Genomic DNA, 144,179 nt, shown 5'->3' with positions numbered 1-144,179 from the left:
ACTTACTGGTAGTCCACCCTCAGCATCAATACTTGTCAAAAGATTGGGATTATCCATATCCCAAACCTTAATTGTATATTCATCACCAACAGCCAAGAACCGATTCTTGGTTGAATCAAATTGAACAATTCCAAGAGAACGTTTATTTAATCCTTGGTAGGTTCTCTTCACATGACCTTCATTTTCATTCCACTCAACAATGTGTGACTCACCATCTTTACTGGTTCCACATGAAAAAAGCCTACAATTTTCAATCACAGCATTGACTTTTGAGGTTTTCCATAATAGGATTAAATTGAAAGGAAAACATTAGAATGGTGTAAAAGTTCCAGTAGATAAACCTTCTCCCATCAGCACTATAAGCCATTGTAGTGCATGAGCGGCCAGGAGCATCATAGTCAACCCTGGATCCCATCATGTCATATAACCATGCTTTTATCTTTCCATCCACTGATGTTGAAAAGACAAACTGAGACATTACAGAAAAGGAAGAAACTTAAATAAATTGAGAGTAAATAAGCCATAGGATGCAAGACATGTATAAAATAGTCATATTGAAGTATCAAGCTGAGTCCTTACATGAACATTTTCTTTGCAGTGGGGACACACAGAATGAACTGGAGCATCATGACCTTCAAAAGTATACAATTTTGCACCAGTAGCTGCATCCCAGACCTTTAAAGAACGAAAACTAGTAACTAAATAATCTTTTATTTCTATGACTAATAGTGTAACTACTATTTGTAACCAACCTTGATGGTCTTGTCATCACCGCAAGTTATAACAGAGAGTTGCTTAGTAGGGTGACAGAACGCAAGATCGTTCACACTACCAACATGAGCATCAATCTAGAAATTAATTTTTTTTTAAAAAGGGTGTTAGAAACAAATGATGAAAGATATACTGCAAGAGAGAAGAAAACAGAACCTACCTCCAAATGCTGGCGAATGTCATTCCCAGAATGATAAGTATATAGTTGCATCATGTGTTTAGAATATGCAACTCCTGTTTGATGCCCAAAAAATAAAAATAATAATTTAGCAAATTTAGATCATAGGCTATTTCAAAAAATTTTGCGGTCCAAATATTTAATCTCACCAAATAAAGAACCATCAGGGCTCCATGCTATTCGCTTAACCGAGACACATGGATCTTTGATTAAAGTTGCCTGAATTTCATCAGATTTAGAATTTAGATTTCTCTGATGAAATAAAACGTTAACTTGCTTTTTAGTTATATTAATTGGGAAGGAAGCCTACCTTTAGTATCAGAGAACTTGCTCCAATATTCCATACCTGAAAATTTCTTGAAGCCATCTTCTCCCTGGAACTTACTTCCCACAAACTTATGTCGCCCAAAATGGTGCCAACTGAAAAATCAATTTAAGAAAAACTAGTCAATTTAAACTTAAACGCATATATATTTACCCGATATAACAGCCACCATAAAAATCAAATGGTCATTAAAAGAAGCTAGTGGAAACCAACCTAGAAGTAGTGTCTGTTGAACAGGATGAAAATCCATACTTGTGGTAATTGATCCCTGATTTAATGTTCGTGCTACAGTCTTTGGCAATTCATCAGTTAGGTTAAACAACATGCTGTGACTTTGACCAGGATTGGTTACTGGAAACATTGCCTGCGGAAAAATGTATGAATATCATTTAGATAATTATTTAACTGTGACCCAAAATTGAGATCATTTGCTTCTGCTGTTAAACTTACCCGATCTGAACCCCCAGGGTACCTTGTTTTTGACATATCATCTATATCCCCAAGACCCTTTGAAACTGCAGCCATAGCTAGAAAATAAAATATATTTAGGAACAAAAATATAGGAATTTGTATGCCAGAGATTAGTATAAAATATGAAATTTTCTCGGGGATTTTAATAAGAGCTAGTGGTTAATTTGAATCAGTACCTGGATTTGTTACAGTACCAAAACCAATACCAATTCCAGAAACTGCTTGATGAGTTGTAGTTGAGGGATTTGATATCCATGATGTGAGAGGTGTCTGAAATGATGTTGACGGGGGTTGGAATGGCTGATTACAATGGCAAACAAAAGTGCAATTTAGAAAACGCTGAAAAGACTGTAGGCATGATTAAAATCCAAGTTAACTTAGTCTTTGAACAAGAACAAAGAAAATAGTTTATCATATACCCCATTTGTAGCCATTGGAAGAAAACCTTCAAATTTTGGTGTGGAGCTTATCATTTGATTGTTTGCAGCTAGTTGTGCAAATGAATCAGTGGAGTTTTTGCAACTGTGATCCAAAAAGAGGGTTCTTATATCAGGATTCTGTCTAGGATTTGCGCAAAGTGAATGCTGCCAATTCAAGCTGTCAAATTACACAGCAAAATCAGTTTACTCTTTACGGCCTATAGACATAGCCAGAAATTATAATGAGTATCATACTATAACTCCCCAATAATTAGAGCATCCTTGAGCTAATGATGTCATATTACCTTTGGTTGATAAGCATCCTTAACCTTGAGCCCCTTATGTTAGGCAGCTGCAATTTTTCCCGGAAAAGTGGGTTTGCCTCAAGAAGCTTCTTTAGCTCAATAAACATGATTGCTCTTGCTGTCTTTGTATCTCTATAATTAGAGAGCTGATCATTTTCCCTACATAAACCCACATGATATTTCATAGTGCTGTCCACATAGCATACATCATTATCACCAACTTAAAGTGGAAACTCACAATTCTGTATAGAACATGTACCTAAAATTATCTAGAGTAAGGAGCATAGTAATTTCCTTGAACAAGTCCTCGTTGAAAGAGGAAAAAACCTTCAAATCCTTCACAAGAATTTCTACAGCCTTGCTGCGATCCAGCCTGATTTATTATAATTGAAAAAAGAAAAAAAAAAGAGCAGACACAATTTAAAAATGAGCAAAAAAGTAAAATGCTTTGATGAGTTAGCAAGACCATATATTTTTTTTATTATAAATTTTTAAGAATCACGAACTCACTTATCCAAAGCCTCAAGGTACTTTTGCTTTCGAATTTCGAAAAAGATCTTCATGGAATATCGGTTATCATCTGGACTGGTGAACCCGGAAAGATAATTCTCAACATCATCCCAGTTCCCGCTAAGCACCAACTCCTCAAAGTACTTGAGGTTAAAGAACAATCCCGATTCTTGCTCTAGCCTACTCAAACAATAAAAAAATAAAAAATAAAAACTACTAATTATAATGGAATTGTACAATTACTTAACCAAAAAGAAAAAAAAAAAACAAATTGGAAGATGAAAACAAGGGATTGGACGAGAAATTACTTGTGAGCAGTGTCTTTGAACTTTTCCTCATCTAGGAACTGCAAGATCAGGAAGATTAGGTCCCTGCTGAGCGTAGACGCCATTGGAAATTTCCTGTTCTTAACTCAGAAACCTGCATACGAACCATTATCACTAACAACAATCACAATTCTTATGAAAAACGACAAAAAGAAACAACTAAACCAGCAGGCTAACAAACAAAAGCTTTTGTTTTGTGTTATTTATTTCAGTTTTAAAAGAAAACAAAATCCCAGGAAAAGGAAATCACTTTCCCTTCCAGAGAAAACACATAATTTCAGAACCATGTGTAACCTTCAATTCTCAGAAAAATTGAATTTCATTGAAACATACAGCACGCAAAAATTGATTTAAGAACACCAAAAAAAAAAAAAAACATGTACGTCAACCAAAATCAAAACAAAATAAGTAAAAATTAAAACTTTACGCTAACCACAAGCAAAACCCACTTGAATCATCATGATTATAACAAAAGGTAAGCAGAAAAAAATTTATCCAAGAAGTAAGAACACCAAAACAAGTTCAAAGAAAAAAACATGTACGTCAACCAAAATTAAAACAAAAAAAAAACAAGTAAAAATTCACGCTTTATAAAACAACATGCAAAACCCACTTGAATCATCGTGATTATAACAAAATTCTGCAGAATTTGAGATAGGTAAGCGTTAATTACCGAGACTAAGGTTCAGAAAAATTAGGGCTTTCAGATATTCAGAAACAGTAAAGTAGCTTTTTATGCTTTAACCTAGTGAAATTGAAGATGCCAGAAAGCAGAAAAAAGCGCATGTGAGGTGAGTAGTACTAAGAATGAAAACAAACAAAAGCTACCCATCTGAAAGATAAAAGCAAAAAACAGAGAAACTCACCGTCAAAAACAGAGAGTATTAGAGAAAACAGAGCTCTGACTTAAGCGCTAAGACTCTCTCTGTGAGTCTGAGAAAGCTCTCTTTCCCAGAAGATGCTGATGATGACGATGACTGATTGAGAGAGACTGAGCACCACTGAGACATTGCAGAGGGCATTTATTTATACTACAAAGGCGGCATTTTCGATGCAGAGGATAAGTAATTGTGCTTATCATGATAAGTTCGGAGTCGTATCTATGTATGTTTTATAACTTTAAGGAAAGCAGTCGAAAAGTGGGGTCCCAGAAAGCGAAAGATCACTCGAACAGCTGTCTTAAACTTTGTAAAAAGATAGACAGCGACAGTTGAGGTCGATTTTCTATTGTTCCCACTCCGATTCATTCAATACCAACTAGAGATTGACTGAAAGTGAATTCCTTACAAAGTTAATTTTTTTTTTTTTTTTTTTTAAATACGAGTAATTTTTTTTTTTCCTAATTTTACCCCAAAATTATTGAAACAAAAAAAGGGTTTGTTTGATTAGTTATTGGACCACGAGTGCCACTTTTTTTTTTTTTTAAATAATGTATTTAGAAGGATTTCCAATTTGGGAAGGTTGGAAATTAATATTTAAAAATAGTAATAATTGCCTAAATTATATTCTTTCCATTTTTCAAGTAAAATGTAAAATACCCGTTTAAAGGCTAGATTCAAAGTTGAAGAAATCTGGACCTTAGATTTCTTCAAAAAAATAAAAAAAAAAGTTGAAGAAATCTAAGGTCCAGATTTTGCCAACACCTTTAACTCTAGTTTAGTTTAACCAAAGTTAAAATTTTTACTATGATGAAATTTAAATGGGTTGGTAGAATCTAGACCGTAAATTTATTCAACTTTAAATCATAACCTTTAAATGGACTGTTCCATTTTAAACTTTGAAATGAAGAATATTCGAATATGCTTGATGATAAGATTGGCTAGTATTTTGGTCATTAAAAATAAAGTTGAGGCTATTTTAGGTTTTCTATAACAAAAAAAAAAAAAAAAATAGCAGTTATTGAATAGTGCAAATTGTCTGATGTTCAAAAGGCACCACGAAATTGATTTCTCTAATATGCAAATATTTTAAAAATGCAATCCCATAAATATCGTCCAACCCAACGTATCAACAAAATCATATTTTACTAAACTTGCACTTTTAGCCTACCAGTCCACTTACCCAATGGACTCAATAAAGAATGAAAAATTTTAAATTGGTACATGTCTCAATAAATAAATACTATGGTTACTGTGGGCAATATTTTATATATAAAAAAAATACAAGAATGATTTTAGATCGGGTATCAAAAAAAGAAAAGAAAAAAAAAGAATGATTTTAGATCAATATATCAATATCCTCTATAGAATTGAAGGTAAAAATTGACAAAGAAAATTGGCCGCAATTGTATACTACTATTAATTAATAAGAAAGTTTAGTTTGAGCTCACAATTTTTCATTTGAAAAATTGAATTTTATACTAGTTAGTTTTTGAATTAGATTAGGATTTGACTGAAGTTTTATAGAATAATAACATTTCTTAATTTGTCATTCCGCTACTAAAAATAATAACAATAATTTTATCCCTTAACAAAATGTCAAAAACAATACCGATTTTATTCTACAGCGCTGCGGCGTTAACACGCTCTCCCAAGGTGGCCGAATAATGTACATACCAAAAAAAAAAAACAAAAGTGTCAGAATAATAATGGATTCTTTAATCAGTGCATGCATGACTCATGACTTTTTTAAAAAAGGGAAATAAAAAATTTAGGGAGCAAAACTCATGACTTTTAATCATAAACTAAAATTATTGCCCCCTAGAGGATTCACCTCAACATATACGTGTATCATGCAAACTCAGTATTTGGTTATCTATTCCATTTAAATACTATTTTTTTCTCTTTTTAAAAATAAATAAAGAATTTTTTTAGAGTCTTGTTAACGAGTGCTCTTGACGCAATTATTGATAAATTATTTTAGAAAATTTTTGACACAATCTTTATGGAAAATATAAAGAGTTATTTTTTTTTTTCATTTTCCATAAAAAAATTTTAAAAAATATATCTTAAACCAATGCACTCAAGGCATTATTTAACTTTTTATCATTTTTTTTTAAAGTTTGACTTACCTCCAGTATATTTTTAACTAGACATGTTCTTTTATTTTAAATATACAATAACAAATAGTAGTGTGTTTCCGTCCCCACCTTTTATTTAGTTAGTGATGTGATAGTCTTTGATTAAAACAAAAGGAGATTCTTTAAAAAAAATATTGAAAGTAAGACAAACTTTTTTATTTGTCCCCAACTTCCCTTTCATTGCCACTATGTACAAATCCCTTGTCATCAATTAATAAATAATTTTTTTAGGGTCCGGGTACCCTTAAAACAATTATTAATAAACCATTTTAGAAAAGTTGATACAATTTTTATGGAAAAAATATATAAAAAGCCATAAAAAATTAATTTTTCCCCGGAAAATGTTTCTAAAAATATATCATAAACCAATGCACTCAAGGCATCATTTAACTTTTTTCATTTTTTTTTTTATCCCAACCTTTCCTTTCATGACAAAACTCCTTCTCATTGGTACCTTCGGAAGAACACATAGCAAACTCACTTACTCTTTCATTGTCACTATGTACAAATCCCTTGCCATCAATTAATAAATAATTTTTTTAGGGTCTTATTAATGAGTGCCCTTAGAGTAATTATTAATAAATTATTGTAGAAAATTTTGACACAATTTTTATAGGAAATATAAAAAACCTTTTTTTTCTTTTCCCTATAATTTTTTTAAAAAAAATATATATATATATATCATAACCAATGTACTCAAGCCTTCATTTAATGAGTACTCTTAAAGAAATTATTAATAAACTATTTTAAGAAAGTTAATACAATTTTTATGAGAAATATAAAAATTTATAAAAAAATTAATATTTTTCTTTTCCCCATAAAAAGTTTTTAAAAACCTTTTCATTTAACTTTTTATTTTTTCTTTTTCCCTGACCTTCCTTTTCACGACAAAACTCCTTCTAATTGGTACCTTCAGCAAGAACATTGAGCAAACTCACTTTCTCTTCCATTGCCACTGTGTACAAATGTGATGTAGATTGGTTAAAAGAGAAGAAAATATTTTAATATTTTATGTTGTTTTATCATTCCCAGTGAAATTAGGATTTATTTGCTTTTATAAGTTCAATTAAAATCCATTTCCTAGTTAAATTAGGATTTTAATTGTTTTTCTTTTCCTAGTTAAATTGTTTTTTCCTTTCTCAAATAAAAGTAGGTTTATTATTTGTTTTTGTAAAAGGAGTAGGAGAGATTCTATTCCTATAAATACTCTTTATAGAGATGTTGATTATTGTTATGCATTGATTAATAAAAGCTTGTTAGAGACGTTTTCTCTATTATTTTGCCTACTAGCCTAGTGTTCTTGTGGAGCTTAGGTTTCGTGGAAGAATTGTAGTAATTGTGTGTTACAGATTCTGCTTCTACACGCCTACGCTGCATCAAAATGCCTTGCCGTCAATTAAAAGAACATACAATGGAGAAAAGTGAGGGGTCCTCATGGAACCAAACAAATCCAAAGAGTGAGTTTATGAAAGTGTCAACCGGAATCTTTCATTAGCATAACAAACATAAGCATTAGTCTCCTTGTAGCTATTTCACACACCCTCACAATGGAAGGAGACCAATATCCACCACCACTGTGAAATTCAGTAAACCCACAAAATTTGGCTAGACCGCCACTGTGAAATCTAACCAACATGAACAACTCGACCACCATCCTCAATTCCTCATCCTCCATCTTCATTGATCTGTGTAGATCGGTGAGAAGGAGAGCTCTGAGATGATACAGTTGATCGTCAGAGGTTGAATAAAAAATATAGTTATTTAATGTGTTGATGAGCAGTACGCCAATAAGTGTATTTGGGAACTGTTCATAGATTAAATTTTGAGACAAATTGTTAAGGCTAATCACTGCCGGCTCCAAGATTTCTTTTATGTGGCGTTTGGTACGAAAAAATCCACATTACTCTTGACATCCAAATTTATAAAAATGTGATTCCTTACAATCTAGATACCTAGAAATGTAACTATTCATATGTTTGGTTTCATTGAGAATCTTTTAAGATTTCTAGGGATGTAAGATGATAATGTTCTTCCTCAAAAAAGATGATAATGTTTGGTTTATTCTTAGGAATTTTAAATGAATTGTTTATTTTTCTCATTCTATTCTTAGATTTGAATGTGAACTACCAAGTCCTTAAAAAAAAAATTTCCTCTAAATAAATAATGAAAAACAAAATATAAACTATTAATTATAACAAATTCATTAAAACTATTAATCTTCTTCTAAATAAACTGTTTAACATTTTAAAATGGCAAGTACAATACAAAAATAACCATTTAAATTCTTAAATGCTTTATTCTTAATAATAATTTTTAAAAGAGCTTAATTCATAACAAAATAACCTGACAATGTTTAGGTCTATAAGACGAGAAAATGTTAGACTATAGTTTTAAAGGGAATCCACATTCTTACTGAGAGGGGTTTAGAAGGGGAATCTAGATTCCCTTGGCATCTAATTCTCTAGCGTGATTTGCAACCAAACATGAGAATCTTTAAACATTCCTGAAAATCCTAAAATATTACCCCGTACCAGATGCCAAATTAAGGGGTGGTTAAGGAATTTAAATTAAAAAAAATTTAATAAAAAAATAACTTGAATATATCGAGTTATTGATAAAAAAAAAAAAATCATACAAATACATGACATTTTATTATTTCCTTCTGTAAGTTTTCATATTTTAACATCATTATAAGTTTTCATTATCGATTGTCAATATGTGTAGGTGTAACCATTTTATTATGTAAAGTTTTTATAATATTTTGTATTTTTATACAATTTTCATTATCTATTCGTCATTGTTTTTATAAAAACTAGTGTGTACATATGTCCATATATATATGTACAATTAAAAACAATCACAATTATATGGTTTAAATTGTACTTTTTTTAGAAGATATTTAAATTATACATTGTATTAGCTTACACATTTTTTAAATCATATATTTCTAAAATATGTAATGGTTTTTCATTATGGACAAAACTAAGGTACACTACCTTAAGTGTTGTTCCTTAGGTTCCTCTCTTAAAATTTAACCATGTGACTACTTAACTAAAAAATATGTTTCCATCTCATGACGAAAAATCCACATAGCAGAATCTTAAAAGGAGAACCTAAAGAACAGCACCTAAGTACTGAACCTAAGTCTTGTCCTTTCATTATATATACATGTGTGTGTGTGTGTGTGTGTGTGTGTGTGAGATTTAGAATTTAATTGGATTTAGACTCTTCATTTTTTGCACCCAATAATTCACTTGCCACAAAAATTAAAAAATTAGATGGACACATTGGGCAAAATTAGACTTCAATTGAAACTTAAATTGTAATCTAATTGGATTTGGATTATTCAATTTTTACACTCAATAATTCATTTGGCACAAAAATTAAAAATTAGATAGGACACGTCGTGCAAAATTGAGAATTCAATTGAAATCTAATTCGATTTCCTATGATCTTTGACTTTATATATTGTAGGGGCGAAAGGCCCAAGAGTATATATCTCTACATATGTATTAGGCCGGGGGCCTAATCCGAGGACAGTAAGTAGTCTGAGGACAGGTAGATGTTGTCATAAGGGTTTGTGTCAGTAGGTAAAGAGGTGTGGTCTGATTATGATCGCCCATGAGGGTGGTCTAAGGAGGAATGCTACCTCGACTGTGCAAAGCTGAGTTCAGAAGGTGTGGTCTGCCATCAAGAGCAACGTTTCGAACTATTCCATGGATGAAGATAAGTATCAGGAAGGAACATGACAGAGGAAAGTTATGAAATATCTAAGAGAAAACTGCTACCACCGCATTGAATGCTCTGCAGCTTACTCTCTGACCGCATGAATGAGGAAGTGATACCTGAACAGTAGTTTTCAACCTTACAACTACTACCCAAAGACTTCAGGAAGGTGTTGACAGGACAAGGATCAACACCAACAATCTGATCTGCACGTGGAAGTTAGAGACGAAAGGGGAAGATAGTATAAAATAGAGAAGATACCTTGAGAGAAGGGGGATCGAAGAATTGAGAAAGAAACATTGTAGCAATTAGAATTGTATTTATAACCAACTTCAAGTAATATATACAAGGACTGATCTCCTCGAATTGTGTCGAGGACGATTTTCTTTAAGCAAAACCAATCTTCTTTTACTTTATTGTCATCTGGATCCATTATAGTTGCTACCCGACTCATCAGAACTTAGTTTTCCAACCCATTCTCTATAAATTCATTGTATTGGGCTCTTTGGGCCTAAATCCTTTTATCATTTGGGCTTAGGACTCAAAATGCATCCTTACAATTGGCGTTGTCTGTGGGGAATTCTTGTGTTTTAGTGAGTTTGACGTCCAACTATGGTAGGTTCAGGTCCGAATCTAGAGGAATCTATGGGGTCCCAACATCAAGATCAATTTGTTAATCTTGAGTGAAGTAGGGACCGAGAGATTAGTGTATATACCACACATACTAGTAGGAGTCAATCTCAAAGCGGGAGCCACCTTTCTCATAAGGAGAATACCAAGGCCATGCAACTGGAGATTGATCATTTGAAGAGGAAGTTGTGCCTTGAACGGCGAAGGCGAACTCCCTCAAATTTTGACTTCTCATTTGACGATGAGGAGAATGGTAGTTATAGACTCAGGTCAAGGACTCCTCCTAGTGAGTCTTTCTCATGTGATGAGGATTACCACCATAGGCATAGAAGTAAAAATCCATCTTGCAAAGGTCTGGGGAATGACACCATGAGTAAGGCGTTGAACCAAATTTCCAGATCACCTTTCACACGCAGGATTGAAGAAGGAAGACTTCCTCGGCGGTTCACTTAGCCCATGTTTACCATGTACCATGGTCAAACAGACCTTGTGAAGCACGTAAGCCACTTCAACCAGAGAATGACAGTGTACTCCAAAAATGAGGCCTTGATGTGTAAGGCATTCCCATCTAGCTTAAGGCTTGTGGTGTTTAGGTGGTTTGATGGCCTAAGTACAGGTTCTATTGATTCCTTTAAGGAGCTCACTCGAACGTTTGAATCTCGTTTTATTACATGCAGTAAGGTTCCTCGGTCTTTAGATTCTCTGTTGTCCATGTCCATGCGAGAAGGGGAGACCCTGAAAACGTACTCCAACAAATATTGGGAGATGTTCAATAAGATCGCTGGGGACTTTAATCATGTGGCTCTAAGGACTTTCAAGGTCGGCCTGCCTGCCGAGCATGATTTGAGAAAGTCCTTGACCAAGAAGCCAGTAAGGTGTGTGCGTCGGCCTATGAACAGTATTAACAAATACAAGCAGGTTGAGGAAGACCAACAGCAAGGGAAATGAAAAGCTAAGGTTATCCCTTAGGACAGGAAGGATTTCAGGTAGAACAAATATAATAATAACAGGCCTCAAAGGGATTTCGCTAGGCAATCTAGGTCTACAGCTCCTCAGGTGGTTAACACGGTGTTCTGAGAGTCAGTACAACAAGTCTTGGAGAAGATCAAGAATGAGCCTTACTTTAAATGGCCAAACAAGATGGGAGGAGACTCCATGAGGTGCAGCCAAAATCTTCATTGCCAGTACCATTAGGAACGAGGACATACCACCGAGGACTGTAGAAATTTATGGAATCATCTGGAGCAACTGGTCAGAGATGGAAGGTTAAAACAGTTTTTGTATCGACCCAATGGGCAAGGAGACCAGGCAGGGTTAGGGGTTCAAGGGAATGCTTCTTTAAGGCCTCCTTTGGGCATAATTAATGTCATCTTTGTTGCTCTTGGGAAGACTAGTTCTCATCCTTCTAGGATGATGTTTATACCTTGGCCGCCTGCCGAGGACTCTAATTTTGAGCCAAAGAGGGATAGAGTTGAGATCCGACCGGCGTTGAGTTTTTCAGATGAGGACAAAGTTGGAACCATACAGCCACGTGATGATACTTTAGTGGTCACTCTCAGGATAGGAAGGTATGATGTGAAGAGGGTATTGGTTGACCAGGGCAGCTATGTAGAGATTATGTACCCTGACTTGTACAAAGGGTTGAACTTGAAGCCCGAGGATTTGATAGCCCATGATTCACCTTTGGTAAGCTTTGATGGGAAAGTTGTCATTCTAAAGGGTCAGATTAGACTGCCCATACAGGTGAGGTCCGAAGTGGTGGAGGTGGACTTTATTGTAGTGAATGCTTATTCCCCCTACACAGCCATTGTGGCAAGGCCCTGGCTCCATGTCTTGGAAGCTGTTTCTTCCACCTTGCATCTGAAGGTTAAGTATCCGTCTGGGAACCAGATTGAGGAATTAATTGGGAGCTAATCTATGGCTAGGTAGTGCTTGGTAGCTGCAATTATGTATCAGCCTAAGGTTGAATCCTCAACCTCCACTAAGGGGGGCTCATAACAGTCAAGGATCCAGATCTTGTCTATGGATATGGTGTCAGAAAGGGCAAAATGTGAAAAGCTGGAAGAGATTGTTATAAATGGTGATCCAAAGAAGTTTTTTTAAGTCGGAGCTCAATTGCCACCTCGGGAGAAGGAAGAGCAGTTAGCATTTCTAAGGAGGAATATTGATGTGTTCACATAGCATGCTTATGAAGCTCCTAGGGTGGATCTGGACTTCATTTGCCATTATTTGAATGTCAACCCAACTGTCCTCCCTAGGAAGCAACCACCTCGGTGCTCATCTAAAAAGCATTCTGATGCTGTCAAGGAGGAGATGAACAAGTTTAAGCAAGCCGGGGCTATTAAGGAAGTTTTCTACCCTGAGTGGTTAGCCAATACAGTGGTAGTAAAGAAGAAGAATGGGAAGTAACAGGTGTGTGTGGACTTCACAGATCTGAATAAAATTTGCCCCAAGGACCCTTTTTCCATATCTTGAATAGACTAGTTGGTGGATGCCACTATAGGCCATCCCCGAATGAGCTTCCTGGATGCCTTTCAAGGGTACCATCAGATACTTTTAGCTCTAGATGATCAGGAGAAGATAGCTTTTGTCACCCCTACTAGGAATTACCACTACAAGGTGATGCCCTTTGGTCTAAAAAATATAGGGTCTACTTATCAGAGGATGATGATCAAGATGTTTGAGCCACAGTTAGAAAAAAATATTGAGATTTATATAGATGACATGGTGGTTAAGAGTAAGTTGGAATCAAAGCATATTAACGATCTCAGGAATATCTTTAAGATCTTGAGGAGACACAAGCTGTGACTTAATGCTTCTAAGTGCTCTTTTGGTGTCGGGTCAGGGAAGTTCTTGGGGTATATAGTTACTCATTGTGGAATTGAAGTCAACCCTGACCAAATTAAAGCAATTAGTGATTTACAGCCACCTCAGAATCCCAAAGAGGTCCAGAAGTTGACAGGAATGATTGCTACTCTAAATCGATTAATTTCTTAGTCAGCAGACAGGTGTAGGCCTTTCTTTAAGTTGTTGAACAAGTGGAAGGGGTTTGAATGGACCGAGTGTGTCTTGGCCTTCCAACAGTTGAAGGAATACCTATCTTGGCCACCCATTATGTCCAGACCCGAGGTGGATGAGGTTTTGTTTGTCTACATTGTTGTGGCTTCCCATGTAATGAGTCTGGTGCTTGTATGGGTTGATGGTGGTGTGCAGAGGTCAATTTATTATGTGAGCAAGTCACTACAATAGGCAGAGGTCCGTTACCTACCACTGGAGAATGCCATTTTGGCAGTGGTGCATGTTACTCGTAAGCTCCCCTACTACTTCCAATCACACACAGTTGTTGTCCTAACCCAACTTCCGCTTAGATCTCTACTTTGAAATGTTGATTACACAGGGAGGATTGCCAAGTAGGGTACAATCTTAGGGGTTTTTGATATCAAATATATGCCTCGCACCTTTGTCAAGGGTTAGGTCCTCGCTGATTTGGTGGCCGAGTTTGTTGAAACCCTATTTGAAGAAAAAGTTGAGAAGCAAAACATTGATGGAAAATCAGTTGGCATGGTCTCCCTTCAAGAGCCTTTACCCTAGAAAGTGCATGTTGATGGTGCAGTAAATCAAAAAGGATTTAGGGTGGGGCTAGTTATAATTTCTCCTGAGAATATCATTGTTGAAAAATCCTTAAGGTTAGGCTTCTCAACTACGAATAATGAGGCTAAGTATGAGGCTCTATTGGTAGGGATGACTATAGTTCAGAGAATAGGAGGAAAGGCAGTGGAGATGTTTTCAAATTCAAGATTGGTTGTAGGCCAGGTAGGGGGAGAGCTGGAAGCTAGAGATCTCAGAATACAAGAATATTTGAACTAGGTTAGACACTTACAATTAGGATTTGAGTTTTTTAATTTATCACAAATCCCTAGAAGTAGAAATACACGTGCTGACTCTCTTGCCACGCTCGCAACCTCCTCAGCACAAATTTTACCTTGGGTGATCCTTGTAGAATACTTGTGTAAACCTACTAAAATAGAGAGAAATGTGGTTCATATTCATCAGATTAGGGTGGGTCCTAGTTGGATGGACTCTATTGTGCTATTTCTTAAGGAAGACATCTTGCTCGAGGGTAAGTCCGGGGCCGACAAGGTACGAAGAAAGGCTCCTCGGTTTTGACTATTCGAGGACTAAAAGTTGTACAAGTGCTCTTTTTCTGGACCATATCTGCTATGCATACACCCTGAAGTAGTTGAATTACTCCTAGAAGAGTTACATGAAGGGATTTATAGAAGCCACACAAGAGGTAGATCTTTGTCTCACAGGGCCCTCACTCAGGGATATTGGTGGCCAAATATGTAGAAGGGAGTATGTGAAGAAATGCGACCAATGCCAAAGATTTGCCCTAAACATTCACCAACCAAGAAGTATCCTTAACCCTTTGTCCAACCCTTAAGCTTTTTACTCAATGGGATTTGGATATTGTAGGGCTCTTCCTTAAGGCAGTAGGGAATAAGAGATGGTTGCTAGTCGGCTCAGATTACTTCACCAAATGGGTTGAAGCTAAACTACTAGCAAATATCAGGGATATGGATGCCAAGAGATTTATCTGGAAAAATATTGTCACTCGGTTTGGAATCCCTCGTACACTTATCTCGAACAATGGTTTTCAGTTTGATAGCAAAGCCTTTAGGAGGTATTGCTGTGACCTGGGCATAACAAAAAGATATTCCACCCTAGCATATCCATAGGGGAATGGACAGGCCGAGGCTGTCAATAAAGTCATAATGAGTGGGCTCAAAAAGAGGCTGAATGACGCAAAAGCAAAATGGGTGGAAAAGTCTCCACATGTCCTTTGGACATATCAGATTACACCTCGCAGGTCTACTGGGGAGACGCCATTTTTAATAACTTATGGGATCGAGGTTGTGATTCCTTTGGAGACAGGATTTCCAACGCTGAGAACAAGCACTTTTACTCTTAGCAGCAATGAAGAGTTATTGGAGAAGAGTTTAGATTTAATTGAAGAGTGAAGAGAAAATGCTATAGTTTAGCTGGCATACTATCAACATAAGCTCAAGCAGGGGTACGACTAAGGTCAAGGCCACTAGTGCCTGGAGACTTGGTATTAAGAATGGTTTTGGGTACTGTCAAGAACCCATCCTATGGAAAGTTAGAACCTAACTAGGAAGGGCCATATCGCATCACTTCAGTGGCTGGAATAGGTGCATATTATCTTGAGGCCAAAATACAAAACTGACCCTCTAAGTTTCATCTTTTGTCATTTCAGTCCTCTAAGTTTGAGTTTTGTTATTTCGGTCCTCTAAGTTTCAAGTATAGTCAATTCAGTCCTCCGTTAGTCTTTTGTTAAGTGTTGCCGTTAACTTACCAAAATGAAACTGTTTTGGATTTTTTTTTTTTCAAAACACTGAAAAACCTTATTAAAAAAAAAAAAAAAAAAAAAAAAAAAGGGCTCAGGGTACGACGTCGTTCCCCTAGCCCACTGAATATAAAAAATCATCTCCACCCCCACCGTACCCTAGCAGCCCTTGACCTGAGAAATTTGAGGGACAGAGGGGGAAAGAGAGAAAGAGAGACTGAGAGGGAGAAGAGAGCACTAATGTGCAGGCCATCGAAGCCATAGGAATAGACAAGAAAATCCAGCCTCCAAAGAATAAAACTTAGTTTTGCATATTTTATTTCGTATTTGTTATCTTCCTTTGTAATTTTCTTGCTACTCTGCTGAGTCAACACCACCGACTCTTTTTTCTTCTGTATTGCTTTGCTATTCCTTCTTTTAGTTAGGATTATTATCAATGTATCAATTGAAGATGCTAGTTGTCTCTGTAAGCACTATGCTGCAAATTAATTTTCTTGGGAAAGGATATTGTTGCTATATTTTAGGGCCTAAAAATAGATCAAAAATGAAATTTGTGAAAACTGGGCATTGATTTCAACCATTAGTATGGACGTTTCACTATGGGGGTGGGATGATTTTTTATATTTTCGGTGGGCTAGGGGAACGACGGCGTTCCCCTAAGCCCTTTAGTGTTCTATATATATATATATATATATATATATATAATTCAAAATAACATATATCAGTTTTTTGAAATTAAAAAAAAAAAAAGAAAGAAAGTAAGTTAACGGAAACATTTAACAGAAAACTAAAAAGGACTGAATTGACTATACTTGAAACTTAAAGGATGGAAATGACAAAATTCAAACTTAAAGGACTGAAATGACAAAAGGTAAAACTTAGAGGGTCAGTTTTGCATTTTAGCCTTATCTTGAAGATCTAGATGAAAATGTTGTACCACGCTCTTGGAATGCAAACAACCTGAGAAGGTATTATTATTAATGAAAGCTTTCTTTACCATATTTTGGTTTATTACATTATGCGTCATCCGTTCTACTATATTTTTAAATATCAAACAAAACCCTGGTCATGCCTGGTTTCTTGGACCTCATAGCTTGGGTAAATTGATATTTTAAGTTATCTATCTCAATATTAAATAGAACCTTAGCTATGTCTGGCTCCTCGGACCACATGCTTTGGGTAAATTAATACTTCCTGACATCCAAGTGTTAAACAGAACCTTAGCTATGTCTAGCTCCTTGGACCACATGCTTCGAGTAAATTAATATTTCCTATTATTTTTCTAAGTATCAAACAGAACCTTGGTCATGCTTGGCTCCTCAGACCATATACCTTGGGTAAATTGATATTTTGAGCTATTTTTCTAAGTGTTAAACAGAACCTTAGTTACGTCTAGTTCCTCGAACTACTTACTTTGGGTAAATTAATACTTCATGACATTTTCCTAAATATCAAATAGAACCTTGGTCATGCCTGGCTTCTCGGACCACATACCTTAGGTAAATTGATATCTTTTAATCATTTTTCTAAGTGTTAAATAGAACCTTAGTTATGTCTAGTTTCTTGGACCACCTACTTTGGGTAAATTAATACTTCATAACATTTTTCTAAGTATCAAATAGAACCTTGGTCATGCCTGGCTCATCGAACCACATACCTTAGGTAAACTAATATCTTTTAATTATTTTTCTAAGTGTTAAACAGAACCTTAGTTACGTCTCGTTCCTCGAACCACCTACTTTGGGTAGATTAATACTTCCTATCATTTTGCTAAGTACCAAACAAAACCTTAGTCATTTTTGGCTCCTTGGACCACATGCCTGAGGTAAATTAGTACTTCTTGTTAATTATTTAAATATCAAATAGAATTAGCCATTCTAAATGGCAAAGATCTTCGTTGTAGTAACATCCTCAAATAGATGCTCATGAGCATTACTTAAAGCATTTGCAAGAATACCTGTCTCTGTTTGAGAATTAATTATCCCTCTAGTCCTTTAAACTTACTAATGAGTGGGGGATTGAGTAGAGTTAGACATGTGTGGATACTACACCAATGTGTATGTCTTTAAAGTTAAAGTTATACTTTGCCGAGATGGTGGACTTAGTAAGTTTAACATGTCTTGCTGCTGGTCATGTGATGTGTGATAACTATGCTGCCACTTATGCAAATCAATAAGTAAAGTTATACCTCATTATCACATTTATTAAGTGTTGAATGAAATAGAGATTATGTTTGGAACAATGTAAACATCACAAGTATAAAAGAAAGACTTGCAACTTTCATTAATATTAAGCCTTTGAAAAAGGCAAGTAGTTTAAACAAAAGGTTGGCTTGATTACAGAGCTTGGAAACAAAAACCAAAGTAAAAAAAAGAAAAAAAAAAAGAAAAGAAAAGAAAAAGACAACCTATGACTTCATTTTTATTACAAGTTTATCTTTTGGATTCCTGGGAGGCTGGGTAGAGGTTGCCATGGTGGAGGCTTGATCTTTTCCTTTGAGGTCTTCCTTTGGAGGAATGGGGAGAGTTGCTAGCATTATCTCCATGCTGTAGGAAGCCTTTTTCTCCTTAGAGGGGTTTTTGGGGGCAATTGGAGGCAGAGCGGCATCATAGGCCCCCTCTTTGGTAGTGTTAGCTGCCTTTTTAGCGTCCTCGAACGGCTTTGCTTCCTTGGAGGAGATGTTGGCTATAGGAAGAACTTTAGTTGGGCTTTCCTTGCCTTTGTCTGTCCCCGAGGAGATCGGGTCGGCCTTGGAGCCCGAGGAGCCTAAGGCGCGTATAGCTAGGGGGTAGTACACATTCTCTGCTCTTCTAAGAGAAGAAGAGGCCTCAACCCCAACTTGGTCGAGGGCCTCATTCCACACTTGGAGGCAGTAGAATCTACATACCTTCGCGACCTTAGCCCTGAGGGCTTTTTCGGTCTCAGTCACACCCACCTCATACCCCTTTTGCTCGGTTTTCTCTTTGGCTTTTTTGGCCTCCTCCAATTTCTTGGTTAAGACCTTGACTTGGCTTCTGGCAGCAGCGAGGTTGTCCTTGGCTTGGTGGAGTAGCTTGCGCTAAGCCTCTGCCTACCTCTCCACCCCCTCCACCTCTCCACCCCCTCCAAAATGACCTTGGCGCTTTTCTTATCCCAATCAACTTCCACTAGCTTGGCAGTGAGGTCTTGTGACTTCTTCTCTGTTAGCTCAAAAGCTTTCATGGCGACAATGCACCTACCCTCTCATCCTTCATTAACCTATAAGAGCTGATAACTATCTCCTTAGCTCTGTGGGCAGCTTGGTCAGCCTTTATAAAAATAAAAAATAAAAAATAAAAAATAAAAAATAAAAAAAAAAACAGAGAGAAAAAAGAAGTGGTGAAATCAGTTAAAGTACAAATATAAAAGAGATTATTACCATGATAAATAGAAAAAGGAAGGTTTGTTAGTGGACTTACTAGGGCGAGGTCCCTCTTCAGATTGAGGAACACTTCATGCTTCCTCATTGTTCTGAGGTCGGCCATGTCTCTAGGGAGCAATAGGGCCTGCTCCATTGCATCAGCAATGTAGCCAACCTTCCCTTGCTGGAAGTTTCTGATCAAGGCATCAGCAGGCAGAGGGACTCCGTCTAGTACCATGGCTGGAGTCTGGGTAGGTGTCCCAATTTGAGCTTCAGCTCTCTTATTTGTTAAGGTTGGTCCTATCCTAGCTTGTTTAGCTCCTCTCTAGAGCTCAGCCTCCTTAAGTAAGGGGCCATTCCCCCCTTCTACCACTTCGTGGCTCTTCTGATTCCTCTTTCTCTTGTGATTAGTAAGATCAGGTCGGAGGGGTTGAGTGGGTGGAGGGGGAAGGAGCTGGACTTGGGTGGTTTTCTCAAGTGCCTTGCTCCTAGTTGAAGACTCCATCACTTCTAGGAGGCCAATCCTCTGCTTGTGCTTTATCCCCATGGCTTCTGGGACAGAGAATCCCCTTGTATTTGGCTTACTTCGGCTGAGGGGAGGTGATTGAAATAACTGATGGAAACCTCTGGAGATTGAGGTTGGTTGAACACCTCAAAGTTGTCCTCGAAATCAAACACTTCGACCACCTCTTCTTCTTCTTCTTCTCTAATGGCTGGTTGAGAGGGGGTCGCTTCGTCCTCGTCCTTACATGGCAGAAGTGGCTCTACTTTTAATATCCCTTGTGGTCCCGGGCCTAGGTTGAGAAAGCCAGGCACGGCAACGTTGATCAAATGAAGGCGGGGTCTCTCACCTTTATCTAGCACTTCGATGCTTGAAAGTTGGACAAGATTGGGATGTAATCTAAAATTAGATAGGCCATTCTGAGTTGATCGTCTGTGTGGACGAACACCTCGGCCTTCAATATCTTGTCCAATCTCGACTGATTGACAAGATTGAGGTTGGGGATGGCAGCGTGCTTTTTTGTAAAACCATTAGAAAAACAAGGAAAACATCATTAAAACAACAAAAAAAAAGGGGTACAAATCAAAGGAAGAACTCAAATCACAAGCATGATCACAAGCTAATAGGAGCAGAACATGTCAAGGGAGGAAGGGGTGATGTTCAAGTAATAAACCTAGACCTGAATTCCTACCTAGTTTCCCCTCTCTCATTGGGTAGGGGAGGCCATCGTGTCACTCCCCCAAAATGATCAAGAAATCCTTATTCATGCCTTTGTTAGAATCAGGGAGGCATGAGATATGCTTAACCTCTAGGGGTGTGCAAAAAACCGAAGAACTGAAAAAACCGCTTCAAACCGACTGAAATGGAACTGAAATTTCGATTCGGTTTCGGTTCGGTTCGGTTTCAGTTTCGGTTTTATTATGTAAAAAACCGAAAAGTTCGGTTCGGTTTTTGGTTGCAAATTTTAATACACCGAACCGACCGAACCAAACCGAAATATATTATTATATTATATTTTATATTAAATATATAATTTTGTAAATATTGGCTGGCAGCTTTGTGTTGGGCAGTGGACCTTTCCATCAACCATCATTTCATTTTAATACAACTCAGTGATTCATAACTGGCAGTGGCTTCAATCATTTCATTTCAAAATTCAAATGATCCGGCCAAGTAAACTAAGTAAATATAGCATTTTAAAACCCATTAAATTAATCACCTGTAATTAAACTAAGTAAATATCTATTTAAACTCAAACTAATTAGAGTATAAAATCAAAGGTTGGAAAACCCAACCCTACATACCCACATTTTTCAAATTTCACTCTCACTGTCTCACACTTTCCTCTCTCTCACATTCAGGCTTCAGATAGCCTCACTGTCTCACACTTTCCTCTCTCTCACGCCGAATCTCCCTCTACCGCCGCCTCCACACATCGCCGACTGCCCAGATCAAGTGTCGGCCAAACACCCAAGACCCACAAACACCGGTCCACCCAGATCTCAGCCCACCCCTCCCTCATCACCGATCCGCCTCTCCGATCGCCAACCATGCACGGACGAGCTCCGATCTTGACAACCGACCTAGGTCACCACCACCGATTGCCGATTTGGCCGCGCTTCTCCCATACTGAGTCACAGGTAGCATCTCGGAAAGCACGGACGAGCCATATGCAGGGAAACTGATCTGGCCGCCCCTACTCCATCCACTCCAATCCTCTCTTTCCCTCAATCTCTCACCCTTTCTTCCTCTTCTCACCGAGTTTGTGAATAAAAGATGTTTTTATTTTGATTTTTGGTTGTGTTAATGGTATATTTTGAATTTTTCTGTTATAAAATTTGTTTGGGAGTTGAGAAAATGGCTGGAAAAATGTGAAAAATTGGTAGGAAAAGACCAAAGGCCCAACTGGCCCAAAAACCAGAACCATCCGAAAAACCGACTGAAACTTAAACAAACCAAAACCGAAGGTTTTTCAACTATTTCAATAGGTTTCGGTTAAGACTTTTACAAATCGAAAATTTCGGTTTCGGTTGGCCGGATAAAAGAACCAACCGAACTGAACCGATTACAGCCCTATTGACCTCAGGGTGCCTAGTTTTAAGGTAATACCCTTGCCCCTTTAGATGGTGGAGATTGTAAACCCAATTGACGTCGTGGTGAGTGAGATTTAAGCTCATTCTCTTGTTAAGGGCATCTACACTACCTAAAATTTTAAACATGTTGGGGGCACATTGAGTAGGAGCTAATCTATGGGGCCTAAGGTAATCCCTAGTAACTGTACCCATAGGGATTCTCATCCCTCCTTCTATAAAGGCAATCATTGGGATTACTACCTCTCCCTCTTGTCTCTCCTCATGCCATTGCCCTTCCTTACAGTACCTAATGGCGACTCCTGGCGGGATCCTATATTGAGCTTTAAAGCTCTCTAAACCCTCCTTGGAGTCTACCAAACAGGCAAATCTACCCATTCCTAAGAAAAGTTTGGAGGTACTAAGAAGATTGATAGAAGTAAGAGAAGCCGAGGAGAAAAAGACACAAAGAAAACAAAAGTAGATGGAAAAAATAAATGAAAAGATTTATAAAGACTTACGCGAAGTAGAAAACTCTCCTCGGACTGACTTTTGGTATTTGTGAGGATATGAGTAAATTGGGTAAGTTTGCAGGTTCAATGTATGAGTGCTAAAGTGAGATAAGTGATAGATTCGGGCAGTATTTATATCAAAATGAGAGTTACAAGCTGGAAAATTCTCGCCTGAGTTCTAACAAAATCCTCAACCGTTGGATTCACATCACACCGTAGAACATGGGGAACATGGAGCCGTTAGAATTTAATGAAAGCGTGTCTCGGATGCCAAAGCATTAGGAGCGTGCTTTGGGCAATTAAAAAGGCATCTACGCAATCAGAGGTGATGTATGATGAGCACGGGGTAACTATTGTGACATTGAAATCCTCCTTTCTTCTTGAGGAGCCAGAAAGAAGAATTTTGAGGGGTTATTGTAGGGGCAAAAAGCCTAGGAGTATATATCTACATATGTATTAGGCCGGGGGCTCAATCCGAGGACAGTATGTAGTCCAAGGACGGGTAGACGCTATCATAAGGGTCCATGTCAGTAGGTAAAGAGGTGAACTTTGATTATGATTGCCTATGAGGGCGATTTGAGGAGGAATGCAACCTCGACTATGCAAAGCCGAGGTCAGAAGGTGTGGTCTACCATTAAAGAGCAATATTCCAGACCATTCAATAGATGAGGATAAGTATCAGGAAGGAAGCTATGAAATATCTAAGAGAAAGCTGATACTATTGCATTGAATGCTTTGCAGCTAACTCTCTGGCCGCATTAATGAGGGAGTGATACTTGAACAGTAGTTTTCAGCCTTACAGCTACTACCTAAAGACTTCAGGAAGGTGTTGATGGGACAATGATCAACACCAACAATCTGAACTGCACGTAGAGGGTAAAGATGAAAAGGGAAGATAGTATAAAATAGAGGAGATACCTTGAGAGAAGGGGGATCGGAGAATTGAGAAAGAAACACTGTAGCTATTAGAATTGTATTTATAATCAACTTCAAGTAATATATACAAGGACTGATCTCCTCAGACTGTGCTGAGGAGGATTTTCTTTAGGCAAAACTAGTCTTCTTTTACTTTATTGTCATCTGGATCCATTATAGTTACTACCCGACTCATCAGAACCTAGTTTTCCAACCCACTCTCTACAAATTTATTGTATTGAGATCTTTGGGCCTAAATCCTTTTACTATTTGGGCTTAGGACTTAAATTGCATCCTTACATATATATATATATATATATATATATATATATATATATATATAAATATATATATATATTAAATTGAATGACAAAACTTAACCCACATACATTATATTAATTATTGACCCAAAGAGCCACACTCATTCATACATATATAAATAATACACTATTTATCTACTTAATCAATCAAATGTTTGAAGAATCACTTACTTTATTATTTTTTTTAATCTCTAACTTTATATAAGATGCTATTATAACATGATAACAATACACATACATATAACAAACTCTCTATACTTCATAATTATATAAAGTTATATTATATTTATACTACATACGCACACATTCACACAAATAACATTATAACAAAAAAAAATAAATATATAATGCACAAAATCAATATCAAACATACATTTACACAAGTCGAAAATACCAAGAGTCAAATAGAGAAAATAGATTCATGAGAGAGAAATCTATAATTTATATTATTGGTTAGTTTTGGGATGGACTAATTTGTGTTGTTTAGTTTTGAGCTGAATTGATCTATGTCAGAGTGTGCAAGATTTAAGTCATGATGTGTAAAAATATTTTTAAAGGTAAATTAAACTAATAAAATAATATTTTATGTATATAATATTTTTTAATCAAACCAGGGGATTCATTTGAATTTTGAACCCCATGAAGAATTAGAAACGACTCCCCTAAGGCTAATGTAGGGTTCTTTTACTTGAGTATAGTTATATATTTGGCTAAATTACAAATTACTCTTTCTAATTTTGTCTAAAATTCAATTCAGTCATCTAATTTCATTAGGGTTTTGCTGTCAAGTGTCTCAAAACATAGTCTTTTCAGACTTTCTTCAAAAATGGTTCTTTGATCCAAATAATTAATAAATAAAAAAAATAAATAAAACCCGCCATTTTCCTCCCCAAACCAAAATCCCTACCAATTTTTACAAAACAAAAAAAAAATGTGGAGCTTCAGAAGAAAATTATGATATCGTCGTTGCATTCACACTCACAATCACACTACTCCGACAACTACCGGAGCAACGTGTAGGTCGTACACTAGATTGTAGCCTCACCTTACTATGTTAGGACTAAATATTGGCAACCTATGCACAGCAACCAAAAAAAAAAAAAGTCATGGCAACCTACATGTGGAAATCGTTGGTTCAGAGGCAAATATTAAAAAGCATAGATTACACCCAAAATCTATCATGGTTTGAGGAATGTTTGCAGGTCTTTTGGAATTTGTTATAAGGGAGAGATTTTAGTTCTTCGATGCAACACAAAGAGATTACTCAAAAAAATCGAAAGGGATTTTTTGTTTTTTGTTTTTTTTTTTTTTTCCTAGTTTGGATATGGGGAAAGTTACTGGGTTTTTTATTTTTTTTCCGTGTTAAAAAAAAATTTACAGAAAAATTGATTTCTATTAGTTATATATATAATATTTAAAAATTACAAAACCATGAAATATTAGGGGCATATAACGGTAACCTACTTAACGGAATAGATAAAAATTTTGAATTGAATAAAATTAAAAGTTCGACGACTGAATTGAACGAAGTTGAATTTACAAGATTGAATTGGATTTTGGGTAAAAAGTAAGAAAATGCAATTTATAATTTAGCCTAAATATTTTGTTGAAATGGTGTTTTAAGAAGTTTGGTATGAGTTCTCTTAATACTATATTTGGTTCACAAGAGAGTGAAGAGAAAAGAAAAGAAACATGAAGGAAAAGGAAAAGGAAAGAGGAAAGAAAATACTTTCCCCATGTGTGTTTGGATGTAAATGAGAATAAAAATAAAAATAAATATTCTTAGAAAATTATTTTACTATTTGATTCTTGTAAATTATAAATTATGAATTAATTATGAGGATATAAAAAGTAATTCTTAAAAAGACAAAACTATAGAAGGGTAAAATTGTAATTGGCAGAAAAGCAAAAAATGGGACCCATGAAAACTATTTCTCTCAATATTTCCTTTCCCCCATCATCTTCTTCTTCTTTTTTTCTTTTGTGGAGAAACATCCTCATTCTAATTAAACAAAGGAAATAAATGATTTCCCTTCCCTTCTATCCATTTCTTTTTTCATTTTAAATTATTGAAGATGTTATTTTGGGTTTTTTTTTCCCCTCACTTCACATGGCATAATTTTATTAGACAAGTTGTGCCACATCAACAATATTTGTATTTTACACAATAATGAGTATTGGTTTAAATTATTTAAAGCTAAAATAAATAAATAAATAAATAAAAACCTCAAATTTCATCCAACTACATCAATTGTGCTTTCTTACCAAAAATCAAAATATTTTTATATTGAACTCATGACCCATAAACTTCTTCACTTCACAAGACAAGCTCACAACCCACACCCTCACTACATTAGTAATGGACACATAACCCACATTGTTTCTCGACTCTTCACAGATTGAGCATAAAGTAATTTTCTCTATATCACAAATTGGAGTCACGACCCACTACTTTTTCTCACTTCATGAAATGGGCGCAAAGCTTAAATCTTGTATCTTCATTCTATAGGCTTAAAGCCCAAATCTTGTTAATTCAAGAAATGAGCTTATGACCTGAATCTTGCTTTTTCACGGGTTGGCTTAAAGTCCTAAACTTTTTACTTCATGAAATGGGTTCAAAGCCCAAATTTCCTACCTTATCAAGTTCACAACATGTGACATTGCCAACATCGCAAGACGAGCCTATGACCTATATCCCTCTCACCATATGAATTGGACTTGAAACCCATATCTTCTTTTATTAAGAAATCAAGATTAAAATCCCACCTTACCCTTTTTTTTTTACTTTAGGGACTTCTTTTGTAAAAGCCCACATTTACACAAAATGAGTTTGGAGTAAAATTGTAAATTGTACCACTTGGGCCATTAAAATCTTAGGGCCCTATGTGCATAATTTGGGGTGAAATTGCTTTCTCCCCAATTTGGGGACAAAATTGGGGGGAGGGGGGGGGTAGATTATAGGAAATTTTCCATTTTCCCTCCCCCCTAATTTACGTTGTTTTTCTTCGTCTTCTTCTTCTTCTTTTTAACTTTTTTTTCCTTTATATTTTGTTAATTTTTAATTCTTAGTACTAGGGGTATAAGAGTAAATTTATACAATTTACAGTTTCTATCCTCTCTTTTTTTCTTTTTTAACAACCAAACAAAAAAAATTCTACCACTCCACTTAGATATAAAGAAGGGAAGTCCTATGAAAGGCTAATTTATTATACAATATTAAATGAAATAAATTTTTTACCATATGTGAATCGCAATTAATATCACAAAGAGTAATCATTCAATACTCTTTTTTCTCATATAATAGTGGGTATTACTAATTAAATTTATTGTGAGGTCCTTCAGTTAGAGGAGGAAGAATTGCTCATGGAACATTAAATAATTTTCTATTATGAAGGTCCAAAAAAATAATGAATTTATAATTATTATAAATGTTTAAAACTTTTTTTTTTTTTAAGAAACTGTTAAATTCATGGTCTTCATACTCTTTAACCTTAGTTTAAAGGGTTAAGGTAGAAATTATGTTAAATTTTACACCTTCCTTACCAACTAAATTTTACTAGAAATGGTACTTTTTTTATTGCCAACATTTGGAGTTGTCATAATGCAAAATCAAAAGAGTTAACAATATATTTAAACCAAAATCATTTTTTTACCATCATTACTGCTTACTTTTTTTTTTTTTAAAGGATTATTACTTACTATTTTTTTTTTGAAGGATTATTGCTTACTATTATAAAGGCACTAAAGCAATGAATGGAATAAAAATGCACAATAATTTCACAACATTGCCAAATTAGTCTACCACCATATTATGCAATTATTTTATTTTATTTTATTGACCTATATATAAAGTACTAGACTAATTTTGAAATGTTGTGAATTTGATGAGTTTGTGAGTGTATATCTATGTATGTATATATATATATATATATATATATATATATATATTATGTATCCCTAGGACTCTTATAAAGGTCCATACAACTAATATATTTATGAGAAGTGATATGTCTACAATATTCTCACAATAAATCATAATTGGTAAGTTGTTATTGGTTATAATTTGAATTCACAACTTAAATTTACTTTTTTGCCTATACATAACAGCCAATAACAACTTATCACTTAGAATTTGTTGTGAAGGTTTTGTGAAAATATTGTGGACACAACATTTCTCTAAATTTATAATTATTAGAAATGTTCAATCTTCTAAAAAAAATTAGAAAGGTTCAAAATCATTAATTTAGTAGTATTTATGATACATTTAAATCTTAGTGTATATAGAACTTATATTTTTTCCATAAATGGTCCATGCATTTAAATCTTAGTGTATGTAGAAATTACACATTTTCCATAAGTGTTTCACCCTACTTAATAACTACATTTAACTACATTTTAGAAGATATGGTCTTCTTAATTAGGTTGCCAAAATTTATAGGAAGTTAAAATACAATATTAAATGATTTAACAATGATTTAAGAGTAATGCAAGAAATACAAAATTTTTACAAAAAAATTTACACACTGCTGATGTGGTGAGTGGTTATTGATAAATAAAAAAGTGACATTAATGATGGGTCTAGATAAAAACCAATAAGAAGTTGACCACATCAACAGTTTGTAAAAATGTTGTAAAATAGTTTGTGCCTGTAGCATTACTCATAATTTAAAATAGAAATAAATTGTCAATCTTCCCAAGAAAAATTAGAAAGGTTCAAAATCATTAATTTATTAGTCTTCATGATGCATTTAAAAAAGTGTTAGTGTATGTAGAACTTATACTTTTTCCATAAATGTTCCATGCATTTAAATCTTAGTGTATATAGAAATTATACCTTTTCCTTAAGGCTCCAATTGGGAGTTCATAAGAGAAGAGAATGGAATGGAATGGAATAATAATAAGAGAATGGAAAGGAATGGAATGTATTTAAGTAAGGAAAAGGAATGAAAAAGAATGAAATGGAATTGAATTAAGTAACCATGATTGGATGTTTTAAAATAAAGGAATGGAAAGAAATGAAAATGAATGGAATGTAAGTAATCTTGTTTGGGAGCAACATGGAGGGAATGGAATGGAATCATTTTATGACAATATTACTATTAGACCCCTATTTTAAAATAAAAAGTTGAATATACAAGGGTATTTTGAGAGTTTTAGTAAAAAAATCACTAAATCTAATTTCATTCCCTCTCATTCCTCCCAATTTCGGGGGAATGAAAATTTGAGATTTTAAGGGAATAGAGAGGAATAAGTGTTCCCTCCTACCTATTCCATTCCCTCCTAGTTAAACTCTTAAACAAGAGAATGGGCTTTCCATTCCCTCCATTAAAACTCGCAAATAAGGGAAAAGAAGAATATTCTAAAATGATTTATTTTATTCCTTTTCATTCCATTCCATTCCCTCCTTTCAAAAGAAGCCTAAGTGTTTCACCCTACTTGATAATTGCATTTTAGAAGATATGTTTTTCTTAATTAGGTTGCCAAAATTTATAGGAAGTTAATGAACAATATTAAATGATTTAACAATGATTTGAAATAGAAATAAATTTTCATTCTTCTCAAGAAAAATTAGAAAAGTTAAAAATCATTAATATAAGAGATGTGCCACGTCCACAACATTTTCACAATATTTTCACAACAAATCATATGTGGTTAGTTGTTATTAGTTCTAATTTGAATCTATCACTGAAATTACTTTTCTACCTCACCAATAACAACCCATAACAACTTGCCACATAGAATATGTTGTAAAAATATTGTAGACGTAACATTTCTCTTAATATAATAGTCTTCATGATACATTTAAATCTAAGTTAGTGTAGGTTGAACTTATACTTTTTCCATAAATGTTCCATGTTTTTAAATCTTAGTGTATGTAGAAATTATACTTTTTCCATAAGTGTTTCACCCTACTTAATAACTACATTTTAGAAGATATGGTCTTCTTAATTAGGTTGCCAAAATTTATAGGAAGTTAATGTACAATATTAAATGATTTAAAATAGAAATAAATTTTCACTCTTCTCAAGAAAATTTGAAAGGTTCAAAATCATTAATTTAGTAGTCTTCATGATGCATTTAAATCTAAGTTAGTGTAGGTAGAACTTATACTTTTTCCATAAATGTTCCATGCATTTAAATCTTAGTGTACGTAGAAATTATACTTTTTTCATAAGTGTTTCACCCTACTTAATAACTACATTTTAGAAGATATGGTCTTCTTAATTAGGTTGCCAAAATTTATAGGAAGTTAATGTACAATATTAAATGATTTAAAATAGAAATAAATTTTCACTCTTCTCAAGTAAAATTAGAAAGGTTCAAAATCATTAATTTAGTAGTCTTCATGGTGCATTTAAATCTAAGTTAGTGTAGGTAGAATTTATACTTTTCCATAAATGTTCCATGCATTTAAATCTTAGTGTAGTAGAAATTATACTTTTTCCATAAGTGTTTCACCCTACTTAATAACTACATTTTAGAAGATATGGTCTTCTAAATTAGGTTGCCAAAATTTATATGAAGTTAAAATACAATATTAAATGATTTAAAATAGAAATAAATTTTCACTTTTCCCAAGAAAAATTAGAAAGGTTCAAAATCATTAATTTAGTAGACTTCATGATGCATTTAAATCTTAGTGTTAGTGTATGTATGTTGAACTTATACTTTTTCCGTAAATGTTCCATGCATTTAAAACTTAGTGTATGTAGAAATTATACTTTTTCCATAAGTGTTTCACCTTACTTAATAACTACATTTTAGAAGACATGGTCTTCTTAATTAGGTTGCCAAAATTTATAGGAAGTTAAAATACAATATTAAATGGTTTAACAATGATTTAAAATAAAATAAAAAATTTCGTTCTTCTCAAAAAAAATTAGAAAGGTTCAAAATCATTAATTTAGTAGTCTTCATGATGCATTTAAATATTAGTGCATGTAGAACTTATACTTTTCCATAAATGTTCCATTTAATTAAATTTTAGTGTCTATAGAAATTATATTTTTTCCATAAGTGGTCCACCCTATTTAATAACTACTTTTTAGAAAATATGGTCTTCTTAATTAGGTTGCCAAAATTTATAGGAAGTTAAAATATAATATTAAATGATTTATCAATGATTTAAAATATAAATAAATTATTTACCATTTTTTTGTTGAGCTTTAAATGGTTTACCATATAGGAGTAATGCTTTATAATAGAAATAAATTATTTAAAAAAATTTTTTTTGTTGAGCTTTAAATGGTATATTATATAGAAGTTGTAAATTAATATCACACAATTAAAATTGCTTAATATTATAAAAGTAATTCTAGAGATATAAACATTTTTACAAAAATTTTTAGTTAAATTGCAAATTGCACCCCTAAAGTTTGGGGGTGATTAGATTTTACACCCTAAAGTTTTAGAATTTAGATTTTACCCCTTGAAGTTTGGGGTTTTTGGATTTTATACCCTAACGTTTCAGAACTTGGATTTGACCATCTAAAGTTTAGGGTTGTTTGGATTTTATACCTCCAAATTCTAAAATTTTAGGGTGTGAAATCCAAATACTCCAAAACTTTAGTGAGTAGAATCCAAACACTCCTAAAATATAAGAGGTAAAATCCAAGTTCTGAAATATCAGGGTATCCAAATATCACCAAAGTTCAGGGGGATAAAATCCAAATTCTGAAACTTCAAGGTGTAAAATCCAATCACCCCCAAACTTTAGAGGTGAAATTTGCAATTTACCCAAATGATTTTATAAACTGCTAATGTGGTGAGTGATTATTGGTAAATGAAAAAGTGAAGTTAATAGTGGGTCTAGATGAAAACCAATAAGATATTGGCCATATCAACAGTTTTTAAAAATAGTTTAAAATAGTTTGTGGGTGTAGCGTTACTCCTATTATAAAGGTTTACACAACTAATCAATTTATAGTCATTATGAAGGCTAAAATTCATTAAATTCATAGTCTTCATAGCTGGAAAATTATACAATACTCCAAGAGTAGAATAAAGTTGTAGTTCCTCTTCTCTTATTATTTAATTTTGAGACCCCATGATTATATTAGAGGAGCAAGTATGGCATTATTGTACTCTCACAAATTTTGTTAAAAAAAATTATTCAATATTTTAAGAGAAATGCTCCCTCCTGTTACAATTGGAACTTTCTGGTTCCAATAAGGACATCCAAGGTTTGAATATATTGCCACACCCCTCACTACTATTGAATTATTATAAATAAAAATACTCACTCCTTATACATAATGGTGGGTTCCACTATAAATCTAATTAGTGTGATGAATTATTATTTAAGAGGAAAGAGTGAAGTAGTGAATAATTAATCATGTTAAGCCTTTGGTTAAGGCGTTCATGTAGAAATTATGTTTTTAGATCAATGTTGTAGCCTACTCACTAACTATAGTTTGAGGATTTGGTCTTCTTTAACTACCAAAATTTATAGGTGGTCAAAATACAATAATAATAAACTAGTTGCACACCTACGCAATGTGCCAAAAAAACTGAATACATGTTTTTTAGATAATTACAATATGCTACTAACCCTGTAACTCAAACCCTTTTTCCTTTTAAACTCCTAAGCACTTTTGTACATAGAGAGGTGCCAATTCAACTAAAAATTAATTTTTTAAACATTTAAATTTTTAATGATAAATACATTATGTGTTAAAAGAATTTATAGTTCAATTCAACTGATACTTTTCAGTATTTTCATTGAAGAAATCTAGGGTTTAAATCCTATTTCCTTCAATTATTGAATAATAAAATAAAAATAAAAATAATCAATAATCATAGTAAATGTAGTACCAAAAAAAAAAAAATCATAGTGAATGTAGTACTTTTTTAGTGCTGTTATAATACATTCAATATTTTTTTTAAAGTAAAATTTAATAAATACAATCAACATTATTACAACAGCATGTTGTTAATAAAATTTAAAATAGTTTTAAATTAAACACAATTTAATCAAACATATAGCATATGAGGCATATAATGGGACCTAAAAAAAAAAAAAAAACTCAACTACTAAGATGGGAATTGTCTTCCTTGGTGAGTTGGTTGGGGGCTTTTTGGGTTGTAATGTCATTGTGACAACATTCATGGTTTCTAATTATTCTTCTTTACACTTTGATTGTTTTGAATTAAAATATTTTTCGGAAAATGTTTTTCCATTTTTAGGTATTTTTTTTGTAGATAAAATATAGTCAAACTTGTAAAATTCTTTAAAAAAAATTGAAAAATATTTAACATCTAAAAATTTGGTAAAATATTTTTCAAAAACAAACAATGGCTTCCCCTCCCTATCTAATGCTAGGTCATTGGTCTGGTGGCCGGAGACACCACTTTGACGATTGGTGCCAGCGATTTGATGGCTGGAGACTTTGTTCCAGCGATTGGTGATGGAGATCTAGTGTTCGGAGACTTTGCTCTAGCCACTGGCGTCTTTGGTCTGGTGTCCGATGACTCCACTTTAGTGACAAATGCCAGCAGTTTGGTGTTTGGAGACTTCGCTCTAGCAACTAGTGCTGGCAGTTCAATGACTGAAAATGCCACATTGACTACTGGTATTGACAGTTCGGTGACCAAAGATGCTACACTGCAATAGGTGCCAAAGGTTCGGTAATTGACGACACCATTTTGTTAATCAATGTTGTTGGTCTGACCATCGCTCTAACTGCCAGTTCCAATGGTCTAGTCATCGGACCTCCAATATCAGCAGCTAAGGTGTTGAGCAATCAATTTTAGTGGTTTGCTTGAAAAATTTTATTTGTCATACCAAACAACTAAAAATATTTTACATTTGAAAATAGGAGCATTAATTGTTAAAATTTACCAGCTGTCAAAAGACAATATTAAACCTTTTCCAATCGCACAAAATGCGCAAATATGTTTAGATGTTTTTATATAAAAAAATATATAATTAAGATGTAAATGTTTTTTTAAAACATTAAGATGTAAATGTTAATATATTTAATTGTACCTTTTTTTTAAGGAGCTAATTGTACCTATTGTATTCCTTTTTTTAGCAATTATAAACTACAGTTAATAATATTACCATAGAACCTAGCTAATAAAATTTAAAATATTTCCAACTCAAACGCAAATAGTTTATGGACATATAAAGACCATACAATTGGAGAAAAGAAGAGATTCGATGCCTTAGTTCTACTTTACTGAGTTGCAATTTTCAACATGTAAAAAGGGGTATGGATAGAACAACTTAGCCCATGCTCTTGTTAGACGAGCAGTTCTATCTGCAAACACTAATGTATATATGGATAGAAGAGCTACCTAGTGACTTGAATAATGCATTCAAATTTGATTTAGTTCAATAAAATTACTTACCTTTTTCTCAGAAAAAGAAAAAAAGACCATACAATGAAAAAAAAAAGTGAGGGATCCTCATGGAAATCAAACAAATCCATAAAGTGAGCTGATCAAAGTGTCAACTGGAGTCTCTCATTAGCATAATAAACCTTAGTCTCTTTGTAGGTATTATATATAGGATAAAATTTAACTACAAACTTGGTTGTAGCTTAAAACTATAGTCTCGTTTGTTATAGTTGAAGGCTACAACTTCCTTTTAAAAAATTAGCATTGCTACATATTTTGAAAATCTAATATTGGATTACATGTTCTTTACACTCTTAATATACATGTCAAATTTTGTGCAAATTAGATGTTATTTACTATATGATCCATGAACTTATTTTAATTTTATGCATAATTTTAGACAATAAAAACTTGCAATTTAAACAATTGATTGATAACATAACTATTGATCTTTGATTTTTTGAAAATTTTGCAAGTATGAAAGATATAAAAAGAAAATGTTATCCACTAGTGGATTTGTCAATATTCACACCTAATATAAGAATATTGAGTGAAGTTGTAGTCTTAGGCTACAACCAAATTTGTAGTCAAACTTTGTGTTCATTTTTAGACCCCTTAAAACATAACCAGATTAACCTAGTTAATTAGCCAAGTGATTACTTAGCCAAATTATCAAATCTAGGTTAACACACATAAATCATATTATTGTAAAGTGCGGAAAATAAAGAATACAACAATATGATAACCCAGGAAAACCAAACCGGTAAAAAGTCTGGGGAGGATTTAACCTAACTATCCTCAAGGTAAAATGAATTCACTATGAAAGAATTGAAGTTTACATAATAGCGACTTAGATCACTAACATCATATTGATACCTCGAGTAGGAAACTTACTATCATGACCATGTGACAGCTCCGAGTCTACAGACTACTTCTTTCTTGGATTCCTAGCAAGTACAAGCACTCCCGCTTGTATATCTTTAAGCTCTTGAATCAGTAACTGAATTGATCACCAAACTTTTGACATCAATCTTGAGATTGGAAACCCTAAGTGTATGTGAAGGCAAACACCTCTATCTCACAGAAGATTCATACATACAGCATAAAGAGCAACACTAAAACGTGGCTAGGGTTTTCTCTTTTATACTTAAGACAAAAAATAAAACCCTACACGTCAAACGGGCTTGGGTTGAGTTGGAAATTCTGCAGAAAAAACAATCTGCATAACTTTCAATCAATCAAGTCTAATTCTCGATCGATCGAGCCAGGAAGATCTACACAATAAATCCTGCAGTAACTTGATTCCAACTTTACATAAAAATACATACTTTGAGCAAGTCTAAACAAGACTAAAAACGTTTTGATCATGGTTTGCCAATATTACAAAATGAAGTTCTAATACATTAGTTCCTAATTCCTTAGAACCTAACACTTTGTCCTTTCACACACCCTCACAAAGGAAGAAGACTGATATCCACCACCACCATGAAATTCAGTAGACCCACAAAATTTGGCTAGACCACCACTATGAAATCCAACCACCATGAATAACTCGACCACCATCCTCATCCTCCATTTCCATTGATCTATGTCTATCGGAGAGAAGGAGAGCTCTGAGATGATACAGTCGAGTTAGGGGCTAAATAAAAAATTTATTTATTTAGTGTGTTGCTGAGCAATACCCCAATAAGTGTATTAGGCTACTATTCATAGATAAATTTTGGAAGTAATTGTTAAGGTTGATGCAGAATGCTTTTACAGTTTTATTTGAATTTTGTTAAATATTTGGCTAAATTACAAATTACACCTTCTAATTTCACCTAAAATTCAATTCAATTATCTAACTTTAACATAGTTCAATTTAATCCTCTAATTTTTAATTTTATTCAATTCAGTTTGTCTGTTCAATTCTTTTAGGGTTTTGCCATTAAGTGTCTCAAAACAACATCTCTTCAAAATTTCTTCAACAATGGTTCTTTGATCCCAAAAAAGAAAAACCCACCACACTCACCTCCATTTGTTGCATTCACACTCACAAATCACAATCACACTACTCTAACAACGACCGATTAGAGCAGCGTGGAGTTCGTACAGCTTGACTTTATTAGGACTCTATCATGGCAACCTACGCCCAACAACCCAAAAAAAATAAAAATAAAAAATAAAAAAATCATGGCAACTTACACGTGGAAAATCGTTGGTTAAACTTAAGAGGCAAATATCAAAAAGCATAGATTACAACCTAAAATCTTTCATGGTTTGTGGAATGTTTGAAGGTCTTTTGGAATTAGTTATAAGGGATAGATATTAGTTCTTCGATACAACACAGATTTTTTTAAGCTAAATCGAAAGGGATTTTTTATTTTTTAGTTTGGATACGGGGAAAGTTGCTGGGTTTTTTACTTTTTACGTGTTCTTCACAAAAAAAAATTAATTGTTTACAGAAAAATTGATTTCAATTAGTGTTTTATATATATATATATATATATATATATATATATATATTATTTAAAAATTGAAAAATTACAAAACCATGTAATATTAGGGGCATTTAACGGTAACCTACTTAACAAAGTTAACGAAAAGTCTGAATTGAATAAAATTAAAAGTTCGATGACTGAATTGAACTGAACGAAGTTGAAGTTACAAGATTGAATTGAATTTTGGATAAAGTTAGAAAATGCAATTTATAATTTAGCCTAAATATTTTGTTGAAATGGTGTTTTAAGAAGCTTGATATGAGTTCTCTTAATACTATATTAGGTTCACGAGAGAGTGAAGAGAAAAGAAAAGAATACATGAAAGAAAAGGAAAAGGAAAAAGGAAAGAGGAAAGAAAATACTTCTCCATGTGTGTTTGGATGTAAATGGGAAGAAAAATGAAAAAATAAATTCATAGAAAATTATTTTACTATTTTATTCTTGTAAATTATAAATTATGAATCAACTATGGGATATAAAAAGTAATTTCTTAAAAGGGCAAAACTTTACAAGGGTAAAAGTGTAATTGGTGGAAAAGCAAAAGATAGGACCCATGAAAACTATTTCTCTCAATATTTCCTTTTTCCCTTTACCTTCATTCTTTTTTCTTTTTCCTTTTTGGAGAAACCTCTTAATTCTAATTAAATAAAGGAAATAAATGATTTCTCTTCCCTTCTATCCATTTCTTTTTTTCATTTTAAATTATTGAAAATGTTGTTTTGAGTTTTTTTTCCCCCCTTAGTTCACATGGCATAATTTTATTAGACAAGTTGTGACACATTGACAATATTTGTATTTTACATAATAATGGGTATTGGTTTAAATTATTTAAAGTTAAAAAAAGAAAAACTCAAATTTTATCCAACTACATTGATTGGGCTTTCTTACCAAAAATCAACATATTTTCATATTGAACTCATGGCCCATAAACTTCTTCACTTTACAAGACAAGCTCACAACCCACATCTTCTCTACATTAATAATGGACACAGCCCACATTATTTCTTGACTCTTCACAGATTAAGTATAAAGTAATTTCTCTACATCACAAATTAGAGTCATGACCTACTACTTTTTCTCACTTCAGGAAATGGGCACAAGGCTTAAATCTTGTATCTACATTGTACAAGCTCAAAGCCCAAATCTTATTAATTCAAGAAATGAGCTTAGGACCTAAATCTTGCTTCTTCACAGATTGGCTTAATGCCAATTCTTGTTACTTCATGAAAGGGGTTCAAGGCCCAAATTTGCTGCCTTATCAAGTTCACAACATATGACATTGCCAACATCACAGGACGGGCCTATGACCTATATCTCTCTCACCATAAGGATTGGAGTCAAAACCCATATAATCTTTTATTAAGAAATCAAGACTAAAATCCCACTTCACCCTTTTTTTTGTGACTTCACGGACTTCCCCAATAAAAGCCTACATTTACACAAAATGAGTTTGGAGTAAAATTGTTAATTGCAGCACTTGGACCTTTAAAATCTTGGGGTCCATGCACAAACTTTAAAAACCCAAGCCTCATTTGAATAAAATCAAGGTAGTTGATTTCGTACCTTACTTGTCGGTGCAGTTGGAATATGTTGTACCGATATCTAAACCAGTACAAAACACTAATATTTCCTATTGGTTTAAATACCAGTCATACCGGGGTTGTTCCAGGAAAAATAGTAGATTTCATCCAGTTAATTAGTACTGGATCGGTAACATATTTACAAACAATAAAAACTTTTCGCTCTCTCTTCTTCTCAAATCTTACTAAAGCTTTAAACGGTGAGTAGTGACACCAAAACATTAGTGAGGCTGCTGATGAAGCGTGAATTCGTCAGTCAAAGTGAGCAGATGGAACTCCTTGTCGACGCGAATGTATCCTCTATAAGGGTCACCGGTATGGTGCCTGCCACAACGCCTCCGATGCCAAAGTTAGAATAAAAAAGCACCTTATGAGATGAAAATGGAAGAACAAGATAATCCAGAGTGCTTTCTCAAAGTGTGAATGTATGTACCTTCTGTTGACAATGTGAGGCCTTTATATATGTGGCTTTGGGTGCTAGCCGTTGTGGTTGTTAATGCCTTTCCTAGTAACGCCTCTTGCCCAATAATGGGGGTTTTAATAGGTTTCCAATGGTCTACCTAGCTGATTTTGTAACTGCTCAGGTCATTGATCGACTACATTGAATGACTTCCCTACCTTCGTCAGTGATGACTGGTTTCTTCATCACTCAGGATGACTTCGTCATGAGTGTTAGCTTCGTCTAGGGGATGCAACTCCGTCATTCCCATTAGTTGCCCCACAGGTTCTGTGGTCGTCTATGACGTGTCATGAGGACCATAGAAGATGAAAAGTTTTCCTGAGCTATTTGTGACTCTTGGGGTTTTGTTCCGAATTTAATGCGTAGTGGTGGCGCTACACGCAATGTGGCCACGTGGCGCGCACTGATCTGTGGAGTTAATGGCATGACCCTTGGGTTTCCCGCTGGTTTTTCAATCGTTTTTTAGCCTTGATTTGAAACTTCTCCTCTTCTAGTTTCTTTTACTTTTCAGAAAACAAAACAAAAACTTCCAAACACTGTTCCGAGCAATTTTCTCGAAACTTCCTTCTGTCAATCTTCTCCAAACTAGTGTGCTGCGCCTTGGTGCTTCGCCATTTGTGGAGGTATGTTTTCCCTTACATGTTTTTACCTTTTCTTTCTATCTTACTGTAGTATAGCTACTGATTTTCTTTTTCTTTTCTTCCTTTGCTTTTGTTGGTCTTTGATTTTCTTGGGGATTCAGCTTGTGTTGTCCCCCTTTGCCCCTTTTTTTGTATTTCCATGGTTAATAGTTCTGAGGTTAGGATAGCTTGCCCCTCAATTTCCTTTCTTTTTCCGCGCCTAGGGGGGTCTTTGGGTGTTTTCCCACATTTAGAGAATTTTGTTTTTGAGGGTAATTGCCTGGGTGTTGTTTTGGGCGATTTGCTGCCTTTGCTTTGCCAATCGCTTAGTTGGTTCGAGAGTCTAGTGAGAGGGAGAGAGGTGATGTCTGAGGTTAGGTCTAGCGACCTCGAGACTGGGTTGTCATCTAATGGCGACCCGGTGGAGGGGGACACAGCCGTCTCTGCTCCTCGAGAGGTTAGGGCTTTTTATGCCCTCAGGGAGGTGTGTGGTTTGGATGCCGAAACTGTGAGTAGATTCAAGGATAGGTTTTAGTTTCCGGCGCAGTTCGTGTTCGTCTACCCAATGACGGGGATAGGGCCTGTCACTTTTTTCCGGGTGAGGTATGTTTTTACGAGTCGACCTTCACCTCCGGGCTTAGGCTCCCCGTCCACCCGTTCCTGATGGAACTCCTGGCCCATTTTGGTATTGCTCCGGGGCAGCTTATGCCCAACTCATGGAGGATTATGATCAATTGTACGCAAATATGGTTGGCCTCCAACGGAGACATGATCAGGGTAGGTGAACTCATCTATCTATACCGTTTGAAAGAGTCGAAGGAGTATGGGTATTATAAGTTAGTTCCTTGGGAGAGAAGAACAAGGATTATCAAGGGTTTACCTTCGTCCTTCAGATATTGGAAGTCGCGATTTTTCTTTGTGTCCGGGGATGATTTTGAGACTCAATCCAGCAATGATTGGGGCGATATCCCGAGGTTGCTTCGTCGGTGGGGAACCCCGACCTTAGGTGCGTCAGTATTTCTCCCCGTCGTTTCAGTTTTGTCACTTTTGATGCTTTATTATCACTAACTCCTTTATCTTCTATTTGGCACAATTAAGAGACGGCCTAAGCTTAAGAGCAGGCATAAGGAGCGCATCGAAACCGCGATCAGATATGCAGAGATGATTGAGAGCTGGGACGATCTGGTTGATCCCCGGATCCTTGCCTTCTACAACCTTGGACCTGACATGTCTCCTTATGTTCTTCGTAACATTGGTATTTAAGGAAAAAAAAGTAAGTACTGTCATCGTCAGTGTTGACTCTTCTCATGTACACTTCGGGTTTTCTGTTAAGTGTTTTCCTCTTGCAGAAATGACGACTAAGTTCAACAAGGACATGTACGCGAAGATGAGATCCAAGAAGGATGAGCTGCTATTAAACCTAGGGAAGAAGGCAGTGCGCGTAACCGGGAAGGGCCCTTCCGTCAATCCCCCTTGCTCAGTCACTCCCATAGTTTCTGTAACTGAAACGACGAGGACGGCTTCTCCAACCACGTCGATAGAGGAGATTCCTAATCCAGGCTCCAAAAGGCCACGCGTGACTGATAAGGAGAAGGAGAAGGTTGATTCCCGATCGTCCACAATATGGGATGACGAGAGGCTGGCTATGGATAGGGCTCATGAGGTCGTTACTCCAGCAGACTTGAGGGCCCTCTCTGACATGTCACTTAACGAGGTCGCGTCTCGTCATGTCCACAGGCTCGTCCAGGTATGGTGTTCTCCTCTCCTTTTTTTTTTTTTTTTACTGACAACTTAAGAACTTCTTCCCAGGTGTTGGGGGAGAGCCTTCATATCACCTCTGAGTATTTCACTTAGGAGGCCAAAGTGGCGTCCCTAACATCTCGGATGGAGGGTTTGGAAAGGGAGAATTCTGAGCTAAAGAAGAATTTGATCGTTTCCATGGACAAGACTACCTCTTTAAAGGCAAAGGTCAAGACCCTGGATGACGACCTCAGAGTTGAGCGCAAATTGACTCTGGAGAAGGACGAGTAGCTCCTTTCTGCCAAGGAGAAACTTAGAACAATTGCTGCCAGATCAGTTGAGGCCTTCCAGACCACTAACGAGTACAACACAGTACTTTTTAGTTGGTACTTCAAAGGCTTCGAGCTTCTCAGGAGATATCTAGTCAAACATCCTACTGAGATTGACATGGAGAGTCTAGACCTGGAGGAGGTTGATAAGGAGCTGGCGATGGACGAAGCTGCTTAACCCTCCGCTCCAGAAGGTGATGCCCCTGAGACTGCTACTGACGCCCCGGCCAGTGAAGATTCCACTGCTGATGCCTGATTTGGTTACTTAGAAAAATATTTTGTGGATGCCCATCATGTTTTGGGCCCTTTTTTTGTAAATCTAATTCTAGAAAAATTATTTGTTATCTTATTTTGAAGACAATGCTTGTGGCCCAGCATTTATGGGTTTTTAATTGAGCATACTTACTTGTTTATCAGATGTTTGAGCTATTTTACATTTGCCAACATTTTGCACTTTAGCATGGATTTTTAGCTATGATCTTTTTTCCTCCATTTGTCAATGATTTGCTGCTCAGTCCTTCCCTTAGAGGGGCTTGAACACGGCCTGAGTTTTGTCTTGATTTGTTGCAAGGTTCTTGTCTCATTTTCTTTCTTCCTCTATATTTTTTCTTGCGTGGATTCGTCGGTACTTGCGTCCATCAAAGGCGGAATTTTGTTACTTGGCCTTTTGACGTACACCCTTGCAAGGGATTTCGTCATGTCTGTGGCTTCGTTTGTAACTTACATCTGTCAAGGCGGAATCTTGTTACTTGGCCTTTTGACGTACACCCTTTCAAGGGATTTCGTCATGTCTGTGGCTTCGTTCGTAACTTACATCCGTCAAGGCGGAATCTTGTTACTTGGCCTTTTGACGTACACCCTTTCAAGGGATTTCGTCATGCCTGTGGCTTTGTTTGTAACTTAGATCCGTCAAGGTGGAATCTTGTTACTCAGCCATTCTGTGGCCTACAACCGTTTGGGGGATCGTCAGTAACTTACATCCGCCAAGACGGAATCTTGTTACTTAGTCATTGTATGTGATTGGCTAGACCTGCTTACACAAAGACATTAGATGAATAGTTCTTTTATTAATTCCAAGAGCAAACATATTCGTTTGTTACATCTAGTGGTGGTACTTCTTTAAATGTTCAATGTTCAATGTTCCATGGTCGAGGGAGTCTTTGTTTGTCCATGGTTTCCAGGTGGTAACTGCCTTGTCTTGAATAGTGAATGACGTGGTAAGGCCCTCCCATGTGGGACACAGTTTTCCTTGGGTAGGGTCTTTAGTTGCTGTGGTGATCTTGCGCAGGACGAGGTCTCCTATGTCCAGTCGTCTGAGTTTAACTCTCTTATTGTAGTATTCAGCCATCTTCAGCTGGTACTTCGTCATCTTGCTAGAGGCTCAGTCCCTTACTTCGTCTAGACAGTCCAGGTTGAGTCGCAGTTCATCGTTATTGCACTCTTCATTGAACGTCCCTCGTCTAACGCTTGTTACTTCTACTTCGGCTAGGATTACTGCTTCAGTGCCATAGGTAAGCCTGAAGGGGGTTTCTCCTGTTGGGGTTCTTGTTGTGGTTCTGTACGCCCACAGAACATTAGGTAATTCTTCTGGCCAAGCGCCCTTTGCATCGTCCAGCTTGGTTTTGATAATCTTGAGCAGCGTCCGATTCGTTACCTCCGTCTGTCCGTTTGCCTGGGGATGCCCCGGGGACGAGAACTGATTCCTGATTCCGAGGTTTGAGTAAAAGTCTCTGAATCCTTGACTGTCGAACTGCCTCCCATTATCTGATATAATCGTCAAGGGAATCTTGAACCTGCAGATTATATTCTTCCACACAAAGCTCCGGATTCTTGCCTTGGTGATTGTTGCTAGAGCCTCTGCTTCAACCCATTTTGTAAAGTAATCAATAGCAACTAGCAGGAATTTTACTTGGCCTTTACCTTGGGGCAATGGGCCGATGATGTCGATCCCCCATTGTGCAAATGGCCATGGGGAGGATATCATCGTCAGTTTCTCTGTTGGAAGCTGTTGTACATTCCCGTAACGTTGACACTTGTCACACCTCTTGAAGATTTCAGTGGCGTCCACCTGCATAGTCGGCTAGAAATAACTTGTTCGTATTACCTTATTTACCAGGGATCGGGGGCCGACGTGGTCGCCGCAGACTCCTGCATGGATCTCTTCCAGTATGTATCTAGCTTCTTCTTCGTCAACACACTTCAAGTAGGGCATGGAAAAACCTCTCTTGTATAAGGCGTCATTAAGGATCGTGAACCTGATCGCTCTCTTCTTGACCCTTTTAGCTTCTTCTGTGTTCCGAGGGAGGTACCCGTCTTGGAGGAAAGACATTATGGGTGTCATCCAGCTGTTTGCGCTCTGGACGGAAAATATTGGGACCTCTTCAATGCTGGGGTGTTTCTAGACTTCCATCGCCAAATCCATGCTAATCTCGTCTTTCTCTGACGATGCTAGCTTTGAGATTCCGTCTACCCCCATATTTTGACTTCTTGGGATCTGCATGAACTCCACTGTATCGAACTCCTGAGTCAGATGTTTCGTCAGCTTGAGGTACTTCTGCATCCTTTCCTCCTTCGCTTCGTATTCCCCTCTGATCTGCTCGATCACTAGCTTCGAATCATTTTGGATTAACAGGTTCTTAGCTCCAAGTGCCTTGCCAAGCCTCAATCCCGTCAATATCCCCTCGTACTCAGCTTCATTGTTGGTAGCTGGAAATTTTAGTTGAACCCCATATTTGAGTATCTCTCCATCGGGGGTGGTTATGATGACCCCTACTCCTCCCCTCCTTTGGGCTGACGAACCATCAGTCTGTATCATCTATCTCTCACCTCGGTCGGTAAGGCTGTCTTCGTCTGGAAGGGTGAACTCTGCGATGAAATCCGCCAGAGCTTGCACCTTGATTTCTGTTCTGGGATGGTATTCGATGTCAAATTGACTAAGTTTAATTGCCCATTGGACCATTCTTCCGGCTGCCTCAGGTTTGTTCATTGATTTCTTGATTGGTTGGTCCGTCATTACAAGGATGGGGTTTGCCTGAAAGTATTGTCTTAGCTTGTGCGAGGCCATTATTAATGCAAGCGCAATCTTTTCAATCCGTGGATACCTAGACTCAGCCCCTTGGAAGGCCTGGCTAACGTAGTAGACTAGGAGTTGCTTCGTGCCTTCTTCTCTAATCAAGGCTACACTCACTACTGAAACTGACACTACTAGGTATAAGTATAGGTCTTCCCCTTCTTTAGACGGGCTTAAGAGGGTGGACTACTCAGATAACGTTTTAGTTCTTGGAACGCTGCTTCACATTCGTCGGTCCAGGCGAAAGCCTGCTTTAAAGTCTTGAAAAAGGGTAGGCACTTGTCTGTAGCTCTAGAGACGAACCTGTTCAAAGCTGCTATCCTTCCTATGAGTTTCTGAACTTCCTTGACGGTCTTGGGTGAAGCCATGTTGATTATGGCCCGCACTTTCTCTGGGTTTGCTTCTATTCCTCTTTGGGACACCATGAATCTCGGGAATTTCCCCGAAGCTACTCCAAAAACACACTTACTTGGATTCAACCTCATCTGGTATCTTTTGAAGGTTGCAAACGTCTCCTTAAGGTCGTCCAGATGTGTGAGCTCTTTCTTACTCTTGACGAGCATAACGTTAGTAACTTGTGCCCGACTGTAGAGTCCACGAGCTGGTCTATTCTCGGTAGAGGGAAGCTGTCCTTTGGGCACGTCTTGTTCAGGTCGATGAAGTCTACACACATCCTCCATTTTCCATTTGCTTTTTTTACTAGGACGACGTTCACGAGCCATTCAGGATAGTACAATTCCCGGATGAACCCTGTCGTTAAGAGTTTGGTAACTTCCTCTGCAACTGCTTGATCTCGTTCTGGGGCGAAGGTTCTTCGTCTTTGCTGGACGGGTTTCCGTTCCGGGTTCACATTCAACTTATGCTGGATGACTTCTGGAGCTATGCCTGGCATGTCCTCGTGGCTCCATGCGAAAACATCTAGATTTTCTTTAAGGAATTGGATGAGTCTTGTTCTTATCTCGGGGCTTAACGTCGTTCCTATCTTTGTCGTCTTGTTCGCTTCTCCCTCAACCAATTCCACTGTTTCTAGGGCTTCCATTCTGTCTTCTTCCTTTTCTTCAATCATCCACGTGTGGTTCTCCTTCGCAGCCAGTACGGCTTGATAGCATTCTCTTGCCCGGACTTGATCTCCTTTTACTTCACCGACACCATTATCTGTTGGGAATTTTACCTTCAAACAGTAGGTGGACGTAGCCGCTTTCCATTTGTTGAGTGTGGGCCTCCCAATGATGACGTTGTAGGATGAGGGGCAGTCCACCACTAAGAAGTCTAGCTGACGGATCAACTGCACCGGGTAGGCCCCTACCATCACTGTCAATGTCACTATGCCCTTGGGGTATACCCTGTCTCCGCTAAAGCTGACGAGTGGAGAGTCAAAGGGGCGCAGTCTCCTTGGATCTAGCCTCAGCTGTTGGAAGGCAAGGAGGTAGATGATGTCTGCGGAGCTGCCATTGTCGATGAGGATCCTCTTGGCATTGAATCCTTCTATATTCAGCATTATGACCAAAGGATCATTGTGGGGCTGTTTCACTCCCATGGCATCTCCTTCATTGAAGGACATGTCCCGGTATGTTCGTCGTTGCTTAGACGGAGGTATGGTGTGTACACTATTTACCTGCCTCTGGCATGCCTTCTTGAGGGATTTAAATGATCCTCCTGAAAATGGCCCTCTTGTAATCGTCTTTATCTCCCCGATCACCTTGTGTAGAGGTTGGGACGGACGGTCGTCATCCCGGGAAAAGGACTCATGCTGGCTTTTATTATCGTCCCTGAACTTACTATATTCTCCCTTCTTCACATATTTCTGTAATTTCCCTTTCCGTATCAACTCCTCTATCTGCTCCTTTAGGTCTCTGCAATCTTCCGTGTTGTGGCCGTGATCTTTGTGGAATCGGTAATACTTGTTCTTGTCGCGGACATTGAGGGATGAGTGCAATGGTCTAGGCCATTTGAGATAATGCTCGTCCTTGATCTGCGTTAAAATTTTGTCAACAGGCATAACCAAAGGAGTAAATCTTACCATCCGAGGACTTTTATCATCTTTCCTCCTATTCCCGTCATTGTTCCGACGGTCCGGTCGCTCTTTCTTTTGACCCCTACGGTCGTCTTCTTTTTTTTCCTTGTCTCCTGGCTTCTTTGCATCCTTTATGGCTGCTAAAGCATCTTCAGCATTCATATACTTTTGTGCTTTCAGGAGCATTTCGGCCATCGTTTTTGGTGGATTCTTTGCGAGGGAGGCCACGAGATCTCTGGACCTCAGTCCCGCTTTGAAGGTCATCAACTGCACCTTGTCATTTGCTTCGTCCACCTCCAGAGTCTCCTGGGTGAAGCATTTGACGTACGACCTCAGAGTTTCCTTTTCTCCCTGTCTAATGGTGAGTAAGTAGTCCATCGGCCTCGTTGGACGTTGCCTCCCTATGAAATGACGCAAGAAGGCATTACTCAATTGCTCGAAGTTGTCTACGGATGAGGTCGGCAATTTCGTGAACCATTCTCTTGCAGCTCCTTTGAGAGTGGTAGGAAAGGAACGACACAATATCTTGTCAGGTGGTTGTTGAAAACCTAGAGTCGTCTTGAAGGTATTAAGATGATCCTGAGGGTCTTTGAGTCCGTCGAACGACTCAAGTTGAGGTAAGCGAAACTTTGACAATATAGGGCATTCAAGCACCGCCATGGTGAAAGGCGAATCTGTGGCCCTTACCATCCTGTCTACACTCTGATCCATCTTCTCCTTAATGACATTCCTCAGTTCATCCATCTTCTTCCTCATTTCTCGGAGGAGATCTGAGTTCTGCTCGTCTAGAGTGGTTGGCCTCTGATAGGTACTCCTCCTATGGCTATCCCTTTCTCGCTCCAAGTTACCTTTGGACCTGTTCTCTTCCTGTTGGGCCTGTTGGACCTGTTGGAGTCGTAGCTTCATTTCCTGGTTTTGCTTGGTGAGTTCTTCAATGGTGGCCGCAAGAGCTTGAACTTGCTGGGCCAAGGCTGCGGAATCTAGATTGGGTTCCATCTGAATGTAAAAGGTTGATGGAAACTATGTTCTCAAATATGAATTTGAAAATGTCATTCCCATAGACGGCACCAAATTGATGAAGCGTGAATTCGTCAGTCAAAGTGGGCAAATGGAACTCCTTGTCGGCGCGAATGTATCCTCTATAAGGGTCACCGGTGTGGTGCCTGCCACAACGCCTCCGATGCCAAAGTTAGAATAAAAAAGCATCTTATGAGATGAAAATGGAAGAACAAGATAATCCAGAGTGCTTTCTCAAAGTGTGAATGTATGTACCTTTTGTTGACAATGTGAGGCTTTATATATGTGGCTTTGGGTGCTAGCCGTTGTGGTTGTTAATGCCTTTCCTAGTAACGCCTCTTGCCCAATAATGGGGCTTTTAATAGGTTCCCAACGGTCTGTCTGGCTGATTTTGTAACTGCCCAGGTCATTGATCGACTACATTGAATGACTTCCCTACCTTCATCAGTGATGACTGGTTTCTTCGTCACTCAGGACGACTTCGTCATGAGTGTTAGTTTCGTCATGAGTGTTAGCTTCGTCTAGGGGATGCAACCTCGTCATTCCCATCAGCTGCGATTCTTAATTTTGATAAACAAAGTGTAAAAAGAGAGAAAAAGAGAAATTTGGTGAAGCTATGAGAGAGAGATCTAAAAAAATGTAGAAGAGGAAGAGACCGAAAAGATAAAAGAATTTGAAAAGTTGTAGGGATTAGATTTGGTAGTAAACATGTGAAGGTAAATGACCAAAGAGATAATTTTTTTATAAAACAATTTGTGAAGGGAAAATGCTAAAACCACAACTTTTGCCACAATTTGCTTATGTGGCAAGTTGTGAATGGTAGAGTTATGGACCCACCGCTCAAGACTTGCCACATGAGCAAGTTGTGTCAAGAGTTGTGGCCTTAGCATTACTCTTTGTGAAATGATAATGACACCTTGGAACTTGTAAAATGACATGTTGTTACTACCTACTTTCTTTTTTCTTTTTTTTCTTTTTTTTCTTTTTTTTTTTAATTTAGAAACATTGTTACTTGTTAAATGATAGGCGTGTGAAGTAAAAGAAAAAAAAATCATTTAAGTTAGGGGGAAAAACGGTAAAAGTAAAAAAATAAAATTATAATATATATGTGTGTGTGCGTGCGTGTGTGGGTGTTTGTGTGTGTGTGGGGGTATGAACACAAATTAAAATAAAAGTGTCAAAACTATACTAAATGGTTCATAAATTACTAAAAGAAAAAATTAGTCATGTAAAAATTTATTTGGTAGAGATTTTTTTTAAAGGTTATTTGGTAGAGATGTATAATATATATTATTAAAATTATTTATATGAAAATAATTATTATCATATACAATTATATATTTATGAAAATAGAGGTAATCTTAAAACGGTACATTGGTATTGATTATTATTGAAATATATAATTTTTTTGGCCAAACTGAAATGGTCATCGGTATGAAATTGACTCCATTGAGTAAAACAATTCATTTGGTATCAAGAAACCTCAATTTGCTATGTTCAACTCACTAAATGACAAGAGCATAAAGTAGATACACAAGCAAGTTAGTTTCTTTGAATGTATTAGATTTGTACAAAGAAATTAAGGGGTCGATTGGTTGAGGAGAAAAGTGGGATGATTTATGAGGAGAAGAGAAAATAGGGGAAGAAAAGTGTATTTAGTTGAGAAGGAGAGAGGGAAGTGAAAATGGTAGGGCTCGAAAATTTTTCTCCTGGGGCCCACCATTTAGGGTGAAATGGCATTTCTCCCCAATTTGGGGAGAAAATGGGGGGAGTGGGTTTGATGGGAAGTTACCCATCTGTCCTCACTCCTATAACTTATTCTTTTCTTTTTTAAATTTTCAAACAATATTACATTTAGGTTTTTTTTTTTTTTCCTTATATATTATTAAATTTCTTTCTTTTTACTAGGGGTATAGGAATAAATTTCTACAATCTATATTTTCTATCCTCTTTTTTTTTTTCCCATCAACTAAATAATTTTTTTTTCTTTCTATATCTCTACTTTTTCACCCCAACCAAACGAACCTTAAAGGAGAAGGATTTTCAGTTAGACATAAAGAAGAGAAGTCTTATGAAAGGCTAACTTGTTGTACAATTAATACTTAATGAGTTAAAAATTCTTTTAAATGAAAATAAATTGTTTACCATATGTGAATTGCAATTAATATCATAAGAGTGATTATTCAAAACTCTTTTCATAAGTGGCAATTAATATCATAAGAGTGTACACAACGTTTTCACAACTTTTATAATAAATTATAAGTGGCAAGTTGTTATTGATTGTTACAAGTGGGCAAAAAAGTAATTTTAATTGTGAGTTCAAATTAGAATCAATAACAATTTACCACATATGATTTGTTATAAAAATATTGTGGATATGACACCTCTCCTCATATACTAATGAGTATTGCTGATTAAATTCATTGTAGGGTCCTTATGTTAAGGAGAATTCCCTCAAAAAAAAAAAAAAATGTTATAAGAATCGCTCATGAAGCATTGAATAATTGTCTATTATGAAGGTCCGTAAAACTAATGAACTTATAGTTATTATAAATGTTCAAAACTGTTAAATTCATGGTCTACATGCTCCAAACCTTAGTTTAAAGGGCTAAGGTAGAAATTATGTAGAATTCTACATCTTCCTTACCAACTAAATTTTACTGGCTAGAAATGGTCTTTTTAATTGCCAACGTTTGGAGCTGTCAAAATGCAAAATTAAATGAGTTTAACAATATATTTAAACCAAAATCATTTTTTACTATTTTTTTTAATAGGATTCTTGCTTACTATTATAAAGGCAAATTGCAATGAATGCAACAAAAATACATAATAATTTCATAATATTTCTAAATTAGTCTACCACTTTACACATGGGTCCACCATATTATGCAATTTATTTATTTTATTGACCAATATATAAAGTAATAGGCTAATTTTGAAATGTTGTGAATTTGTTATATATTTTTATTGTATCCCTAGGACTCTTAAAAGGTCCACACAACTAATAAATTTATAGTCATTAGAAAGGTTCAATCTTCTCAATAAATAAATAAATAAATAAAAAAATAGAAAGGTTCAAAATCATTAATTTCATAGTCTTCATGATGCATTCAAATCTTAGTGTATGTAGAAATTATACTTTTTCCATAAGTGTTTCACCTTACTTAATAACTTCATTTTAGTAGATATGTTCTTCTTAATTAAGTTGCCAAAATTTACAAGAAGTTTAAAAGACAACATTAAATGATTTAATAATAATTTAAATTAGCAATAAATTATTTACCATTTTTCTTTGTTGAGCTTTAAATAATTTACCATATAGGTGTTTGAATTACTGTATCACAATTAAAATTGCTAACTATTGTTGTAAATGTTCACAAAACTAATAAATTTATATTCATTATGAAGGCTAAAAATCATTAAATTCGTAGTGTTCATAGATCGAAAATTATATTTACAACATTTTTACAAACAGTAGATGTGGCTTTAGCATTTTCCAAATAATGTTATAAAATATTTTGTGGTTGTAACATTACTTTTATGAGTAAAACTACAAACAAACTATTTTACAATATTTTTTTATAAACTATTAAAGTGGCTCTAGTATTTTTCAAATAATTATTGGTAATTAAAATGTGATGTTTGTTATGGGTCTAGAGCTAGTAAGAATTTGTTATATCAATAGTTTGTAAAAATTTTGTAAAATAGTTTGTAGCGTAGTATTACTCATAATTATTGGAAAGCAAAATTGTGATATTAATAATGGGTTCATATTAGAACTAGTAAGAATCTGTCACATCAATAATTTATAAAAATGTTGTAAAATAGTTTGTGGCTATAGTTCCTATTTTCTCATTAATTGTGAGACCCCCCCCCCCTTTTTTTTTTTTTGAATCTGTGAGACCCCTTGATTATGAAAGAGGAGTGGGTATGACATTATTGTACTCTCACGATATCATATATTTAAGCTTCATAGATTTTGTAAAACCAAGAAATTATTCAATACTTTAGGAGAAATGCTTTCTCCTCTTACAATTGGACTATTCTAGTTCCAATAAGGATGTCCAAGATTCGAATATACCCCACCCCCCACACCTATCAAAAAAATTTATTATAAAAAAACTCTCATCTCGTATATTATGGTAGGTCCCACTATAAATTTAATTAGTGAGATGTATTATTATTTGGGAGGAAGAGTCAAATTAGTGAACAATTAATCATGTTAAGCCTTAGTTTAAGGGGTTTATGTGGAAATTATGTTTTTAGTTCAATGTTGTAGCCTACTCAATAGCTATAGTTTAAACAATTGGTTTTCTTAATTACCAAAATTTATAGGTAGTAATAATATTAAACTAGTTGCACTAGCGCAATGTGCCAAAAAATTATATACATGTTTAGATGCTTGTATATACACATATATCATTAAGATGTAAACATTAAAAAATTTTAATGATAAAGAAATTACGTGTTAGGGGATTTTGTAGTTCAACCTGTACTTTTTGGTGTTTTCATTCCCAATTATCAAAATATAAATAAATAAAAATAGCCCTAACTTTTTGGTGTTTTCATTCCCAATTATCAAAATATAAATAAATAAAAATAGCCCTAACGAATGTAGTACATTGTTGGTGCTTATATAATACAATCAACATTTTTTTGAAGTAAAATTTAAAAATACAATCAACATTATTACAACAGCATGTTGTTAATAAAATTTAAAATATTTTTAACTCAAACACAAATTAATCAAAGATATAGCGTGTGAAGCATATAATGGGACCCCAAAAAAAAAAATCCAACTGCTGAGATGGGAATTGTCTTCCTCGGTTAATTGGTTTGAGGGTTTTTGGATCGCAACGTCGTTGTGACAGCATTCATGGCTTCTAATTATTCTTCTTTAATTGTTTAAATTTACCGGCTGTCAAAATACAATATTAAACTTGTTCCAATCGCACAAAAATGCATGCGCAAATATGTTTAGATGTTTTTATATATAAAAATATATATAATTAAGATTTAAATGTTTTTTTTTGAAAGCATTAAGATGTAAATGTTAATATATTTACTTGTACCAATTGAATTCCTTTTTTAGTGATTATAAACTACAGTTAATAATATTACCATGAAATAAAGTTAGCAAAATTTAAAATATTTCCAACTCAAACACATATAGTAATGGCTTCTCAAAATATATATATATATATATATATATTTATTTATATATAGATATATAGAGTAATGGAGAGAGTGGTTAGGTTGTCTCTCCTCTTTACAAGTAAAAATATTGTGATGAGACTCACTATTCATATAAGAGGAGAAAATACTACATTATTATATTTTGGAATATTGAATTATTACACCTTTATTAGTAACTTTTTAGAAGCTAAAATGCACCCTAGGATGAATTACTATAGTATTTGTAATAGTATTTATTCGGACAAAATTGCCAAATGCCCATTTCGGGAAAACTAATTAGCATTTTGCCCTTCTTCCTAAACTAAATAGGGAAATGTCCCTCTTTTGAAACTCGACTTTTTTAAAATCAAGTTAAGCCCTATAGTGACGTTTTCAAAGACCTATAGTGACGTTTTTAAAGACCTATAGTGGCGTTTTATAACTTGATACTCATGAAATCGAGTTATAGGCAATAAAATTGCCTATAACTCGATTTTATGGATATCAAATTATAAAACGTCACTATAGGTTTTTAAAACGTCACTATAGGTCCTTAAAAACGTCACTATAGGTCCTTAAAAACGTCACTATAGAGTTCCAGAATTTTTTTTTTTTTTAAACTCAATTTTGAGAAAATCGAGTTTCAAAAGGGAGGCATTTCCCTAATTAGTTTGGAAAGAAGGGGAAAATGCTAATTAGTTTGGCTGAAAAGGGCAGAAGCCCATTTTGTCCGTATTTATTCTATTATAAAACCTGAAAAGCCATTTTATTATGTCGTCTGTATTTTTTTTTTCTTGGGGGAAAAAGCTGGAGTAAAGAATAAATATCTTACCATGTGATCTAAGTTCATAATAGAGAGAATAATTCCCATTAGAAAACTTTTGAACATTTTTCTTATTACTTGTTTATAAAACATTCTTATTTCACTTTGTTTATTGTTAATTATCCACATCAAGTCACACGTGATATCAATAAAGAGATTAAATTGGCCCTCCTGAAATCTATCCTTCACAACCATTTTCCTTCCACTACGGTTAAAGAAGTAATCTCCATAGTAACATCCTGACTAATTACTTCCTGCTGATTCCAACCAACCACTTTCATTTTTGCTCCCCTAGCTTCCTTTTGGTTTTTAACCTATTGAAAATCTTCAAATTTTCCTGTATCCAATAATAAAAGTTCAATAGAACCAATACTCTTTCAATAGTCTTTACCGCTACATGCTCACAATTATTCTAGTGATATAAGAAAGTTAATTCCAACTGTCCCATGGCAAAGGAGAGTGGTTCTAGTTGAATCCTTTTGCAAGCACTCGAACAATGGCTAAGACTATTTTGGGCCAAAATGACCAAATAGCATTGTTTATCGAAATATACATCAATCTATCACTGTTTTGAAAAAAATGTAAGGATCTATCATCTTTTTGAAATTCGAGTTTGTGAAACTTAAGTTTGCTGTGTAACTTGAGTTTCATAAACTCAAGTTCTTTGAAAAAATTGCCTTCAAAATTGCCGGAAAATTTTTTATGGAACTCGACTACCCAAAAAGTGGTATTTCCCTACATATTTTCAAAATAGTGGTAGATTAATATATATTTTGGTAAACAATGCTATTGTGACATTTTGGCCGACTATTTTGACCTAAAACATTTTTAGGAAAACAATTTTTTTTTTTTGGTTGTTGTTGTTGAGAAACAGGCCTAGCAAGCAAGCCAAAGATCACTTTATTATTGGAAGATCAAATACAAAAATCCTATGAATATCTGAAGGAACAGAGTTCATCCAAACTAAAACAAGAAAAGAAAGTCTCGCTCGTCGTGCTAGAGCATGTGCTAATACATTGCCTTGTCGACGTGTATGAGAGAAAGAGGAATACTGCAAAGTACTAACTGAAGACATAATGTCTTGAACTAAATGATCCACCAACGGATGCTGAAAACACTGGTTCTTGCATGCCAAAATAGATTCTTTTGAATCCCCTTCCAGAATTGAGCCACAAAGACCAAGCTCACGAATGAAGAGGGCTGCCCTTCTAGCTGCAATTGTTTCCAGGGCTACTATGGATGAGGGCAGGGGAATAATCTCGGACAAGGTTGCTAGGACTTCACAGGCTGAGTTTCGAAACAGGGCACCAATTCTTGCTACTCCCAAGGCAACAATTTTTTGGTGTGTGATTGCGCTCTTGAAAAACATTTTTAGTCATTTGACTCGTATAAAAAAAAGTTCCAATCTTTTTTCCAAAATACAACCAAACCAATAAAATCGCAAAATTAGCTCAAAATAACCAAGATAATAAAATCAAATCTAGTAACTCACAAAATTAGCTAAAATCAAACCCAAGAAATCACCAAACCAATTCTCCAGCTCACAGATCTGATCTTCATCCCAACCACCAGATGCAAGGACCAAATCATCTAGAATTTATTTTAGAATATATTTTTTTATCAATCAAGTTTTATAAAACCTTGAAATTGGCCTCCAAGGCTGTAAATGAAAATTAAGTTCATATATCAATCTAATAAAATGTCAGAGTTTTTTCTCAATATTTTCTGGTGGGTTCCGGAGTTCTACTTGTGGATTTAATAGTTATTTTTCTTGAAGTAGACGTAATTTGCTTCTTGTGGCTCTCTACCCATGTCAATTTCATTTTCACACATCACATCATGTCATTATGAGATCTCTCTTATGCACTATTTTCAAATTGTTGAATACCTTATTGTTTAGGATGGCTTCTAAATGTGTAGAATCTCACTTGAGTGCATATGCAAATCGGTAAGTAACTATATGTAATCTTAACTGTTGGACGATAATGGATTACTAATTTTTAGTTATCAATAAGTCTAATGCCATAATTTTTCACAAGTATTGAGATGATATGTCACTATTACTACATTTCATTCCATGTAGGCTCCACTCTATTTTAAAATATAGAATCTCACTTGAGTGCACGTGCTTATCGGTAAGTAATTGTAAGTAGTTCTAACTGCTGGACAATATTAGATTCATAACTTTACATTATCTACTAAGTCTATTGCATACTTTGCATAAGTATTGATATGGTAGGTCGTTATTGGTACATTTCATTCCATGTAGGCTCCGCTCTATTTAAAAATGCAAAATCCCACTTAAGTGCATTTGCTCATTGATAAGTAACTGTATGTAATCCTAACTACCGGAAGATAATGGATTACCAACTGTAAGTTATCAATAAGTCTAGTACCATTATTTTTCAGAAGCATGACATAGTGGTTGTTATTAGTAGATAATAAAAGTGGTGTTAATAATTTACCAACATAAAAGTGAAAATTTTCAAACCATAACTTACAACCTTAATTGTTGTGAGCTTTATAGCTCAACAAATATTTTAGTGTTTCCAATGAAGACATTTAGTTCAGATCCATCATTCCCCATTGTAACTATTGAATTATCAAAAACAATTACCACCTTAATTAGCAAGTATCATTTATCACAACTTATTTGATATTTCTAGTTTATTCAATTTATGCAAAACTTGTATTTTTATAAAATGGTATGTAAAACTTGTTAAACTTTTACTCAAATTTTTTTTTTCTTCTATATTTAACTGTATGTTATTTTTCAAACTTGATAAATCAACCAAAATAAACTCTCCTAAACTAAAACTAACGCTAGTAAAAGTAACACTGAGGATGCAGTAAAATTGAACAACTTGCTCTTCGCTGCGAAATTTACCACTGCTTCCTGTTAGGAAAATAGAGCACTGCTCTTGGAGAGTGGTTTTTTCAAACGCCCGAAGTATATGCGGTTGGTTCTTCGAGGGGGCTGTCCTTATCTCTCACAGTTCTTGGAGACCATTGGGTGATACATGTAACAGTCCAATGTGTTTCGCTATGCAAAACCGCGGACATATATAGCAAACCTTCCAAACATGGCCTCGGCCTTGCATATAAATTGGATGCTCCTCCAACCATTTCCATACACAGCCTCTAAGTGAGCTTTAGAGAGAGAGACAGAGATAGAGAGAGTTCTTCAAGTGAGAGACAGAGAATTCTTCAAGTAAGACTTCTCTTCTCTGAACTTCACAAAAGAGCTAGAAAGAATAAAAATCCTAAGACTTTTTCTTAGCCACATTGAAATCTTTCCTTTGCCCTTTAATGTTCTTGGCATGCTTTTCTCATCCAAGTTTGACATTTCTTTCTTCGTCTTCTTGTCCCATGATATAATCAATTTCAAGTCAATCTATTATTTACGATTGGCTATGAAATTAGATTTGAAGAGTACAGCAAATTTCATGTGAAAATTACGTGTGTGTGTGTTTTATTTATCTGTTGGTGTTCTCACCCCTATTAGATGAAATGATTAAATTCCTTATTCTCCAAAATTTTAAAATTTAATAAAAATTAATAATTTATTATAGTATCAAAAGTCTAAACTTTTGAGATATGGTAAATTTAATTATTTAACCACACAATTTTAAAACTCCTCTTAATAGAGGATCGAGACCCGACACATTAAATTTTGAATAAAATGTATTAATATGACAAATTTAATTATTTAACAATACAATTCTAACAATATAGGCTCACAAGTGAATGGACTATGTTAGATTAAATTCATCACTTACTACAAAGTTAACTTTTGGGACAATCGATAATGTGTGTATATATATAATGCCAATTTGGTCCCCACAAAGTGAAAATATTGATTCCGCCCATGTTTGAATTCTTGTAAATGAATATTAATCCAATAGATCCTTTATATTTTTCACATTGTTTCGGCACTATTTTGACGTATTGATTTTGTTTATTTGCATGTTTTGAACTTGAAAGGTTTATTGTGATTATGGCTGCCGGGAACCTGAACATTGACCTTAACTCAAATGCAAACCCAGAACTCCTTTTTATGATCACTCAATTCCTTGAGCGTGAAAATCTGACAGAAACAGCTCGCACGTGAGTCTTCATTTTTCTCTCCAATTTTCCTGTCCATCTTTTGAATATAGAACATCGCTTATTTCAAGTACATATATAACATGCTTGTTTTTCTTGGATAGCCTTGAGCGCGAATCAGGCTTTTACTTCAACATGAGATTTTTTGAGGACCTGGTGCACAACGGAGCATTTGATGAAGCTGAGGAATATGTCAATGGCTTCACTGATCTCCATGAAAACTCGTTCTCTACCAAGATCTATTTCGAACTTATAAAAAAAAAATTCCTTGAGACCCTGGAAGAGTAATAAAGCTTATAACATTAATTTTTACTCCTATGTCCTTTCTAACTACAACCCAAATTTTATGTCTAAGCCTTATTATCATATATATATGTGTAATTTTTGCTGTATTGGCAGTGGAGAGCGTTACGGGGCTTTGACCATGCTCATGCAAGAGTTTCGTGATTTTGCACCTTACAACAGAAGCTTGTGCGGTGAAGCCGCTGCGCTTTTGACTGTGGATGATTTCAGGTATGTGTTACATACTATACAGGATCATACCCGGTTCATAAAAGTCCCACTTTATTAAGGCATGATAAACATCCTTATTCCAAATTTTTTGTTATGAAAAAAAAAAAAAGAAAAAAGGATTAGGTACAAAATAAAATAATTTAAACTATGAAAGGGTCAAAATAGACAAGATTTAAAAATGAGAAAATCCTTCTTTGTTAACAATTTGCTGATGTGACCCTTCCAGGACTCATCAAGCACTTGCTGGTCATGGAGAGATCAACGAAGCAAGAAGATCGGCGATGAATGACATTCGAAGGTGCATCCAAATGAATCCGGTTTTCCATGGGAAGCTGGAGCCGCCAAATATCGAATCCACTCCGCAGGGTGCCATTATGTATGGCAACTCAGAGAATCAGAATGAGCAGCAGAATGGAGTTGGTGGAAATGGTGATCCTGCTCCACCACCTAATGATGACATCTCCTCTCCCGGGAGAAACTAGAATGCCCAATGGGTGGTGCTATCCCCTTCCTGAGATAAACTAGTTTTCCAGCCTCTTTTAAGTGATGATTTCTTAAAAATTATCATTTCGTAGCATACAGGTTTTTTTTTTTTTTTTTTTAATAGTTTTTTTAGAACACAGGGAAAGCGGCTTCGCACTTGTCTTCCATTATTGTTGTCTTTAAATTTCGATACAGGAATGGGGGGCTTATCTTTAATTGCTGTTTTAATTTAAGTTTATGAAGTTGAACTCAGTTGAATCGAAAATCATCTAGTTTTCAGAAGTTTGTTTTCTTTATGCAACTGCGTGTTAACTATAGAAAGGGAAAAACACAATCGTTGTTATATTTTACGTTTTCCTTTCAAACACAAAATAAAGGATAATTAAGAAATTGATGTAGTAATATGCTTATTAAGCAACTAATATGGTAGTGTGTGTTTGTTTCTTAAAAAAAAATAAAGATTGGTAATTGTCCACATTACTTAAAGAGAATATAATTTAATTCACTCTCCCTTAAAAGTTAATATAGTTTTTTAGCAGAGTTTGTGGCATATCTTTATATTAGAATATTGTTTTCTCTTCCTTGTGCGTGTGTTTATCTTTCAAAAAAATAAATAAATAAAAGTTAACACATTAATTTGAAAGGCAATTGTTAGGACTTCTAGTGTTGGTATACACATTAGAATGAAAAATAAGTTGGTTCATTGCTGTTTTCCTCATGATTTTTGTGATATATTGCACCATACAACTATTGATTATAGATTTGTAAATTCATACAAGTTCAATTGTCAAGAGAAGAAATAGATTTGAGGGTTGATAATACACAGTCAATTTTTAAAGAAAACATTGAAGAGATTGAAAATAAAAAATCAAGTTTTGTCATCACAAGTTGAACAATATTTTGTTAAAGAAAATGATTTGCATGAAAAAATATTCTGAAATCAATGAGAAAAGATGGGTGTTTTTGAGAGACTAAATGAAGATTACAGTGAAGCAAAATCTCATTAGGTAGAAATTGTAGATAAAATTGTGAAAACTCTTGATGAAATCAAATCTGATGATGGCAAATCTTAATATCCTATTATTTTAGTGGAAGGCAACACAAAATTTTGTTTTATCAATTCTATTGGGGTTGAAAGATTGATTGGATCGCCCATTCTTATTTGGTTAATCTTTTCAATTGCATGAAGACCAAAGAATTTTTTTTCTTGTTCAACCGATGACTTGCAAGTTTGGGAAGAAGACAGAATGGGAGAATTATTCAAAATATTTGTTTGTTTGGCATGGAGGATTCATATCTCCAATATTAAAGTGAAGAAGAGGTTTTTTTTTTTTTTTTGGGAGGGATCTGATGTAGGACATAATATGCAATTTAATTTTTGTAATTTATTAATTTTTATATAATTTTCAGAATTTTAGTTCTAGGGCTAGTATTCCCTAAATAATGTTTTTCTAGTCAAATTAAGGTCTTGTTATGTTAGGCTATCAATTAGGATATATTTTAGAATATATTTTCTTATCAATTATCAACTTTATGGAGCCTTTAAATTGCCCTAAAAGACTATAAACAAAAATTAAGTTCAAATTTTACTTTAATAAAGTTTCAGATTTTTCTCTCAATTTTTCTAGTGGATTTTGGAGTTTTCTTTGTAGATTCAAGAAACCTCCTATGGAACGGGGGTTATTTTTATTGAAGTAGACATTTTATTGAACGGGGGTTATTTTTATTTTCATTTTCACACGTATCTCCTTTATTCTTTCAGATTGTTGAGTACCCTATTGCTTAGTATGGATTGTAAATAAAGGTTTCATTCCATGTAGACTCCACTCTATTTTCAAATGTAGAATCACACTTGAGTGCATGTGTTGACCGGCAATCCTAATTGTTGGATGATAATGGATTCCTAATTATAAGTTATCAATAAGTCTAATGCCATATTTTTTCACAAGTATTGAGCTGGTATGTTATTATTACTATGTTTCATTCTGTGTACGTTCCACTCTATTTTGAATGTAGAATCCCACTTGAGTGCACATGCTTATTGGACAATAATTGCATGCAATTCTAACTGCTGGACGGTAACGAATTACTATCTTTAATTAAGATATCAAATAAGTCTATTGTCAAACTTTTCATAAGTATTGATAAGGTATGTCGTTACTAGTATATTTCATTCCATATATATAGGTTCCACTCTATTTTTAAATGTACAATCCAACTTAAGTACACGTGCTTATTGTTAAGTAACTGTATGTATCCTAAATGCCGAAAGATAACGGATTATTAATTGAAAGTTATCAATAAGTCGTTACTAATATATTTCATTCTAGATAGGTTCCACTCTAGTTTTTAAATGTAAAATCCCACTTAAAGTTCACGTGCTCATTGTTAAATAACTGTATATATCCTAACTGCTGGAAGATAACCGATTACTAACTGTAAGTTATCAATAAGTTTAGTACCATTATTTTCACAAGTGTTGAGATATTGTGTCATTATTCCTTATAATAATAATTGTAGGGTCGCGTTTCGAGGCCCAGGCCCAACAGGTATGGGGTTCTGGCCCAAGGAGCGCTAGACAATGAATTTGTAGATAGCGGGTTACAGAACTAGGCCCTAACAAAGTGAGTGTTAGTTAACTTTGGGCCATACAACAATCGAACATAAGAAAATCTCCTTCATGTCCATTGGATATTCGGTCCGAGGAGGCGTATGGGGTGCACCTCTGTTCCTGATCAAAGGCTATGGTCTTTCTCTCCTTCTTCTGTTCTAAGTTCTTTCTTTTTTCTTTTTTTTCTTTTTCTTTTTTTTTTTTTTCAGTCCCCCTCTTCATGGGGACTCCCTTCTCTTATATAACCCCCTTGAAGTCATCAGATCCTTACACCTGTTGATCATCTGGACCTTCACTTGAGTGCCCGTCCCATCGGACATCTCCCCCATCTTTCTGTGAGTTGTGGTAGTCAAGGTAACACTATTCGCCAGTCCTCTCCACATTAATGCGGCTAGAAAAGCAGCTGTCATGCATTTAATGTGGCAGTTGTGGTCTCTCCCTTGACATCCTATACTCTTTTCCCTCTCACAGGCTTGTGGGACTCATCCCTGCTACTAATACTCGTTGGAGTCATTCTTTATTACTGGTAGGGTGCATGTTTGAGCCATACTTAGTACATCCAAGGAGACATTTCTCCTCAGACCGCCTTTTAAACAAGATTGGGCCCATAAGAATTGGGTCGGGAGCCCTTTTGGCGCCTACACCTTCTCCTCGGACGCAGTCGAATTCTATATGGGGCTCAAGGCCCATTGTTTGATCTGGGGACTTTACCCCTACAATAGCCCCTCAAAATTCCGGTCCTTTCCCTCTTATCCGAGGAGAAAATGCGGGATTTTGACACTTATGGGGTCACTTATTGTGAATCCTTGTCTTACATGTGTGGGGGTACAGCCCCACGCGCCTCATTACTGCTGATGGCGTTTTGTAACCCACGAGGCGCTTTTTTATTATGTTAGGCGGCTTTATGTCCTTCTAATCCAACGGTGGGGCGCCTAATCAACGACTGATATTTTTCCCATTTCTCTGGGCGAGAGTAAGCCCGTTCAGTTTCTCCCCCGTATATAAGATTTCCAAGAGAACTTACTCCCATTTTTTGAAAAAGCACTCAAGCGTCCCAGAGCACTCCAGCACCTTCTTTTGCAAAGTGTTCAAACTCCACAGACACTCCCTTAAGGATTCCCGGCGAGTTCTTCACAAGCTTGAGAGATTTAGGATCTTCGCTCCCGTAAGTGCTCATTTCCCTTCCGTTGCCTTTCCCGACTTTCTTTCTTAAGTAAACCTTCTTCGCGTTGCCTAGGGTTAGTGGGATGGGTAAGCTTGAGAAACTGGTAGACTCTCCGGCCGATATGGAAGGCTTCAAGGCCAAATACCGTATCTTGCCGGGAGTAGGTCTAGAATACAGCTCCTTGGACGAGGTTTTAACCAAGAGAAAGACGGGGCAGGTCGTCATTCCGATGATAGCCTTCATAGAGGGAGGAATGATGATCCCTATGGGGAGAATAATTAGGGATTATTTGCATGGTCATAGGCTGGCCCCCCACCAGTGCGCCGCGAACATATTCCAAATCCTAGGGTGTATAGACGCTCTGAACGAACAGATGAACCTCGGCCTCTCATGGCACGACGTAGTTCATCTATATGAATGTCATAGCCTTAACGAGTTGTATTACCTGAAATCCAGGTCCGACGAGGTGAGGCTGATATCCTGTCTTTCCAAGTCCAACAAAGGCTTGAAGGACGACCTTTTGATCGTCTCCGAAGCATGGCACGACGGTCTTCACTGCCCAGTTAGGGCGAGAACACCAGGTGGGGCACTGTAGGATCAGACCCCTTGGAAGGGATCTTAGTCTCAAGTCTTCTTCTCCTTATTTCAGTTTTAGTTTTGATTATTTGCCTCCTCAGACTAACGTAATCCTTCCTTTCGATTTTGTAGACAAAGAACGAACAACTCCTCAACTAAGTTTGGTCAATGTCTAGGCTCTCAACTTCCTCCTAAGGTCCGAAATTTTTGTGAGTGAGGACAGGCAGTTGCGTGCTGCTCCTCTAATCTTGGACTACGAGCCCCTTTCACGCGCTCTAGTGGACGCCGGTTAAGCCATCAGGGCTGGAAGCCCCTGATTAGCTCGCATCGACGTCTCTAAACCAGGTTTTCTTGCTCAGAGAGACTTGCCTCCCGACCATTTTCCTGCTCAGCGCGCTCTTCCCGAGGCAGTTGTCCCAAGAGAAGGAGCTGATTTCTCACACTCATCTCTTGAGGATCAAATTGACCAATTCCGCTTCGTCGAGGAGGGAGAGGTATCGACCAGGCCTGTAGAGCTCTCGGACTCCGACTCGGGCATAGACCATTCCTTGGCGGCTCCCATTCTTGGTTTGGTAATTGCATAAGTTGACACTAGCCAAGAGGTCGAAGAAGAAGACATGGACTTGAAGCCAAGGTCTGGTCTCAGGGGCCTCCTGTCCAATAGAAATAAAGGGCAGTCTTCCAAGGATGCCCCCAAGGAGCAGGCTACATCCAAACTTCCTCCTCCTCCTCCCCCCACAACTAACCCAACGTTATAACCTCTTCCCAATTTGAGGCGGAAGAGACCTGTGGAAGAGCTGGAGGAGGGCAAGGTCAGCCCCGAGAAGGCCAAGCAACAGAAGAAGGGCAAAGAGCCTAAAGAAAAAAGAACAAAATTTGTTGATAGCCGAGACGAGGCGGCTATGCGGAGGGAGCAGCGGACCTGGTCCCCACGCCTACAGTTGGATAGCGCCCCTATCTCGTGGGACGCGACTCTGTGGGAGTCCCAACGAGGACAGGCGTCCTATCTGGCTGAGGCCTTACAGCAACCCCTTCTCCTGCCTCGTGACACGGAGGGGCTCCGGGCTACTCGGCAACCAGATCTCTTTATGTCGTTGAAGAGAGACATGGCCATGGTAAGCCAAGACTCTTCCTTATTCAGTTTCTTTATTTCGTACCTGTCTGTCTGTTATTTTCTTTTTATCACTTTTCCATTACTCCCACGCAGGTCACTCAACAAATTTTTGTAGTTGAGGAGTGGGCTAAGAAGGCTCGCGAGGGCCTGCACACTGAGGTTCAGTCTCGCATCACTGCGAAGAAGGCAACTGGCGCCCTTAGGCTGGAAAAGGATCGCCTAAATAAAGAAGTAAACGATGCGCTGAAGGCCCGCGACAGCGCCGAGGCCGGGCTTAAGACCACCACCCAGCAGGCTGAGGAAATGCGCAAACAGCTTCATATGTCCGAGATAAACCTCGCGACCGAGAAGCAAATGGTCTCAGACCTCAAGGCCGAGCTATCAAAGGCAAAAGAGGTGGCTCGCCTGGCCAGGGAGGCGGCTGAGGCTGCGGTGGCAGCCTCCTACGAACGTGGAGTGGCGGATACCCAGGCTAGGCTGACCGAGGAGGTGGCTACAGTGTGTAGGGACTACATCGCTATGTCCTGGGGGGTGGCCCTGGACCGAGCGGCAGTGCCTGCAGACTCCGACCTCAGGAAGATTGAGAATATCTTCTTCCCTAAAGATATTCACGAGATTCCGGGTTCGGTTCTTCCTGAGGAGCCTGTCTCTGCTAAGGTCACTACTTCGGATCCCCTCGTACCTGAAACCGAGGAAGTGCAGCCCCTGCAAAGGACAAGTCGGCTAAAAACACCCTCATAATAAGGGATGTGGTTGCGCAAGCCAAGGAGGCCGTTTCTGAGCCCAAGGCAGGAGGTGATCAACCTGAGGCGGAGGTCCCTACAAAGAGTTCTGCCAGGATAAAGCCTAGGGCATTAGTGTAGGACTTTACTTGTAGTTGCCCCCCCCCCCCTTTTTTTTTGTCTTTTGTCTCCTTATTTTACCAACGTTTGTAAGAGAACGCATTTTGGAGCTTAATAAATGATATTATTTCTCTTTTGAATCTTGTCTCACTGCTTCTTTTCCTGCCTTTGTTTTGAATGAGTTTCTGTTATGCTACTAACTGCTTAGAGCCAAACGTTATTCAAAATTTAAGTAGCATGGTTAAGCATGAATGAATGTTTGAGAAAAATGATAGTTAACACCTAGATAAAACTGTACTCTGGTTAATTTCCCCCAAGCCAGTGGTCCGTGGAGCTAGGCAGGGCTTAGGTTCTGTTTACCTCTTAGAAGAAGTTGCATTCTGGTTAATTACTGCTAATCTTGTGGTCCGAGGAGCCAGACAGGACTTAGGTTCTGTTTACCTCTTAGAAGAAGTTGCATTCTGGTTAATTTCCCCCAATCCTGTGGTCCGAGGAGCCAGGCAGAACTTAGGTTCTGTTTAACCTTTAGAATAAATTGCATAGTAGTTAATTTCCCCCAATCCTGTGGTCCATGGAGCCAGGCAAGACTTAGGTTCTGTTTAACCCTTAAAAGAAATTGCACAGTAGTTAATTTCCCCCAATCATGTGGTCTGAGGAGTCAGGCAGGACTTAGGTTTTGTTTAACACTTAGAAGAAGTTGTATTCTGGTTAATTTCTCCCAATCCTGTGGTCCGAGGAGCCAAGCAGGACTTAGATTCTGTTTAACCCTTAGAATAAATTGCACGGTAGTTAATTTCCCCCAATCCTGTGGTCCGTGGGGCCAGGCAGGACTTGGGTTCTGTTTAACACTTTGAAGAAGTTGTATTCTGGTTAATTTCCCCCAATCCTGTGGTCCGAGGAGCCGAGCAGGACTTAGATTTTGTTTAACCCTTAGAATAAATTGCACAGTAGTTAATTTCCCCTAATCCTGTGGTCCGAGGAGCCAAGCAGGACTTAGGTTCTGTTTAACACTTAGAAGAAGTTGTATTCTGGTTAATTTCCCCCAATCTTGTGGTCCGAGTAGCCAGGCAGCACTTAGATTCTGTTTAACCCTTAGAATAAATTGCACGGTAGTTAATTTCCCCTAATCCTGTGGTCCGTGGGGCCAGGCAGGACTTAGATTTTGTTTAACACTTAGAAGAAGTTGTATTCTGTTAATTTCCCCCAATCATATGGTCCGAGGAGCCAGACAAAACTTAGGTTCTGTTTAACCCTTAGAATAAATTGCACGGTAGTTAATTTCCCCCAATCTGTGGTCTGTGGAGCCAGGTAAGACTTCGGTTCTGTTTAACCCTTAGAAGAAGTTGTATTCTAGTTAATTTCCCCCAATCTTGTGGTTCGAGTAGCCAGGCAGGACTTAGGTTCTGTTTAACCCTTAGAATAAATTGCACGGTAATTAATTTCCCCCAATCCTGTGATCCATGGGGCCAGGAAGGACTTGGATTTTGTTTAACACTTAGAAGAAGTTGTATTCTGTTAATTTCCCCCAATCCTGTGGTCCGAAGAGCCAGGCAGGACTTAGGTTCTGTTTAACCCTTAGAATAAATTGCACGGTAGTTAATTTCCCCCAATCTGTGGTCCGTGGAGCCAGGCAGGACTTCGGTTCTGTTTAACCCTTAGAAGAAGTTGTATTCTGGTTAATTTCCCCCAATCCTGTGGTCTAAGGAGCCAGGCAGGACTTAGGTTCTGTTTAACCCTTAGAATAAATTGCACGGTAGTTAATTTCCCCCAATCCTGTGGTCCGTGGAACCAGGCAGGACTTGGGTTTTGTTTAACACTTAAAAGAAGTTGTATTCTGATTAATTTCCCCCAATCCTGTGGTCTAAGGAGCCAGGCAGGACTTAGGTTCTGTTTAACCCTTAGAATAAATTGCACGGTAATTAATTTCCCCCAATCCTGTGGTCCATGGGGCCAGGAAGGACTTGGATTTTGTTTAACACTTAGAAGAAGTTGTATTCTGTTAATTTCCCCCAATCCTGTGGTTCGAGAAGCTAGGCAAGACTTAGGTTCTGTTTAACCCTTAGAATAAATTACACAATAGTTAATTTCCCCCAATCCTGTGGTCTGAGGAGCCAGGCAGAATTTAGGTTCTGTTTAACACTTAAAAGAAGTTGTATTTTGATTAATTTCCCCCAATCCTGTGGTCTAAGGAGCCAGGCAGGACTTAGGTTCTGTTTAACCCTTAGAATAAATTGCATGGTAGTTAATTTCCCCCAATCCTGTGGTCCGTGGAACCAGGCAGGACTTGGGTTTTGTTTAACACTTCGAAGAAGTTGTATTCTGGTTAATTTCCCCTAATCCTGTGGTTCGAGGAGCCAGACAGGACTTAGGTTCTGTTTAACCCTTAGAATAAATTGCACGGTAGTTAATTTCCCCCAATCATGTGGTCTGTAGAGCCATGCAGGACTTAGGTTCTGTTTAACCCTTAGAAGAAGTTGTATTCTAGTTAAGTTCCCCTAATCCTATGGTCCGAGGAGCCAGGCAGGACTTAAGTTCTGTTTAACCCTTAGAATAAATTGCATGGTAGCGTGGCGCCAAGAATTGCAACTTTCATTAATAATAGTACATTTTCAGGTTATTTACATTTCAAGGGCGTGGCACTACATGTTCATCCAAATCTTCTAAAAAGTAAGCCCCTATGCCGGCCACAGAGGTGATACGATATGGGTCCTCCCAATTTGGTCCGAGTTTTCCCCACGCGGGATTTCTTGCAGTGCCTAAGACCTTCCTCAGTACCAGATCCCCAGGTTCCAGGGGCCTTCGCTTCACCTTGGCGTCGTAACCTTGCTTGAGCTTTTGCTGGTAGTAGGCAAGTCGAACCATTGCACTCTCCCTTCTTTCTTCGATGAGGTCTAAACTTTTTTCCAGCAGTCCATTGTTGGCATTGGGGCAGAATGAGCTGGTCTTCTGTGTTGGGAAATTTATCTCTAGAGGAATAACAGCCTCAGCCCCATAGGTCATCGAAAAGGGTGTTTCCCCTGTGGACTTGCATGGCGTGGTGCGGTACGTCCACAAGACATGAGGCAGTTCCTTTACACACCTTCCCTTCGCATCATCTAACCTCTTTTTCAACCTATTTACTATGGTTTTATTGATGGCTTCAACCAGCCCATTCCCCTGCGGGTAAGCCAGTGTGGAGTACCTATTGGCAATTCCTAACTCGCTACAATATCTTCTGAAAACTTTACTATCAAATTAAAGACCGTTGTCCGAGATCAGGGTGTGAGAGATTCCGAACCTGGTGACGATATTTTTCCAAACAAACTTCTTGGCGTCAATGTCTCTAATGTTTGCCAGCGGCTCAGTTTCGACCCATTTTGTGAAATAATCTATGCCGACAAGAAGAAATCTTTTGTTCCCTACTGCTTTAGGAAATGTTCCTAGGATGTCTAGGCCCCACTGCGCGAACGGCCAAGGGCTGGACAACGGATTAAGGGTTCCGCCTGGTTGATGTATATTCGGGGCGAACATTTGGCATTGGTCGCACTTCTTCACATATTCCTACGCCTCTCTCTGCATGCTCGGTCACCAATAACCTTGCGTTATGGCCTTATGGGACAGGGACCTACCCCCCGTATGACTTCCACAAATTCCTTCGTGTAATTCCTCCAGGATAAGTTCAGTGGCATCTGGGTGTACGCATAGTAAGTACAGTCCTGAAAATGAGCACTTATACAGTTTGGAGTCCTCGGACAACCAAAATCGAGAAGCCTTTCTTCTAATCTTGTCGGCCTCATTCTTATCTTCTGGTAAGGTGTCGTGCTTTAAGAATAGTACTAGAGGATCCATCCAGCTAGGCCCTGCCCTGATGTTGTGAACCCGTACTAAGTTAATTCTCGCCATCATCGGCCTGTATAGATCTTCTACAAGAATAACCCGAGGAAGTGGCTGAGCCAAGGAGGTGGTGAGCGTTGCAAGAGAGTCAGCATGGGTGTTCCCACTCCTGGACACATGCGCTAGATTGAAGTGATCGAAATGCGCCCGTAAGCACTTGACTTGGACTAGGTACTCTTGCATTCTTTCATCCCTCGCCTCCAATTCCCCATTTACTTGTCCCACGACAAGTCTTGAGTCCGAGAACATGTTTAAGGATTTTCCACTAGTTTCTGGATCATTAACATTTCCTCCAATAATGCCTCATACTCCGCTTCGTTATTCATGGCGGAGAAGCCCAGCCTCAACGATTTTTCGATGGTAATCCCCTCAAGGGAAACCAGGACAAGCCCCACTCCTGATCCCCTTTGGTTGGCCGCGCTGTCAACTTATGCTTTCCAACAAGTGGGCCCTTGCTGAGAGACTGTGTCGATCAATTTCCGTTCTGGGTTTAGTGGCTCTCCTCCTCTTTTTGGTGTGGGTTCTGCAAACTCAGCTATTAGATCCGCGAGAACTTGACCCTTCACAGCGGTACGAGGCATGTACCTAATGTCGAAGGCGCCCAGAATCGTCCCCCACTTTGCTATTCTTCTTATGTAGTCAGCACTCCGGAGTATTGATCTCAACGGAAGTTGGGTCAGTACAACAACGATATGTGCTTGGAAGTAATTGGGGAGCTTTCGCGTGGCTTGCACAATTGCCAGGACAGCCTTTTCAAGGGGGAGGTAACGAACCTCTACCTCTTGCAATGATTTGCTTACGTAGTAGACGGGCTGTTGTGTGCCATTGTCTTCCCGGATCAGCACTAAACTCACTACATGAGGGGCTACCGCAATATAGGCGAATAGCACCTCGTCGGCTTTAGGATTAGACATGATCGGTGGTCGAGCCAGGTATTCCTTAAGTTGCTAGAAGGCTAAGGCACACTCCTCAGTCCACTCGAAGCCTTTCCACTTGTTTAATAAGAGGAAGAAAGGTCTGCACCTGTCCGTCGAGTGGGAGATGAAACGGTTTAAGGCGGCAATCATGCCAGTGAGTTTTTGGACCTCTTTGGGATTCCAAGGAGGTTGCAGGCTATGGATAGCTCTAATTTGGTCGTGGCTGACTTCAATGCCTCTATGGGTCACCAGGTAACCTAAGAATTTCCCTGACCCCACCCCAAATGAACAGTTAGATGCGTTTAGGCGCAGCCTGTACTTTCTCAGAATTCCAAAGACATTGCCGAGGTCCCTGACGTGGTTGGGCACTAACTTGCTCTTCACCACCATGTCGTCTATATAGACTTCGATGCTTTTACCCATCTGTAGTTCAAACATCCTGGTCATCATCCTCTGGTAGGTCGACCCGGCATTTTTCAAGCCAAAGGGCATTACCTTGTAATGTAAGTTTCCGACGGGAGTGACAAAAGTCATTTTTTCTTGGTCCTCCGCGGCTAGGGTATCTGATGGTAGCCTTGGAAGGCATCCAAAAAGCCCATTCGAGGGTGTCCCACAGTTGAATCCACCAATTGGTCTATCTGCAGCATAGGGAAAAGGTCCTTCGGGCAGGCCCTTTTCAGGTCTGTGAAGTCCACGCAGACCCGCCATTTCCCACTCTTCTTCTTCACCACGACTGTGTTGGCCAGCCATTCGGGGTAGAATACCTCCTTGATAGCCCCTGCTTTCTTCAATTTTATAACCTCCTCTCTCACAACCTCTACATTCTCTTTCGACGGTCGCCGAGGAGGCTGCTTCTTAGGTGTTATGGCCGAGCTAACATTAAGGTGGTGACAAATGAAATCTGGATCGACCCCCGGAGCCTCGTAGGCGTCCCATGCAAACACGTCCACATTCTGTCTGAGGAAGTCAATTAGTGTTTCCTTCTCTTGGGGCGGTAGTTCTGAGCCAACTTGAAAAAATCTTTCCGGGTCGAAGCCAACAAGAACTTTCTCCAAATCCTCACAACTCGCTTCCTCGGTAGGTCCCTCGCTACCCGAGGCTACGGCCGGGGTCATTAATTGCTATAAGTCATTCTCGGCTGAGGTGGAGGGCTCAGTACTCGGTCGTCGCGAGATTGCTGACACCATGCATTGCCGGGCCATGGCTTGGTTCCCTATTACTTCTTTCACTCGACCTTCCGATGGATACTTCACCTTTTGGTATAAGGTTGATGACACAGCCCCTAGGGCATGAAACCACGATCTGGCTACGATGGCAGTGTAGGGGAAGTATGCGTCTACCACTATGAAGTCCACCTCCACCACGTCAGAGTCTGTTTGTATAGGCAGCCTAATCATGCCTTTCGGAGTGACGGTTTTTCCCTCGAAACTCACTAAAGGGGAATCGTATGCTGTCAAGTCCTCCGGTTTCAGCTTTAACCCCTTGTACAAGTCGGGATACATCACTTCCACGGCGCTGCCCTGATCGACTAGCATCCTCTTCACGTCGTATCCACCAATCCTGAGCATGACGACTAGGGCATCGTCATGGGGTTGGAGGGTTCCCAATTTGTCCTCATCCGAGAATCCGATTAGGGGCATGGCCATCCCCCTAGCCCTCTTGGACTTCCTGTCGTCAGCTTCAAAGAGGAGCCTGCCCACCGACATTACTCTGAAAGGATGGGAGCCGGTCCGTCCTGGTGCGGCGAGAATAACATTTATCGTGCCAATGGGTGGTCTCAATGTGCTTTGCCTTGTTTCGACGTTCGACTGCTCCTGCCATCCGACAGAGTGATGCTGCAGATGTCGCAGCTTCCCCTCTCGAACCAGACGGTCTAGGTGGTTTTTCAGATTTCTGCAATCATCGGTGGTGTGGTCCGGCTCTTGGTGATACGCGCAATACAGATTCTGGTTACGTTTCGTGGGATCGCCTACCATCCTACTTGGCCATTGAAAGAACGGTTCGTTCTTCACTTTCTCTAGGATCTTATGTAATGGTTCTCGGAACACAGCATGGACTACCTGTGCCCCTATGGATCCAGACTGCTCCGAGTAATCCCTTCTCGACCGATTGCTGCTGTTAAAGCGGTCCGACCTGAAGTCCCTCCTCTCCTGAGGGACAACCTTCGCTTTGCCCTTTCCCGTCTGTTGGTCTTCTTCGACTCTCTTGTACTTGTCGATTCTGTCCATGAGTTGGCGCACGCTAGTGACTGGTTTTCCTATCAGGGACTCCCTTAAACCATGCTCTGTCGGCAGGCCCCTCTTGAATGTGCTAATGCCGACGTCATCGTAATATCCCTCTATCTCATTATACATTTCCCAATATCTGTCTGAGTAGGCCTTCAGTGTCTCTCCTTCTCACATGGACAAGGACATGAGGGAATCTAGGGGCCGAGGGACTCTGCTGCTAGTTATGAAGCAGGAACCAAAAGCCTATATCAGCTGCTTAAAAGAGTTTATGGAGTTTGGCTTGAGGCCATCAAACCATCTCATCGTCATGGGTCCCAAGTTAGACGGAAACACTTTGCACATCAACGCCTCGTCCCTGGAATGGACGGTCATCCTCTGGTTAAATTGGCTTACGTACTCTACTGGGTCCGTCCGACCATTATATATAGCAAAGGTGGGTTGGTGGAACCGCCGAGGAAGCTTAACCCCCTCTATCCTACGCGTGAAAGGCGACTGAAAGATGCGGTCCAAGGCCTTACTCATGGCGTCGTTTGCCAGGCCTTGGTAAGATGGGCTTTTGTGGCCGCGTTTGCGAGGTTGCTCTTCCTCATAGGAAAAGGTTTCACTTGGAGGGGTTCTTGATCTCCGCCTGTACTCATTGTCCTCCTCATCACTAATGTCCGAGCCAGGTGAAGGACGCTTTCATTGCGCTCGGCGTAACTTCTTCTTCAAGTCGTCGATTTCTTGCTGTAGAGCCCTATGATCGTTTCGCTTATGGGATGCGTGATCTTTCCCTTTTGAGTGACTTTTGCTCGTGTGGGAGGTGTTTACACTACCCTCTCGCTGCTTGTCTTGATCTCTCTCCTGTTCGAGGTTCAAAAAGTTGTCTTGCCGTTGGGAGTCTGTGTGTCCGGTTTGGCGCGGACCTGATCCTTCCATTTCTAACGGTTTCACTTGTCGAGATACGAGTTCTTCCCACAGACGGCGCCAATTGTAGGGTCGCGTTTCGAGGCCCAGGCCCAACAGGTATGGGGTTCTGGCCCAAGGAGCCCTAGACAATGAATTTGTAGAGAGCGGGTTACAGAACTAGGCCCTAACAAAGTGAGTGTTAGTTAACTTTGGGCCATACAACAATCGAACATAAGAAAATCTCCTTCATGTCCATTGGATATTCGGTCCAATGAGGCGTATGGGGTGCACATCTGTTCCTGATCAAAAGTTATGGTCTTTCTCTCCTTCTTCTGTTCTAAGTTCTTCTTCTTTTTTTCAGTCCCCCTCTTCATAGGGACTCCCTTCTCTTATATAGCCCCCTTGAAGTCATCAGATCCTTACACCTGTTGATCATCTGAACCTTCACTTAAGTGCCCATCCCATCAAACATCTCCCCCATCTTTCTGTGAGTTGTAGTAGCCAAGGTAACACTGTTCGCCAGTCCTCTCTACATTAATGCGGCTAGAAAAGCAGCTGCCATGCATTTAATGTGGCAGTTGTGATCTCTCCCTTGACATCCTATACTCTCTTCCCTCTCACAGGCTTGTGGGACTCATCCCTGCTACTAATACTCGTTGGAGTCATTCTTTATTACTAGTAGGGTGCATGTTTGAGCCATACTTAGTACGTCCGAGGAGACATTTCTCCTCGGACCGCATTTTAAACAAAACTTAGCCCATAAGAATTGGGCCGAAAGCCCTTTTGGCGCCCACACATTCTCCTCGGACGCAGTCAAATTCTATATGGGGCCCAAGGCCCATTGTTTGATCTGGGGACTTTACCCCTACAATAATAATAATAATAATTAAAAGCAGCTTTAATAATTTATCGATGTGAAATTTCAAACCATAACTTACCGCCTCAATTGCCAAGAGACTTATTTTTTAACTAGTACTTCGTGCTGTTTTTAACAAAAATATCTAGTGTTTAAATCTCATATTCTCATTGTAATTATTGAATTATAAAAAATATATTACTATCTTAATTAGCAAGTATCATTTAAATTATCAAAACTTATTTATTTTTCTTACTATGAACAGTATCACAACTTATTTCTAGTTTATTTAATTTATGTAAAACTTTTTTTTTTTTTTTGTTTAAATGGAATGTAAAACTTTTTTTTTTTCCCTTCCGATATATAACTGTATGCTCATCCTAGTATCCTACTTATTTTTTAAACTTGACAAATCAAACAAAATAAACTCTCCCAAACAGAAACCACTGCTAGTAAAAGTAATTATTTCACAGACCGTAAAAGTTTAACGCTGAAGATGCAGTAAAATTGAACAACTTTGGGTTCTCCGCCACGAAATTTACCACTGCTTCGTGTTAGAGAACTGGAGCACGGCTCTCGAAGCATGTTTCTGATAAGCTTCAAGTATATATGGTTAGTTCTTATAGGGGACTGTGATTATCTGTCACAGTAGCCTGGACTCTGGAGACCATTGGGTGTTACATGTAACGGCCAAATGTGTTTCTCCATGCAAAACCATAGACATATATGGCAAACCTTCCAAACATGACCTTCGTCCTGTTCTTTAAATTGGATGCTCCTCCAACCATTTCCATGCACAGCCTCTAAGAAAGAGAGACAGATCTAGAGAAAGAATTCTTCAAGTGAGACTTCTCTTCTCTGAACTTCACAAAAGAGATAGAAAGAATAAAAATCCTCAAGTCTTTTTCTTAGCCATTTTGAAATCTTTCCTTTGCCCTTTACTTTTATCATCCAAGATGACATTTCATTCTTTGTCCCGTCCCATTGATTTCATCAATTTTAAGTCAATCTATAATATTTATATATGACTGACTATGAAAGTAAATCTAGGAATGCTGCAAATTTGATGTGATAATTACGCATGTGTGTGTTTTTATGTGCCGGGTTCTTATCATTGTTAGATTGAATTATTAAATTCGCCCGTTTGCTAAAAATTTTAACCTTTTGAAATAATTAATAATTTATCATAAACTTAGTCTCCACCTTAGCACTCATTTAAAAAAAATTTCATTTGTTATACACCACTAAATAAGGGTAGTTTAGGCTTACACTTAATGAGATAATGTTGAATTAAATGAATAAATTCATTATTTAAAAATTTAAACTTTTTGTATAATCAGTAATTTATTAGTCACCACAGAAAAAAGTTATATTTTTCAGCCTTTATAATGCTAATTTGGTTCCCACAAAGTGAAAATATTGATTCCGCCCATGTTTGCTTTCTTGTAATTCAATATTATTAATCTTGTAGATCCGCTATATTTTTCACATTATTTCGTCACTATTTTGACGTACGTATTGATTTTGTTCATTTTCATGTTTTGAAAAGGTTTATTGTGATTATGGCTGCCCCGAACCAGAACAGAGAACTCCTTTACATGATCACTCAATTCCTTGAACATGAAAACTTGACAGAAGCGGCTCGCACGTAAGTCTTCATTTTTCTCTCCAACTCTCCCATCCATATTTTGAAATTTCGCTTATTTCCCCTAGTAAATAAATAATATAACATAACATGTTACTTGTTTTTCTGGGATAGCCTTGAGCGCGAATCATGCTTTTACTTCAACATCAGGTATTTTGAGGACCTGGTGCACAACGGATCATTCGGTGAAGCCGAGGAGTATGTCGATGGCTTCACTACCATCCATGAAAACTTGTTCTCTACCAAGATCTACTTTGAACTTCGAAAGCAGAAGTTCTTTGAGACCCTACAAGAGTAATAAAGCTTATAACATTAATTTAATTTTAGTCCCATGTCCTTTCTAACTAGCTACAAAAACGCAAAATTTATGTTTATGCCTATTTATTTATCATATATGTAATTTTGTTGTATTGGCAGTGGAGCGCGTTGCAAGGCTTTAACCATGCTCATTCAAGAGTTCGGCGATTTTGCACCTTATAACAGAAGCTTTTCCGCTGAAGCCGCTGCTCTTTTGACTTTGGATGATTTCAGGTATGAGTTATATAAGGTCTTTCCAGTGCACAAAATTAAAAATTCCCACTTTTGCAAAGTCTGAGATATGCCAAACATGATTCGAGAATTATATAGGTTATGGGAAAAAAATAAAGGTTTAAGTAAAAAATAAAATATAAACTATGAAAGGGAAGAAATAGGCATGATTTGAAACGGTCAAAATTCTATTCCATTTTATTAACAATTTGCTGATATGACCCTTTCAGGCATCATCAATCACTTGCTGGTCATGGAGACGTCAACGAAGCAAGAAGATCGGTGATGAATGATATCCGAAGGTGCCTCCATGCTAATCCGGTTTTCCAGGGGAAACTTCAGCCGCCAAATATCAGATCCACATTGCAACAAGCCATTATGCTTGCCAACTCAGGGAATAATAATCAGCAGCAGAATGGAGTTGGTGGAAATGGTTGTCCTGCTCCACCTAGTAATTATAATGGCTTCTCCTTTTCTGGGAGAAACTAGAATGCCCTATCCTATGGGTGGTGCTATCCCCTTCCTGAGAGAAGTGATGATTTCTTAAAAATTATCATTTCGTAGCATACAGGGTTTTTTTTTTTTTAATAGTTTTTTTAGAACACAGGGAAAGCGGCTTCATGCTTGTCTTCCATTATTGTTGTCTTTAAATTTCGACACAGGAATGGGGGCTTATCTTTAATTTAAGTTTATGAAGTTGAACTCAGTTGAATCGAATATCATCTAGTTTTCAGAAGTTTGTTTTCTTTATGCAACTGCATGTTTACTATAGAAGGGAAAGACACAATCGTTATTTCTTTTTATGTTTTCCTTTCAAACTCAAAATAAAAGATAATTAAGAATTTGATGTAGTAATATGCTTATTAAGTATAGCTAATATGGTAGTATGTGTTTGTTTCTTTAAAAATTATAAAATAAAATAAAATAAAAAGATCGATAATTGTCCACATTATTTAAAAGAATATATTATGTGTAGTATAATTTGTCTCACTCATTTTTAAAAATTACAAAGACTTTTGAGACAAGTTTGTATGTGTTTGTTCCAAAAAAAAAAAAAAGACTTAACACATTAGTTTAAAGGGAAATGCTAAGGACACTCTTTAAGAAACCAGTTAAAGAAAGTTTTTATGGAAAAAGAAAAAAAAAGCAATTAATATTTTAACAGCTTTTTTCATTTCCCATAAAAGTGATGTCAAAACTTTCCTAAAATGGATTCTTAACGAGTGCCCTTAGGGCACTCGTTAGCATGAGCCTAGTTTAAAAGACAATTGTTAGGATTTTTAGTACTCTTAGTCTAAACTTTAGAATGAAAAGAGGATTTCTATTTTGAGGAGGCCTTAAAGTGTACAAGAGTTTGGATTTGTGGTTGGTGTCTCAACTTGAGAAATCAAAAGCTAGCGAAGAGAAAGGGTTGGTGCAACCAGTTGCTAGCAAGAGTGGAGAGCTCAGACATCTACACTTACTTAGAACTTGGAGGATTTATAAGTGTGCTATATCGCAATTATCTATATATACTAGTGGATTGATTCACTGGGCTAGGCTCTGAAGAGTTTTTTACTTCTTGTTGGGTTTTTTATCTGTAAATACATCTTGTATTTGGGTGTGTGTGTGTGTGTGTTTGAGGATTTTCTGAATTTTGCCTTTATCCATGCAATTATGTAATTGGTCAATTAATTACATGGGCTTAATTGACTAATTTGCTAAAACTAGTAATTAGTCGGAATTGAGGTGTAACTATTGGACGATAATGGATTTACTAATTATAAGTTACCAATAAGTCTAATGCCATACTTTTTTCACAAGTATTGAGGTGTTATGTTACTATTACTACATTTCATTCCATGTAGGCTCCACTCTATTTTTGAATGTAGAATCCCACTTGAGTGCACGTGCACCAGTAAGTAACTGCATGCAATTCTAACTGCTAGATGATAACGGATTACTAACTTTAAGATATCATATAAGTCTATTGCCATACTTTTCATAAATATTGATACGGTATGTCGTTATTAGTACATTTCATTCCATATAGGTTCCACTCTATTTTTAAAAGTAAAATCTCACTTAAGTACACGTGCTCATTGTTAAGTAATTGTATGTAATCCTAAATGCGGGAAGATAATGGATTACTAACTGTAAGTTATCAATAAGCCTAGTACCATTATTTTTCACAAGTATTGAGAATCTAAGATAGTGTGTTGTTATTTGTAGATAATAAAAGTGGTTTTAAAATTTTCAAACCATAACTTTCCGGCCTAAATTGCCAAGAGTTTTATTACTTAACTGGTACTTTTTGGTGTTTCTAATGAAGATATCTAGTGTTTAAATTTCCTACCCCCATTACAACGTTAAATTATAAAAAATATTACCACCTTAATTCTCAAGTATCAATTAATTTATCACAACTTATTTATTTCTCTTTTTATGAACAATATCACAAATTATTTCTAGTTTATTTAATTTATGTAAAAATTGTTTTTTGTTTAAATGGTTTGTAAAACTTGTTAAACAATTTTCTTTCCCATGTATAACTGTAAGTTTATCCTACTTATTTTTTAAACTTGACAAATCAACCAAAATAAACTCTCCCAAACTAAAACTGCCACTACTAAAAGTAATTTCATAGACAATGTGCAACAAGACCGTAAAAGGTTAACGCAGAAGGTGCAGTGAAATCAAACAACATTGGGTTCTCTGCTATGAAATTTACCACTGCTTTGTGATATGTATTTATGTTAAATCTCATTCCTTCTTCCTTGTGAGTGTTTTTGTTTCTAAAAAAAGAAAAGAAAAAAAGAGTAAACATATTAGTTTGAAAGACAATAAGTGGTGGAGCCAAAAAAGTTACCCAAGGGAAATCAAGCTAAATGTATTATTGTATTTCGATAGCCTTAACTCTCTCAATATAAATGTGTATGACTTTATTTTTGGAGAAAAAAAATTCTTTTGCAACAAAGATTTACTTATATATTTTTATAAGCCTATGCTTTAAATGCTCATAAAGTCAATATTAAAAGAAAATTAAAGCAGACAATAATAAATTAAAGAGCATTTATACTTTTTTTAAACAATAAACAAGAGCCATGAACTAAAATTTACTCAATATTTTAGATTTTAAACATTAAAATAGAGAGGGAGGGGTATTTTTGGAAAAATCAAAGGGGGGCCTTGGCTCCCCAGAACCCCCACCCTCTACCCCTGAAGAAAATTGTTAGAATTTCTAGTGTTGGTATACACATTAGAATGAAAAGAGGATTTCTATTTTCTCATGATTATTATGATATATTGCTCTATAGAACTATTGATTATAAATTTGTAAATTAATAAAAAATCAAGTGTCAGGAGTAGATTTGAGGGTTAATAGTACAAAGTCAATTCTTAAAGAAAATATTGAAGAGATTGAAAAAAGAAATCAAGTTTTATCATCACTATGGCCCTTTTGGATATACACCCTCAAAAAAAAAAAAAAGTTTTATCATCTCTAGTTGAAAATTTGTGTGTTAAAGAAAATGATTTGCTTGAAAAATATTTTGAAAAAAATAAATAAATAAATAAATAAAAATAAAAAATAAAAAACAAACAAACAAAGAGAAGAGAGGGATGTTCTTGAGAAAATTGATGAAGATTAAAGTGAATTAAAATCACATAAGGCAGAAATTGTAGAGAAAATTGTCAAAATTCTTGATGAAATCAAATAAGATGATTGCAAATCTCATCTTATTATTTTAGTGGTAGGCAATACATCAATTTTTATAGATTTTATTGGGGTTCAAAGATTTGATTGGATCGTCAAGTATTATTTGGTGAATCTTTTCAATTGCATGAAGATCAAGGAAACAAAAATTTCAAGTTGCTCAATTGATTAATTGCAAGTTTTGGAAGAAATAAAAAGGGTTGCATTATTCAAAATATTTTATTCATTTGACATTAAAGATGTCAAATCTCCAATATTAATGCAAGGATGTGGTTTTTTTTTTTTTTTCAAATGGAGCGATACGATGCAGGACATGATATGCAATTTAATTTTTGTAATTTATTAATTTTGATATTTTTATGTAATTTTCTAAATTTTAGGTCTGGGGTTAGTATTTCCTTGATTATGTAGAATCCCACCTAAGTGCACGTGTTTACTGGCAAGTAACTGCATGCAATTCTAGCTGCTGGACGATAATTGATAACTAACTTTAAGATATCAAATTAGTCTATTGCCATACTTTTCATAAGTATTGATATAGCATATCGTTATTAGTACATTTCATTCCATATAGGTTCCACTCTATTTTTAAACGTAAAATCTCACTTAAGTACACGTACTCATTATTAAGTAACTGTATGTAATCCGAATTGCTGGAAGATAACGGATTACTAACTGTAAGTTATTAATAAGCCTAGTACCATTATTTTCACAAGTATTGAGAATCTAAGATAGTGTGTCGTTTTTTTGTAGATGACAAAAGTGGTTTTAATAATTTATCAATGTGAAAATTTTCAAACCATAACTTACCGGCCTAAATTGCCAAGAGTCTTATTATTAAACTGGTACTTCCTGATATTTCCAACAAAAATATATAGTGTTCAGATTTTCTACTCTCATTGTAACATTGAATTATAAATAAATAAAAAAAAAATATATATATATATATATATATTAACACCTTAATTCTCAAGTATCATTTAATTTATCACAACTTATTTCTTCTTCTTTTTATGAACAATATCACAACTTATTTCTAGTTTGTTTAATTTATGTAAAACTTGTTTTTAGTATAAATGGTTTGTAAAACTTGTTAAACAATTTTCTTTCCCATGTATAACTGTAAGTTTATCCTACTTATTTTTTAAACTTGACAAATCAACCAAAATAAACTCTCCCAAACTAAAACTACCGCTACTAAAAGTAATTTCACAGACAATGTGCAACAAGACCGTAAAAGGTTAACGCTGAAGATGCAGTAAAATTGAACAACTTTGGGTTCTCCGCCACGAAATTTACCACTGCTACGTGTTAGAGAACTGGAGCACTGCTCTTGGAGCATGTTTCTGAAACGCCCCAAGTATATATGGTTAGTTCTTACTTCTTATTGGGGGCTGTGAATGTGATTATCTGTCACAGTAGCATGGAGGACATTGGGTGTTACATGTAACGTCCAAATGTGTTTCTCTATGCAAAACCGTATACATATATGGCAAACCTTCCAAACATGACCATGGTCCTGTTCTTTAAATTGGATGCTCCTCCGACCATGTCCACGCACAGCCTCTAATTGAGCTTCAGATAGAAAGAGAGAAAGACAGATCTAGAGAAAGAATTCTTCAAGTGAGACTTCTCTTCTCTGAACTTCACAAAAGAGCTAGGAAGAATAAAAATCCTAAGTCTTTTTCTTAGCCACTTTGAAATCTTTCCTTCGCCCTTTACTTTTCTCATCCAAGTTTGACATTTCTTTCTTTGTCCTGTCTCATTGATTTCATAAATTTCAAGTCAATTTATAATATTTATATATGATTGACTATGAAAGTACATCTAAGAGTACTGAAAATTTCATGTGAAAATTACGCATGTGTGTGTTTGTTTTTTTGGGTTGGGTTCTTGTTATTGGTAGATTGAATTATTAAATTCATTCTTTTACTAAAAATTTAAATTTTTGAGATAATTGATAATTTATCATAAACTCAATCTCCTCCTTGCTACACATCTGAGAAAATTTCACCTGTTAGAACTTAGACATCACCATAAGTATTGTTTAGGCTCATATGTGAAGAAAGAGTGTTAAATTGATTAATTAAATTCATTATTTTTCTTAAAATTTAAACTCTTTGTACAATGAGTAATTTATTAGTTACCACAGGGAAAAAAATTTAGCCTTTATATATTATTGCTAATTTGGTCCCCAAAAAGTGAAATTATTGATTCCGCCTGTGTTTGGTTCCTTGTAAATTAAATCAATATTAATCTTATAGATCTGTTATATTTTTCATAATTTTGTTACCATTTTGGCGTACTGATTTTTTTTTTTTTTTTATTTGCATGTTTTGAACATGAAAGGTCTGTTGTGATTATGGCTGCCCAGAACCAGAACATTGACCTTAACTCTAATCCGAACAGAGAGCTCCTTTTTATGATTACCAAATTCCTTGAAATTAAAAACCTGACAGAAACAGCTCGGACGTAGGTTTTCAATTTTCTCTTAATTTGTCTCCAACTTTCCTGTCCATCTTTTAAAATATATAATATAACATGTTACTTGGTTTTTTCTTGGATAGCCTTGAACGCGAATCAGGCTTTTACTTCAACATGAGGTATTTTGAGGACTTGGTGCACAATGGAGCATTCGATCAAGCCGAGGAATATGTCGATGGCTTCACTGATGTCCATGAAAACTCGTTCTCGACCAAGATCTATTATGAACTTAGAAGACAGAAATTCCTTGAAATCCTGGAAGAGTAATTAAACTTAAAAACTTTAACTTTCTACTCCCATGTCCTTTCTAACTACAACGCAAAATTTAATGTTTAAGGCTAATAATCATATATGTAATTTTGTTGTATTGGCTAGGGGAGAGCGTTGCAAGGCTTTGGCCATGCTCATGCATGAGTTCCGCGACTTTGCACCCTATAACAGAAGCTTGTGCGGTCAAGCCGCTGCGCTTTTGACTGTGGATGATTTCAGGTACGAGTTACATAGGTCGTTCCCTGTGCACAAAATTGAAAATTCCCACTTTTGGTTTATGTCCCAACTTTTTTTTTTTTTTTTTTAGGAGAGGTTGATTTGAGAATTACATATTATAGTTACGTTTGGCATTGGTTTAAAAAGTCAATTTTATTTACTATTTAGCTTATTTTTATTACAATTCATAGGTTTCATTTCACTTTTTTGTACTATTTATAAGTTCTACTGTACTATTTCAATTATTTTATAGTTTTATCTACAATACTTTTAATAAAAAAATTTCAATTCAATTAAATAAATTGTTTCTAAATGAACTCTACATGTAATAAAAAGTTAAGAGGTACAAATTAAAATTTAAACTAAGAAACGAAATAAACAAGATTTAAAATGGAGAGAATCTTATTCTTTTTGTTAACAATTTGCTGATGTGACCCTTTCAGGACTTATCAAATACGTACTGGTCATGGAGACATCAACGAAGCAAGAAGATTGACTATGGATGAGATCCGAAGGTGCATCCATGTGAATCCAGCCTTCAATGGGAAGCTAGAACCGCCCGATATTATATCCTCCTTGCAACGTGCCTTTATGCTTGCCAACTCAAGGAACCAGCAGCAGAATGAAGTTGGTGGAGATGGTCATCCTGCTCCGCCTAATAATTAATGGCTTCTCCTCTTCTGGGAGAAACTAGAATGCCCTATCCCTATCCTATGGGTGTTGCTATCCCCTTCCTGAGAGAAACTAGTTTTCTGTCTTTTTTAAGTGTTTTCTTCATAATTATCGTATCTAAGAACATTGCCTGTCTTTAATTTTTACAAGACTTCGCGCTTGTTTTTCATTGTTGTTCTCTTCAAATTTCAATACAGGAATGGGGTTTATCTTTTAATTGCTGTTTTAAGTTTATAAAGTTGAATCGAATTTCATCTAGTTTCCAGAAGTCTGTTTTATTAGCTAAAGCAATACTCTATATAATCTTATTATGATATCATCAACATGAATGTCCTAAATAGAGAACATGGCCGGCTATGGAAAACCTAGTTAGAGATTATTTAGTCCTAAAAATGGCAAGGGTTCAACTACATCTGCAACTGCGCATATGGCCTGACCAATCAACCCCACCAAATTAGTTTATATCATAAAATTTGTGTAAATTTGTTATTTACAACTAATTTGTGTTGGTTTTAATTCCGTGCCAAACTTGATTATAATTAAGTTAAATCTTATGTACCCTATATTTTATATGGAATTTCTTTGTATGAGTTGTGTGTGAGAGAGTGTGAAGACTCAAGACAAATTAAAGATCAAAGGAGTTTTTGCGGGTAGCTCACAAGAAGACTTCTCGCAAAGTGAAACCATGTGCTCAGCACATGACTAGAATGCGAAGAGTCATGATATGTGGTGACAGCTGGTTTTCGCGAGTATTTCGCGAGTAAGGCCTTCCCGCAAGATACCTACAAAATATTCTATTTTGTTATTCTGTCATATCTGATACACTATATCTCTACCTACACTATATATACTCACATATTGAGAGGAGTTCTTTCGGAGAGAAAACCCTAACCACAACTCTTGAGAGTTAAAGATTGTCATACCCACAATCCTCTACACAATCCATTGTGGTTTTCTTCAACTCCTACCTCTCCATATCCAAATCCTTGAGAGGTTGATAACTCAAACACTTACCACATCCATCCTGAGTGTAAAGTGAGGTTTTGGTGTTTCTAGGAAGCATTGGAAAAAGTCATTTGTCTGGTGGATGCAATCAGGCTGAATTGTGTAATCCGGAGAGTTAGAGAAGACAAGGCTTCTTCAAGTTAGTTGGTAGTAGGAGCTTGGAAGGCTAAAGTACATGGGGTAGACTAAGTTTGGAGGGTCTTTTGTTATTCGTGTACTCCAACTTATTCTCTAGTGGGTCGATTTACCACTTGGAGGGCGGCAGAGAGGTTTTTCGCCGAGTTCTTCAGTTTCCTTTTCAATAACACATCAGAGTGTTATCTTGTGTTTGCATTCTTCTTCCCTACTCTTTTAGCTTACATTTTATTGTTAATATTTGATGAATATGGCTTAGAATAGTTATATTGTTTGTTAGCTCACATTTACTCTATTCCGCACTTAGTTTAAGTTAGAGTAAAGTCAACTGAGCCATAATTTTTAATTTAGGGGTCTAAACAGCTCTTGTGTTTTCACACATATTCGAACTTTCAATTGATATCAGAGCAAGTGCACTTGCTATGGTTTCATTACTTAAGTGTGATCCTAGACCCTTTTTGAGATGAATCGATCTCAATCGCTTAATGCTCCTCCATACTTTGATGGAGCAATTATGCTTTTTGGGAAGTCCGTATGAGGGCATTTCTATGTTCCATTGATGATAGTGTTTGGGGTGCTGTCAAGAATCAAGATATGATGGACTAGGCCGGAGGCCACCTCCATATGGGATAAGGCAGCTCTTGCAACAGCTAATGCTAATAGCAAGGATTTAAATGCTATTTTCTGTGGTGTTTCTCTTGACGAATTTCACAAGTCTCTCATGTTACAATTGCCAAGGAGGCATGACAAATCTTGGAGACCACCTATGAAGGCACCAAAAAGGTGAATGACACCAAGTTGCAAATGCTTACCACACACTTCGAGGAGCTGAAGATGAGTGAAGACGAGTCATTCAACTCATTTTATAGGAAGCTAAATGAAGTGGTGATTGGGAAATTCAACTTGGGAGAAAAGACGGAGGACTTCAAGATTGTGAGGAAGATTCTACGATCATTGCCGAAGAGCTTTCATGCAAAGGTCACTACCATCAAAGAGAGCAAAGACCTTGATAAGATTAAAATTCAAGAACTCATCAGTTCTCTTCAAACCTATGAGCTATCTCTACCATCTCAAAGGAAGAGCAAATCTCTTCCTTTCAAGACAATCAATGAAAGATTGGAAGCTCAAGACTCCTCGGATGAGGATGAGGTTGAAAAGGATGTGGCATACCTTGCTAAAAACTTCCGTAAGTTCCTAAAATTCAAGAGAGATGGAAAGTCTTTTAAGAAGGGAAAATTCTTAAATTTCAAGAAGGACAAGAAAGACTTCAAGAAGAAGGATTCAAAAGATTCTTCACCGTCTCAAATGGTCACATGTTTTAATTGCAAAGGGCATGGGCATGTGAAGAAAGAATGCCCCACATATTTGAAAGCAAAGGGTAAAGTTTTTGCAACCACCATTAGTTACCCAGATGGTTCCAATTTTGATTCGAAAGAAAGTTGTGACGGAGAAGGAAATTACTCCGTATTTATGGCCATTGCACCTATGGACTCATTGGAAGATTTGAGCCTTCTAGTGGAAGAACTCAGTGAGCACACCAAAGTAGAGTCTATGGAAATTGGGGAAGAATCTAATGATGAAGATGAAGGAACCAAGGAATTGCAAGAATCTTATAATTCTCTTCTTGAGAAAATCGGAGAGTATGCTAGAGTGGCAAAGGTAGCCTTCAGAAAAATGAAGAAAGCTGAACAAGACTACAAGGGTATACTTATGAGGTACAAAGAAACGAAATGTTAAGTTGAGGTGCAGAATGGAGAACTAACGAAAGCCTACTCTAAGATCAAGTTTCTTGAGCTTGAAGTGATTCAAGCTAATGTCAAAGTGGAGTGCGTTGCCTCCAAGAAACTTGACGAAGTGCTTGCACATCAAAAGCCTTTTTCTGACAAAAGCGGCTTAGGATATTCAGGAGAAAATAGTTCAAGTGCCAATGTGTCCAGGGAGATGAAATTTGTTAAAGCTAAAGAACCAATGGTAGCAACTCCAAGTGTTGAGAATGTAAAAGTGGAGAAGAAGCCAAATGGAACTGCTCAAAAGGTTTTAACAAAACCTCAAAGTCCATTTGTGGTAAAACCCAAGGCTAAAGGGAAGTCTCTCCCAAAGCCTCAAAGAAATCCTCAAGTTCAACACTTCTACCACCATTATAGAGTTCAAGGACACATAAGACCTAACTGCTATAAACTTCACGCATTGAAAAAAGCAGATTCTCAAAGGCTAAGAGGACAAGGAAAGGGGAATTGGAACGCCAAGCAATCAAAAGGGCAAGAAGCTGATTCCGGTTTTAGTGATGTGATGAAGATAATAGATACCAAATATAGCAACAAAAAATTTTTTTAGCAACGAAACATTTCGTCGCTAAATGTAGCATAATTTTGTAAGAAATGGTTTTAGTGACAAAAATTTTTGTCACTATATGTGCTTGGATTTTCTTAAAAATAGTTTTAGTGACGAACTTTTTCATCACTATATATACCCGAAAATAGTTTTAATGATGAAATCGTTCGTCACTAAATATGATTTAATAAACTAAAGTGTTTTTAGTGACGAAATATTTTCGTCACTGAATAGTGTTTTTAGCGAGGAAAACATTTAGCGACGAAACGTTTTCGTCGCTAAAAGTTTTTTTTTTTTTTTAAACAAATTGGACTTTTAGTGACAAAAGTTTTCATTGCCAGGACTTTTAGCGATGGGGTTTCAACAACGAAATGAGTTTCGTCACTAATTGGTAGATTTCGTCGCTAAAGGTCCTTAGCGATGAAAAACTAGACTTTTAGTGACGAATTTTTTCATCACTGAAAATACATTTTGTTGTAGTATATACCTTTTCTAGAAAATGTATATACTATTTCCCATCTTAATAATCTTTAAAATTAGGATAAGTTTAAGTCTTATTGAAAAAAAAATACTTGAGTATGATAAATTTTATGTCTAAAAAATGTGTGAAAATATATTCAATTTATAGTATAATGTCTTCATGTCATAGCCAAAATATATGACTATATAATTACAAATGTCTCCCTTATTCAACGTGTCACTATATTTTGCGACAAATTAACACTTATGATTGATAGTACAAGAGAAACAAAAATTCAAGATCTTCAGCCAGTAAGGGAAAAGGTCACAAAAGGTATTCCTGTAGCAACCTTCTAAACTTGTTGAAATAATGGGAGATATGAAATCTAAGCCCCCATAGATAGTAGCTCATTTCTTATGTTTTAATGTAGCAAAATCCGCTGTCACATGTAGTTAGTAAGCTCGGTCTTACTGTTCAACCCTCTTGGACCTTGGAGTGGTGTTCTTACTTCTTATTAGTACTCTCAGGAGTGAGAGTTTGTTGGTGCTTTCCAATTAGGAAAGCTAGGTTTAGGGAGTGTTGGGGTTGGAGAGTAGGGTCCTCAAATGCAGGTTTCGAAACTCATTGTATATCTTGCATTTTTGGAATAATACATACTTATCCAAAAAAAAAAACTTAAAGCAGGAGAGAGAGAGAGAGAGAGAGAGAGAGAGAGAGAGATTTTTCTTTATTAATTGGTTTCACATAAAAGAGAGAATAGAAAGTTACTTAATGATTATTTCATCATTTGACCACAAGAAAAATATGTTTAAATACTGGACAATACTTATTATTTGTAAAAAGAATTTTCAATCACAAAAAGTAGCCAGTGTCCCATGCAATGCGCATATATGCTATTAGTTTAATTTTAAAATTTTAATAATAAATTATTTTATGGCTCGTGTATGATATATCATAATATTTGAGAAATAAATTTTGATCATATTACAAATCACTGATTATATTAGGAAAATTGTATTTAATTATATATTATTATGTCACTAATAGTTTAAAAATATAAATTTTTGGTCAAATATTACATTTCCTCTTTATATTTTTTTATACTTGCAAAATATAAGATGATAAAAAATTAATAATGTGGGGCCCAAATGATTTATGGGCCAGGCGCATCTACCCGGGGAGAATCCAAAGGCCCAAGCCGAGGAAGGCTATGGCCCAAGCTCGACAAAATAGCCTATGGATACCGCCGAGGACAGCTCAGTCCTCAGCAGACCCAAAGTCCCCTCTAAAAGAGGGGTAAAAACGGTATAGGACTGAAACTTGGAAGAAAGATCTAAAATATCCGGGGAAAGTTGCCCTTACTGCCATTCAATGCTCTGAACCTGACAGAGCCGCATTCTTTGGCTTTTACAACCACCCCCAACGACTTTGAATATGGGCTGATGGGACAAGTATCAATCTTGGAAAGGTTGACCCTATACGTGGACGAAGGACAATGAACGCAGGCAAATATAAAAGGAAAAATAAGTAACCTAAAGAGGGGGTTGGGAAAAATGGCCAAAAACCAGAGCCTCCCAGCCCACCTCCAGGAGAAAGACTCCAAGGGTGAAGGAAAACTTAAACTTGTACGAACACCACGAAAAACTCACCGCCTGTCGATCAAGGCCTAGCCTTCCAAACCCACGCTCTACAAATGATATTGTTAGGGCCTTTTCACGTGCGAACCCGACACCGTTACGGTCCGCGACGAATCGTGTCCTTACAAATAATAATTCAATTTATAAAATATTTTATCAAATATTAAAGAACATCCAATTATCATGAATTCAACATACATGTTAAGGACAAAAATTTTGAATATATTAAACCAATAAAAAAATTTGAGTAATGTAACATTAAAAAATAATTACACCTATACTTGATCATGTATTAAACAGGAACCTAAGCCATAAGCATGCCTTTGGCCATATTCCTAGGGTCTTTCTTTTGGAAGGACACATTTTGATCTAAGGTTCTACCAAGGGGCATATTCTTTGAGAATTCCCTTCATTTAGCCTTCCACATCATCAATTATTTTGCATTTATGTCAAATCATTAATTCATTATTATTATGCATTAATGGGTAAATGCATTTATTTCTATTACCATATTTATATTCCTTGAGAATTCTCTTCATTTACCCTTTTCACATCATCAAGTCTTTTGCATTTATGTCAAAATATTAATTCATTATTATAATGTATTAATGGGTAAATGCATAATAATATTAAGTGATGTAACATTAAAAAATAGTTACACCTATACTTGAACGTGTATTAAACGGGAACCTAAGCCATTATGATCTAATGTTCTAAAAAGGGGCATATTCTTTGGGAATTCTCTTCATCTAGTCTTCCACATCATCAAGTTTTTTGCATTTATGTCAAAACACTAATTCATTATTAGTATGCATTAATGGGTAAATGCATTTATTTCTGTTACCATATATATATTCCTTGAGAATTCTCATCAAGTTTTTTGCATTTATGTCAAAATACTAATTTATTATTATAATGTCTTTTGCATTTATGTCAAAATACTAATTCATTATTATCATGTATTAATAGGCAAATGCATTTATTTCTATTATTAGTAATAGAAATAAAGTAATAGAAATAAATGCATTTACCTATTAATACATGATAATAATGAATTAGTATTTTGATAATTTTTTTGAAAATAATAAAAATATGTGTCTAACCCTGGGATTCGAACCCTTTCCCCCCTAGACCCCCAAGCACTTTATGCATGGAATCGCCAGATCTTCTCCGCATTGCCTAAAATTGCTCAAAGAAATTGGAAGAAATCCAACTTTTGAAATTTCCTGCTTGAACCATTTCAACTTCTTGGCTGAAATAACTCTTTGATTGTGGAACCAAATTACACAATGACAAGTTTGGTACCTTTAGAAATCATGTGGTGTAAGCTTTCCAACAATACCAAGAACACTCAAAACAGAGTTTGGCAAGCTATTCAACCAAGCATGAAAATTTTGGAACTCAAAGCAGAAAAATCATATGAAAACTTGGATCCGTGACTGCCAAGCCAAATCCCAACGACCAAGCTTCGACCATGTATGCACTAAGGGCTGGAATGAGGCTCTCATTTTCTCTTTTTTATTTTAACAACAGCCCCCGGCTTAAATTACACACCCACACACAAAAGGCCCAAATAATGTTATAATCCCTTTAGAAAAGTTCCTAGAGGGATTGGTTTACATGCTTGATAACTTAGGATTATGTGCAATTTTCATTATTGTATGCTTAGATGATTTCATGTTGTTTGATTTTAGTTTCCTTTTGAATAATGCATTGATGTATACTAAGCCATGATTCACTATAATATGAATTGGTCTATTTGTCTTTGAACATTTGATAAGCAATTCCATGGTGATCTTCTATAATTTTAAGGCGAAAATATCATTTTGGTCTCTTATATTTTGGGTTCACAATCAATTTAGTCCATATGTTTTAGTAGCAATTAATTGGGTCTCTGTTATTTTCAACTTACAGTCAAATTGGCTTCTACCATTAACTCACTAATGAAAAATACTTACGTGAAAAATGGTGTACATCGTTGGCGAACAAGTAGCTAATAAAATAGCAAAAGATTATTTAATTGCTACTTAAAAAGCCACATTAGCAACTTTAAGAATAAAACATTTCTCATTAGGAAAAAAATCAAGCTTTTCTTGCACTTTCTTGTTAGCCAAACACAACCCGAAACATAAAAATCAAACTCAACCCAAAAAATTCATCGTAACCAAATTTTGTAAATCGAGCCAAACTCAAATACCTCAAAATCATTACCAGTACCTAAAACCCACAACATAAAAGACATTCATTATCTTGCTTAGACACTCACACCAACCCAAAACCCAAAATCGTTTTCCTTTTCCTCACTAACCTCAATCTCTCTTTCGCTCCCTTATAGGAATCTTACATAATAGATGCACTTAGGGCATAGATTTAGGAAACTTTTTTAGAAACATTTTTATGGTAAAAGAAAAATAATGGGCTTTTTTTGAATATTTACCATAAAAGTGGTATTAAATTTTTTTTTTTTAAATGGTTTATTAACAAATATTCTAAGGGTATCCACTAACCAAACTCAATTTTAATTATGAAATAACTTATGCATGCTACATGATGATTATGATTATATATATGCATGTTTGAAAGGGTATGGTTAAAGTGGGTTCCAATCTTAACTAGTAAAGTCTCTAATAATTGAATAAGAGATTTGGAGTTTATTTCACGTCTACACCAAAAACCGATTGGTATCTAGATCTGATGATAAAGAGCTATCATTAGGAGCAGACGTTCTAGATTGAAACTCTCTAAAAAAAAAAAAAAAAAAGTACAGTTAAAATAGTTGTCTTCATTGGGTATGGTTTCACACTTTTTTTTTTTTTTTGAGAAGATAAAACCCTCTAGTTAGTTATATAAATCCACGCAACCAATCCATCAACATAGTTTCACATCTCAAAAAGCACTTCAAATCCTCCCTCACCCACCCCCACCCCCCCCCCCCCCAAAAAAAATCAGATGATTTTCCAATAAGTTTCTTTTCCCAAAATGGGCTTTGTTTCAAAGTTCATTTCTGAAAAAGTTTTTTCTCAAGAGTAAAATGATTAAAAAAAATTTGTGAAAAATATCATGTCCATGTCTGATGATGCTATGATCGTCAGTCGAGTAGGTTCATCCAGATAGGTCAACACATACTTGGTCTCTGTACCTGCAAGATTGTGAAAGGAATCCTCTTTGAGTGGTCACCGGTGTGGTGCCAGTCACGGAATCTCCAATGGTAAAGTTAGTGAATGGAAGCTAAGAGAGATTATGAGAACTAGGAAATATCAATGCTACCGTGTGCATATATATAAAAATATGTACCTTGTCTAGGTCTGAAAGATGTATATATATATATATATATATATCTCCCTTGCTTCTAGCCGTTGTGGCTTTAGTGCTTCTTTTGTAACACCTATAGGCTCATTAATGTGGGTTTTGATGAGTTTCCAACAGTCTAATAGCTAGTTTTTAGTTGTCCGAGATATTGAATTCTCTTCTTAATGGCTTACCTTCCTTCGTCCATGAGGTTGAAGAGTGGACAATGGTGCTTGACAGGTTCGTTTAGGCAAGGAGGTTCGTTGGGCCTATCAGCTGCCCCCCCAGGTTTTGTGGTCATCATTACGTGTCATGACGATTACCAAAAGATGAAAGGTTTCTTGCTCAGATGTGACCCCTTGGGGTTCTATTCCTCATTTAATGCGTAGTGGCGGCGACGTATGCGTTGTGGCCACGTGACACGTTCTGATTGGTGGAATTTAATGCTCCACTTGTGTGTCCTTTGGGCTTCCCGCTGATTTTCAATTTTTCATGCCCAGCTCTTTTAAACTACCTTTCTTTTCTCTTTCTTCTCCACTTTTTTTCTTTTGCACCATTGTTGCTCTGTGTCTCTTCTTCTCCGAGCTCTTTTTCCTGCGTTTCTCCTTTCTAGGATTATTCCTTTGGGGTACAATTTCTTCCTGCTTTCTTTATTCTTTGTAGCGAAGATTATTTGTTAAAGTTACTGGGTTTTTTCTTTTTCATTTTAGGACTTGGAGTTTTGCCCCCCTTTTCCCTTCTTTTGGGTTCCATGGTTGATAGCTCTGAGGTTAGGAGACTCTGCCCTTCCATTTCATTTTTCTTTGCACGTTTAGGGGCTTCTCTAGGATTTCTCATTCTTTTTGCCCTTTGGTTGAAGATTTTGTGTTTGGGGGCAGTGGCTTAAGTTTAGTGCTAGCCGATCTGCTTCCCTTGCTTCGTCAATCAGCCAATTAGTTTGAGGATTTGGTGGGTAAGCGAAGAGTTATGTCGGAGGTGAGGTCTAGTGAGCTAGAAACAGGATTGTCGTCTAGCGACAACCCCATTGAGATGGATGAGGATACTGCAACTTTTGGCCCAAGAGAGGTTAGGGCTTTCCACACCCTCAGGAAGGTGTGTGGTCTGGGCGCTGAAACCCTTTCCAGGTTTAAGGACAAGTTCCAATTCCTCGAGAGGGTTAGGGTTCATCTTCCTCAAAAAGAGGAACGAGCTTGCCATTTTTCGCTTAGGGAAGTGTGCTTCTATGAGGCTGCTTTCTAATGCGATCTTAGGTTTCCCGTCCACCCTTTCATTATGGAGCTTCTAAGCCGATTCAATATCACTCTTGGGCAACTTATGTCATACTCGTGGAGGATTGTGATCAATTGTATGGAGATATGGATGGCCGTCACTGAAGGGGATATAATTAGGGTGGATGAGTTCACATACTTATATCATTTAAAAGAGTCAAAAAAGTATGGGTACTACAAACTCGTGCCCTGGGTCAGGAAGGTTAGGATCATCACCGATCTGCTATCGTCCTCCTGATATTGGAAATTGAGGTTCTTTTTTGTGTCTGAGGATGAATGGGAGACTCCTTTCGAAGAACTCTAAGGTGACATTCCTAGGTTGCTCCGTCGTTGGAGAGCCTCGAGTCTAGGTGCGTCGTCCTTCTGCAAGTCCTTTTTCCTTCTTCTTTTTTCTTGGTTTGTTGCTAATCTTTCTGTTTATTGTGTCTACGTAGTTAAAAAGCGAAAACTTAAGAGCAGGTACAAGAGGCACATAGAAGCAGCTACTGATATGCCAAGATGATCGATGACTTTGACGATTTGGTTGATCCGAGAACCTTGTCTCGTCACTGCCTGGGTCTAGAGCCTTCCTCCTACGTCCTGCACGCCATTGAGATTGAAGAGAAGAGTAAGTGTTCATTTGGTTCGTCACTGAATTGAATTTTCTTCTTTCTTCTTTTTTTTTTACAAGTGTTTCTCTTTTGCAGAGATGACGACAAAGTTCAACTAGGAGATGTATGCCAAGATGAGGGCTAAGAAAAATAAGCCTCTCTTTAACCTTGGGAAGAGGGTGGTGAGAGTCGTGGAGAAAAGGACTCTCGTTACTCCAGTTATCTTTGCCCTGAAGCAATGAGGACCGCGTCTCCTGCCACCTCGGTGGAAGAAATTACTCCCCGCCCAAAGAAGCAACGTGTAGTAGATAAGGGCAAAGAAAAGGCCGACTCACGCTCGTCAAGCGTGTGGGACGATGCTGGCCTAGCACGGATAAGGGTGCAGGATGCCTTCACTACTGAGGAGCTCAAGGTCCTATCTAGCATGCCTTCCAACGAGATCATGGGTCGTCACATCCACAAGCTCATCTAGGTAATGTACTTGTACAATTCACCTTCCCCTTTCACTTCTTCTTCTTCTTCTTCTTCTTCTTCTTCTTCTTCTTTTTTTGCATGGGTCTGAAAGTTGGATCTTTTTTTTCAGGTACTGAGAGAAACCATCCACATTACGTCAGAGTACCTAAGCCAGGAGGCGAAGACCACATCAGCAAAGTCTAAGGTGGAGGTTTTGGAGGTAGAGAATTCGAAGCTGAGGAAGGACCTCATCTTTGCCATGGACAACGCAACCACTGCCAAGGAAAAGGCAAAGATTCTGGCTGACGACCTGAGGGTTGAAAGGTAGCTGACCCTAGAGAAAGACGAACAAATCCAAGCTGCAAAAGAGAGAGTGAAGACTATTGCGGCTAAGTCCGTCGAAGCCTTTTAGCAGACTGATGAGTACAACACTATGCTCTTCAGCTGGTACTACAAGAGCTTCGAGCTCCTGTGGCGGTACCTCGTCAAGCACCCTACTAGTGTGGACTTTTCTAGAGCCTACTCTACTGGTGGCAACGAGGCTGCTGCTTGAATCTGTCCAACAGATACATACATGTTTTTCCTTCTTCTTCCTTGTTGTTTTTTTTTTTTTTTTAGGTGCCTAGTGTGTTTTTGGGCTTTTTGTTCTAACTTCAAAACAATGTTCTTTGCCTACTGTTTTTTGGGCTTTTAATTTTTCTATGGACAAGATGTGTTTATGCTAGTGCTTATTTTCATACCTTTGATGGTTACTTTCCTGTTATGTTTGATGTGTGACTTGTGCCAAAATCTTTGTTTGCTTACCCCCATCTATGGGTACTTAGTCATTTTTTAGGTGACTTACATCTTGCTGAGGGATTTTGCCACTTAGACTTCATCGACAACTTACATTCGACTAGCGGAATCTTGTCACTTAGTCATTTTTAGGTGACTTACATCCTACTTAGGGATTTTGTCATTTGGCCTCGTTAGTGATTTACATCCGTCTAGGCGGAATCTTATCACTTAGCTGTTTTTTAAATGACTTACATCCAGTTAAGGAATAAGGAATTTTTTTCATTTGGCTTCATCAGTGATTTACATCCGTCTGAGTGGAATCTTATCACTTAGCCATTTTTTAGGTGACTTAAATCCAGTTAAGGAATTTTGTCATTTGGCTTCGTCAGTGATTTACATCCGTCTAGGCGGAATCTTATTACTTAACCGTTTTTTAGGTAACTTATATCTAGTTAAGGAATAAGGAATTTTGTCATTTGGCTTCATCAGTGATTTACATCCATCTAGACAGAATCTTATCACTTAGCATTTTTTAGGTGACTTACACCCAGTTAAGGAATTTTGTCATTTGGCTTCATCAGTGATTTACATCCGTCTAGGCAGAATCTTATCACTTAGCCATTTTTTAGGTGACTTACATCCAACTAAGTAATTTTGTCATTTGGCTTTGTCAGTGATTTACATCCATCTAGACGGAATCTTATCACTTAGCCGTTTTTTAGGTGACTTACATCTAGTTAAGGAATTTTTTCATTTGGCTTCATTAGTGATTTACATCTGTCTAAGCGGAATCTTATCACTTAGCCGGTTTTTTTTTTTTTTTTTAATTCTAGTCTTGCATACAGTATGTTGGAATGTTGGCTAAATAGCACTTTTATTGCTTTATTTCAAATGCGAATACAATCGTATGTTACATTTATTGATGATACTTCTTCAAATGCTCAATGTTCCATGGACGTGGCAGTTTCTTTCTGTCCATAGTCTCTAGGTGATAGCTGCCTTGTCTTGAGTAGTGGATGACCTTGTAGGGTCTTTCCCAGGTTGGACCAAGCTTCCCTTGGGTTGGATCTTTAGTATCTGGCATGACTTTGCGTAGGACAAGATCCCCTACGTTGAGTCTTCTGAGCTTCACCCTCTTGTTGTAATACTTGGCCATCTTCTGCTAGTATTTTATCATCTTCTGGGATGCTCCGTCTCTTACTTCTTCCAGGCAATCTAGGCTAACTCTCAATTAATCATCATTAATGTTCTCTTCACTAAAGACTTCTTTTCTTATGCTGGTTACTCCTACTTCAACTGGAATTACCACCTCAGTGCCATAGGTGAGCCTAAAGGGGGTTTCTCCTGTCAGGGTCCTAGCCACGGTTCTGTATGCCCATAAGACATTAGGCAATTCCTCTGGCCAAGCACCCTTGGCTTCCTCTAACCGAGCTTTAACGATCTTTAACAGAGTCAGGTTCGTCACTTCCGTCTGTCCATTGGCTTATGGATGTCCCAGAGATGAGATTTGGTTCTTGATTCCCAATCCCAAGCAAAAGTCTTTAAAGTCTTGGTTGTCGAATTGTCATCCGTTGTCCAATATGATCATCCGTGGTATCCCGAATCTGCAAATTATGTTCTTCCACATGAAGTTCTGGATCTTTGCCTCCGTGATGGTTGGTAGTGCTTCTGCTTCAACCCACTTTGTAAAGTAATCAATAACTACCAGTAAAAATTTTACCAATCTCTTACCTTAGGGTAGTGGGCCCATAATGTTGATTCCCCACTGGGCAAATGGCCATGGGGAGGTTATTGGCGTCAACCTCTCCGTTGGGATACGCTGAACATTTCCAAACCTTTGGCACTTGTCGCAACGCTCGACGAACTCTTTTGCATCCCTCTGCATAGCAGGCCAAAAGTAACCTGTTCTGATGATCTTACTTACCAGGGATCTTGGGCCTATATGGTCTTTACATATTCCTTCATGGATATCCTCCAAGATGTACTTAGCCTCACTTTCGCCGACGCACTTTAGGTAGGGCATGGAGAAGCCTCTTTTGTATAGGGCATCGTTCAAGATAGTGAACCTGGTTGCTCTCTTCCTAACTTTCCTGGCCTCCTTGACGTCCTGTGAAAGTCGTCCATCTTGAAGAAAAGATAGAATTAGGGTCATCCAGCTGCTTTCACTCTGAATTACGAAGGTGTGGATCTCTTCAATATTGGGACGCTTGTGGACTTCCATCTTCAAATATGGGCATCGATCCTGCTTCTGATGATGCCTACTTCGTTATCTCGTCTGCCCCCATATTATGGCTCTTGGAGACCCATATGAACTCTGCCCAATCAAATTCTCGAGCTAGATGCCACGTTAGCCTCAGGTATTTCTGTATCCTCTCCTCCTTTGCCTCGTACTCTTCCTTTATTTGTCCCACGACCAGCTTTGAATCACTCTATAGAAGCAAGTTTTTAGCACCCAAAGCCTTTTTGACCCTTAGTCCCGTCAGTATTGCTTCGTACTCAGCTTCATTATTGGTGGCAGTGAACATTAACTGCACTCCATACTTGAGCATATCTCCTTCTAGGTGATGATAACAACCCCTACTCTGCCCTTCTTTTAGGCTGACGACCCGTTAGTCTGGATCGTCTATCTCTCTACTTCGTCTGGTGCCTCGTCTTCATCCGAGATTGTGAACTCGGCAATAAAGTCTGCTAGCGCCTGCGCTTTGATAACTGTTCTGGGGTGGTACTCAATGCCGAACTGGCAAAGTTCAATTGCCCATTGGACCATTCTACCTACAGCCTCAAGCTTGTTCATTGACCTTTTTACGGGTTGATCCATCATCACCAGGATAGGATTCGCCTGGAAGTATGGGGCAACTTTCGTGAAGCTACAATCAAGGCTAATGCAATCTTCTCGATCCGTGGGTACTTGGCTTCAGCTTATTGGAATGTTTGACTAACATAGTAGACCGAAAGTTGTGTTTTATTCTCTTCCCAAATTAAGGCTGCACTCACGGTTGTGACCAATACTGCTAAGTATAAATATAGGTCTTCCCTTTCTTTTGATGGGCTTAGGAGGTGTGGATTTCTCAAGTAGTGTTTAAGCTCCTAGAAGGCCTTTTCACACTCCTTCATCTAGGTGAAGGCTTGCTTCAGAGTTTTGAAAAAGGGCAGGCATTTGTCAATTGCCTTAGAGACAAACCTGTTGAGTGCTGCTATCCTTCTTGTTAGTTTCTGGACTTCTTTCACCGTCTTGGGTGATGCCATCTCCAATATAGCTCGAACCTTTTCTGGGTTTGCTTCTATCCCCCTCTAGGACACCATGAACCCTAAGAACTTCCCAGATGCTACCCCGAAGATGCACTTGCTGGAGCTCAACTTCATCTGGTATTGCCTAAGAGTGGTGAATGTCTCTTCGAGGTCGTCCAGGTGTGCAGATTCTTCCTTGCTCTTGACAAGCATGTCATCTACATACATCTCCATGTTTCTCCTAATTTGCTTGCTAAACATCCTATTTACTAACCTCCGGTAGGTTGTTCTTGCATTTTTTAGTCCGAAAGACATTACCTTGTAGTAGTAAAGTCTTTGGCTTGTGATGAAGGTGTTCTTCTCCTGGTCTTCCTCTGACATCTTGATCTAGTTGTATCCTGAGATCGCGTCCATGAATGTAAAGAGCTTGTTTCCTGCCGTGGAATCCACCAGCTGATCTATTCTTGGCAGGGGGAAACTATCTTTCGGGCAAGCCTTGTTTAGGTCCATGAAGTCTACACGCATCCTCCATTTCCCATTTGCCTTCTTCACCAGGACGACGTTGGCCAACCAATCCAAATAATAGACCTCACGAATGAAGTCCGTTTCCAGCAATTTGTTTACTCCGTCCATGATTGCTTGGTTTTGTTCAGGAACAAAGACTCATTACGTCTGCTAGACGGGTTTCTTCTCAAGATCTACATTCAGCTAGTGTTGGATGACCTCTGTGAAAATTCTGGGCATATCCTTGTGACTCCATGCGAAAACGTCCAAGTTGCCCTTCAGGAATTGGACTAGTTTTTTCTTCATCTCTTTGCTCAGAGTCGTCCTTATCCTTGTAGTCTTCGCCTACCAGCTCCAAGGTTTCCTGGGCTTCCACCTTCTCTTCCTCTTTCTCCTCAATCATCCACGTATGGTTCTCCTTTGCAGCTAATACTGGTTAGTAGCATTCTCTAGCCAGTACTTGATCTCCCTTGACTTCGCCTACTCCTTCCTCTGTCGGGAACTTTACCTTCAGGCAATAGGTGGACGTGGCCGCTTTCCAGCAGTTAAGCATAGGCCTTTCAATTATCACGTTGTGAGGAGGGACAGTCTATCACCAGGAAGTCAAGCTGGTGAGTCAATTATCGGGGGTAAGATCCCACCGTGACCGTCAATGTCATTATGCCATTGGGATACACTCTATCTCCACTGAAGCTAAAAAGGGGAGACTCAAAAGGCCGCAATCTTTCGAGATTCACCTTCAGTTGTTGAAAAGTAGAGAGATAGATGATGTCTGCAGAGCTACCGTTGTTTATGAGGATTCTCCTGGTGTTGAACCTTTCTATCATGAGCATTATAACTAGGGGGTCATCATGCAGTTGCTTTACCCCTCTGGCATTTTCTTCTGAAAATAGGATGTCCTTATCCGTCCTCCTTTCCTTCAGGGGTGGTATCCTATGGATGTTGTTTACCTACCTTGTTGTAACTTCTTAAGAGATCTTAACGAACCACCTGTGGATGGTCCTCCTGTGATCGTCTTTATCTCCCCTATCGCACTCTGTGGACAATGGGACATGTGGTCCTCGTCCCTCGGAACAGCTTCGTGCTTGTCCTTGTTATCACTTCTGGATCTGCTGGAGTCCCCTTTCTTCACAAATTTTTGCAACTTCCCTTTCCAAATGAGCTCCTCTATCTGCTCCTTCAGGTCTCTGCAATCTTCTGTGTAATGGTCGTGATCCTTGTGGAAACAGCAGTACTTCTTCTTGTCGCATACATTAGGTGATGAGTGCAACAGTCTTGGCCATTTAGGGTAATGTTCGTCTTTAATCTGCGTCAAAATTTTGTCAACAGGCATAATTAAAGGGGTAAATTTTACCGTCCGAGGGGTTTTATCGTCTCTTCGCTTGTTCCCATCAGTGCCTTAATGATCTCCCCTTTCTCTTTTTCGTCCCTTCCAATCTTCTCCCTTTCCTTTCCTTTCCCTGTGCTTCTCTTCGTCCCTGATTGCTGCTAGGGCATTTTCAACGTTCATATACTTCTGTGCTTTTAGGAGCATTTTCACCATCGACCAAGGAGGGCTCTTTGCGAGTGCGACCACGAACTCTTTGGAAAATCTGGCTTTAAAGGTCGTCAACTGCACCCTGTCATCTGTTTTATCTACCTCTAAGGTTTCCCTAGTGAAATGCTTCACATATGATCTCAGGGTCTCCTTCTCCCTTTGCCTGATGGTGAGCAGGCGAATAGGTGTTCTACTGGCCTTTTCGAGTGTTGTCCACCTACGAAATGGCGTAAAAAAGAGTTGTCCAACTACTTGAAGTTTTCGATGGATGACGTTGGTAGCTTGGTGAACCACTCCCATTCTGCTCCTTTGAGAGTGGTGGGGAAGGAATGGCATAGTATCTCGTTATGGGGCTGTTAAAGACCTAAAGTTGTCTTGAAGGTGTTGAGGTGGTCCAAAGGGTCTTTCAGACCGTTGAACGACTCGAGCTGTGTGAGACGAAACTTCGAAGGCACTGGGCATTCTAGGACTACTATTGTGAACGGCAAGTCTATCCTCCTGACCATCCTGTCTAAGCTCTGAACTGTTTTTTCTCTTATTACACTTCTCAGCTCGTCCATATCCCTTGTCATTTCCCTAAGGAGGTCTGAGTTCGCTCCCTGAGGAGTAGATGGTTATCGGTGGTCACTCCTTCTTTGGTTGTTTGCATCGTCATGCTGGTTAGTCCTAGAACGATTATCTTGTTGAAGCTGCAACCTCATCTCCTAGTTTTGTCTCGTAAGCTCCTCCACACTGGTTGTGAGTGTTTGGATTTGCAGGGCTAATGCTGCAGAATCTTAAGGTGTGCTAAACTCCATTTGAACTCTAGAGTTGAATGGAACTACGCTCTCGAACCTAAGTACGAAAATGTCGTCCCCACAGATGGCGCCAAACTGAAGATGCTATGATCGTCAGTCGAGTAGGTTCATCCAGATAGGTTAGCACGTACTTCATCTCTGTACCTGCAAGGTTGTGAAAGGAATCCTCTTTGAGTGGTCACGGGTGTGGTGCCGGCCACGGAATCTCCGATGATAAAGTCAATGAATGGAAGCTAAGAGAGATTTTGAGAATTAGGAAATATCAGTGCTACCGTGTGTATATATAAAAAAAAATGTACCTTATCTAGTTCTAAAAGGTGTGTATATATATATATATATATCTCCCTTGCTTCTTGCCGTTGTGGCTTTTATTATGATTATAGTGCTTCTTTTGTAACGTCTCTAGGCTCATTAATATGGGTTTTGATGAGGTTCCAACGATCTGACAGCTAGTTTGTAGCTGTCCGAGATATTGAATTCTCTTCTTAATGGTTTACCTTCCTTCGTCCACGAGGTTGAAGAGTAGACGATGGTGCTTGACGGGTTTGTCTAGGCAAGGAGGTTCGTTGGACCTATCAATGTCCATTCTCTTCCATAAATAGAGAAATTTTAGTGTCACAAAAAAATCACAACTTTTGCTAGCATTTATCTCATAAATAAATGTTGATAATTCGCTTAAATTTAGTGATTTGTGACAAAAATTGTGATTTTTTTTTTTTTTTTTTGGGGGGTGGTAAGCACTATCATTTCTCCCATAAAATATATATATATATATAAAATGTTGATAACTTGCTTAAATTTCCACTTGATAGGGGACCCGCTGCTGTGGACCGCATCTGATTTAAATATAAGCAGCACGACTTATCAAATTACGATAGCTTATATATATATAAGCAAAAGTACTTATGTAATAATCTTCTTGTCAATAATATTATAAGTACAACCGCCAAGTCCCAAGTCCCAACCCAAACTAAAAACAAACTAACAAACAAAGAAAAGAAAAAAGTTTCGCGCTCTCAAAGCTGGCAGTTAAATCTACAAGCTTTCAATCTTTTTTTCTGTGCTCTTAAAATCGCTTGATTTTGATCACTCAGAAATTTTTTCTTGATTTCTTCCAGGTATGCTTTCAGAAGCCAAATTTGCTTTTGTTTGCTTCTTTCTTTGGTTTTGCTCAATACCCATCATTTGTTTGCTACAAGTTCACTGTTAGTTTATCAGAATCATGATTTCTTGATTAATTCACTAACATTTTTTGTTTTAAAGTTTTTTGAGTTCTGCAAGTTGTTTCTTGATGTTTTTGTCACTTGTTTGAACTTTTTCTTGAATGAATTCGGTGCTAGTTATGGCCAAGAAGGTTCATTTACAATTGTTGATCAGATACCAACCCTTTGTGGTTTTGTTTTGATTGCATTTAGCCTAGTAAAATAATCTGAGGCTTTGTTCTCAGAAAGTCATAACTTTTATTAGTAAGTACAGGTGAACACAATTAGTGCTAGAGCATTGCACTAACATTTTTATCTCAATTATTTAGTTGTGCTTTCAGATTCAGAAGCCAAATTTGCCTTTTTCTTTCTTTCTTTCTTTCTTTGATTTTGTTTAATAACCATCATTTGTTTGCTACAAGTTCGCTCTTAGTTCATCAGAATCCTGATTTCTTGATTGTTTCATTTGCATTTTCTTGATTTTTGCTCACTTTGCTTGAACTTTTTCTTGAATGAATTCGGTGTTAGTTATGGCCAAGAAGGTTCATTTTCAATTGATGAAGACACCAACCCCTTGTTTGATTGCATTAAGCCTAGTAAAATAGTCTCAGGCTTTGGGGTTTTTATTTTTGTTGTGGTTTTGTTCTCAGAAAGTCATAACTTTTATCAGTAAGTACTGGTGAACACAATTGGTGTTAGAGCATTGCACTAACATTTAGTTTATTTAGTTGTTCTTTTAGACAATAATAGGTCTTGAATGTCTTTATTTGATAGTAATCTCAAAGGGTTAATTTTGGCTGGTTTTGGTTTATGCATGAATGCATAACCAAGAACCATATACCCAGTTTAGTTTCTGAAAAAACGAAGGAAAAGAAAGATATTGACCACCCTTTTTGAAGTAATAATGAAAACAACTCTTTTTGAAGTGAAAATCTTTACATGCGCCAATTGACAACCCTTCCACAAAAAACCAAATCGAGAAAGATATTCATATTCTTTTGAAAAAAATCCTGTATGGTTCAAAACCACAATATGATCAACTTAGCTGTTTCGAAAAAGTATCTTTCAAATCTGCAATTATTCTAGTGATGATACTAATGTAGAGATGTGTTTAGAAATTAAGACAGTCCCTAAATTTTCTACGTGCTCTAGAAAGAATTGAATCCTTTGTTTGGTGACCAAAAAAATGAAGGATAAAAGTGAAAAATGTATACAGTATGGATCTTTTGCCTTTTGTTGTTTGTTTTCTGATCAAAGACTTGAATTGTTAATTATTTTATTTCCCATGTTTCTACAGCCAAACCGTGACTAACATTTTGTTCTTTTTATAGATAATTGATCCCAAATAAGATAAAACCTTAACAGAGGGCTCTGTTTGAATCAGATTGAATATTTTTTACTTTAATTGGTTCATTATTTGTGCTTTTTGCTAAGGAAGTAGCGGAAAAAGAATTCCTTTCTCTTTTGCTTTTTCATCTTTCTGCTTTTTACCTTAAATTTTTTAAGCACCATAATGGAGCCAGATTTTACTTTTTAAAGACATGGTGTTCAAACAGATTTGTACTTTATTTGTGGAAATCACCTATGGATTCATTTGGTGGTACTTGGAGGTTTTTGAGGCAAAAAATGGGCTTTCTGGGAATGTCTACACTAAATGAAGAGCTTGTCTTCTTAGTCTTGCAGTTTTTGAAAGAGCGAGGTTATAATGAAACTGCACATACGTATGCTCTCTCTCTCTCTCTCACATGCACACAACTGTGTTCACACCCCCATCAAAAACTCAGTAAATTCTTTGTTGTTTAATGTATAGACTTGAGCGTGAAAGTGGATTTTACTTCGACATGAAATATTTGGAGGATATGGTGCTTAGGGGGAAATGGGATGAGACTGAGATGTATCTTTCTGGTTTCACACATTTCAGCTGCAATACTATCTCCAATGTTTGTTTATGGATCAGGGCGCAGGAATATTTTGAGGCAATTGAAAAGTAAGCTTGACATATTCATCCCCCTTTTTTTTTGGTTCTTATATTCTATGTTTGGAAGCTTGTGTCTACATGAAGTTTGTTGATTCTTTTACAGCAATGATAGTGACAAGGCTTCAGGTATCCTCATGAACAATTTGAAGGTTCTTGCCTCACATCGTAAGGGCCTGTTCGAGTCAATGGAACAACTTTTTAAATCTGAAAATAAAAAGTATGACTTAATCACTAGCATTGATTTTAGATTTGGTGACTATAGATGCTCAGATGAGTTTTATCTCATTGTGCGGCTATGACAGGGAACATATATTGTATTCTCAATATAAGGGTACAGAGGTTGGAAGGACACTGACGATGGATCATGTCAAGAAAGATATTGGGGCAGATTCTCTTCTCAGTGGCAAACTGAAGTTTCCTATCAACCAAAGTAACAGGTTATCCAATCTCATTATACAAAGGTAATATTTACTAATACATTTTTTTAAAATTTTATATGGGGGAAAAATGGAAATTGGATTAAAATTTAAAAGTGACTTATTTTTATAGATAATTTGGATAGACCTGTTCAGCTTCTTGGATACCTGAATGCTCTTCATAACTTATTTTTATAGTTTATGGTTCATTGAGAGAGAACTGATTTTAGTATGTGAATTAACAGCTGGAAATGGCAGCATCGACACTGTATACATCCAAATCCAATTATAAATACCCTTTTTGTGGATCATGTTTGTCAACCACAATACAACTTGTCAATCGCCCAACCAGCTGTGAAGAAATCAATTGTAAGATCTGTACAGAAAGCTGAAATTTTTCCCTAAGTATTCCTCATTTATTACTGCTAGATTCTTGTACAGTTCTGACCAGAACAGCTGGATTTTCTTTATAGTCTTTTTGTTCTTCTAAGAATACTCAAAAATTTTATATTTTAGTCTTTTTAAAGCCACACACACACACACACACATATATATACAGGATTGAACTCTTGCATTTTGCTTCTGGATGAGGTTTGAACACTGAGATGTGACTTTTAAGTTCATATTTATATATGTTTGTGTAGGCAACATCACTTGTCACTTATCCTGGTCAAAGTCACATCTCAGTGCCCATACCAGATGACATTCCCAAGACTCTTGCAAGGACACTGAACGAGGAATCATCTCCAATGAGCATGGATTTTCATCCTGTTTTGCAAACTCTTCTGCTAGGTTGACTTATACGAAATTTTATTTCCAATTGTGATACTCTGCACATATGGTGTATTTGAGCAAACTGTCTTCTAAGAAGGAATTTATTTATATGGAGTACTTGCTTTTCCAGTTGGAACATGTGCTGGAAGCATAGGGCTGTGGAATGTAAGTTCTGGGAAAAAATTGCTTTCAGTAAATTTTAAGGTTTTGGATATTGGAGCGTGCTCAACAACATTCAAGGTATGTTCCTTTCCAGACTATAATATTGTAATAGCAAATTGTTATCATGATCTAAAATCTGAATTGATGTCAACTATATTTAGGAAGCTCTACTGGAAAATCCACTCGTTTCTGTCAATCGTATCATGTGGAGTCCTGATGGTTTGTTCTTTGGTAAGTGCATGGATGTTGGAATGCTCCAGTGGTACTGACAGCCACTGATTTTTTTTTTTTTTCCTTTTTGATGATTTCAAGTATCATTACTGTTTGTTTGATCAGGGGTTGCATATTCAAAGCATATTCTGCAAGTATTTTCTTATTCTGGTGGACATAAAGTGTGGCTGAAATTGGAGGTTATTTTATAACAAAAAAGAAAAGTGGTCTACTCATGAGCTACTTGGTTTAAATATTTATTTTAAATATAATACATAATTTTCCTCTTTCAGACTGATGCTCATGTTGGTAACGTAAATGATCTCGCATTCACTGTCCATCACAGGCAACTGTTGGTCATAACCTGTGGAAGTGACAATAAAACTAAGGTTGGTTCATTATGCCAGATTATATATATATATATATATATACTTATATCTTATAGAGAGACTGATATGTTCATTACTATCTGTGTAAGGTGTGGGATGTGCATGATGGTACCAATGTTTTTACTATTGGTGATCATGGTGCTGCTGTGTATTCTGTCTGTCCTCATACCAAGAAAGTTTTTCATGTAAGGTTTTACTGATTGTGGTAAAATAATTTTTTTTTTTTAAATGTACTTTTGGTTTCTTGCCAATTATGCAACTCTGATTGTGCTTTAATGCCTTAGTATGTCTTCTCAACATTCGTGGATGGCAAAATGAAGGGATGGCTATATGATAATAATAATAATTTTGTGATAGCTGTATTTGATTATGATACGCCTGGTCTTGGATGCACAAAACTGGCTTACAGTACTGATGGTCAAAGGTTTGATCTGTTAGAGTTGCCCTTTCACTGAACTATTTTGTGTCCAATTCATATTTTTAGGGGAAATTAATGTTGCTGTCATGGAATACTTTGCTAGGTTGTTTTCATGTGGGACCAATATAAATGGACAGTCCTTCCTTGTTGAATGGGATGAAAGTGAAGGAACGATAAAGAGAACTTACCAAGGACTTACTCAAAATTCCTTTTCTGTTGTGCATTTCGATACAACCAAGAACCAGTTTTTAGCAGCCGGGGACAATCACATTATTAAATTTTGGGATATGGACAAAGTTGAGCTTCTGGGAACTATTGATGTGGAGGGAGGCCTGCCTGTAAGTTTCTCACTAGTGTACTGAATTGATTTTTTAGATGTTAACTCATTTAAGGGACGTTGATGATGGAAGTCTTGGTTATCTGCTGTGTTTTTATAGTTAAAAGTTTTAGTGATAGTTTTAAATTATTTTTTTTTTAAATAAGTGAGTTTTGGCCCCAAGGGAGAGGGTATAAGAGATTTGAACAAGTGAACTCCACTTCTTGAGGCATGGTCCCAACCAATTGTTCTACCCCTTGGGGTTATTAAGTCTAATTAAATGTGCTAAACAAGAATACTGGTGATCTAAACTGTTCTACATCTCATCTGAGATTTAGGAAAAACCACATATTCGCTTCAACAAGGAGGGAACATTATTGGCTATTTCTGCAAATGAAAACAGAATCAAGATCTTGGCAACAGATTGTGGTCTTCAGTTGTTGCAAACTCCTGAAAATGGTGCTGGAGTGCCTCTCAGGTTCTCTTTGAAACCCCTGAAAAAATACTATACATGCCTACAATAGTATGAAAAAACTTTACTATCATGAGACTCTTTCGGTTAAGATGTTTGCTTGTTGCTCTTCAGTCTTCATAAATGAAGATTTGACAATGGCTTCTCCTTGATGAAATGTATGTCAAACTCAACATGTTTAGCTGTATCATGTTGTAGAGGATTGTGAGCAATATGATTATATGAATACTTGTCTTCTTGTCACTATATAATCTCAAAGTTTCTAGCATGTTCAGCTCCAATTCTTTCAATTTCATCTACACCCAAAGAAGTTAACATACCATGACCCATTACATAAAATTCAGCCTCTGCATTGGACTTGGTCACAACTGCCTGTTATAGTAACCTGAGGTAGATCTTTTATGACTAATAGAACCTGCCCAATTTGCATTTGTATAGAATTCTATTGATAAGTAGCCGTGATTAGAGCAACATCCATATGAGATATTGTAGACTACATCCATGTAAGATCTTTGACAAATAGATTATTTTAAATGTTGAAGAATATGATAAACAACATCCATAATTCCATATGAGATACTTAAGGCATGTATGAACTGGCTAACCACACTAACAAAATAAGCAATATTTGAGCCTGTGTGAGACAGATAAATCAATCTCCCAAGTAAGTGTTGATTTCTCTCTTTATCAACCAATACACCCTCTAGATCTTCTTATAGTGTATGATTTTGCTCTAGTGGGATATCACAGGCCTTACAGCCTAGTATTCCTATTTTTCCTATGAGATTAAGGTCATAATTCAATTGGAATATAAATAGACCTTGCTTGAACCTTGTTACTTCAATAACTAGAAAATATTTCAATTCTCCAATGTCCTTTATTTCAATTCACTAGCTCAATATCCTTTCAATCATTTACTTAGTATCATCGCCTGTTAATACTACATCATTGATATAAATAGCAAGAGCTGTCATTAACCAAATTCAACTCATCGATATATTGAATTTTGGTTTACACAAAACAAAACATGTTGGATTATAGCTTTATTGATAGAACTCAGGGCTTTACTGTAGTTTTGTGATCATGTTTGTGTGCTAGGTGAACCTTATACAAAAACTTAAATCTCATGTCCTTTAGAAATTAGGACGGTTTACTACTCTCAAGAGTGATCTAGAGAATAGAAATGTGCCCATATGTGGAGTGCATGCAAGCCATTTGTTTTCTTATAAATAAATGTACCAAGTTTGATAATGTCTATTAAATGTATGCACTCGGGAACACTATATTATTTTTCTTTTTTCTCTTTTCTTTATATATCGTATTTAAATTTTACAGTTTATTTTGTTTATCAGTTTAGAATATATTGTAAAATTATTGGTTCACATTATGAACATTTAATCCAACTTATTCCATATAATTCTTTAGTAACTAGTTTATTTGTTATCATGAAAATGTTTTTCTTAAAACACATTCCAGGTGAAAATTTTCATTTCATCATACTTCCAGCTTTTTAACTCCTAAATGTTTCATTCCCCTCCCAACTATCAAAATTATCAACAATAAAAATAATGTTAATTTTTTTGTGATATCTAGTTGCAATATTTTATTACCTTAAATTTATTATCAACTCAAATTATTGTAAGTGGTAGATCTTAACTCTTAATATGTTCCCAAATTTATCCTCTAGCCTATGTTTACAACTGACCTATGATCTTGAACCAGACACTAATCATATATTTTGATGTGCAGTTACATTGCTTACCCGCTTGCTATAGCTGCATATCCACAAAATCCAACCCAGTTATACAGTTGGCCGAGTTAAGGAGATAGGGAAAGGAAGAGAAGGAAACGTGACTAGTACTAAATTGGGTATATTCTTAGCCACCTTTCTTTCTACTCTCTTTCTTGACCAGATATTAAAACATACCTAAAGAATGTACTTGTGCAGATAAATGGACTTACATACACTTACTAGTTAGCTATGATCCCCAGATAATATACCAGCTGTGAAACCTGGGCATTTATATCTATAGATATTAAGCATTGATGAGTATGTCCATCATCTTATAGTTCTTTGCTTTCTTTCACAGATCAATTGCATGGTATTGCCTTGAGATACTTGCAGCTTAATTGTATCTGTTTTTCCTAAATAATGGACTCCTGTTATCTTTATAATATCCACTTGAAAGTACAAATATTTAAAATGGACACCTTAGTTTAAAATTTTTATTAAAAAAAATGCTAAAGGTACTATAAATTTTACTACACAAAACTTACAAACTTACTACATAAATTTTACTTATACAACTGTTTGATAGTTACAAAGACATCTACACATGAAACTCTTGATGGAATACTAGGGGCCTAATGAACTGATAGAAAACTTTTGATGGAATACTCTTTGGACCATCCACAACCATTCCTTGATCCAAGGACCAGCACCACCACCTTGGTTGTCTCAGATTCTTATCTTGCAATACCCTACTAAATACTAATCGAAAGGTTTTTTTTTTTTTTTTTTTTTTTTGTTTTTTTTTGGGTGATTGTTTATGCAGGGGCTAGAACCCCTGAGTTGAAGGTCACTAGACTTGACCGGGTACCACTTGGGCCAGTAGGCCCGGTGGTAAATACTAATCGAAGTTACAATAACGTTGATGGTACAAGCTGATTATCATAATTGAGCTACACTAGCTCCCATCATCATTTAGCTACACTAAGCTCCTATTATCATTTCCGCCCCCACCATCAGTACAACACCCCCACAACCATGACTACAAAGCACACCGTCATCATACCATCACAATCTAAAAAATCAGTCTTCTTTCATGGCAATAGCCAGAGCAAATCAAACATCATGCATGCCCCGTTATTAATTTGAGCCCGAGTGGATTGCCACCTCAATGAGAATATATAAAGAAAATAAATAAAAATAACAGTCTAACTCAATGCATCAAGTGCTACAAAAGACAGAAATCAGTAGGCAGAGTGATCCGTTATTAGTATTAAACATATAAACAGGGAAAAGAGTACCATCAATCAGCAGTTCTTGCAAGTGATTAAGTTAAATATTACAGCCAATTTAAAGAAATTAAATTTCTGAATATATAGTAAGTTGGCAACAATTAAGCTTCAAGCATCCACCTTCCCTGCTGCAGATGCATAACTTACACTACTGTCTCTCGTACTTTTGCATTGACTTGACTGTTCATAGCGTAGAAATTTGATCTTTATCTTTGTTGAGCAGTTCCTCAGCATCTGATGAATTTGATAGATAGTAAAATATTAGAATTTGTTTGTTGCAGTGAAGTGAAAGAAGTAAAACATTAATTGCAACAAATACATACAGTCAAAGAAACCATGAATATAAAACAAAGATCAAGAAAATTTACTCTTGGCTATATAGGAAAATCAGTTGAACTCTCTAACAAGATGATCAAACATTTCAGAATACCAAAAAAAAAAAAAAAAATGCCACTAAAAATGGTTCCAAGCTTCATTCATCAAACCATTTGGAAACTTCTCAAAAAAATTGATGCACTTACATGGAGGAAAACACTAATGGGATGGCGTCCACAAATGGTGTTGTCATATTCTGACAGATATTGTTTGAATGCATCTGGATCTCCTGTTTCAATTATATCCATGCCCATCCTATCCAAGGCCTCAATAGATTTGTATATGGCCCCATGTTTCTTGTCATAATGCATGTAATTGAACCTGACACAGATAGACAAGTCAAGATATGTAAAGATAATTACATGCAATTTAGCCGATGAAGCAGGCTAAAGGAAAATCAGCTCTAACTTCATGCACTTATTCATTAAGCATGTCCGTTAGATGAGAGCCACTACAATACATACCCAGAAAATAATATCTAAATAAAATGTACCCCTCTTCTGTTATCATTATTTCAAAAACCAAATCTAACATTAACTCTAACATTCATATTATAAATTAATAACACATATAATAAATGAACAACCTCACTTCAACGAGGCATTTTACAAGAGTTAAACTAATTATCTCACAAGTACAACAATGCCAATATAATGATGCAATGGTAAATCCCAGATATGAGCTACACTGGCAACAAGCATTTGAACACTTGATCGCATAAAAGAATAAGGTAAGGCTGAATTGTGAAAAAAGGTTCACACAGCTTGTTGAGTTGAGATTCTTAAATATAGTCACATTTCCTTGCAAGGCAGAGAGAGAGAGAGAGAGTGAACAAGGCCCAAGATATGTTTCTCAAAAAAAAATAATAATAATAAATAAAAAAATTGATATACACATGAAATTCATCATAAAAGTGTGTGTGTGTGTGTGTGTGTGTGTGTGTGCGTGCAGATTTATATGCATGTCTAAGGCCTAAGGGTAGCAATTCAAGAAGTAACTAAATCAAAAACATTGACTCACAAACTATCATGTAGGCTAAAGGAGCAAATATGTTAGTAAACTTGTGAACAAAACATACCGAGAACCCCAATGACAAAAATCAGAGGACACAGAGAAGAAATTATTTGGATCGTCCACATATTTGGCAAGCAACTGTCCATACAGGGCTTCATTTTCAGCATTAAGAGCACCGACCAAAATAGGTACAACTTTTACCAGGTGCCTGTGGGTATCACCTAAAGTGAGCTTCAAGAAAGAAGATTGGAAAATAGAAGTTTTAAATATATATATATATATATATATATAATGATGAATTTACCCCTCGAATACTTTAGCAAGATATGGCAAGTGCATTTCCATGCTATGTTCGGCTTCATCAACACGAATATCCATCAGTTCAAATTTTCCAGTAGCTTTTAGCTCCTCAATGACTGATAGATGACAACAAATATTCATTTCATAAAACAAAAATCATAAATGAATAACAAGAATATGATAATGAAAAGATAAAATTCAAACAAAATTGAACTATTCAAAAACTCATTAAACAAATTGTGTGTGTGTGTGTTGGCTACCAGGGGTAACCCCCCCCCCCCCCCCACCCCCCCAAATTTAAAAATGAGCATAAGAATACCTTCCAAATCAATAGGTAGGTCCCCAATGGGTGTCTTGTAAACTGTGGCTGTTGAAAGAGCACATTTTGGTGTGTAATAGTGATGAGATGGACCAAGAAGAAATACCCGAGAACTGAAACTCTAAATAACCTCATATTAGCAACTAAATCGGCAGAAAACTAATTAACCTTTTTGAATAATAATCATAGTGTATAATTAATGATTACATGATCTCTCAACTTGTTAAGATACAGGTTTTTAGACAGGTAGTGAACATTAATGTTATGTACAGCTAAAGCAAAACAATAGGAGAAAAGAGGGGAAGGGGATGAGCAAGAAGAAAGCACACATGTTTGTTGGATCAATGTTTCCAAATGCATAGGCGGCAGCTCGACCTGAATATGAGTAACCTGCGTGCCTGTGGGTCCAGTATTACAAAAAAAGTTATGAAATACAATAGGAAATGTTATTAATTTTTTATAAACACAGCATCAGAGGTCCATGATAACTTACGGAGCAATCACAGCTCGTACATCAGAAGATTTGCCCAGGCCAGATGCCCCCAGCCATCCTTCAAGCTCTTCTGCTAATTTCCTAGCTGAGAAAGGGAAAGAAATAATATCAGAAGCACTTTCCAGATCATTTATAAAAAAGTTTGATATCTTCCAGCACATACAAGAATGCATTTGTGCTCCTTTATGATGAACATGAATAACTTTCAGAACATGTGTGTAATGTAATGAATAAACTTTTAGAACATATTTAAACTTATGTAAAGGTAAATGCATGCACAAACTATTCTTCGTAGTGTAATATTTCAACATCTACTAATCTACGTTTCTGCATATGCAACAGTAGAAAAGCATTCATTTTGTCATGGTTAGCTGCTGCATACAAATTATCAAAATTATTTACACAGGATTCTTTTAAATTTCCTTTTCAAAAAAAAAAAAAATCAATAGTTGGTGGAGGGAGGATTTGAACCCTAGACATCCCGATTGAAAACACTAGAAGATGCTAGTTGAGCTTCAAGGCTCTTGGCACACAAGATTCTTTTAATGATAATATCAAGAGGTTCAGTACAATAAAGTGAAATTATCTACTGTGAGATGAAGTGTTCAACTGTAAGATAATTTTAATAGGAAATAAGCCATTGAGCTCCATCTCAAACAACACCTCATTCCCTTGTAAGAGTAAGGTGTATGGTGAGGTCGTGGGTTCAAAGCGCACCAAGCAGATGTGCAAGTTAACTAAAATAAGAAATAGAAATAAATAAACAATGGAGGCTACCACGCATTTACATATATAACACAAATTAACATTAATTGTCCTGCATTCAGTCCTATAGTTTACATCAAGGATGTTTACAGTTGAATTAGGAAAATTACATGCACCCAAAAAATATAAAATAAAAAGTAGGGAAATTTCACATTCTTATCAATAAGACAGTACTTCTAACACTAGTGTTGCAATGAATCGTTACCACTTTATGATTTCTGGGTTTCTTCCACTTAAGCTAATAGATTGCTAGGATAGGTTTCTTCAATAGCTGGAGCTCATTGTTGCTAGAATTTTAAAATACTCATGAAAAATATATTGCAATGACCTCTTTGAAAGTTTGTTAACATTAAACTGTAAAGTCAGCAGTCACAACTTGAAATTTTTGCCTGAAAAGCATGAATAGAGATAATCTTCTTTTTCACTCAAATTTTCTCGAATCAAACATAGCTTTGCAATTTCGAACCAAATCCAGACCCCTTTCAAAAACCCTCTTCAGCCAAATCAAAATTTTCCTAACAAGGCTCTCCACTCTACTAGCTCCAAGTCAAACACACCAAAAATTTTAAATAAAAAAAAAAAAAAAAAATCTTTTTTCAATAAATCAATCCCAAATTCAACGACATTACAGTATAACCCCAAAACCCAGTAGTAATCTTCCAATGCAAATAACAACATACACAAATCAAAGCACAATCAAACTAATAGACCTCTATGCATGCAAAAGAAACACAAAAGAACAAACAAACAAACAGGAGGAAAAATAAATGAAAAAAAGAGGCAACTTTTTGTGTTTGGTTTTGTTTGGGGAAGTTAATGAAAATTGGGACTTACGATTGTCAGTGTACCATGAACCAGCATGAGATGCTCTCCTCACTTTCTCCATGTTTGATGATGTCGATGAAGATGATGATTAAAAATAAAAATAAAAACAATTTGGGATCTGATGGAAAAAAAAAAATCAAAACCCTGAATTGTTATATATATATATATATATATATATATGTTGAGAGAGAATAGAATGGAATAGTAGTAGAAGTATAATTGATTGAGAAGATTGGAAGAGAGAGAGAAGTAGAAAGGGAAGGAGTGTAGAAGAAAGCCCACTTTGATTCGATTTCTGCTCAACTTGAGCAAACCCAGTGCTCTCCAACTTTTTTGTGTTTTTTCACTCTCTTTTGGGTTATTATCTCCTGCGATTATTTGCAGAGACTGGACGTTTTCCGTGTTTTTCTCTTGTCCGTTCGATTATGTTAGCTCGCCTATTATATCTCACAAATGAATAGCTCTTTTTAAAAAAAAAAAAAAGTTATAATATGATAAAGTTTAGGCACACAATAAAATCCCAAAATATTCACAACACCCTTGTTTGAGTTGTTGTGGGACAATTCATCTAAAAGAAAAAGAGTTGCGGTGGATCTCTATATTATGTTTATGGTTAATATATTATTTTGGTTTCTAATCTTTATAAAAAAATAAAAAATAAAAGTTCATCCCTAAACGTTTAAAATAAATATCATTTTTTTCCCTAAATTATTTTAAAATTCCGTTTTTTGTCCCTATTTTTGTAGCTTAAGATGAAAAAAGATTTTTCTTTTAAAATAAATTTAGGGACAAAACAAAAATTTTTGATAAAATTTAGAAACCAAAATAATATTTTATCCTATTTTTATATTTTACCTCATTTTATTTTAACTTTTGATGAGCAAACAACTTAACTTATTGTGAAAATGTCGTGAGATTTTGTTATGTCCATAAAAGAATTTTTTTTTTTTTTTTGGAGATATTGGTAGAAATATTAATATTAGTAAAAAAAATATAGGTTCAAGTATAAGGAAAAAAAATACATTATAGTATAAACTGGGAGACATCTAAACTCTTTGAGATAAAGTTACAAATTGAATGTTACCAAAATTGAGAAAAGAAATCAAATACAATTTTAGAAATTAACTTGTTTGGTAAGGCAACTCAAACAACAGTTTTCAATACTTAAACACTAAAAATTGTGAGCCCAAAAAAAAAAAAAAATAACGCGTTTGGTAAGAGATTTTTTGTAATAGTGTTTGAGTTATGTTTTTCATTTTAAGGTGTTTAAACACTAAATTTGGAAAACTCTTCTTACTTACTAGTTTTCAATTTTCAAATAATATTGTTCAATAACACTTTTGTAAATAAGTAAAAAATAGTAAGTCCCACTGATTAGACTATATGTCATCACTTTTTAAAAAACACACATACTTAACACACAATAATGTTTTTTTTTTTTTCACTTTTGAAAAAGGCATTATTAGAAATATAGTACCAAACATATTTTTTTGCATTATGAGTACTTTAAAAAAGAAAAAAAGTGTTTTCACAACACTTTTTGCAACCACAGTTTTCATATCATTTTGAACAATAATACTCAAACACCTCTACCAATTAGGCCCTTAAATAACCCATGTTCTACACAATCCACCTCAAAGCCACCAACTAATCACGAAAACAACAGACTTAGGAGAGAAAACCCACCATGTGATAGGCAAGAGTAGGAAACCATCATGTGTTAGAGTTTCTTCAACTTTAAGATCCAACCATTAGGTGCAGAGGAGCTTTAGCAATTACATCAGTTGATGTATAATTGTGCAAAATGGAAAAAGGGGCTAATTTTACACAATTTGAGCAAAAAAACACCCACATCAGTGGGTGCAAAATTGTGCATTTATGTATAATTGCTACAGTAACCATGCATGTAGCATATGCATTAAATATTTTATTAGTTTTTTCTCTCTCTCGTCGCTGCTCTCACTCTCACTCTCACCTGACTCTTTCCTTCTCTCTGCTCTCACCTCACCTCACTCCCCCTTTTCCTCATTTGCTCTCACTCTCACCACTGCCGCCAGTCAAACCGTGCCTTCACTACCGCCGATTCTAAGTTTCATCACCTTTTCGCCAATTTTCTTTGTCAGTGTCGGGATTCTGAGATTCTAGTCGAAACCCACTGAAGCAACATGACGATGCGATGAACGACATGATGAACGAGTGCTTCGCCGATCAACCTTCGCAGCCGCAGCAAAGAAGGATCAACCTTCGGAACCCACTGAAGCGACAAGGCGATGAACGACGTGATGAACAAGTGCTTCGTCGGAGCTAAAATCTTAAGGTTTGTGTGGTGGTGGTTTGGGTCTGTGAGAGAGAGAGAGAGAGAGAGAGAGAGAGAGAGAGAGAGTTATTCTAAGGGAGATGGGTTTGGGTTTCGGTGCTTTCAGATTAGGTCTGTGAGAGAAAAGCGTTGAGGGACAGAATAATAAAAAATGGTAAAAAAATGAATATTTTATTGAATAAATGTGTAGAATAAATAAACTAATACAGTTGTTTTGTAAAAATGAGTATGTATAATAAAAAAAATAGCTTTTATTGTGCAAAATAGAAGACAAATTTGCATCAACTGATGTAATTGCTCATCCAAACCAATCCATGCTAGGGGCATTTGGGGTCAACTTGAGTCCCAACCCATTAAAGGAATGGTGAAAAACGGTAAAGGGCCCACAAAAGGGACCAAAAAAAAAATCTTACTAACGTGGCAAATACAGGTTCACACTGGATCAGAACTCTTCTAGACTTCTGGTATTATTTACATAGACACTTTCATTCTTCATCTACTTTGCTAACCCTGGTTTTTTTTTTTTTTCATGCTCTAGGGAAGGTGTAAAGAGTTGTTTGAGTACTCGACTATTCTCGAAGTATTTGAAGTTCCTCATCCGGGCATCACACTCACATGTAATTAGAACAAGTAATCCCTTCAAGGTGGTCTAAAGATGACTAACCCAAGACCATTAATAACCACTTTGCCAGCTCCTTGGAATACCATGTCGATCTTATTTTTTTCCTTTATCTTCTCTTGGTATCATTCACTGTGTGTAGTATCATAGGCTCTCCAATTAAATTCAATAATGTGATTACATTAATCAATGAACCACATTACATTTATCAATGAACTACATTATCCATTTTTCTTTTTCCTTTTAAGAATATCATAATTGAATTTAATTGTCCATCATTGAACCCAAAAAAAATTATCCTTGAAAATTTTTCATTTTTTTATACATTGGTCCATACGGCCCTTATGGTGGTCCTACTATGGTTAAATTGCACTTCCCAAAAAAATAAAAATAAAAATAGGGCATATAAGTTCGACTCCCATGATGGTTGCACAATTTTAAACTTCTTCAGCTATCAAGCATACAAGCTATTGCTACAATTCTAAGACCTCAACAAAAACGGAGTTTGAATTCAATTTTGGTAAGGACAAAGTTTAGCTATCAAGCATTCAACTTTACTTAAGTATCTTTTTATTGGAGGTGATTCACCGTTGAATTACATCTTCTTCTTATATCTTCCATGCTTGCAAAATTTCTAGAAAATTAAAAATCAATAGGTATGTCATCAATAAGTTGTTTAAATTGCAAGTTTTTGTAATTCAAAATTACGTATAAAATATAAGTTTATAAATCATATAATAAATAATATTTGATTAACACAAAATTTGACATGCATATTTAGAGCGTAAAGAACATGTAATTCAACAGTTAGATTTTCAAAATATATAGTAATATTTATTTTATTGAGTAGGGAGATTACAACCAATTTTGTAACTAAATTTTGTCCTTTTGGTGATAGAGTGTTTGCTTCTACTTCTTCATGCCATACCCTCTATTATTTTTATTTTTTTCAGACATTAAAATTGAAATGAACCTAATCCCTTGGTTTTTCTTGAAAAAGAACATTGTAGAAAGAAGGATTTTAAGAATCACAGACCAAAACTTTTTTTTTTTTTGAAGTGATGAAGGGAGATTCAAATTATTATTGTCTCCATTTAAAAACACCAGTTAACTCTATTTAGCTGCAAGTCTCTGTTTAAAAACACTAATTAACACTATTTAGCTAGAGTTCCGTTGTAGGTGTGCCATATGCCAAATTTTTGGCATTTGGCAAACCAAACCCCAAAATATGAGCCTCATGAGGTGTTTCAAATGCCAAAAATTTTAGCACACCACTACAGTACCGTTTCAAATATGAGACGGTACAGATAGCAATTGCAAAATTTATATTCTTGTTTTATTACATTTTTCTCTCTCCTCATCACAAATATCTCTCTCTCTCCGTCTTCTCATCTCTGTCTTCTCTATTCCTCTTCCACAACACGTCGATCACCAAAGGCCACCACTCGATGCCGTCAATCATCTGTCTTCTCTATTCCGCTTCGGGTTCTTTTTTTTTTTTTTCCTTTTTTCTTTTTTCCTTTCACTTTTTTTGGTTGTGGTTTGATGGGTGGGTTCGAATGGCCAATCTCTCAAATCGCCGATCTCTAATGTTGATCTTTGTGTTTTTTGTTGTTTTTGTTTTTCTGTGGTGATGGTTTTGGTGTTTTGCTGTGGTCGTTCTAGTGTGAGACGATGGTGGGATGGGATGTGGGGTGTTGATTGGGTGGGTGGGTTGACGGTGAGTGGGTTAGCGGCGATAGTGGGTGGGTTTATGGGATGCGGTTGGGTTGTGTTTTTTGTTATTGTTTTGGTTTTTCTGTGGTGGTGGTTTTGGTGTTCTACTATGGGGGTTCTGGTGTGAGACGATGGTGGGTGGGATGTGAGTGGGGCATTGATGGTTTCTAGCAATAGGGGTGGGGTGGTTGGTTTTTTTTATTTTGTATTTTTATATATTATTGGTTTTTTTAATGTTATTTTAATATTGGTATATATTATTTTAATGTATAGAATTGAAAAATAGAAGATGTGATAAATGGTGTGTTAAAATAATAAAGTATGCTTTTGGTGTGTCAAAATGACATTTTTTATTAGAGAGCTAATGGTGATGCTCTAAGGCTCATGACAAATTAGAAGCCAAAGCCCATTGCCAAGCTCGTGAGTTAACGTTCTCCTTACCAATAATAGTTAATATATGCCATCCTGAGTCAGCTTCCTTGCTAGTTATGGCCTCTACCACCATTGTTGTTTCCCTGATGTTCTTGTCTTGCTAGTTTCAAAGACCACTTCATCGCTTGGGCTTCTTCCATTTCCACTGAGCTAAAATTATTTCTTTTTGCCCACTCCTTGATTCATTTGGCATGTTGGTCTCTTGCTATTATAGTCAAGAAGCAATGATTGTTTTTCACAGCTGCAAACACATTGATTTTGATGGTATCGACATTTGGAGGGAGCCATCTCTCGACTACCTAGGCTCTTTGAGGCTTTTCCGTGCTCAATTGGAAATTTAAGTAGGCTTTAATTATGTTCCAAGTTTAGGACCAAGTCATGAAGATATCACCTTCCATGCAAACTCCATTTCTTATATTCCACACAGTTTCTATTGTTAAAGCTGCCAATAAGGTGAATTTGCTCCTTTGTGACTCTATGCTCCAATAGCTGTGGATTGGCATAATAGACAAAAGAATAGCTTAGTAAGTACCAACAAACTTATAAACATGACATGTAAAGAAAATAATGAAAGAAATGACTAAAAAGACAACTTTGACAGAAAGTAAAGAAGATAGTTACATAGTGCAAAAGAAGTCAGGAATGATAGAAGTAGAGAAAGATAGTAGTTCTATAAAAATAATGCAAGAGAAAGATGACATAGAAAGACAAAAGAGTAATAATAAGAAAGATGGCCTAATAATAGAAAGAACAACACGTATAGAAAATAACAAAAAGAATCTTAGTGCTATAGAAATAATACAAAAGAAGAAGCTAGACATAATCGATGAAGACAAAGAAAAAGGAATGATAAGAAAAGGCATAATAAAGAGATATTAGAGAAAATTGAAAGACAAAATGATAACACCCTAAAGCTAGCCAACATAGAAACTCTACGTAAGAAGTTACATATAGGGAGAGACATAGAAAGACACATGTCAAGGAAAAGAGATAGAAAAGGAAAGACATAATAGTGATAGTTTAGAAAAAGTAGTCAACAAAGAAGAGAAAGATAATAGTTCCAAAAAAAGAAATAGTTTAAAGGAAAAAATTGATGAAAGACTAAAATCAATTGAAAGATAATCCCTTGGTTTTTCTTGAAAAAGAACATTGTAGAGAGAAGGATTTTAAGAATCAGGGACCAAAACTTTTTTGTTTTTTGAAGTGATGGAGGGAGATTCAAATTATTATCGTCTCCATTTAAAAACACCGGTTAACTCTCTTTAGTTGCAAGTCTCTGTTTAAAAACACTAATTAACACTATTTAGCTATAATGCTCTTGACAAATTAGAAGCCAAAGCCCATTGCCAAGCTCGTGTTCTCCTTACCAATAATAGTTAATATATGCCATCCTGAGTCAGCTTCCTTGCTAGTTATGGCCTCTACCACCATTGTTGTTTCCCTGATGTTCTTGTCTTGCTAGTTTCAAAGACCACTTCATCGCTTGGGCTTCTTCCATTTCCACTGAGCTAAAATTATTTCTTTTTGCCCACGCCTTGATTCATTTGGCATGTTGGTCTCTTGCTATGATAGTCAACAAGCAATGATTGTTTTTCACAGCTGCATACACATTGATTTTGATGGTATTAACATTTGGAGGGAGCCATCTCTCGACTACCTAGGCTCTTTGAGGCTTTTCCGTGCTCAATTGGAAATTTAAGTAGGCTTTAATTACGTACCAAGTTTAGGACCAAGTCATGAAGATATCACCTTCCATGCAAACTCCATTTCTTATATTCCACACAGTTTCTCTTGTCAAAGCTGCCAATAAGGTGAATTTGCTCCTTTGTGACTCTATGCTCCAATAGCTGTGGAGGTGGATCTATGAAGATGCTCATTAACTCCCTTTTTGAGCTTGCTTGAATTGAGTTGATCCTAAAACCCCAAATGTTTCCAAGCCAATCCATTTGGGAGAAAACACATTTTTGGAACAAGTGAACTTCATCTTCCTCCTCGACATGACACAAAGGACACATCTTGTCACTCAAACGCAATACCTCAAACAGCTTTCTTTCTTGTTGACAAGCCTCCCACAGCTACCCCCACAAGAATGTCTTATGCCTCTAATGTAGTCTTGTATCACAGATGGAATTCCAAGTAGTTTTAGCTTGACAATCAAAACAAATATGATTATCTATCTAATAGGCAGACTTAACAGTAAACTTGCTCTCGTGTGCCCACAGCAAGTTGTCAGGCTCCTCGGTGATATATTGAGCCATATTCCATATGTAGCCTTGTACCCCATCACTAGCTCTTGGTTTGAAATCATCCAATCCAAGGATCCTCCCACACCCTTACCTTCCTTGATGATATGCTCCTCTGGGTCTTATACTCTTATCCTTATCCTTGCTGATATCAGAAATGAAGTTAGGGGGTTTAGAGGGGTTACCTTTTCCTATAGGAATAGGAATTGTAATAGAGCTGCTTTTGTTCTTGTCCAGCAAGCTTAAATCCAGAGGTGTGTTCTGGTGTGGCTTGAGAAATGTCCTGACTTCTTGCTTCCCATTGTAAATGTTGATGAAGCATAAATAATGCTATTTTTCATGTAAAAAAATCAAAATACTCAAAATACTAATGAAATCAACAGAACCCATAAAATATGGGCATGGCTTGCATCCGGTGCAGTGGAGGACTAGAGCTAAGCTTTCCCATAAAATATTTCAAACATCTAGAATCCTCCTTCCCATGGTATCCTGGTAGGGCAAGAATAAAGGAAAGATAAGGCAGGACTGTAGTGAAGAAAAAGTGGCTAAGCAAGGGATACAATTACTAATCAAAAAGATGAAGGAAATGAAGAGAGGGGTAATAATACTAAATTAAAACACATCAAAAGAGAAATGCTTGCAAAAAAAAATTGCAACTTTACAAGGCTGTGGACACAGCCCAAATACCGCCAGTTTCATCCCAAACTAGACCTGATTCTCTTTCTTTCAACAAATCCAATAAGATTCTAAATTGCCCGCAAAATGCATTGAAGAAACAGAAAAGACTCGTCAAGACACACAAGAGTCCCAAGCTATTTCCTTGGGTTCCAATTGTCTCATTCATCTGAATAAGATATGACAAGTTCAGCAAAAGAAGAAAGGAAGAGAGCTGGTAATACACCTAATCGAAAGAATACACTTTTCTACAAAATAAAACCCTGAATTTGTATACAACTGAGAAGTGACAAAACTGACAAATACAATATAAATTTTATAAAAAATGGCAAACCTTTGAGTAACCGTGTTACCCTTTTATTCTTTAAATCAAACAAATTCAATCATATACCGGCTATCTCAAACTCTGAACAACGGAAATTACTCTGAAAAAAAGAATTCCCCAAAAGTGAATGACAAAATCGGCTTCATGGCCTAATAACTGACTTGCTCTCATTCAAAACCAACACTTAGACACAGTCGTCCTTTGCTCCCATAGCAAACAACGAGCTAAACACAATAATCCAAACAAAAACCTGCAGTGACAGAAAGGACAAGAGAAAATATGCTTCGCTTAGTACAATAATGCTACTTTTGCTATTGGCATCAACATATAGATTGACAGCAGTTATAAAAAGAACAAAAATGAATTTTACAACACATTAAAAATTATTAAAAAAAGAACAAAAATGATCATTGACTAAGATATAAGGGTACTAAGGAAAGCAAAACTCAAATGATTCGACATTTTACTTAAATGTTGAGTAAACTAAAACAAATGAATTAAGAATTGATAACAGGCAGTGGTTAGTCAATAAAAGTACTCATTTTACTATTAATCTTCCAACAACAGAGAGAGATCCATCCAAGAATCTCTACCATATGTTGCCTTAGCTCAAATGAATCATAAATCATAAAGGATATCTACACAAGTTTCTAACTTATATCTAGGGATTCTGCACATGCTATAGGAACTTCCATCTGTACTCAATTTTAATTAGAGAGGATTCAAATAGTCCTCTTTAGCCTTCCCCTTTAGAGTCTGCCACTTAAATCATGTCAGTACTAGCAAGAAGCTCCATATTCTAAAAATAAAAAAATTAAAAATTAAAAATCCAATTATACATGCTAATCATTGGATACTCAAACTAAATTTCTACAGGAAAGCATTGTCTCCAATTTTTACTGCCTATCAACTGCTGTTCTTCTTATGTTCATTTACCCAAAAGTAATTCTGCCAATTACATTCAGCAGTAGTTTGACATATAAGATTTTAAGCTACCTATTATTATTATTATTTTTTTTTTTTTTGATAAACACCTATTATTAATTATTGATAGATATATAGCATACAGTTAATATAAGTAACTATAAAGAAAATTAAATTTCCAGGGTCAAAATAATATTTTGAAAGAGAGAATCCATACTGCATATTGATGCTTCCAAGCCATTCTCCATTCTCATACCGATAATATGTATAAAACAGCAATTTCACTTTTGATTGACCTCATTAATATTTTGTCGCATAAGCTTTTGACTCCTTATAATTTTTACATGTCATTATATAATATATATATATATATATATATATTCTAATTGATTTTATTTTAATCTTCTATTAGATTCTTACCATGTCACATTTCCTTTAGATGATAGAATAGATAGATCCCATAAAAAAAATAAAATAAAAAAATAAATAAATAAAACAGATATAGTTCTATATACAAACAAAGTCATAATTAATGCCTATTAATAACCACCATAATTATCAAATTTCATATTTAGGCAAAAAAATAAAAGAGAATATATAAACTTAGCATGGATTACTGACTAGTATATAAAGTTCTCCAACCCATTACGTGGCAGCTCATAAAACTATCCCGTTGTATTATTTAAACAAGCCACCTGCCTCATTAAATAGGTAATGTGACTAAAAGTACACGTGGATGATCTTATGAATAGCCACGTAGCGGGTATGAGGAATATTACTCCAAATCAGTTTATTGGTAAACTTTTTCCATATGTATACATGTATATTCTTAAAGAGAATGCTTCATAAAACCCCGTTCAACAATGTAATAAATTTTGCTTTACAAAAGTGAAATTTATTTGAGGATATCTGTATTGCCATGATTGAAATTAAATGGAGAAAATGCTCTCAAAGTACCTAAAAGGTCAAAATCCATTCCATCCAACCCATGGTTGCTAAAAACCACGTATGTAGTCAAAGATGAGCATTCGAAATTTTACCTAGTCTTTTTATACATTCTCAAGTGTTTAAATCTGATTTCATTTCTGTATGAAGAACAGCAAGGTAGTGTATAGCATGCATAGTTGAACGCCCAATAACTAGAGAATTGGCTAATTCTCAAATTCAATAAGCAAGTGATAGACGTAGGCTTACCAATCTTAATTCAAAAAGACAGCTTTTGGAGAATGAACTAGAGGAAGCTGAAGCATTTGTTCAACACCTCCCAAAATAAGCAATCATCAACAGATAAAATCAAGCATGTTCCAAGATAGAATGAAGCTTTGGAACCCGCCTACGGAACAATGGTTCAAGCCGAAAAGATGGAGTGCCAAACTGCCACCTCTTAGCATCATACATCTCATTCCAGGCTTGCCTTATCTCATCAATTTTGAACCCAAGACCTGCATGGTTGCAGAGTATTCAAATATTTTCTAGTAACAGTGCTTAAATCTGCAAGAAAATACAAGACAATCTAAGAAGCATCATTTTTGCACATTTATTTGTATTACCTTCCAAGGCAGTAGCATTAGAACAATGGTTCTTTATCATAACAGCTATATCTGTTGGAGAAGCTCCTGCAAGTTCAAACTTCTCAACTGCAACCTCTAAACATTCTTCCCAAGTTGGTAGTTCTAGCTTATATTCCACAATTGAACGCTCATAAAGCAAGGTTCCCCATAAGAGGTATATCTGCGACCTCATGTTTGCAGCCTGCTCTGCAGCTTCCTCAGCAGAAATATCTTTAAATAGCTCATTTAACCCCGTTTTCTGCGCTATTTCTTCATATTTCTCCGATTTGGAGAGCCCATTTAGACGCTTCTCCTCCATTTCCTCCCACATCCCCATGCCCTTCTCCATGCTGTCCTCAGCCTTGTTATAAAGCTGTAGGACCTCTGAGGAAGGTCCTGTCTCTAATTCAGTCTTTTTCCCAACTGCATAGTACCAACAGAGCTTTGCCTGCTCAAACTGCTGTTGTCCAAGTGCAAGATAACCTTCATAGAAGTCTGGTTTTATTTTCAGAGCTTCTTCATACCTCCTTTCTGCCTGCACGTACTCTTTATGTGCCCATTCATATCCAGCCTTAATCTGCTCAAGTACAGATTCCCTCAAACTATCTTCCGAAAAGAACACCCTCTTTCTTGCCCTGGACATGTGAACATTCCCCCAATTAAACAATGCCAAAGCTGCCATCTCTTGGAACTTATCTGCTGCAATATCAAACAGTTCTTGAGCATCATCATTTGTCACAGTATCCTCCACAGCCTCCGAGTATAGCTTCATCCCTAGCTCATGAAGATCCAAGTATGAGTCAGAATCAAATCCAACATGGTTCTTGAACAGTCGTGCAAACTGCATAATCCAGTCCTCAAGAGTGGTCAACCCTCTTTCAACTTCTTTAGCTTTCCCCACATCCCCATTTTCAACAAAATTACTTGATTTTGTATCATCATTCTGCATCTCCTCCTCATTGCTCATCCCCTCATAGACAGGCTCCTGATCAGGACTAACTTCAGCAATATACAATCTAAGAGACCCTTGTGAATCACCAGATGATTCGACCAACCTCAGCTCATCCGTAGTAGTGATTGTGACCAAATCACCCTCTTGATCCCTGTACTTCACAAGAACACCCTTAAGTCCAGGAAACCTATCCCCAACTATATCCCTCACCAACCTCATGCTACAATTACCTGGTAACTGCGCCCACCTAATATCCTCCCCAAACACCAACTTCACTGTCTTTGTAACCACTTTTTCTTCCTTAGCAGGCTTCGTAACCACTTTTTCTTCCAGAACCGTATTTGTGATCATTTCCTTATCCTTTACAGCACTAACCTTCTCTTCCACAACCACCTTATCCTCCGCCTTCAATTCACCTTTCCTAATCTTCTTCTTCCTTAGTTTCTCTTTCACCACTTTATGCACCTTTGAAGCACCCATTGGCTCCACATGAACCAGACCAATTACTTTCTCATCAACACTGATACCCTTTTCATCCATCGTCCTTTTCAACCTCTCCATATTCTCCAAAGCTGTAGTATTATTAGGTTCCATACTCAAAACAGTATTAACATCTCTAAATGCCAAATCCAATCGATTCAAAGCCTCATAACACTTCGCTCTCTTTAATAGCGCTTTACTGAATCTCGGTGACACTTCTAATGCTAAATTACATTCATTGATTGCTCGAGGATACTCACCAAGACCCAATTCCATATAACAGGAAGCTATATTGCAACGCAAATGTGCAGCATCAATGTGATTTCCAGGTAATAGTTTGATGGCCTTTTCAAATTTCAACATGGCACCCTCATGGTCCCGCTTTTGGAAAAGCTTGTTACCTTCTTCTTTGAGCTCTTGGGACATATTGATGAAGATTGCAGTGTCTTCATCCAGGGCTTTAGGACTTCGGTCAGCAACCTTGCTTGGCTTACCATTTGCATTGCCAGGTTTGTGCTCTACCTGATGCTTCTTCTTCCCTGTTGGCTTTCCCATTGACTAATCCAAAGAAATCTGAACACTCAAACGAAACCTCAAACCAAAGCTGTCTACAAGCTCTGATTTTTATACCAATTCAAACCCTTCTTCACCAACTAATACAACCATATATTACACAAGGAAGAAAGACCCTGCATAAAAATCCCTTTCAATCAAAACCCACTTGTTGACCAGTTCATACAAACAAAAAATTGACATATATAAAGAAAAACAATCCAAAAAAAAAAAAAAAGTACGCTTGAAAAAGTCTGATTGAATTCGAACAAAAACCCACAACGTAAATTCATGCAAATATTAAAACCCAAAAAAAAGATGACAAACCGGATTTCAGAGCTGGTAGTAAAAATAAATAACAAGTAAAAGAAGAAGAAGAAGAAGAAGAAAGAAAGAGTAATACCTGGTTGTATGTAGCTTGAGCTTGAGCGTCTGTCCGAAAAGAAAAGAAGAGAAGAGGAAAAACCATTTCCCAATCAATCGGGGGATTTAAAAATGATGTCTCTTCTCAACTTTTTGGATAGTGGGCTGTGGGCGTAGTCTCGTCCTAAAGGCACCGTATGGGAAATGACAGACAATTTTCCCCGACCTTTTTCTTTCCTGCCAAAAGGGTCAACGTTTCCCAATGGGAATTTAGTTTTCCTCCACCCGTAGAAGCGCGTGAAAACTAACGCTCCCTTGCCAAACAAACAAAACAACCAAAAATGGAAGAATAAGGCCAGTTTTGAGATGAGTTTTGAGTAATATTGTTTGTAGTTTTTTAAAATACATATACGTAAAAATATGTATAATATTATTTAAAAACTGAAAATGAATTATTTAACAACTCTACTAAATGGGGCCTAAATGCAAACTACCTCCTAATTTTTAAACCTGTGTACTTATTTTTAGTTTAAGTCTCGTGGAAGTTTGTCACGCGTGTTTAGTTCGTTTAATAAAACAGTGCTATTTTATTTTCATTATGCAATATAACATTATTTTATTAGATGAATTAAACATTTATGACAAATTTAGGTAGTACCTAACTAAAAATGTAGACAAAAAAAACAACTGATCTAAGGAGTAAAATATAAATTTTAAGACTCTAAAATATAAGATTTTAAAAGTCTAGGTACATAATTTACAATTTTTAGTCAAAAGTAACGTTTTTGGTTATTGGCATGTTAATAATGATTGGATTGAAGTGTGTGCGTCTGTTGGAAGCGCCAAAAAGAGAGATTGGGGAAGTATTGCCTAAAGCGCCAGAGAGGCGGGGACAAGACAACCCTATATTCCACAAAAATAATTACTCCTATAATAGTATTATATTTATATTTATATTTTTTGATAATCTATGATTCTATATTATATTATTATATTTATATATCTACCTGTGGTGTGTTGTATTTTATATTTATTTATTTATTTATGTTTTTATTCTTAACGTATAAGGTTTGGAGTGAGAGTGGGCCTGAGATCTCCTTGAACCTACGGATATTCCAAAAGACAGCTTCATTGTTTTACGGTTCATTTCTCGCGCTCTTTCTTTTTCTTTTTCTTTTTTACTTTTTTTTTTAACCAATGAATAAATTCCTCGGAGAAAACGTGTTTCTTGATTAAATTTTGAACTCTGAAAAGTCGTCAGCCCAAATAACAATGGCGTTTTAAAGTCGAATATTTTGTTTTGTTTTATAGGTTAGGTATAGATAATGGGAAAATGGTGAGTGGATTTGGGAGTACCACAAAAAAATTCCATTACAATTTAGTAATATTTATCACTTAAGCCTATAATTATAAATAGAGAAAATCACGGGTTCAATTTGTAATTAATCAACCAATTAAATGAAACCGATAATTAATTCAGTATCATTTTGAATTATTAAATTTTAAGTAAAACTATACTATTGGTCTTTAAATTTTGCTTATTGAGCATTATTAGCATGGTTTTAAAAAATCGGAACATTCAAAAAAGTGTTTTTGCCCCCCAATTCTAGGTTCAACTCAATTTTGACTGGTTTTTTATTAGACCAAATTGGTGCCTGGTTTCTGACTGAACCGACCGGTTTGGTCCAGTTGTTAAAATAGTGATCATTAATTCCTCTAAATTCAAGTAAGCATAACCGATCCTTTAAGTTTAAAAAATGAGCATAATTGGTCTTATTAATAGTCATTAGTCTCATCATTAGTCTCATGACTTATGTAGGTAACGAAACAATGACGTGACAAAATTTGGGCAATGTGACATCAATTTTAATATTAAAAAAGAGTCAATGCTGACTCACTAGTAACCCATGACCCGTTAAAAATATAATCCAACCATTTTGTGACCAGTTAAGAAATGGGTATTCCCAAATCAAACTGAAAATTGAAGAATGTCACTCTTGATTTGAGAGAGAGAAGAACGAAATCCCAAATCAGCATCCTTCATCCTCACAACCATCGTCCTTCTCCGGGAAGTTCTATACTTTTGGGTCCTCATTCACCACAAGTTCCACAAGTTTCGCCTCTCAATAGCTAGTTCACTATTCCATTGGAATGTCGCCCCAAAATATTGTTCAAAGATGAATCTATTCAAAGTTGAAAGCTTGTAGAGTAAATAAGGTGTTGAAGGCAAGCGTTGTGATTGTATTCACTTGCTCTTTCAATTGTGATATTATGTCCATTTTTCATCAATTCAAAACCCTAAGGCCCAAACCATAATCAATCTTTTCAAAATTTGCACACAGATTGAGCAAAATGGTACTACTAAAAATGGTACTTTAATAGTTGTAGTAGTTGACATTTGAACTCTAAAACACGACACTAAGCTTAAGAGTGTTTTTTTTTTTTTTTGGGCTTAGCATTTGGGTTTGAGTTTGATACTTTAATTTGGGAATACCCGTTTTTAACAGGTCAAAAAAGGTTCATTGTATTTCTAACAGGTCATGGGTTTTTAATGAGTCAGCAATGGATTTTTAATTATTTAATATTAAAATTGATACCACGTTACCCAAATTATGTCACGCTATTGTTCTGTTAGTCACATAAGTCATGAGACTAACGATTATTAATAGAAGTATCTGTTGTACTCATTTTTTAAATTTAAAAAACTAATTGTGCTCACTTGAAATTTAAGGGACAAAAAACACTCTATAAGTAAATTTCAGGAATCAACACTGTAGTTTCTTCTAAATTTTAATTACAAAAGTTTTATCCTAAGTCAATCAATTGGTTATCCAAATACATGTTCTGTTTCGCCACATCAATAATCAAAATATTAACACTTTAACTACGAAATAATTTTGAATTATTAAATTTAATCACAAAAGTTTTATCCTAAACTAATCGATTGGTTATCAAAATACCTTTTCTGTTTCGCACCATCAAAAATAAATATATTAACACTATAAGTTCTTCTCTTATTTCTTTTGTGAAAAATTTAACACCATATTTGATGACATGGGAGAAAAAGGCTAAAAAAGAAAAGAGGTAAGGGAAAATTTCTCCCTTATAGAGAGACAGAGAGAGAAAAAAAAAGGCAACTTATATTAATAAATTTTTTGTTTTAAAAAAATGAAAATAAAAAGAAACTTATTCCCTTGATTCCTGGGACCTAAAATACTTGTTTTGTTCTGTATCCTTAAATTTTTGATTTGTTGTTATATGGTCCTTCCATTCTAAGACTATTCAGTATGAATATGTTTGACAGCATGAGACAAAAAGAAAAGGGGGAAAATTAGATTTTACTTTTAAAACTTAAATGAAAATGGATATCTAATGGTCCGTTTGGATTGTGGGGAGAGAGAGAGAGTAGAATAAAGTAGAGTAGATTTGGATCAAAATTAGCTTATTTTTATTCTACTCCCCTCTACTCCCTCTCCTTCCCCCCTCAATTCAAACAGGCCCTAAGGGTTTATTTAGTTGTGATGAAAAAGTATTTGGATAGAAAATAGTTGAGGAATAGAAAAATAGGAATAGAAAAGATTTAGTTTTCTCTTATATTTATATGTGTTTGGTTGGAGGGATGCAAAATGAGAAAATCTAGGACCACAACTTTGCTACAACTCTAGAGTGGCAAACTATGAGTGGTGGAGGCAAAATGATAGGCCAATGTGAAAGTAATAAGTGGCACTTTCCACATTAGAATTGTGACAAAAAAAAAAGTTATAGTTCTAGAACAACGCATAAAAAAGTGGAAAGTTTTTTTTTTTATTTGATTGAAAAGAAAAATGAGATAATAAAAAATGTAATTTATATAAATTTACTCCTATTACATAAAAAAAAAAAATATATATATATATATATATATATTTTGAAAAAACAAACAAACAAACACCAACCTTAAGTACAAGTGCAAGGAGATGGGAGCAGGTATATAATTTCCCATAAAGCCCCCTCTTCCCCCCACATTTTATCCTTTGGGGGATTCCAAAATCTCCCTAAATTGTATATACAAAGAAAAACATCTAAGCCCTATCATTTTCTTTTATATTTTCCCCCTCAACCAAACATCCTCCCATACCATTTTCTCTAAACTTCTCTTTCCTCTGTTTTCTATCCTCCAAATAACCATCCCAACCAAATAAGTCCTAAGAGTATTATAATTCAATAACATTGTGTGAAAATCATAGTTTGAATCCCCCTTCCCATGGGTTATAATAGCAACTGATTTATATATTTTATTTTTAAAAAACATCAAATTTATCATTGTGGATGGAGCATAATAGATTGGGTATGGACTTTATGAAGTATTTTTTGACCCAACCCATAGTACTTTTAAGAACCACCCCATTGGGTTGGGTTTTAATCTTTATTTTTTCATTTTTTATAGATCTAATAAAAAAATTGAGCCTTCATTCAACTATTTAAATTCATTAAGCTTAATTTTCTAACAAATACTAAAATAAATAAACATAACAAATTTTTAGTTTTAAATAACATTCAAAATCCAAATAAATCAAACTAACAATTTTAAAATGTATATATTTTTTAATTATTAATAATGTAGGTTTGGTTCAGGTTTATTTTGGTTGAAAATTATGCCAACCCCAACCAACTTTTTAGAGAGAGAGAGAGAGAGAGAACCATCAACCCACGAAGTAATATCAATGATGACAAATGTACCTAGCCTTTGGTTAAAATGGTGACTATGTTCTTCCCCTTTAGGGGTTCGATCCCAAGGATTCAGACTTTATAGCAAAAAGGAAAAAGAAGAATGATGACAAATGTAAAACTTTAGAATAGTTGCAAGTGAATGCAGTGATGTTTTCTGACCAAAATTATCATGTGGAATCCGGTTAAAGAGGTGAATTGTAAACTACACGGATCCCTCATGCTTTTGCCCCATAGTTGCTTGTTTATTATATTGGCTTGCAAAAAAAATTATTATATTTGTTTGTCATTTGAATATCTGTACAACATGACCTCAAATTTGGTGGGCATTTTATGTTACATACGCATAAAAATATAAATTTACTTGACCAAAATCTTCGGCCAAATACCATTTTAATTCCACAATATAGCATTTTATTGTTAGATGGGGAAAAAATGGAAAGCATAGACACGCTCTACAGATGAATAATTCTTCCTAACAAAACTTTCATAACTATTTTCATCTTTTGTTCAAAAGAGGGATACACAATGAGGTTGTACTTCCTGAAACATTACATCCTTTATTATAAGGTGGGCAAATGTACATTATGCTACAAAATCTGTAGTATAGTTCATTGTCAGAATCTATAATTTGATACACTCGCTAGTGATTTTTCCCCCCTAGTGAAGTCACTTCCTAAGCAAGAAGTTACCTGTTTGATTTACAAGGTCGAACCTTTGAGCTATCATATAAGAAGCATCCTTAAGGGTCCATGCACTCTCTGACCCAGGTAGGGATCAAGAAGACAACAGTGAAATCTAAGTGGAAATTACCTATTTCACAACAGGTTGGAATCTTTCCAGCTATGATAAGTATCCTAGACCCAGGCATGTATCAAGAAAGCAACTGAGAAAAGGAACAATCATTGGCAGTACCTGCAGCTAGAAAAAAGGCCCAAGAACCCTTCCTGCATAGGTTGAGCAATATCCCTTTCCCGATTGTATAACACTCTTACAAACTCATCTGAGCTTAAATTTTCATCACGATTTGAGTCAAACATGTGGAAAATGATTTCTACCATGTTATCAGAGAGGGATACACCACACACCTGATATTGCATAAACAACTCAATCAAAATGAAAGGAATTTTGAGAAAAAGCAGGGAAGGGGGGGAGGTGGAGTAAGAAGCAAAAAAGAAAGAAAGAAGGAAACAGGTAAAAGTACGTACCTGAGATGCAGCTCGTTGAAAGTCATCTCTTGTTAACAGGCCATTCACTTTTCCAAAACTGAAAAGGGCCAAAGCAAATGGCTGCAAATTTTTCCGTAGCTTAGCAAAATTTTTGAACTCCTCAAATGTAATGCGCATATCCATAAGATGGGGAACATTGTTCAATTCATCAACCCGATCAAGCAGCCTGCCTAAATGGCTCATGTCCGCAGAAGCAACCATGGACAGTGCAAAGTCCTTGGCTGATATAGATCTTCGTGATTTGTAGTCATAATGATCAAATTCCAACCTCAGAATCTACAAATTAAATTGTATGTTCACATATGATGAATTACGGCAGCAATTAGGAGATTAAACAAACTTCTAAAGAAATTCAAAACAATGAGATTTAGAGTGGCGACATAAAAAATAGTAACTTGGTATAGTTCAAAAGCAATTAGCAATTATGCATTTGAAGTAACCTTTATATAAAAGCAAGCACGACAACTTGATTGAAAATGATATCAATATGATACAAAGGAAAGAGAAGAGGGGGGAGGAAGGGGGGGGGGGTTTCTGATGCATAAACAAGATCACTATAACTACTCCTCATCCTTTTTTTAAGGAAACCTTTTAGAAGAAAGAAAAGAATAAAATTCCTACATAAAATTTCTACATTGGGAAGCCACCTATCAAAGAAAAGGTTTCATGGGAAGCCATTACTCACCTGCATTCCCAAAAATCATTTAAAGAATTGCGCTAGGCACAGTTTTAATTGATAGCTGCAATGTATACAATGCCTTTTCTTTTGATTCATAAAATTAAAATAATTATAGCCATAATAAGACTACCATAGCATAACAATCTAGACACAGTGAGATTGACAAAAATCCCTAACCATGCATATTGCTTTTTTTCTCCACATAGAAAGTATATTCCCTTTCTGGGTTGAGGAATTTAGGAATTGTATAAAACGACAGTAGTATCTGTTCACCTATGTGTGATATTCTGAATGTTCATCTTATTCCTAATATTACTTTCTAGACATTATCAGTATTTATTCCTTTCTTGGTGATGTACATCAACACATACGAGTACAATTGAGTACAAAAGGAGATTGCCATTTGATAATAAATGTAATTTGATTTATGGTTTTAGTTTGGAAGTTAGACTTGCTACAAGTATTACTACTGCTACAACATCATTGAGATCATCACCCATTCATCATGATGTAAAGCTACAACCCAATTCCTTGTAATTTGCACCAAGATTAAACATATAACGAAATCTGTTCCGATCTCTAGATTTCAGTATCAGTTACTGCCACAGGCCCAATTCAAAATAATGTATGTTCCTCTTTTACGGTTTTAGATCCCTAATCATAGCCCAATCTTTAACCTCTTTCTTACATAATTTAGGATTGTTAATCTTAGGTTGGCAACTAAAAAACTAGCCACCAATGAAATAAAATAAGGTTCAAAGCAGTATGGCAAAGGTGCAAGGACTTACTTCATCGTGCAAATCTCGCATAAATTGGATAAATTTATCATGTTGGAGGTGTTCATTTCCGTCCTTACCAAAGAAACACTCCACCAGGCCTCCATTTTCTACAGAACCATTGACTTTTAACCCAGTTCGTAGCCCATCCCTGTGTTGAGCCCCTTGTCTATTACAAGCTCGCATCAAAGCCATCACTTTTTTGAATTCTTTCTTATCTATCTCCCTATAAAATATGGATATATAAGGTCAAAGTATGAAGGGAAAAGAAAAGCTGCATGAAGAGCACAGTAAATGGAGTAAAAGAAAGCCAATCTGCACATCAGCATGCATAAAATAATACATCAAAGTTTTGATGTTGTGGTATATTTTAACAGATTGAAATGACTCTTAGCCACATCACATTAAATAATATGTTAAATATCAATATTTTTTTTCTTTAAGTAATATTTCAAATATCAATCATTAAAATTTGCTCAAAAAAATAACATCATTCATTTATTCACTCCAGCCTGCATATCCAAGGTTACTAAAGCAGTTTTAAGTACAAGAATTAGTGTCACGGTGCAATTGGTATCTGCTACAGAAACATTGTTAATATGACCTCAATCAGTTTAAATTCATTTTTTAAGTCAAGAATCTGAAAATTGTAGTGGCAAATGCAGTTTGTGTTTCAGAACAAGGTAATCAAAGGCAAAAGGCGACTTTAAGGCAACAAGGCCTTATATCGCCTGAGGCATGAGGCGACAAAAAGGCACTAGCCTGATTTAAGTGAGTGGAAATACTAAATATAATTTTACATATAAAAATTTAATCATATGTATCTCATGTATTCTTATATCTTATATGTTTACCTATTCAAAAAAATAAATTCTCATGTATTCAAGTATTATAATCAAGTGCTTTTGAAATGTGTCAGCATGAAGAAATTAGGTCTATTAATTATTTCAAAATAGGCTTAAAACGCTTTAGACTCTATTAAATCATTCTAACAATAAGTTTTACAACAAGCTTCTATAAATTAATTAATATAACAGGTTTTGTAAAAAGCTTCTATAAATTAATAATCTAATAATAGTTTTACAAAAAGCTTCTAAAAAAACTTAAGGTTCTCGTCTTTGCGCCTTTTGTTTGGCTTAGGCAAGCAAGGTTCCATAAATTAATAATCTAATAATAGTTTTACAAAAAGCTTCTAAAAAAACTTGAGGCTCTCGTCTCAGTGCCTTTTGTTTGGCTTAGGCAATCACCTTGCTTGCCTAGGCTCTATAGGCAAGCACCTCACTAATGGCGTGTAGGCTCTAAAGGGAAGCACTCAGCTTGCCTTTGACCATCTTGTTCAGAACATAATCGAATCAATAACCATAACCTGTACTCTTTGACCATTGTGGTTAAAGTTGGTTTTTTTATTTATTTATTTTATACACCTATACCTAGTGGAATTTGAACCCATGACTTTGACCTCCACCTTATGATATAGGCTTTTAATTCTGACTAGTAAACAAACTCCTAATTGAATGAGACCAAAACACACACATCAAAAGCCCATAGACAAAATAAAACCTAATGCCCACAACCGAAAATTATAGAATTCCGAAAATATTGTTGACTCTAGACAAAACATAAAATAAAAAACCAACTTAACTATCTACAAGGTGACACTAATTCTTGAACTTTGCCTTGTCTTATGTTTCTAAAGAGGATTTTTGTTTTTTTGTTTTTTTTTCCTCATTACGCAGTGGTTGCACAATCAACTCATTCCCTCAGAAAAGAGCTCAACTTCACCGAGTTAGGGGTTGGGATGTCTTTACTCTTTAGCCCTATTGGTAAGCACAACTTTCTAAATAAGGAACTCATCAACTTCAGCATCTGTCTTTAGCACACGTGAGAGTATACTTGTTCCCATAATATATATATATAGGAATGCCCAACATGGTATGTATTACTATTCCATATCCATGTGAGACTCTAAAGTGCAGGAAAAAGCTTAAGAGGCAGCACATCACATAACACTTTTTTTAAACCTAGCCAATTTCAAATATGACTAAAACACTGTTTATCATCCTTCAACTGTGTTTTAATGATCCCTGCCACATGGTAAAAATTAAATGGGACTCCACTTTTAATCCCAATTTCTTCAACACTATCTTGGAAATAGCATCAGTACAACTTGCAGTGTACATTACCCAAGAACAAAGTTATAAAAAAATGATTAAAAAAAATTTAACAAAAGTTCGAAATGCTTTTCCCCTGTAATGGTTGTCTTCCTCCACATGAACAGCTGGCTTAATAGTTGTAAAAAGTGGTCAAATGATGCCTATCATACCCTCACCATCTAGATCTAGGTCATCAAACTTTACTTTTCAGCTAGAATCAAGGGGTTAACTAACCTTTTCAAGCATAACAGCTGATGTTGAATGACATTGAAAAGACATATAGCCAAAATCATGACGTTTGACACTTCATACAAGAATTAGAAGTACTAGAGACATTAGAATTACTTTGAGACTTGCCCAATTGGGCTCCACAATTACTCTCACTTCTAGCATATCACAGCTCTCATTAAGGCTTTCATTCTAGACTCCTCTTGCAATACATCAACCATGGTATAAAGTCTACTTGTAGCCAAATTATTCAATCCTTGGTGATACATAGATATTATCACAGCTTCAATCCATGGAAATCCAAATCTCATAGCTAAGGTATAAAACTTTTTTCTTAGCTAGGTAAGGTATGGAACTTGTTGTTGTACTTAATCAAATAACTCCCTTGCATCATCTGCGTGATTGCAAATTAGCTTTCTGTTTGTAATTAGATAGCACTAACTAACAACTCATAGTTATTCGCATGTTCCCCCAAGTTTTCCATATACCTAATAGCAGCATAATTAGATTGTTGATATTTTCCCACCAAATTCAAACTGTCTCCTTGAGTTTAGCAACTGCAAAAAAGAGTTTTCGCTCTTCACTTGAGCTATACTATTTAAAAGGCTTTCCAAATTACGCAACCAATAAAAAAAAACACCTCTGGACTGCTCTCCCTATAACTATCACTAATTTCTAGTTTAACAACTCTATCCAAATAAGCCAATCTAAGTTCTCCTCGAAATTGTAATAATGTTAGAAGATAAGGTTGATTTCCTTCCATAAAGCCAGCACATGACGCATGAACCATATGTATTACTGTGTCTTCTGTGGAGGCCCCTAAATAGTGCTAGGTCCATTGGAGTCTAAGAAAGAAAAATGTATTGAGTTTGAGTGAAACATTGGGATAGAACCAGAAACTGATCTAAAGGAGGGGTCTATGGTTATTTCAGTAGAACTTTGACCGAGAACAATGGCCAACAGCTTGTCCAAAGTTTTGTTCTATTGAATTTACCTTCTTAGTCAACTGATTCAAATTCTTCTTTGCTCCTTTAAAGTCTTTAGAAAAATCCTTGAATTTCAGATTTAATTCCACTTTAGTCACCATTATCTTGTATGAAGAATTTTGCTGAGCGGTTATTGGAAGATAATTTTTGCAAAGAAATCGTAACAAGATTTTGTCAACAAGCCACCCAACAGAACCAAGGGTTCCAACCAAAAATTCAAAAAGGATGTCAGGCCAGAGAGCATAGGCTTCTCAATCGACAACGGGTGCAAGTTTTGAAACCTGATCTTATCTCGTTGATTGGCAGGTTGATCCTCAACCTGACCGAACCCAACTTGTGACCGCTCCTACTTTTGGTATGCCTACAGTTAAGAGTATTTGTGGATTTAGGGTTTAGAAATTTTAAAAAGAATCTGCCCACAATCTGTGAACAATACACATGAATTGTAAGATAAACATAATAAGGCCAATGTGGCTCAATATTCCAGACACAAAATTTTTTATTAATTAACTCCATCTTGAATTGAACCAAAACACACACATAAAAGCCCATAAACTAAATACCACCTATCTAAATAAACCCAAGGCACACAACTATGATTCACAACTAACAATTACGGAATTATAAAAATATCCTTGACTCTAAATAAAACATAATAAAATACTAGTAACCTGAAACTAACACAGGCACTTATTCTTAGCTTTGCCTTAATCTTAGGCTATCAAAGAGGATATATTTTCTCTAACCATGTAGTGGTTGCGCTGTCATCTTACTCTCATAAGATAAGGAAGTGCCATTTAAACTAGAACTCATTGGATTTCAAAGGAGGAGTTGTGAAGGAATAATATGAAAGGGCCTTGAGAAAAAAAAAAAGGGGGGGGGGGGGGGTTAAAATACATATGGGTCATATACTGCTGTACTAATTTGGCAGGTCAAAGTCCAAAGATATCCTCCATAATTAAAATTATTGATAGATTCCACTCATACAAGATGCAGCCATAAATTACATCTGCATGCATATTACTTTTTTGAACTAAGCCTATTCCAACTGTCTGGGGATCAGATAAATACGCAAATACTCACACATCACAAGTAACAAGTAACAAAAGTAAGATGTTCTACCTCAAATGCATTTAAAAGGAGTTCAAAGGAGAAAATGGTAAAGCAGAGGAGTATATCAGGACTGCCTTGCAGCGCTCACTGATATCACTTCCGTTCCACCTTGCAAAGAATAATATATATCATATATAAAAAGAAAAGAAAATCTCTCAAGAATATCATACTCTGAATACTTTTGAGTCAAAAGAAACATACACAAGAAGGGGGAATTAATCATAATAGGAACAACTATCCTTATTTACCTATTATTTTACTTATCAAAAAAAAAAAAAAACTATCCTTATTTACCTAATCAATTATATAAAAGATCCGGCCTTTACTGCATAACTAAAAACAGTAATCAACTAACAACCCACTGTCGCAGATAAAAATAAATAACTTAAAATAAATTTTTTATTCGCAAGAAAATGCTAGCAAATAACTGACTACAGCTATGCCTTCCACAACCTCAACTCCAAACACAATTATTTACTGCAGATGCAGATTTCAAAACAAAAGCAATGAAGGGCCAAAGGGCAGACAAGGCAAAACAGCAGGAAGCAAGAAGAGGGGTGGGAGCAAAGGTAGATCATCAACTAGTTGAAAGTAACACAATCCCCAAACATATTGGGCTTCAATCCCATTACATCAAGAACTGGACTTTAGTCCATGGATGATGGGCTAAGGGACAGCACAAACCTTGTTGATCATACAGGCCCTCAACCCCCGGTTGTACCCCAGGAGCCAAATGAAACATGGTCTGAAGCAAATTTTAGGTATTATTACAAGTCTTACACATGAAGAGAGGGAATAGAATTCCTTCAGAGGAATGTTAGTACAAGTTGGTGAATGGAGATGAAAGAAAATATAGAAGGGTAGGTGATAATGAAAGGGAAGGGAGGGGGGTATTCTAATGCATTCTCTGATCAAAGTAAAACCCTGCAAAGGCTGTTGCTGGTTAAAATTGTTCTATGGAAATATTTTAAAATATATATTTGATAATAATAATAAAATAAATAGATTTTTTAGAAAAATGGAAAACTATTACAATTCAAAATTCCAAGCATTTCTAAGCATCATATGAACTGCTTAACCAATAATGAAGTTTAAAGAGTAGAAAGTTGACCATACAAGACACAAAAGCAAAAGCAACAAGATATAAGAGCCATATTAACGTTACAAAGAAAATGACATGTCCAATTTGTGTTTAAATCAATCGATGTGCAAAGGATGAAATTGTACCCATTATTGTTTATGTCAAAAGTTTTGAATGCCACAGAAAAGTTTGATTCTGGGATACTGAGTAGTGTCACAAAAAAGATATACCTGTTACAAAGCAAACCATAAGAACTGTAAACTCCAAAAAGAAGCAAAATTTTAAAATGCACAGACTAATAAATTGTATTAATTCAAGAAAAAAAGAAAAAGAAAAAGAAAACCCAAGATCCTCCTTTTAGAACAAGATATTGACATATGTAAGAATAATAGATAGGTTACTCACTCCTTAAAAGATATAAGTCCATCATTGTCTACATCAAAAAGCATAAAGAAATCTGAAGGAGCACAATGTAACTCTCCAGGATTTCTTTCCCCTCCCAAATATCCATCTCTAACAAGGTTGGATTCAGATGGAGGGAAAACAGGAACAACTGCTCGCATTAGATCAGCTGGTTTCATAAGCAATTCTCCATCGGGGGACCGTAAAGATGCAAAGTACTCAAAAACCTTCAGGCAAGAAAGGCACAGGACATTGTTAATGGGACTTGTATTAACTAAAAAATACAACTGGAAATAGGTAAGCTTTTAATTAACTTAATATGATGTATAGGCTCTAGGTTCAAACAGACATAGAGTCCAGGTCTATATCAAGGGAGTGTTTGGCATTTCATACACCAGTCCAGCTAAAAATAGTATAACTGTTTCTTATTCAGATTGGTAAATTTTTTTATTTAAAAACTGGTTCTAATGTTGATGCTTTTTCATTCAAAATATTTGTCATGACACAATGAAGAAATAGCAGAATTTCAAAGACAAGATGGGACTAGCAATGATTTGCAAATACACATCCCCAAGTAGCTTCAAAATTAAGGAAAATAATTTCAAATTGGATGTGAGAAGAAAGATTGTAGTTAATATGTTTTGGCTTTCCAAAATAGTAGTTTTAAAATTTTCTTTTTATTCAATCTATTAAATATTCGCTTTGATAATAAGGTTTGCATCAAGCACAAAAGTTTGATTTTTAATAAAGCTTCAATGAGAAATTGGTCACTGCACAATGCAGAAATCCTAGAATCTGAAAGACATGAGATTGACAATAATTTGCCAATAGACATCTGCAAATGAGCTCTAACTCAACTAGAACCTCCTACCCTTAAAAGTGCTAAGTGGAGGGTGAGGTCGTGGGTTCAAGACCCATTGGGTGTTTGTGTAACTTACCAATCAAAATTTTTGAAAATAGACATCCCAAGATGGCTTCAAAAATTATGGCAGACAATTTTCAGTTGCATACAGAAGAAAAACATTGTATTTAATATGTTTTCGATCTTCAACATATTAAACATTTGCTTTAACAGTTAGGTTTGCATCAGACAGATGTTTGTTTCAAAATTTAAGTACAATATACAGTCTAGACATATAGAATGCAAACAAAAACAAGTCTCACTAAGAAAATTGTATACAAACCTAAAGTGGTTATAATTAAGTGTAAACAGACTAGATATTGAATAAAAACAGTTCAAAATCAATCTGTTTTATTTAGGCTGAATTTAGTATATTAGAACTAAACTAGTGTTGTGGTTTGCCATCAATGATTATATTGAAAGGTCACTACATAGCAAAATGATGTCTTAACTAAGTATCATCACACAAGCAATCCAAAATGTATAATTTCATAGATGAAACCATGATACCTAGGAATGAAATCCCATGTAGCTCACGACACAGCAACAGGTTTGGCAACATAAATATCCATATTCCAAGATTTTCAAGCTGATTTATAAAAATTGATAAAAGACAACACAATGATGACAGGGATGATAACAACATTGACGTTAACATCAACATCAACACTAACAACAAGATATTGATTTATACTACAACAGATATTTTCAAAACTTCCAAATATGCAGAAGAGTAGAACGGCTACATGAGAAGTATTTATCTTGTTTCACGGAACAGCTTGGCATCTCGCCTCACGACAGAACTGAAGATTTCAAAATTTATAAAGTTTGAACCCTAAACCTGCTGCCAAAGAATTCAAGCCCTCAAAGGTAAAGAACATAATAAAGAACACAAGACCATATATTGCAGTTTAATGTAGTTGGCTAGTAGTGTGAATTAATAAGAGGATTAAGATCAAGTTACACCTGGTGTAACTAAATAACCTTTTTTTTTATTATTGCATTAGATTGTTTTTGAAAAATACCACTGTTGGATTGCATGTATGTTCTCTAAATTAGTAAATTCTATACACGCATGTCTTCAAGTCAATCAATAGTATTTACTATCCATAAACTCATCTTTTATGCATAATTTTAAATGAGTCCCGTTAACACGTGTCTTTGGGACATTTGTTAATGAACCATTTTATTAACACTCTAATGGGAAAACTGTCAAAAAATCAGTTGATTTTTTTTTTTCCCCATAAAAACTTTCTTAAAATGGTTCACTAACTAATGCACTTAAGGCATCCATTAACAAAACCCATTTTAAATTACACAAACTTAAAAAATTTAAACATCATATTGATGAGATAGTTTATTGTCTCTGATCAACTTGAAATTTTGCAAGTACAAATGGTATAAGAAGAATATTTAACGAAACAGTGGGATTTGTTAAAATTCGCATTCAATAAATTACACCAAATGTAACTTGAATCCAATCTTCCTTAATAAGATGTAAAAAAAAAAAAAAAAAGAATTAAATCCAAATAAAGAAAAACAACATGGGTTTGAGTTTCTATAGAATACCTTTTCAGGAGGACTTCGCAACCTCATGCGTTTCTCATAGTTAAAGAAAACTCTTCTCCTATATGCACCTGCAAGTTCAACCACAATTACAAATCAAAACTAACACACAAACATTCCTTGAGATTCAAAATAACATTTTATAGTATTAATACCTCCAAAAAGGTTCTTAGGGGTTTGAGGCAATGCTAATTTGGGAAAATATGCAGAAACTGAAGAAGAAGAAGAAGAAGAAGAAGCAGCATCATCCACGGTAGATTCAGCAGAAGCGAAATCAGCGAAAGACAACAAGGGTTTATCGTGAGACCAGTATAGGAGCCCTAGGCCCGACCCGACTGTGATCGCCGAAGCCCATTTCAGAAACGAACCCCAAAGTGGGTTCTCTTGGTTACTGGTGTCGCGGTTTGAATTTGAAGCAGCGTTGATCAGGGGGAGTGATGATGATGGACGGAGCTGGAACCGTTGGATGAGGGCGAGTTGATGGAGGGAAGGTCGGTTTCTTTTGAGGGATGTAAAGGAACGCATAATGAGGTTCGGTGGTTGTTTTGGTTAGCGTGTGAGATTTGCAGAGAAAACAAAGCGAAGAGAAGAAGGGACGGTTTGGTTTGCCGTCAGGGCTATTTTTAAAGAGCTCTGTGCAGAAGGAATCCGTGGGCTTTCCTCCAAATAAAGGATTTT

At 36.2% G+C, this 144,179-nt stretch overlaps 9 protein-coding genes across 15 annotated transcripts in view; 3 read left to right on the top strand and 6 right to left on the bottom strand.

Moving 5' to 3' along the window:
* LOC115974911 (topless-related protein 1-like) overlaps window positions 1-4,318 on the bottom strand; it is an 8,834-nt gene extending 4,516 nt beyond the window's left edge. Inside the window, exons 1-16 of the mRNA XM_031095478.1 lie at window positions 4,172-4,318; window positions 3,288-3,399; window positions 2,980-3,159; window positions 2,729-2,842; window positions 2,470-2,628; window positions 2,165-2,342; window positions 1,922-2,045; window positions 1,725-1,801; window positions 1,488-1,638; window positions 1,260-1,369; window positions 1,099-1,168; window positions 932-1,005; window positions 753-848; window positions 580-675; window positions 342-469; window positions 7-241 (exon numbers count right to left, since the gene is read on the bottom strand). Of these exons, the coding sequence (XP_030951338.1) occupies window positions 7-241; window positions 342-469; window positions 580-675; window positions 753-848; window positions 932-1,005; window positions 1,099-1,168; window positions 1,260-1,369; window positions 1,488-1,638; window positions 1,725-1,801; window positions 1,922-2,045; window positions 2,165-2,342; window positions 2,470-2,628; window positions 2,729-2,842; window positions 2,980-3,159; window positions 3,288-3,370 (1,875 nt within the window). The 5' untranslated portion in view covers window positions 3,371-3,399; window positions 4,172-4,318. The remainder of the gene's footprint in view (window positions 1-6; window positions 242-341; window positions 470-579; window positions 676-752; window positions 849-931; window positions 1,006-1,098; window positions 1,169-1,259; window positions 1,370-1,487; window positions 1,639-1,724; window positions 1,802-1,921; window positions 2,046-2,164; window positions 2,343-2,469; window positions 2,629-2,728; window positions 2,843-2,979; window positions 3,160-3,287; window positions 3,400-4,171) is intronic.
* A 6,827-nt stretch (window positions 4,319-11,145) lies between these two features.
* LOC115960999 lies at window positions 11,146-11,628 on the top strand. Its single transcript, XM_031080047.1, has one exon. It carries the CDS (start codon window positions 11,146-11,148, stop codon window positions 11,626-11,628), a length of 483 nt encoding a protein of 160 aa, XP_030935907.1.
* A 33,493-nt stretch (window positions 11,629-45,121) lies between these two features.
* LOC115960986 lies at window positions 45,122-47,375 on the bottom strand. Its single transcript, XM_031080025.1, has 3 exons — window positions 46,386-47,375; window positions 45,337-46,331; window positions 45,122-45,188 (listed from the first exon to the last, which is right to left on the bottom strand). The coding sequence occupies exons 1-3, from the start codon at window positions 47,373-47,375 to the stop codon at window positions 45,122-45,124; spliced, it is 2,052 nt and encodes a 683-aa protein (XP_030935885.1).
* Window positions 47,376-70,713: 23,338 nt separating this feature from the next.
* Window positions 70,714-71,946, bottom strand: LOC115960974. The gene has a single exon (XM_031080016.1). It carries the CDS (start codon window positions 71,944-71,946, stop codon window positions 70,714-70,716), a length of 1,233 nt encoding a protein of 410 aa, XP_030935876.1.
* A 2,329-nt stretch (window positions 71,947-74,275) lies between these two features.
* LOC115960965 (protein TPR3-like) lies at window positions 74,276-83,067 on the top strand. Its single transcript, XM_031080006.1, has 5 exons — window positions 74,276-74,406; window positions 81,781-81,903; window positions 81,999-82,178; window positions 82,291-82,404; window positions 82,845-83,067. The coding sequence occupies exons 2-5, from the start codon at window positions 81,794-81,796 to the stop codon at window positions 83,065-83,067; spliced, it is 627 nt and encodes a 208-aa protein (XP_030935866.1). The 5' UTR covers window positions 74,276-74,406; window positions 81,781-81,793.
* An 18,959-nt stretch (window positions 83,068-102,026) lies between these two features.
* LOC115974909 (protein TPR3-like) lies at window positions 102,027-112,773 on the top strand. 6 transcript variants are annotated; one of them, XM_031095471.1, is made up of 17 exons: window positions 102,028-102,201; window positions 103,842-104,006; window positions 104,096-104,272; window positions 104,367-104,480; window positions 104,566-104,724; window positions 104,925-105,048; window positions 105,324-105,471; window positions 105,584-105,693; window positions 105,777-105,846; window positions 105,952-106,025; window positions 106,119-106,214; window positions 106,304-106,399; window positions 106,499-106,638; window positions 106,736-106,970; window positions 107,287-107,426; window positions 109,170-109,289; window positions 112,722-112,773. In XM_031095471.1, the coding sequence occupies exons 2-16, from the start codon at window positions 103,870-103,872 to the stop codon at window positions 109,240-109,242; spliced, it is 1,893 nt and encodes a 630-aa protein (XP_030951331.1). In that variant the 5' UTR covers window positions 102,028-102,201; window positions 103,842-103,869; the 3' UTR covers window positions 109,243-109,289; window positions 112,722-112,773. The 6 variants fall into 6 exon arrangements, with proteins under 6 accessions (XP_030951335.1, XP_030951334.1, XP_030951333.1 ...); XM_031095470.1 differs by lacking the exon at window positions 112,722-112,773 and adding an exon at window positions 109,511-109,579; XM_031095475.1 differs by lacking the exon at window positions 107,287-107,426 and having other exon boundaries at window positions 102,027-102,201.
* LOC115974910 (protein MEMO1) lies at window positions 110,351-114,924 on the bottom strand. 2 transcript variants are annotated; one of them, XM_031095476.1, is made up of 9 exons: window positions 114,815-114,924; window positions 114,542-114,650; window positions 112,943-113,027; window positions 112,779-112,847; window positions 112,450-112,562; window positions 112,135-112,246; window positions 111,895-112,038; window positions 110,963-111,137; window positions 110,351-110,675 (listed from the first exon to the last, which is right to left on the bottom strand). In XM_031095476.1, exons 2-9 carry the CDS (start codon window positions 114,591-114,593, stop codon window positions 110,550-110,552), a joined length of 876 nt encoding a protein of 291 aa, XP_030951336.1. In that variant the 5' UTR covers window positions 114,594-114,650; window positions 114,815-114,924; the 3' UTR covers window positions 110,351-110,549. The 2 variants fall into 2 exon arrangements, with proteins under 2 accessions (XP_030951336.1, XP_030951337.1); XM_031095477.1 differs by having other exon boundaries at window positions 114,542-114,921.
* A 7,729-nt stretch (window positions 114,925-122,653) lies between these two features.
* Window positions 122,654-127,902, bottom strand: LOC115974908 (protein PHOX1). Its single transcript, XM_031095468.1, has 4 exons — window positions 127,721-127,902; window positions 125,334-127,454; window positions 124,978-125,225; window positions 122,654-123,109 (listed from the first exon to the last, which is right to left on the bottom strand). Exons 2-3 carry the CDS (start codon window positions 127,318-127,320, stop codon window positions 125,077-125,079), a joined length of 2,136 nt encoding a protein of 711 aa, XP_030951328.1. The 5' UTR covers window positions 127,321-127,454; window positions 127,721-127,902; the 3' UTR covers window positions 122,654-123,109; window positions 124,978-125,076.
* Window positions 127,903-132,927: 5,025 nt separating this feature from the next.
* The window catches only part of LOC115974906 (calcium uptake protein, mitochondrial-like), an 11,255-nt gene continuing 3 nt past the window's right edge, over window positions 132,928-144,179 (bottom strand). Inside the window, exons 1-7 of the mRNA XM_031095467.1 lie at window positions 143,657-144,179; window positions 143,505-143,572; window positions 141,038-141,261; window positions 140,779-140,862; window positions 135,084-135,297; window positions 133,596-133,892; window positions 132,928-133,475 (exon numbers count right to left, since the gene is read on the bottom strand). The exon at window positions 143,657-144,179 is cut by the window's right edge and continues 3 nt beyond it. Coding sequence (XP_030951327.1) covers window positions 133,290-133,475; window positions 133,596-133,892; window positions 135,084-135,297; window positions 140,779-140,862; window positions 141,038-141,261; window positions 143,505-143,572; window positions 143,657-144,026 — 1,443 coding nt within the window. The 5' untranslated portion in view covers window positions 144,027-144,179 and the 3' untranslated portion in view covers window positions 132,928-133,289. The remainder of the gene's footprint in view (window positions 133,476-133,595; window positions 133,893-135,083; window positions 135,298-140,778; window positions 140,863-141,037; window positions 141,262-143,504; window positions 143,573-143,656) is intronic.

The sequence above is a fragment of the Quercus lobata genome, chromosome 2 (genome assembly GCF_001633185.2).
Source record: "Quercus lobata isolate SW786 chromosome 2, ValleyOak3.0 Primary Assembly, whole genome shotgun sequence".
Lineage (NCBI taxonomy): Eukaryota > Viridiplantae > Streptophyta > Magnoliopsida > Fagales > Fagaceae > Quercus > Quercus lobata.
Note: the sequence above shows the minus strand (reverse complement) of the source record. Positions and strands in the feature narration are given on the sequence as shown.

Coding starts and splice junctions, on each gene's coding strand:
- LOC115960999 (XM_031080047.1), top strand. CDS start 11,146: ATGTACCATGGTCAAACAGACCTTGTGAAGCACGTAAGCCACTTCAAC.
- LOC115960986 (XM_031080025.1), bottom strand. CDS start 47,375: ATGGAACCCAATCTAGATTCCGCAGCCTTGGCCCAGCAAGTTCAAGCT. Junction 46,332..46,385: donor ATGATAAAAGTCCTCGGATG/GTAAGATTTACT, acceptor ACGCAGATCAAG/GACGAGCATTATCTCAAATG. Junction 45,189..45,336: donor ACGACAAAGATAGGAACGAC/GTTAAGCCCCGA, acceptor AAACCCGTCCAG/CAAAGACGAAGAACCTTCGC.
- LOC115960974 (XM_031080016.1), bottom strand. CDS start 71,946: ATGTATAATGAGATAGAGGGATATTACGATGACGTCGGCATTAGCACA.
- LOC115960965 (XM_031080006.1), top strand. CDS start 81,794: ATGGCTGCCCAGAACCAGAACATTGACCTTAACTCTAATCCGAACAGA. Junction 81,904..81,998: donor CTGACAGAAACAGCTCGGAC/GTAGGTTTTCAA, acceptor TTTCTTGGATAG/CCTTGAACGCGAATCAGGCT. Junction 82,405..82,844: donor TTGACTGTGGATGATTTCAG/GTACGAGTTACA, acceptor TGACCCTTTCAG/GACTTATCAAATACGTACTG.
- LOC115974909 (XM_031095471.1), top strand. CDS start 103,870: ATGGATTCATTTGGTGGTACTTGGAGGTTTTTGAGGCAAAAAATGGGC. Junction 105,049..105,323: donor CAGCTGTGAAGAAATCAATT/GTAAGATCTGTA, acceptor ATGTTTGTGTAG/GCAACATCACTTGTCACTTA. Junction 105,847..105,951: donor TCCTGATGGTTTGTTCTTTG/GTAAGTGCATGG, acceptor TTGTTTGATCAG/GGGTTGCATATTCAAAGCAT.
- LOC115974910 (XM_031095476.1), bottom strand. CDS start 114,593: ATGGAGAAAGTGAGGAGAGCATCTCATGCTGGTTCATGGTACACTGAC. Junction 112,848..112,942: donor GTACGAGCTGTGATTGCTCC/GTAAGTTATCAT, acceptor CTGGACCCACAG/GCACGCAGGTTACTCATATT. Junction 112,563..112,778: donor AACATTGATCCAACAAACAT/GTGTGCTTTCTT, acceptor TTAGAGTTTCAG/TTCTCGGGTATTTCTTCTTG.
- LOC115974908 (XM_031095468.1), bottom strand. CDS start 127,320: ATGGGAAAGCCAACAGGGAAGAAGAAGCATCAGGTAGAGCACAAACCT. Junction 125,226..125,333: donor TAATGCTACTGCCTTGGAAG/GTAATACAAATA, acceptor GCAACCATGCAG/GTCTTGGGTTCAAAATTGAT.